Raw genomic sequence first — 115,304 nt, 5'->3', positions numbered from 1 at the left:
AACTCAATCATCAAGTTTGCAGATGACACAACAGCAGCAGGCCTGATTACCAACAATGACAAGACAGCCTACAGGGAGGAGGCGAGGGCCCTGGCGGAGTGGTGCCAGGAAAATAACCTCTCCCTCAATGTCAACAAAACAAAGGAGCTGATCGTGGACTTCAGGAAACAGCAGAGGGAGTACGCCCCTATCCACATTGACGGGACAGCAGTGGAGAAGGTGAAAAGCTTCAAGTTCTTCGGTGTACACATCACTGACAATATGAAATGGTCCACCCACACAGACAGTGTGGCGAAGAAGGTGTATCAGTGCCTCTTCAACCTCAGGAGGCTGAAGAAATTCGACTTGGCCCCCAAGACCCTCACAAACCTTTACAGATGCACAATTGAGATCATCCTGTCGGGCTGTATCACAACCTGGTACGGGAACTGCACCACCCGCAACCGCAAGGCTCTCCAGAGGGCGGTGCGGTCTGCCCAACGCATCACCGGGGGCACACTGCCTGCCCTGTAGGACACCTACAGCACCCGATGTCACAGGAAGGCCAAAAATATCATCAAGAACATCAACCACACGAGCCACGGCCTGTTCACCCTGCTATCATCCAGATGTCGAGGTCAGTACAGGTGCATCAAAGCTGGAACCGAGAGATTGAAAAACAGCTTCTATCTTAAGGCCATCAGACTGTTAAATAGCCATCGCTAGCCGGCTACCACCCGGCTACTCAACCCTGCACCTTAGAGGCTGCTGCCCCATATACATAGACATGAAATCACTAGCCACTTTAATAATGGAACACTGGTCACTTTAATAATGTTTACATACTGCTTTACTCATCTCATATGTATATACTGTATTCTATTCTACAGTATTTTAGTCAATGCCACTCTGACATTGCTCATTCTAATATTGATATATATTCCATTCTTTTACTTTAAGATTTCAAATCAAATCAACAACAAAAAAATTCACATGCCCAGAATACCACACGTGTAGACCTTACAGTGAAATGCTTACATACAAGCCCTTAACCAACAATGCAGTTTTAAGAAAAATAAGTGTTAAATAAAAAATAGATAATTAACAAATAATTCAAGAGCAGCAGTAAAATAACAATAGCGAGGCTATATTCAGGGGTACCAGTACAGAGTCAATGTGTGGGGGCACCGGTTTGTGTGTATTGTTGTGAATTGTTATATACTACTGCACTGTTGGAGCTAGGAACACAAGCATTTCGCTACACCCGCAATAACATCTGCTAAATATGTGTATGTGACCAATAAAATGTGATTTGATTTGATTTATCAGGCAAGCTGTTGCTGAGTGAGTGGTGGGGAAGGCCAGAGGTGTGTGTTTTTGTGTTGAGAGAGCACTGCAGCATGCAGCTTAGTCCTCTATTGGCTGAGTCACGTGAGTGAGAGGAGACAGCAGCACACACGCACATCATTACTTTTACCAGTTGTAGGTAGGCTATTTAACTTGTCATTACGTGCGAGTGGAAATTTGAAATGGAAGTTATGGAACTCATTCCGGGTGCGTCTGTTTTGGGGAAAAAGTCCTCAGTGAAACTGACATTAAATGTGGAGAATGATACATTTGCATCTGTTGGCCATCAAGTAGCCAATTCATTTATATGCCAGTGTAGGGCACGAGGGTTTTTTCTTTCAAGGAACTCAGTAGAATGCACAAGGTGCCATTTCGAAATGGGTAGTGCATCATCAGTTCCTCTTGTCATGTCAGTCATTGCATACATTAGAGAGGTATTTATAACTTGTCAGAAATGTCCAGATCAACTAGCCCATGTCGGCTAACATTTATTTTTTATAGCTTTATTAGCCCACATGAATACACATTAGACTTGGCAAAATATATAAAAGAAAACTAGCTTTCAAACGGCAACATTTTCTTTGCACCCCATGACAAAATGTGTAGAATTGCAGGAAATACGCTTTAACCCTGCAAAACTCTCCACCAACAAGAGGGGTGTGAACAGTTTGTGTCATGAACAGTGCTTGTGCCCATAGAAATAGACGTGGCACATGTGGGGGATGTTCCCCGATGCTGGAAGGGGGGCCCTAAGTGAAAACCTTTTGGAACCCTTACTATGGGCTACCATTTGATACAATGCATATGTTGAAATTACTATATCACTGGAGTCATTGCAAATTAATTTGTGCCACATGTGTATCCTACCTGGATTTGGCAAACAGATTTAATAAGTAGTCTATAACTTCAGTGTATTGCTGTTGTACACACAAAGCTCATCACTAAACTAAGGACCCTGGGACTAAAGACCTCCCTCTGCAACTGGATCCCGGACTTCCTGAGGGGCCGCCCCAGGTGGTAAGGGTAGGCAACAACACATCTGCCACGCTGATCCTCAACACTAGGGCCCCTCAGGGATGCGTACTTAGTCCCCTCCTATATTTTCTGTTCACCCACGACTGCATGGCCAAGCACGACTCCAACACCATTAAGTTTGCTGACGACACAACAGTGGTAGGCCTGATCACCGACAATGATGAGACAGCCTATAGGGAGGAGGTCAGAGACCTGGCAGTGTGGTGCCAGGACAACCACCTCTCCCTCAATGTGAGCAAGACAAAGGAGCTGATCGTGGACTATAGGAAAAGGAGGGCCGAACAGGCCCCCATTGTTACGGTCCCCAGTTTTGGTGTTGTGGTTTTGTTTGTATGTGTGTGTTTCAGGATGGCTTCCTGGAATCCCCCAAGCAGCTGATTGGTCGACTCCATGGAAAATTGGAGCTGACCCCACCCTCTCGTCAGAGGACGCAGCTGTCTTCAATTACCGACTCCTTCTGAAGCTATATAAGCCAGTGTTCTGTTGCTCAGAGAGGGAGACGAGTGTGTCCTGTGTTGGTTGTTGTTGAGAGAGCTGATTGGTATTTCTTATGTTGGTTGTTGCAGAGAGAGAGAGCTTATTAGTATGTCCTGTGTGTGTAAATAGGACACAGTGTTTTGATTAATGAAATTGTTTTTGTTATTCTGTTTTTGTTCCCAGGGGGGAAGGGGAAGGCACCTTGGGAGTGCTTAGGCAAGAGGCCTGCGGGCATACATATACCCGTAGTATATACTCTGTCTATGCACACTAGGTAAGACCTGGGCGGACCATCCCCTGTATTTTGGTTTGTGCGCAGCTGGTGCTAGTTGGGTAAGTTGTGGGTAGGTAGTTAAGGTAGGAGAGGGGGCTTTGACATTTAATTTCTTTGCTTTGGTTCCGTCCAGCCCCTTTTCCCCAAAATTACAGTGTGACGGAATAAATTCCCTGTAAATGGTACCCATCTCTGCCTTTGTCATCCTTACTCGCACTTACAATCCCATACCTCTTTCACTCCACGTTCACCTTCAAACTCAGTGCCTCTTCGCTTGACATCATGGGAAAATAAAAAGAAATCAGCCAAGACCTCAGGAAAAAAAATGTAGACCTCAAGTCTGGTTCATCCTTGGGAGCAATTTCCAAATGCCTGAAGGTACCACGTTCATCTGTACAAACAATAGTATGCAAGTATAAACACCATGGGACCACGCAGCCATCATACCGCTCAGGAAGGAGACGCGTTCTGTCTCCTAGAGATGAACGTACTTTGGTGGAAAAAGTGCAAACCAATCCCAGAACAACAGCAAAGGACCTTGTGAAGATGCTGGAGGAAACGGGTACAAAAGTATCTATATCCACAGTAAAACGAGTCCTATATTGACATAACCTGAATGGCCGCTCAGCAAGGAAGAAGCCACTGCTCCAAAACCGCCATAAAAAAGCCAGACTACGGTTTGCAACTGCACATGGGGACAAAGATCGTACTTTTTGGAGAAATGTCCTCTGGTCTGATGAAACAAAAATACAACTGTTTGGCCATAATGACCATCGTTATGTTTGGAGGAAAAAGGGGGAGGCTTGCAAGCCGAAGAACACCATCCCAACCGTGAAGCACGGAGGTGGCAGCATCATGTTGTGGGGCTGCTTTGCTGCAGTAGGGACTGGTGAACTTCACAAAATAGATGGCATCATGAGGTAGGAAAATGATGTGGATATATTGAAGACATCTCAAGACATCAGTCAGGAAGTTAAAGCTTGGTCGCAAATGGGTCTTCCAAATGGACAATGACCCCAAGCATACCTCCAAGGTTGTGGCAAAATGGCTTAAGGACAACAATGTCAAGATATTGGAGTGGCCATCACAAAGGCCTGACCTCAATCCTATAGAACATTTGTGGGCAGAACTGAAAAAGTGTGTGTGACCAAGAAGGCCTACAAACCTGACTCAGTTACACCAACTCTGTCAGGAGGAATGGGCCAAAATTCACCCAACTTATTGTGGGAAGCTTGTGGAAGGCTACCCAGAACATTTGACCCAAGTTAAACAATTTAACGGCAATGCTACCAAATACTAATTGAGTGTATGTAAACTTCTGACCCACTGGGAATGTGATGAAAGAAATAAAAGCTGAAATTAATTACTACAATTATTCTGACATTTAACATTCTTGAAATAAAATTGGTGATACTAACTGACAGCGAATTTTTACTCTGATTAAATGTCAGGAATTGTGAAAACTGAGTTTAGATGTACGTATTTGGCTAAGGTGAATGTAAACTTCCGACTTCAACTGTATATACTAGGCGGTGTCAGAGGAAGGCCCAAAAAATTGTCAAAGACTCCAGTAACCCACGTCCTAGACTGTTACCGCACGGCAAGCGGTACCGTGGTGCCAAGTCTAGGACCAAAAGGCTCCTTAACAGCTTCTACTTCCAAGCCATAAGACTGCTGAACAATTAATCAGTCCCCCCCCCCCTTTATTTTTACACTGCTGCTACTCGTTGTTTATTATCTATGCATAGTCACTTTACAAATGACCTCGACTAACCTGTACCACCGCACATTGAATCGGTACCAGTACCCCCTGTACATTTGTTATGTAATTTCTTGTGTTACTTTTTTTATATATATTTTTTTTTAAACTTTAGTTTATTTAGTAAATATTTTCTTTACTCTATTTCTTGAACTGCATTGTTGGTTAAGGGCTTGTAAGTAAGCATTTCAAGGTAAGGTCTACACCTGTTGGCTTCGGCGCATGTGACAAATACAATTTGATTTGATTGTAGCCTTGTGTTATTATGCAATTATTAATGGCCATGTTTAATTAATTAAATTGGAAATTATCAAAGCTCTATCGCAGTTGCCGATCATTTGTTAAAACGCATTAGGTTGACGGTAACAGTCAGATTAGGCTACAGATAAAAACAATTACAGAAAATAAACACTGGCTGTTGTTGACAAACATATTCAGTTCATATACATATTATGAATATTTAATTTAGTGATTTAAATTTCGACCCCATCCTCAGTAGCTTACTCAGCAGGCTATTGGGAAACACAAGCACTTCTTACCTCAAAATCGCCAAGATATTCATGTTGAATAAATGAGTCTGTTAATTTGAAACAAGCTGCTAAATCTTTCAGTTTACATCTTGCCTAGGCTACTGTAGAATATCACAAATCCAATCAAATTCTATTGGTCACATACACATGGTTAGCAGTTATTGCGAGTGTAGCGAAATGCTTGTGCTTCTAGTTCCGACAGTGCAGCAGTATCTAACATGTAATCTAACAATTCCACAACAACTGCCTAATACACACACATCTAAGTAAAGGAATAAGAATATATACATATAAATATATGGAAAAGCAATGACAGAGCGGCATAGGCAAGATGCAATAGATGGTAGGTCTACATCTGAAATAAGATGTAGGCATATCAGGGGCTATAGGCTACCTGCATCTATCTAAGCAAACCATGGCAAAGCTGAATTACAATCATAAACCCAGATTTGAGTCTGTAGCCTATACCTATTGGAATGACAAGTCAATCTAGTAAATTGGCCATTTATAACTGTTTGTAGTCTTAACATAATAATGTTATTTTAATAATCTTTTTTTTGTTTGTCCAATTGTTTCTTGCTCAAAGATTTCAAGATCTTCTGTCGAACTTTCATCACTCAAACTCTCCTGTCGGATTTATTTATAATTATGCACATGCACAAAAGGGATTTATTTACAATTATAAACCGGGTTTGAGCCCTGAATGCTGATTGGCTGAAAGCTGTGGTATATCAGACCTTAAACCATGGGTATAACATAAAAATACTTCAACGTCTCTTGACGTTGTGCACTTGATCAAGGCACTTAATCCCTAAACCAGAGCACTGCTTTGTGGCGGACCATGTTGTACTCCTCTCCAAACAGGTGCAATGTGTTGGAGGAGTATTGTGCATTGGAGAGGAACAGAAGGATTCTATTCAAAAGAATCATGTTTAGCAGCTAAGTTGCTCTTCTGGTTAACATACTGTATAGGCCTATATCCACTCAGTGTTCAAAACATTAAGAACACCTTCCTAATATCGAGTTGTACCTTTGGCCCTCAGAACAGCCTCAATTTGTCGGGGCATGAACTCTACAAGTTGTTGAAAGCGTTCCACAGGGATGCTGGCCCATGTTGACTCCAATGCTTCCCACAGTTGTGTCATGTTGGCTGGACCATTCTTGATATACATGGGAAACTTTTGAGCGTGAAAATCCCAGCAGCGTTGCAGTTCTTTACACACACCGGTGCGCCTGGCACCTACTACCATACCCCATTCAAAGGCACTTAAATCTTTTGACTCGCCCATTCACCCTCTGAATGTCACACATACACAATCCATGTCTCAGTTGTATCAAGGCTTAAAAAATATGCTTTAACCTGTCTCCTCCCCTTCATCTACACTGATTGAAGTGGATTTAACAGGTGACATCAATAAGGGATCAGGATCATAGCTTTCAACTGGTCAGTCTATGTCATGGAAAGGGCAGAGGTTCTTAATGATTTGTTCACTCAGTGTATATTGGCTAGTAGGCATAGCTTGACTTGGGCAGGAGCTCACCGGAACTGAGTACCGGCACCTCAAATGTTCTAATGCTTGAGTTCCTGCACCTCTTATATAATATTAGCTCAAAAGTATGGCAGAGTTCCTGCTCCTAAATATAAACAGTACCAGCATCCAAAATGAGTACCAGCACCTATTTCAGTCCAAATCACTAGTAGTCCTACTATACACTAAAAACTTTGCCTTCTTAGCATCAAATAAATAAGCTATGCAGAGCCGTGGTCCTGGGTCCATCCAGATATATAAACTGTAGTAGTTACATAGATCCAAGACCTGTGACAATCAAACAGGACCAGACCTGGACCCGGGTTACAAGTTTACATTTTGGACCTGAATCCGAAAGGGTCCCAGGTCCGGTATCAGGTATTCGGTTTGGGTGGACCTGTGAAGACCTCTACTTTGAAGTACTCCATCCAGGGTAAATGTCCATGGAGGGGGGGGGCAGGGTAAATGTCCATGCAGGGGGGGCAGGGTAAATGTCCATGCAGGGGGGGCAGGGTAAATGTCCATGGAGGGGGGGGGGGGCAGGGTAAATGTCCATGCAGGGGGGGGCAGGGTAAATGTCCACGGAGGGGGGGGGCAGGGTAAAGTTGCATAGGGAGGACCCAGTTGCATAGGGAGTTCAGTCCCAGGGTCGTGAGTTTTGTGGTGAGTTTAGAGGGCACTGTGGTATTGAAGGCCGAGCTGTGGTCAATGAACAGCATCCATTCTTGTCCAGGTGGGTGAGAGCAGTGCAATGGCGATTGCGTCACTGTCAGGGTGGTAGTCGAATTGGGGAGGAAGGGATGTGGTCTTTGACTAGCATCTCAAAGCACTTAATGATGATGGAAGTGAGTGCTACTGTTCGGTAGTCATTCAGTTCAGTTACTTTCCTTCTGATGACCCTGTTTATGACGTTCCAAATATCATGTTGACATGACAGTAAATGCCTGAAATATTCCAGTTTAAACCAATTTACTTTTAATACCAGTACCAGTGAAGCCACTGCACGTTGTGACGTTCGTTTTGAGAGACTCGTGATATTGGTAAACCTAACTGACGTCGCGTGCTTCTGCTTGAGAAGCACCAAGGTAAACCAATCATTGTCAGCAAAGTTTTGACGTCAACCAATGGCGAATTCAGTATTTTCTTTAGAGGCGGGATTTCTGAGAAACATTGAGCAATGGGTTAGGTTGTTAGCTAGAAAGTTAGCTAATGGCTGGGGGAAAGAGATCCTCCTCAACCCTCGCTTCGGGAGAGTTTCAGGATTCCCTGAAGTAAAAACACCCGAATATTCCACAAGAGATACCCCTGAAGGAAGTTAAGGTCAACAATAACAACGCTAATATACGTATTGTCAAGATAAGTATGCAGGATGCAGTAGCCGGGACGAGAATGCTGACGGACGCCTTCGAGGACGAGATCGACTCGGTGACTCCTCGCACCCCAGCGGTAGGGATGGGGGTAGGAGCAACACCAGGAGTCGGACTCCGGGGCATAGGGATTGGTGTGGGCGGAAAGAAAGTACGATTGTTTGGCGAGCCCGGTGGGCCTCCTACAGATAGACTGGATTTCAAACTGGCTGCGGCTGCAGTCCTTTCCTCTGGTCCCGGATCCAACAGCGACGAAGACGAGGTCTCAGAGGTAACGTTAGCTAGATATGCTAGTTAGCTAACTAGCTAGCGCGAACGTTCATCTCACTGCCTAGCCAGCTAGTTAGCTGTGGGCAGCCACCCCCTCCTAGGCTGACGAAATAACATTATAAACAACTACGAATTTGCTTCAAACATGTCTCCAGATAACTCAATTGCTCATGGGTTGTCAGACATAAGGAGAATAGTGCAAGACACCAACATAATTACACGATAACCGATGTAATGTTTTATTTATGCGGCGTAGGCTGTGACCACGGCCTAGTTCGGGTGGAAGCGATCATGCCATCGTCAGTGCTAGCTATTAAGTTAGCAATCGTCTCGCAGCACAGATACACATTCTCAACTTCGGACACTACACACTGGTGGGAGAGCACGTATTCACACTGTCAGAACAAGCACGGGCTGTCAATCTTGCCAATATTAAAACGACCTACAATTTTAAAGTAATGGTGCAATTACGTCACCATTTATACATTATATCACATTTAAATCCGACGGTCTTTCAATTCCTCAACACACGTTTTAGACAGCTAACGTTAGTTGGCTAACTGTCCTAGCTAGTTGAGTGGTCGATCATCGGGCTGTCATAAATAAAGAATAGAGGGATCAGATGACACTGGTCTCAGCCTCACGAGGCTGTGCCAACTCTATATAACTGTCCTGCGTTGTAACAATTTGTAACAGTCCCCTTTCTGAGTTGTGCCCAACTTTACATGTGTTGGTAGGCTTACAGGGCACCACCGTTGAGGTTGATACCTGACAGTTGAGCAGACATCGCGAGCTACAACATGGTCACACACAAACCACGAGTTCCTGTTCTGTCATCTGTAATGATGATGACAACACAACAGGTTCAACTCTAAAATCTTTCTTATGTGGATTAGTTCCCTGACACGTTTGCCCTCTGCTTGTTCACCACCAACCAATCAACATCCGCTTCCATGTCCAGTGAAGGTGTGACTTTTAAAGCCACACCTGTGGTTGCCCTGCCATACCATGCCCCACCATACCCAGCCCTAACCTAACCTGTATGTGGACTTGTGGTGGCCATGACACAATCAAGTTGTTGTCTGACTGACACATTGTTACCTGTCTGGCTATTCTGTCCACTTCCTACCAAGGCACCATGCCTGCTTTGTCATTATAACTGTTGAAATGTAATTAGGCTTGCATGGCATGGCGTCATGTGACAGTCTATGGACTCCCATTCTAGGAACACATTCTAGGATCATGTTTGCCTGGAAACCCAATTTAGAATTCAATGCAATTCAACATCAGGCAAAATGAGTGTTTGGATCAGGAAATGTTCCTCTCACGACATGTACAAGCCAGCAAATTTACATTTAAACATTCTAAACCGGTTGTTACAGCTGTTGGTCCTTTTTATGGTAGGAATGTCAGACAATATATCCACAGGAAGGATAGTTAAATCACTTTATCAAAGTGCCGGAAGTGCCTTGATTTCTGTCACCTGAATCATGCGCTGAACCATGTAAACACGAGCGCGGCAGGTATGCATGCTTCCGGTGACAGAAATCTGAACACACTAGCAGCGCTTTGGGCAGTTGTTCTTTTACTTTCCTGTGTATACAATGTCTCATTCCTACCTGCAAAAGGACCAACCACACAGATGACCGGTAAAGTAAGTTAAAATATAATTGTATTCAACATTCTGGCTGATTGAGTTTGTGGAAATGTTCCTGATTCAAACATTAATTTCTGCCCAACATATAATTCAATCCAATTGGGTTTCCAGGCAAGGGTCACATCTGTGTGTGACGCATGTTGGAACGGCCAGACCAGACTATAACCTGACAGTGGCTCAGGGCTAGGGAGCCAAATCATGATAATACTGGAAAATCAATCCACTAATAAGTTTCCCATACATTTCAACAAAGGGTTTTATTTATTCATGAGGCAGTGCCATTTTTTTTCTGTCATGTTATAAGTCTGTCTGTCGTAACATGTGCACCTGCAGAGAGCACTTTTCCATGTCATGGTGTTGGATAGATGGAAGCTGTGGAGCCTGGCATGTTAACATGGTGTAGTAGACAATGCCTGTTGAGCTACCACCTCCTGACCAAACCATAAGCCACAAGTAAATAGTGAGCATTACGTCTGGAATGGATTTGAAGTTCTCGTGTTTCATTTGGGAAATGAGATGGGAGATGAGAGCAGGCCGCTATCTTTCTTGCTCTACCGTCTGTCTGTTGGGAATTGGTTGAGACTGAATGCACAGTATATGTATGATACCTGTGTTAAGTTTTGTGGCCTTTCTAAAAGGCCTTGAGGATGTGGCTGAAAGGGAGGTATTGTTGTGAAATGTTAGCCTAGTGGAGAGCTCACTCCTGTGGGCTGCAGCTGAACTCTGAGCTCCAGGATTAAGCAGATGCCTTTCCAGGCCTTTCCAGCTCTCCGGATGCAACACAGTGCTGGGAACTGTAGTTCATTGATGGGCAGGAGTGATGTCCATTGTTGTTTGTGAGAGCCCTCTTGGAACTACATCCCCCAAAAGTAATTGTTTTCTGCATTCCAGGTGTATAGCTACATTCCTCCACACAGACTGCTGCGAGTCTGTCTGTCTGGACTCCCAGTAGCTTTTCCTTACTGGTCCTCATCTCAGTAAAGAAATACAGCTAAAGGCAGACTATTGACTCAGTTAGCTCAGTCCTCTGTTTTTGTTTTGAATGCTGTTTGACAGTTGCAGGTGACACATTGTTTTCATTACATATCTTTGCATACTGTAGTGCTAGGAATGTGACCAGTTTGTCTTATTTAATATTTTTTTGTGAATTTGAAACTGTTTATTACCTGTTGTCAGAAGTTTAAACACATCATTAATGTTGAATTCACAGGATCTATTCCCTCATTTTATCTGCACTCCCGTCACGTTCCTCATAAATCTTTGCTAAGCAATGCTAGTAAACAGCACACTAGTTTGGAACTGGGACAGGTTAGTCGGCATGTTGTTGTGTACACAGTCGGACACAAGCCCCTCTCTCCGGCCCTGACCTTGGGCAGCTGCAGTCCCAGCACGGAGCTGTGCCAGGAGCCTGTGCTGTATGTACTGAATTTGCTGCATGCTGTTTCCTCCATGCTGCTGTTCTGTTCTGTGTTAAAGGTTCAGCTATGGGTTAACTGATCCAGGCACCAATACCGCACCCTCCTGGAGTACCTCTTTACAGCTACATACAGCCCCATAGCATACGGTCAAGGCAGCCTTTCTAGAAGAGCTAGGAACTGATGGATATGGTTTTCAAATCAAGACCTTGACTCGCTCTGTTTACACTAACTTCTCAGAGCCTGCTTGGCTTGATCGGCCCCACTCGAGAGAACCTTATGCCGGCTGGTGGTGTTGATATGGAACGGATGTCACTCCATGCATGTTTTTGAGATGTTTATTATGGAACACTTGTTTTGCTCCTTGACCCACATCGAAGTCTCGAGTCTTTTCCGTTATTACACACACAAAGCAACAAACTGACTCAGCTCCAGCCACCTTAAAAATGGGAATTGATGGAAATTATGTAAAAATGTACCACCAGCCACTTTAAACAATGCCACCTAATATAATGTTTACATACCCTACATTACACATCTCTTATGTATATGTATATACTGTACTCTATATCATCTACTGCATCTTGCCATCTTATGTAATACATGGACCACTAGCCACTTTAAACTATGCCACTTTATGTTTACATACCCTACAGTACTCATCTCATAGGTATATACCGTACTCTATACCATCTACTGCACCTTGCCTATGCCGTCTGTACCATCACTCATTCATATATCTTTATGTACATATTCTTTATCCCTTTACACTTGCGTGTATAAGGTAGTAGTTGCGGAATTGTTAGGTTAGATTACTTGTTGTTATTACTGCATTGTCGGAACTAGAAGCACAAGCATTTCGCTACACTCGCATTAACATCTGCTAACCATGTGTATGTGACTAATAAATTTGATTTGATTTGATTTGAAACTAATGTTTCTAGTCAAAAGACAGTTTTCGGTTGCAAATCCCCTTAAAGGGATCAGCATAATATGAACCACCATTTTGGAAAACATTGATTTAGAAAACATTTAAGGAGTTTGTACACCGAAAATGCTTGTTAGTTCTGCGGACGAAGTTGTGAGGTAGAACACTGAGATGGGAATCTGTGTCAGTCACAAGGCTCCTACATAAAGGCCCTGGATCTTAGATATTCCATAGCTAGGCTGGCCTTTTGCGCTCAGCTCAGGGTAACTCACTGTACTGTACAGAGCCAAGCCATTCATCAAACAACGGTTCCAGACTGGAGAAACAGCCTCTGTTCTTTCCCATCCACATCAAAAATAAAAACCGGCTCTACACTATCTCCATTCATTTAAAAAACAAAATCATAATTTAACCAACACCTGATCTATTTGATGACTACGTGTCTACCATTTGGTTTTGAAGTATTGAAACCAAACCATTTGATTTGAATGATAAGTATTTTTATAATCAACATGAAAAGGTAAGAAGCGCTCATCGTTTCAAATAAGCTACGTATTGAACAGCATATAACACTAAATAGCCGGACGAGTAGCCTATAAAAGGAACAAATTAATTATTTAGGCTATATTATTAGTCTAATTTGATTATTTGGCTGGCAGGAACATTCAGCGCTCAGCTTTTAAACTATTTTGTTGTATTAAATCATGATAGTCTATAAATTGCGCATATAGGCTGTGACTTAGAATTAAATCAAAATGAAACAGTGCTTTGAATTCACTTTTAGAAACAAGTTTGGCCAGACTCTCTTGTGGCTTCAGCCTCATGCGGTGGTTCCTGGAGAGCAGGTCAGCAGCGGAGAATACCCTCTCCCTGCTTGCAAAGCCACTGGGGATGCTAAACACCCTTTGTGCCACTCTTGCCAGACCGGGCAGGAATGCGATGTTGTCTTTCCAAAAGGTGATAACGTCTTCATCTGCTTTTCTTCTCATGGCCTTTAGATAGGTCCGCCTCCTCCGTGTCGGACGCCGGTCCGCCTCCTCCGCGTCGGACGCCGCGTCGGACGCCGCCTCCTCCGTGTCGGACGCCGCCTCTTAGTCCGTCATTTGTCTCCTCAAGACCAGTTGTGTTGAAGGCCTTGACCATTACATTTACATTTAAGTCATTTAGCAGACGCTCTTATCCAGAGCGACTTACCATGTTGCTTGCGCTGTCAGTCACCACTTGTATCAGCTGTCGCTGCACGTTCTAGTTTCTCAGGACACTTAGACATTTCTGCTAAATGGCCTCTGCTGTGTGGTGTCCTTGTATGTGCTTGTAGCTCAGCAACACCATGTGCCCTTTATATTTTCCGTCAATTAAACAAGCGACAAGCCCCCCCCCCAGGAAACTGTGCCCCCCTTCTTCTAGTCCAAATGTCAGTTGACACAACGAAACCATCACCTAGTTGCAATTGGTCTCTCGGCGTGGCTTTGATTTGGAGGGAGTGGGGAATGAGGTTGTCTCTGACCATATAGCAAGGCGGTTTGTAGCCTGGTTGAGTTGCACATACAACGTACCGGATCCCTTCCCATTGTCCTTTAGTTAGGGGCTCAAAGTCCAAGTAAACCATTTTAAAGCCTCCAATTGGCTCTTTATCGTTACGTCTTGAAAAGCAATATTGGAATGTGTCTTTCTCCTGCAAAGTAAATTGCTGCTGCGTCTCCTTCTCTGTAATACAAATTATGACTGACCCCAATTAGTCGACTGGTCGTTTGTTTGGACGATCATGTTATTTTTTGTTGAGCAGCATCAAATATATATTTTTTTATGGCTCACGACACCTGTCTCATTTAACTAATCCATTGCGGAGGACGAGACTAATCCATTGCGGAGGACGAGACTAATCCATTGCGGAGGACGAGACTAATCCATTGCGGAGGACGAGACTAATCCATTGCGGAGGACGAGGGATGGCACAGTCCAAGAAGGGGAGTGTGGCTAATATGCACAATGCACGTCTCGCTCAGAATATGTGCTCTCCCGTCAATGTGTTCATATTAATTGTTTCATAACTTTAATTGTGTGAATTGTTTGCATTTGATTGTTAGTGTCTATCAACTTCCCATTACCAATATCACCATTAGTACATTTACCATGAATTCCTATTTCTCATCTACAATGTCTGTTTATGGTAATTTCTGTTTCTGTTAATTCCTATTATTATTATTATTATTATTATTATTCCTATCTTTTACCGTTCCTCGAACAAAATGTTTTTGTATGTTTCTTTAGGTAGGCCTAAAGGTTTTTAGGTAAAGTAACTCTATCAAATCAGAAAACTCCTTGGAAGAACTAATATGTCAGGCCTTATGGTCCAAAATCAATGATGGCTTATTGTATAGATAGTAGAAGGAAAACGATCAGATTTTTGGTCTACAAATACCTTGCTACAATGACAGTTAGCTAGCTACCCACCTCGTTCCTTTCTGTTAGCATGTGCATGTAGTACACCACCATGATTTTGGGATACGTGTCTTTTCAGATTCCACAATGATTCTTTATTTGTAGACACTCCCTCTCTTGGTCCTCCTCTTTGTAAGTCACCTTGGTTTTGCACCTCTGTGTTTTATCAGCTTCTTGATGAAGTGTTTAGCAAACTCCATGACAGTAGCTAAAGCAAGGGGCTAAAGCAGCATACAAGTAGCCTGCAAATGCATGCTGGGCTGGGAATGCTCCCAGCTCGTGAAGGGAGCGCTACTTGAGCGAAATTTGAGCGTCTAGAAGGCCGACCCTCCAGCCTTGGGGAAACTTGCTCCAGTCAAATTGGGCACTCCTTTACATTCTGCTCACATATTCTGGAGTTGTGTCACTTCTCCCCCAACTCTAGCAAACACCGCTGATTAAACTAATTGCATTCTAAACTGAAGATCATGATTATTAGAGTTAGGTATGTTTGGCATTTTTATTAGGATCCCCATTAGCTGTTGCAAAAGCAGCAGCTACTCTTCCTGGGCTCCACACAAAACATGAAACATAATACAGAATGACATAATACAGAACATCAATAGACAAGAACAGCTCAAGGACAGAACTCCATACATTTAGCTGTGGGGAAAGTGTGACACCAATCAGGCCCCTGAGGACTGGAGCTGCCCATCCTTGATCTAAAGCAACTCCCAGCACAGTGAATGCATACATTTTAAGTAGTGATGCACCGATATGACATTTTTGACTGATATCTGATCTTTTCCTTGCCAAAAAAAAACAATAACGATAACCGATATAAACATTTTTAGCGGCCTTTTAAGCATTCTAGTACAGTTAAATAGTTTACACACACGCATGGACTCCAAGAGGCGTCACTACAGTCCCTGGTTCGAAACCAGGCTGTATCACATCCGGCCGTGATTGGGAGTCCCATAGGGTGGCACACAATTGGCCCAGCGTCGTCCGGGTTTGGCCGGGGTAGGCCGTCATTGTAAATAAGAATTTGTTCTTAAATGACTTGCCTAGTTAAAGGTTACACACACCACTCTGACCAAAAAGTTATTTTGTTGGCATTTACGTATGTCCCCATATTTATTTTATTTAACCTTTATTTAACTAGGCAAGTAAGTTAAGAACAAATTCTGCCTTGTTTAGGGGTAGAACGACAGATTTTTACCTTGTCAGCTCGGGGATTCAATCTAGCAACCTTTCGGTTACTGGCCCGACGCTCTAACCACGAGGCTACCTGCCGCCCCATTACCAGTAAAACGTAATCAAAACCTATTTCTTTCACTTACTTGCTGTGCTGTTTCGTTGTTCATTTGTTAAGTTGTTTCATTCTCAACCAGGATTTCTCATACTATGGAATGCCGTTTGGGTCTTTGTGTCAAATAACACTATTTGACATGTCAAATAAGCTTGTTGACCAATCGGGACCTGAGTATGATATAGTTATCATAGCTAACTATATAGCTAGGTGTGATTGAAATAACCCTCATTTATAAGACAGCTATCCTGTCTGGAACCCCTCGCCAACAGCCAATGAAATTGCAGGGCGCCAAATTCAATCAACAGAAATCTCGTAATTCAAATTTCTCAAACATACAAGTATTAGACACCATTTTAAAGATAAACTTCTCTTTAATCCAACCACAGTGTCCGATTTCAAAAAGGTTTTTCGGCGAAAGCACAACATATCATTATGTTAGGTCAGCAACTAGTCACAGAAAGCATACAGCGATTTTGCAACCAAAGAGAGGAAATATTGATGAAATCAATCACTAACCTTTGATATTCTTCATCAGATGACACTCCCGGGACAACATGTTACACAATACATGTATGTTTTGTTCGATCAAGTTCATATTTATATCCAAAAACCTCAGTTTACATTTGGCTTTGCTTCCAAAACATCCCGTGAATTTGCACAGAGCCACATCAATTTACAGAAATACTCATAATAAACTTTGATACAAATATTATGCACAGAATTATAGATATACTTCTCCTTAATGCAACCGCTGTGTCAGATTTCAAAAAAGCTTTACGGAAAAAGCAAACCATGCAATAATCTTAGTACGGCACTCAGACAACAAATCAAGCCAAACAGATATCCGCCATGTTGGAGTCAACAGAAGTCAGAGATAGCTTTATAAATATTCACTTTGATGATCTTCATCAGAATGCACTCCCAGGAATCCCAGTTCCACAATAAATGTTTGTTTAGTTCGATAAAGTCCATCATTTATGTCCAAATACCTCCTTGTTGTTCGCGCCTTGAGTTCGCAAATCCAAATACCGTAATTGCTGGTCTATTAAGCGCACCTGAATATAAGCCGTACCCACTGAATTTAAAAAATATATGTATTTTGTACATAAATAAACCGCACATGTCTATAAGCCGCAAGTGTCTACCGGTACATTGAAACAAATTAACTTTACACGGCCTTTAAACGAAACACGGCTTGTAACAAAAATAAATAGGCTTTTAAACGAAACATGGCTTGTAAAAAAAAAAAAAAAAAATAGCAGTAAACAGTAGCCTACCAAGAAAGTCAAACTTCATTGCGGTGGCGATTGTTTTGGCTTTCAGTCGGATCTGCACAGTTGAAACACCTCGGCCATCTGCTCTCTGTGTGTTGACCCAGTCTTCAAGCTCATTTTCTAGTTCGGGCCATCTGCTTTTCTTCTCTGAAAGCTTTTGTTGTCTTTTTGCACTGAGTCAGTGTCTCACGCTGCTGTTTCCAACGTCTTATCATCGACTCATTAAGGCCAAGCTCCCGTGCAGCAGCTCTATTTCCTTTTCCAACAGCCAGATCGATCGCCTTCAACTTGAAAGCTGCATCATATGCATTTCTTCGTGTCTTTGCCATGATGAGGGTGACAAAATGACTACCGTAATCAGAATGATGGGAAGTTTGAGCGCGCTCGATTTACGTCACATTATGTGACGGTGCTCAGTTTTTTGGCGGCGTGAATCTTGTGAAATAAAATCATGAATTAGCCGCGTCATTGTATAAACCGCAAGGTTCATAGCGGGGGAAAAAGTAGCGGCTTATAGTCCGGAAATTACGGTACATGACGCACGATCACTAGGTCCAGACGAAAAGTCAAAAAGTTCGTTACAGTCCGTAGAAACATGTCAAACGATGTATAGAATCAATCTTTAGGATGTTTTTAACAAATCTTCAATAATGTTCCAACCGGAGAATTCCTTTGTCTTTAGAATTGCAATGGAACGCAGGTCGCTCTCACGTGAACGCGCGTGGTCAGCTCATGCCACTCTGGCAGACCTCTGACTCATTCAGCTCCCATTCCCCCCTCCTTTACAGTAGAAGCATCAAACAAGGTTCTAAAGACTGTTGACATCTAGTGGAAGCCTTAGGAAGTGCAATATGACCCCATAGACACTGTATATTCGATAGGCGATGAGTTGAAAAACTACAAACCTCAGATTTCACACTTCCTGGTTGGATTTTTCTCAGGTTTTCGCCTGCCATATGAGTTCTGTTATACTCAGACATCATTCAAACAGTTTCAGAAACTTCAGAGTGTTTTCTATCCAAATCTACTAATAATATGCATATATTAGCAACTGGGCCTGAGTAGCAGGCAGTTTACTCTGGGCACACTTTTCAATCAAATATGAAAATGCTGCCTCCTATCCCAAACAGGTTATTTGATTAACGATGGTCGGACCCATCGATGTGAAGCTAGCACAATAAGGATTAGCCACAATAATGGACTTTGCGGTTAGCCGTCAAAATAAAACTATGGCATATTTCTACTATTTGTATTCATTTGCAATGTAAACTATTTTCAAGTCTCTCCAGAGATGTTCGATTGGGTTTTAGTCCGGCCTCTGGCTGGGCCACTCAATGACACAGAGACTTGTCCCGAAGCCACTCCTGCGTTGTCTTGGCTGCGTTGTCTTGGCTGTATGCTTAGGATCGGTGTCCTGTTGGAAGGTGAATCTTCACCCCAGTCTGCCGTCCTGAGCACGCTGGAGCAGGTTTTCATCAAGGATCTCTGTACTTTGCTCCGTTCATCTTTCCTTCGATCTTGACTTGTCTCCCAGTCCCTGCCGCTTGTCATCCCCACAGCTTGATATTTCCTCCATGGCATTCAGGCCAAAGAGTTCAATCTTGTTTCTCATGGTCAGAGTCATTCAGGTGGCTTTTGGCAAACTCCAAGCGGGCTGTCATGTGCCTTTTACTGAAGTGGCTTCCATTTGGCCACAAAGGCCTGATTGGTGGAGTGTTACAGAGATGGTTGCCCTTTTGGAAAGTCCTCCCATTTCCACAGAGGAACTCTGGAGCTCTGTCAGAGTGACCATGGGGTTCATTGTCACCACACTGACCAAGGCCCTTCTCCCCCGATTGCTCAGTTTGGCCGGGCGGCCAGCTCTAGGAGTCTTGTTGGTTCCAAATTTCTTCCATTTAAGAATGGAGGCCACTGTGTTCCTGGGGACCTTCAATGCTGCAGACATTTGTTGGTACCCTTCCCCAGATATTTGCCTTGACACAATTCTGTCTCGGAGCTCTACGGACAATTCCTTCCACCTCATGGCTTGGTTTTTGATCGGACATGTTCTGTCAACTGTGGGACCTTATATAGACAGGTGTGTGCCTTATCAAATCATGTCCAATCAATTGAATTTACCACAGGTTGACTCCAATCAACTTGTAGAAACATCTCAAGGATGATCAATGGAAACAGGAGGCATCTGATCTCAATTTCGAGGCTCATAGCAAAAGGTCTGAATATTAAATAAGTTGCCTGTTTTCTTTTTCTTTTTTCTAATAAATTAGCAAAAAAAAGTTTTCGCATTATGGGGTATTGTGTGTAGATAGATTTATTTGATTTAATCCACTTTAGAATAAGGCTGTAACGTAACAAAATGTGTGAAGGTCAAAGGGTCTGAATACTTTCCCGAACGCTGTGTTGGCTTGACGGAGTCTTCCTCAATGCCCAGACCGTGTCTGTAATAAGGCCTCTGTGCCAATGTGAACGTGTCAGGCAGTTGGAGGGATGGACTTTGCATCAGACCTGAAGAGACACCTCAGTGTGTTTCAGAATGTCTAGGTCAACAAGTAGAAAAACTAACACAGGCCTGAGGCCTACATATAGGACAGGTACTCCTTGAGAAATGACAGAGGGAGGTTTTGTTTTCCCTGTCCCTGCCAGCCCTTACAGCGGTCCCGTAGTTCATGCTAGCCCTTACAGCGGTCCCGTAGTTCATGCTAGCCCTTACAGCGGTCCCGTAGTTCATGCTAGCCCTTACAGCGGTCCCGTAGTTCATGCCAGCCCTTACAGCGGTCCCGTAGTTCATGCTAGCCCTTACAGCGGTCCCGTAGTTCATGCCAGCCCTTACAGCGGTCCCGTAGTTCATGCTAGCCCTTACAGCGGTCCCGTAGTTCATGCTAGCCCTTACAGCGGTCCCGTAGTTCATGCTAGCCCTTACAGCGGTCCCGTAGTTCATGCTAGCCCTTACAGCGGTCCCGTAGTTGGTTGACCTGTAAAAAGTCAGAGCCCATTTAATAGGTCTAGAGCAGGATACCGATTTTATTGGCGGACCAAAAAAAGCCAATACCGATTAATCGGATATATATTTATATTTGTAATAATGACAATTACAACAATACTGAATGAACAATGAACACTTTTATTTTATCTTAATATAATACATAAATAAAATCAATTTAGTCTCAAATAAATAAGGAAACCTGTAAAAGTGCAATACGTGCCATGTAAAAAAGCTTGCTCAGAACATGAGAACATATGAAAGCTGGTGGTTCCTTTTAACTTCTAACGAGTCAGAAACCCGGATCCGGGAGCACCCCCCACCCCCCACCAGTAAAAAAGCTGAATAGCATAGCTAGCATAGCGTCACAAGTAAATAGTAGCATCTAAATATCATTCAATCACAAGTCCAAGATACCAGATGAAAGATCCACTTCTTGTGAATCCAGCAATCATTTCTGATTTTTAAAATGTTTTACAGGGAAGACACAATATGTAAATCTATTAGCTAACCACGTTAGCAAAAGACACCATTTTCTTTGTCCACCATTTTTTCTCTCCACCAGTAGCTATCACCAATTCGGCCAAATAAAGATATTGATAGCCACTAACCAAGAAAAAACCTCATCAGATGACAGTCTGATAACATATTTATTGTATAGGATAGTTTTTGTTAGAAAAATGTGCATATTTCAGGTAGAAATCATAGTTTACAATTGCACCCACCATCACAACTCGACTAGAATAAATACAGAGAGCAACGTGTATTACCAATTTACTCATCATAAAACATTTCTTAAAAATAGACAAAGCATAGCATTGGAAAGACACAGATCTTGTGAATTCAGACAATATTTCAGATGTTCTAAGTGTTTTACAGCGAAAACACAATAAATCGTTATATTAGCATACCACATGTGCAAACGTTACCCGAGCATTGATACAAGCCAAAGAGAGAGATAACGTAATCATCGCCAAAATGTATTAATTTTTTCACTAACCTTCTCAGAATTCTTCCGATGACACCCCTGTAACATCATATTACAACATACATATAGAGTTTGTTCGAAAATTTGCATATTTAGCCACAAAAAAATGTGGTTATAACATGACAATACTAGCAAAACTAGCCTGAAAATGTCGGGCTCCATTTTGGACAGTGATCTGGCGTAATGAATAACTAATCGTAAACTTGACTAAAAAATATAGGGTGGACAGCAATCGAAAGACAAATTAGTTCTTAATGCAATCGCTGAATTACATTTCTAAAAATATCCTTACTGTGCAATACAGGGTTCGCCAAGCGAAGCTATACCAAAAAAAATTGCGGAATATGCGTATAACATTTTTCGACAGAACAACGATTTATCATCATAAATAGTTCTTACTGTGAGCTGTTCTTCCATCAGTATCTTGGGCAATGTATCCTTTCTTGGGTCTAATCTTCTTTTGGTCGAAAGCTGTCCTCTTGTCCGTCGAAATGCCCACTAACGTTCGACCGGGACCCCGAAACGTGCCCGGTGCTTCAATGTGCATCACAAAGCAATGCCTCAAAATCGCACTAAACGGATATAAATTGCTATAAAACGGTTAAAATTAACTACCTTATGATGTTTTTAACACCTATAACGAGTAAAAACATGACCGGCGAGATATAAGTGGCTAAACCAACGCTTGGAAAGAGAGAGAGTCCGACGTCCATCTTGCGTGAGGCGCAGCAGGAAAAGAACGGTACATCCGGTCTTTTCTGTTTTATACTGGCCCTGATTGCGCAATCGACTCCATTCAAATTGTCACCTCTTACTGACATCTAGAGGAAGGCATGGGCAGTGTTTGTATCCTCATAGGATTTACAGGGACTTTAAAACTGACCTGGGACCAGAGGCAAAAATGTCTGAAATCTCACTCCATATCAGGAAAAGTGCTGTAGAATGAGTTCTGTTTCACTCAGAGACATAATTCAAACGGCTATAGAAACTAGAGAGTGTTTTCTATCCAATAATAACTATAATATGCATATTGTACGAGCAAGAATTGAGTATGAGGCAGTTTAATTTGGAGACGATAAATGCTAATGTTGAAACAGCACCCCCTATATTGAGAAAAGGTTAACATGAGTCTTCAATATTCCCAGTTAAGAAGTTTTAGGTTGTAGTTATTATAGGAATTATAGCGCGTTGACTATTTCTCTCTATACCATTTGTATTTTATATACCTTTGACTATTGGATGTTCTTATAGGCACTAAAGTATTGCCAGCCTAATCTCAGGAGTTGATAGGCTTGAAGTCATAAACAGCGCTGTGAGCTGCTGGCAAACGCAGTGAAGTGCTGTTTGAATGAATGCGTACGAGCCTGCTGCTGCCTACAACCGCTATATCAAATCATTAGCTTAATTATAATATGATGAACACACATACGAGCCTTAGGTCATTAATATGGTCAAATCCGGAAACTATCATTTCGAAAACAAAACGTTTATTATTTTGGTGAAATACGTTCCATATTTTTTCGAACGGGTGGCAACCCTAAGTCTAAATATTGCTGTTACATTGCACAACATTCAATGTTATGTCATAATTATGTAAAAACCTGGCAAATTAATTACGATCTTTGTTGGGAAGAAATGGTCTTCACACAGTTCGCAACGAGCCAGGCGGCCCAAACTGCTGCATATACCCTGACTCTGCTTGCACTGAACGCAAGAGAAGTGACACAATTTCCCTATTTAATATTGCCTGCTAACATGAATTTCTTTTAACTAAATATGCAGGTTAAAAAAATATATACTTGTTTTGATTTTAAGAAAGGCATTGATGTTTATGGTTAGGTACATTTGTACAACGATTGTGCTTTTTTCGCGAATTCGCTTTTGTTAAATCATCCCCCGTTTGGTGAAGTTGAAGTAGGCTGTGATTCAATGATAAATTAACAGGCACTGCATGGATTATATGCAACGCAGGACAAGCTAGTTAACCTATTAATATCATCAACCATGTGTAGTTAACTAGTGATTTTGTTAAGATGAATTGTTTTTTTATAAGATAAGTTTAATGCTAGCTAGCAACTTACCTTGGCTCCTTGCAGCAAGGTCCTTTTGATGCTGCACTCGCGTAACAGGTGGTCAGCCTGCCACGCAGTCTCCTCGTGGATTGCAATGTAATCGGCCATGCCGATTAATCGGTCAACGTCTAGCTTGGTGGGCCAAAGTATAATCTGTGGTGGGGCCCAAACCTCTGGGCTTGGTGGGCCAAAATCTAGTCTGTGGTTGGTCGTGTAATAGACATGACCTTTTCCTGGTCAGGTCACGCATTCAGGAAAATCTTGAAGCTAAAGCTGGCTAAAAGTCTTCTGCATGCTTGGTTTCGGTTGGCACCTAACCGAATGAGTGTGCTCGCATACTCCCGTTAAAAGACCTTCGCTTGAAAAAACAGAAAAAGCTACAATAGTCCTGTTTGTTCATCTCGAGAAGCCGTAGCCAGTATACACTTCCTCAAAATAGTCAGAATTAATGTAAGATAACTCAGGAAATTGTTTATGCCAAGGCAGTCTTACTTGCTCAATTTTACATCTAACAAGTGAAAAAATGTGCATGAAAATGATTAGTCTCTCGTTGAATGACAACAAACGCTTAATTGAAGAATCCCTACTGTTGACATTTTTCTGATGAAGGGGCGTATACTTCGGCTACCGACGTCAGCTTGCCTTGAGAAGATGTTTCGTGTACATGAGCAGCCGAAAAAAATAACAAGTAAAAAGAACTTGCCGAAGACCAAAACGTCACAATGTGGTCATAATATGTGGTCATATATATATCCAGTCATGCAAATAAGTCTGTTTTTGCGGAGGACACCAGTCAACCTGAAGAGCTGTGCTTGTTTACATTAGACTCCAGTCTTAGGTCTTATTTAACTCTGTTCATCAACAACTATGGATACAGATTTTTAAGTAATATAATATTAGACATTTTTGGGGTCGGCTGCAGATGCAACATCAAGAGTGAGTTGTCCCTGTCTGCTGTTATGTGCTTTATATGTTGTGCTTTGCTTACACTTCTCCTTACCCCAGGTGGAGTCATTTATCTTGGACCAGGAGGACTTGGAGAACCCAATCATGAAGACGGCCTCCGAGTTGCTTTTGTCCAGCGCCACAGACGGGGTGGACCTCCGCACCGTCGACCCAGAGACACAGGCCCGCCTCGAGGCCCTGCTGGAGGCTGCAGGTACGACCTCTAAACCCTGACCCCTACCCCTGACCTAGACCCAGAGACACAGGCTTGCCTCGAGGCCCTGCTGGAGGCTGCAGGTACGACCTCTAAACCCTGACCTCTACCCCTGACCTAGACCCAGAGACACAGGCCCGCCTCGAGGCCCTGCTGGAGGCTGCAGGTACGACCTCTAAACCCTGACCCCTACCCCTGACCTAGACCCAGAGACACAGGCCCGCCTCGAGGCCCTGCTGGAGGCTGCAGGTACGACCTCTAAACCCTGACCCCTACCCCTGACCTAGACCCAGAGACACAGGCTTGCCTCGAGGCCCTGCTGGAGGCTGCAGGTACGACCTCTAAACCCTGACCTCTACCCCTGACCTAGACGCAGAGACCTAGGCCCGCCTCAAGGCCCTGCTAGAGGCTTGAAGTACCACTCTGGGCCCTAACCCTGACCCATGTTGTTCAGAACCCAACTGGGCCCAATCCCACTGTTCAGCCCTGTCCCAAACCTGCCTTCAGCCCTGTCCCAAAGTCAATTCAAACTCACTTCACCTTAAGATTTAGGCCTAGTACCCTATCCAAACCAATTCTATCTAACCCTACTAGACATGAAAGTACCCCACCAGCAACCCCATTCCACCCAACCAGATCCCAGCTCGCCCCCTCTAGTACTTCCCACAAACCTGACACCTTGCCTTGCAGACTGTCACAGTTCTGTTTGATCCATTGAAGTAAACGTGTGGTTATTTGCATCTAACACAGCATAGCTGTCACCCACCATCAGATCACGTTAGATCACTGATTACTTCAGAGGAAGGCAGGAGCTGTTTCAAACAGGAGAAAAGCCAGAAAGAGAGATGTCCATGTTTCTAATGTCAACATGTGGATGTCTTTGTTAGTGTGTGCTAACAGTGTGCATAGCCTACATGTGTCTGGCTCTTGACTGTTGTAGTGGTAGAGCAGGTGCTTATGGGTAAACGTGTGTGTGTTTATATGGACCAGGGTGTGTCTAGGTTTTACGGTAGGTAACACAGTATTCAATTATCTTAAAGCTTTTTGTTAAATATCAACACAACACAAAATGCAAATGACATTTCTTCTCTCTCTCTCTGAGACACAGGCCGTGTCCAAAATGGCACCCTCTTCCCTATCCCACAGGTCTATGGGTCCTGATGTTAAAAAGTAGTGCACTATATAGGGAATGGGCTGGCGTTTCGGACGCAGTTTCTGTGCTGCATTAATGATTTATTTCACCAAGTCAATTGAGAACCAATTCTCATTTAGATTGACGACCTGGCAGAGAGGTATAACATTACAGCAGAGAACAGGACAATACACAATACCACAAACATAGAACACACTATATACAGAGAGATAGTACAAATACATAAAATATACAATGTTTACAAAAAATAATATACACTTATTTATATATATATATCATTTTCCTTCCTCATGAAGACATCTATTTTGTGAAGTGCACCAGTCCCTCCTGCAGCAAAGCACCCCCACAACATGATGCTGCAACCCCCGTGCTTCACGGTTGGGATGGTCTTCTTCGGCTTGCAGGCCTCCCCCTTTTTCCTCCAAACATAACGATGGTCATTATGGCCAAACAGTTCTATTTTTGTTTCATCAGACCAGAGGACATTTCTCCAAATAGTATGATCTTTGTCCCCATGTGCAGTTGCAAACTGTAGTCTTGCTTTTTTATGGCGGTTTTGGAGGGGCTTCTTCCTAGCTCAGCGGCCTTTCAGGTTATGTCAATGTAGGACTCGTTTTACTGTGGATATAGATACTTTTGTACCTGTTTCCTCCAGCATCTTCACAAGGTCCTTTTCTGTTCTGGGATTGATTTGCACTTTTCGCACCAAGGTATGTTCATCTCTAGGAGACACAACGCGTCCCCTTCCTGAGCGGTATGACGGCTGCGTGGTCCCATGGTGTTTATACTTGCGTACTATTGTTTGTACAGATGAATGTGGTACCTTCAGGCGTTTGGAAATTGCTCCCAAGGATGAACCAGGCTTATGGAGGTCTACAATGTTTTTTCTGAGGTCTTGGCTGATTTCTTTTGATTTTCCCATGATGTCAAGCAAAGAGGCACTGAGTTTGAAGGTAGTCCTTGAAATACATCCAGAGGTACACCTCCAATACTATGTACATGTAGGTAGAGTTATTAAAGTGACAATGCATAGATGATAACAACAGAGAGTAGCAGCAGTGTAAAAGAGGGGGGCAATGCAAATAGTCTGTGTAGCCATTTGATTAGATGTTCAGGAGTCTTATGGCTTGGGGGGTAGAAGCTCTTGGACCTAGACTTGGCGCCCTGGTACCGCTTGCCGTGTGGTAGCAGAAAGAACAGTCTATGACTAGGGTGGCTCGAGTCTTTGACAATTTTTAGGGCCTTCCTCTGACACCGTCTGGTATAGAGGTCCTGGATGGCAGGCAGCTTAGCCCCAGTGATGTACTGGGCCGTACGCACTACCCTCTGTAGTGCCTTGCGGTCGGAGGCCGAGCAGTTGCCATACCAGACAGTGATGCAACCAATCAGAATGCTCTCGATGGTGCAGCTGTAGAACCTTTTTGAGTATCTGAGGACCCCATGCCAAATCTTTAAAGTCTCCTCAGGAAAAATAGGTTTTGTCGTGCCCTCTTCACGACTGTCTTGGTGTGCTTGGACCATGTTAGTTTGTTGGTGATGTGGACACCGAGGAACTTGAAGCTCTCAACCTGCTCCACTGACTTTGGAGCAGTGGAAGCGTTTTTTTGGAGTGAATAATCACGCTTCACCATCTGGCTGTCCGACGAACAAATATGGATTTGGCGGATGCCAGGAGAACACTACCTGCCCCGGTGCATAGCGCCAACTGTAACGTTTGGAGGAGGAGGAATAATGGTCTGGGGCTGTTTTTTATGGTTCGTGCCCCTTGTTCCAGTGAAAGGAAATCTTAATGCTACAGCATACAATAAATGGTTTGTTGAGATCGGTGTGGAAGAATTTGACTGGCCTGCACAGAGCTCTGACCTCAACCCCAATGAACACCCTTGGGATGAATTGGAATGCCGACTGCGAGCCAGGCCTAATCGCCCAACATCAGTGGCCGACCTAACTAATGCTTTTTTTTGTAGCTGAATGGAAGCAAGTCCCCGTAGCAATGTTCCAACACCTAGTGGAAAGCCTCCCCAGAACAGTCAAGGTTGTTATAGCAGCAAAGGGAGGACCAACTCTATATTAATGCCAATTAATTTGGAATGAGTTGTTCGACGAGCAGGTGTCCACATTCTTTAAAAAAAACTAACTATTTTTAAATGATGGATCCCCATTAGCTGCCAAAGCAGCAGCTACTCTTCCTGGAGTCCAGCAAAGTTAAGGCAATTTATACAATTTTAAGAACATTACAATACTTTCACAGATTTCACAACACACTGTGTACCCTCAGGCCCCTACTCCACCATTTCCACATATCTACAGTACTAAATCCATATGTATGTATAGTGCGTATGTTATTGTGTGTGTATATGCATGCGTGTGTCTGTGCCAATATTTGTGTTGCTTCACAGTCCCCGCTGTTCCATAATATTTTTTTTTCATCTGTTTTTTTAAATCTAATTTTACTGCTTGCTTGTGGTCATCTAGTGTATAGGCCTATGTTGTTTAGGTGGAGTTATGGGTCAATTTGCATATTATTCCTCTACATGTGGAACGCATGAAAGTCATTTTTATTTTGGTTTAACACCATTTTGACACATTCGCCCCATTTATTTCTAGAAAGCTATGTTTTGTCATACACCAGATAGGTGCAGTGACGTGGTGGTTTACAGGGTCAGCCATAGTAGTACGTGGTGGTTTACAGGGTCAGCCATAGTAGTACGTGGTGGTTTACAGGGTCAGCCATAGTAGTACGTGGTGGTTTACAGGGTCAGCCATAGTAGTACGTGGTGGTTTACAGGGTCAGCCATAGTAGTACGTGGTGGTTTACAGGGTCAGCCATAGTAGTACGTGGTGGTTTACAGGGTCAGCCATAGTAGTACGTGGTGGTTTACAGGGTCAGCCATAGTAGTACGTGGTGGTTTACAGGGTCAGCCATAGTAGTACGTGGCGGTTTACAGGGTCAGCCATAGTAGTACGTGGTGGTTTACAGGGTCAGCCATAGTAGTACGTGGTGGTTTACAGGGTCAGCCATAGTAGTTTGTGGTGGTTTACAGGGTCAGCCATAGTAGTACGTGGTGGTTTACAGGGTCAGCCATAGTAGTACGTGGTGGTTTACAGGGTCAGCCATAGTAGTACGTGGTGGTTTACAGGGTCAGCCATAGTAGTACGTGGTGGTTTACAGGGTCAGCCATAGTAGTACGTGGTGGTTTACAGGGTCAGCCATAGTAGTACGTGGTGGTTTACAGGGTCAGCCATAGTAGTACGTGGTGGTTTACAGGGTCAGCCATAGTAGTACGTGGTGGTTTACAGGGTCAGCCATAGTAGTACGTGGTGGTTTACAGGGTCAGCCATAGTAGTACGTGGTGGTTTACAGGGTCAGCCATAGTAGTACGTGGCGGTTTACAGGGTCAGCCATAGTAGTACGTGGTGGTTTACAGGGTCAGCCATAGTAGTACGTGGTGGTTTACAGGGTCAGCCATAGTAGTTTGTGGTGGTTTACAGGGTCAGCCATAGTAGTACGTGGTGGTTTACAGGGTCAGCCATAGTAGTACGTGGTGGTTTACAGGGTCAGCCATAGTAGTACGTGGTGGTTTACAGGGTCAGCCATAGTAGTACGTGGTGGTTTACAGGGTCAGCCATAGTAGTACGTGGTGGTTTACAGGGTCAGCCATAGTAGTACGTGGTGGTTTACAGGGTCAGCCATAGTAGTACGTGGTGGTTTACAGGGTCAGCCATAGTAGTACGTGGTGGTTTACAGGGTCAGCCATAGTAGTACGTGGGGGTTTACAGGGTCAGCCATAGTAGTACGTGGGGGTTTACAGGGTCAGCCATAGTAGTACGTGGTGGTTTACAGGGTCAGCCATAGTAGTACGTGGTGGTTTACAGGGTCAGCCATAGTAGTACGTGGTGGTTTACAGGGTCAGCCATAGTAGTACGGCGCCCTTGGAGCAAATTGGGGTTAAGTGCTAAAGGACATATCGACAGATTTTTCACCTTGAATGCTCGGGTATTCGAACCAGGGACCTCTTGGTTACTGGCCCAACGATTTAACCGCTAGGCTAGCTGCCGCACTAATGAGAAACATTCACACTGGGTTAGTGCAGAAATACCACAATAACAGGAGGCAATAATGTCAACACGGCAGACAATGATCAGCAGGCATATTGATCAGTCAGCAGATCAGGTACGGTTTTTAAAGGAGTGTGGTGGCTTGAATGTGTCGAGTTTGAAGGTCTTATGCAGCTCGTTCCAGTCGTTGGCAGCGGAAAACTGGAATGATTGATGGCTACAGGAAGTGCTGGGCTTGGAATGACCAGTACAATGCCTCTACCAGAGAGCAGGTTGCTATTGGTAGTGGAGATGTTGAGGTAGAGGGGGGACTTGCCAATGAGGGACTTTGGTACCAATGGGTCTGGTGTCGTGTATGTTAACGAGGGCCAGTTGACCAGGGTGTAAAGGTCACAGTGATAAGTGTTTAAGGGGGCACTGGTAACAAAGCGAATGGCAGTGTGGTAAATTACAAGTTGTTTTGGGGGCAAGCCTGTAAACTACATCGTCATAGTCCAGGATTGGCAGTATGGCCATTTTTACAAGGGTGTGCTTGGCAGAGTGGGTGAAGGATGTTCTGTCACGGTTTAGGAAACCAATTCTGGATGTAAATTTAGACTATAGGTGGGTGATGTGTGTATGGAATGAGGTTGAGAATGTTAGGAGACTAGGCAGGTTGAGGTAAGATCCGGTTGAAGAGCATGCATTTCCTTTTTTTGGTATTGGTAAGGTCAGAGAAGGTATGTTGGATGTTGTAGGGTGGTTACACGTGTTCAGGGAGGGGCCAGTTGTGTACAGGATAGTGTCATAAAGGTGGATGAGGGTCACCAGAAGCATGCGCCACATTCTTAATATACACCGAGAATAGGGTCGGCCCAAGAATCTATCCTTGTGGAACTCCCGTAGATACAGCCAGTGGGTTAGAAAGCAGCCCCTTGGATTGTACACATTGTACACGGCCAGAGAAATAGTTTTCAAACTAGGCTAGACAATCCTCAGAGCCATATGTCGCTGACTGTTTTGATCAGGATGCAGTGGTTAACAGAATCAAAGACTTTGGCCAGATCAGTAAAAACAGCCGCACAATGCTGCTTGTTGTCAAAAGCCGTGGTGATGTTGTTGAGACAGGACAATACAACGATCAACCACCCAGTCCTCAGCCCTCCACTACTTGCCCTGCCCTGCCTGCCCGCCTGGGGCAACATTGTAAAATCCTTCTGACAGCCAGGTGTCGGCTAAGTTTAGACTCACTCACACAGGCAGGGTAGTGGTGATATAAACACTGACTGGCAGGACCCACCCACTTCTGAACTTTTCTGGTACAAAGATGGTGTCGTACTGTATGGCTGCTGTCTTGAGCTCTGAACCCAACGTAGCTTTTTTCTGATTCTTTTGGCATTTACGTATTTTGGGGAGGGGGGGGTTCTTTCTCTTGCTAGCTTGCTCTCACTTTGTCCCTTGTCTCATGTCAACGGACACGCACACAGTATTTTGGCTTGGCTGCCGTCCCTGGATGGGAAGTGTGTCTTGGTCCTTGTGAAAGAGGTCCTTCAGTATGTTAACGGAACAAACAGTCTGTTTTTTTTTCTCCTCCTGCCTGCTTCTCTCTTTTGCTCTCCTCCCTCCCTTCCCTGCATCTCGGTCCTCTCCCTCTCTTCTGCTGGCTTTCTCTTCCCTCCCCCTCTCCCAGTCACACACACTCGTGTATGACATTCCTGCTTTTCTCCCTGCTGTGGCTGTCTTGTCCAACACCTTCTACACACACAGTGCTAGTCCACCAGTCTCATCTATAATTCACAAGACAGAGCCCTGCTAGCATACAGGCCCCCAAGCACCTCGCCCCTACCCTTCTGGCCCCTAGCTAGCCCCCTATCCTTCTGGCCCCTAGCTAGCCCCCTATCCTTCTGGCCCCTAGCTAGCCCCCTATCCTTCTGGCCCCTAGCTAGCCCCCTATCCTTCTGGCCCTTAGCTAGCCCCCTATCCTTCTGGCCCCTAGCTAGCCCCCTACCCTTCTGGCCCCTAGCTAGCCCCCTACCCTTCTGGCCCCTAGCTAGCCCCCTACCCTTCTGGCCCCTAGCTAGCCCCCTACCCTTCTGGCCCCTAGCTAGCCCCCTACCCTTCTGGCCCCTAGCTAGCCCCCTACCCTTCTGGCCCCTAGCTAGCCCCCTACCCTTCTGGCCCCTAGCTAGCCCCCTACCCTTCTGGCCCCTAGCTAGCCCCCTACCCTTCTGGCCCCTAGCTAGCCCCCTACCCTTCTGGCCCCTAGCTAGCCCCCTAGACACTAGCCACTCCCTACCCCCTTAGACACTAGCCACTCCCTACCCCCTTAGACACTAGGCACCCCCCTAGACATTAGGCACCCCCTACCCCCCTAGACACTAGCCAGCCCCCTAGACACTAGCCAGCCCCCTAGACACTAGGCACACCCTACCCCCCCCTAGACACTAGCCACCCCCCTAGACACTAGCCACCCCCCTAGACACTAGCCACCCCCCTAGACACTAGCCAGCCCCCTAGACACTAGCCAGCCCTTTTCCCTTTAGGTAGCACCCTAACCCATAGCTTAGACTCTCGTGTAGCCCCCAGGGGTTAGATCTGTGAGGACTGGTTCAGTCGGTGGAGGACATATGTCTACATTTTCACCTGGCTTCTCAGGGGGAAAGGTTGAAATACTTTCACATTACTTCATGTGAAAATGCCTCTAGACCAAGACGTTTGGACATATAGACATACACAGAGTGTACAAAATATTAGGAACACCTTTTGCCCTCAGAACAGCCTCAATTCGTCGGGGCATGGACTCAACAAGGTGTCAAAAGCGTTTCCACAGGGATGCTGGCCCATGTCGACTCCAATGCTTCCCACAGTTGTCAAGTTGGCTGGATGTCCTTTGGGTGGTGGACCATTCTTGATAAACACAGGAAACTGTTGAGCGTGAACAACCCGGCAGCGTTGCAGTTCTTGGCACACACACAATCGATGGCTCAAATGTGTCAAGGCTTAAAAACAACTTTCACGTGTTTCCTCCCGTTCATCTACACTGATTTCAAGGGGATTAAACAAGTGACATCAATAAGGGATCATAGCTTTCACCTGGATTCACCTGCTCAGTCTATTTAATGGAAGAGCACTATGTGTCATGGTTTGTACACTCAGTGTATATACCCAAGACTGTTAAGCTTGTCAAATCTATTTTCCTGATTTGAATCTAACCCATGCTTGTGTTTTGTTTTGTATTTTTTGTTATGAATGCCGCTACTAACATTGGATTGGCTGGACTTGCCTCTACGATCACCTGCCTGGCTTCTTTGGTGTGGTTTTGCCCCCATGCCTGTGTTTCCTGTGATGACCTTTAACCCGGAAGGCATTGGTAAACTGTCAACTGCGGATGGTAAAGCGTTTGCAGATCCCGAGGTGCTGCGGAGGCTGACGTCGTCAGTGAGCTGTGCCCTGGACGAGGCGGCTGCCGCCCTGACGCGCATGAGAGCAGAGAACACACTCAACACTGGCCAGGCCGACAAGTATGTATCTATCCCAGTCCATCTATCAATACATCTATCAATACATCTATCAATACATCTATCAATACATCTATCAATACATGAGAACACACTCAACGCTGGCCAGGCCGACAAGTACAGTTGAAGTCGGAAGTTTACATACACCTTAGCCTAATGCATTTAAACTCAGTTTTTCACAATTCCTGATACTTGATCCTAGTAAAAATTCCCTGTCTTAGGTCAGTTAGGATCACCACTTCATTTTAAGAATGTGAAATGTCCGAATAATAGTTTATTTATTAATAATTTCTTTCAGCTTTTATTTATTTTATCACATTCCCAGTGGGTCAGAAGTTTACATACACTCAATTAGTATTTGGTAGCTTTGTATAACTTGCGTCAAACGTTTCAGGTAGCCTTCCACAAGCTTCCCATAATAAATTGGGTGAATTTTGGCCCATTCCTCCTGACAGAGCTGGTGAACTGAATCAGGTTTGTAGGCCTCCTTGCTCGCACACACTTTTTCAGTTCTGCCCACAAATGTTCTATAGGATTGAGGTCAGGGCTTTGTGATGGCCACTCCAATACCTTGACATTGTTGTCCTTAAGCCATTTTGCCACAACTTTGGAAGTATGCTTGGGGTCATTGTCCATTTGAAAGACCCACTTGCGACCAAGTTTTAACTTCCTGACTGATGTCTTGAGATGTTGCTTCAATATATCCACATAATTTTCCTACCTCATGATGCCATCTATTTTGTGAAGTGCACCAGTCCCTCCTGCAGCAAAGCACCCCCACAACATGATGCTACCACCCCCGTGCTTCACGGTTGGGATGGTCTTCTTTGGCTTGCAGGCCTCCCCCGTTTTCCTCCAAACATAACGATGGTCATTATGGCCAAACAGTTCTATTTTTGTTTCATCAGACCAGAGGACATTTCTCCAAAAAGTACGATCTTTGTCCCCATGTGTAGTTGCAAACCGTAGTCTTGCTTTTTTATGGCGGTTTTGGAGCAGTGGCTTCTTCCTTGCTGAGCAGCCTTTCAGGTTGTGTCGATATAGGACTCGTTTTACTGTGGATATATATACTTTTGTACCTGTTTCCTCCAGCATCTTCACAAGGTCCTTTGCTGTTGTTCTGGGATTGATTTGCACTTTTCGCAAAAGTACATTAGGAGACAGAACGCGTCTCCTTCCTGAGCGGTATGACGGCTGCGTGGTCCCATGGTGTTTATACTTGCGTACTATTGTTTGTACAGATGAACGTGGTACCTTCAGGCGTTTGGAAATTGCTCCCAAGGATGAACCAGACTTGTGGAGGTCTGCAATTTCTTTTCTGAGGTCTTGGCTGATTTCTTTTGATTTTCCAATGATGTCAAGCAAAGAGTCACTGAGTTTGAAGGTAGGCCTTGAACTACATCCACAGGTACACCTCCCAATTGACTCAAATTATGTCAATTAGCCTATCAGAAGCTTCTAAAACCATGACATAATTTTCTGGAATTTTCCAAGCTGTGTAAAGGCACAGTCAACTTAGTGTATGTAAACTTCTGACCCACCGGAATTGTGATTAAGTGAAATAATCTGTCTGTAAACAATTGTTGGAAAAATGACTTGTCATGCACAAAGTAGATGTCCTAACCAACTTGCCAAAACTATAGTTTGTTAACAAGACATTTGTGGAGTGGTTGAAAAACGAGTTTTAATGACTCCAACCTAAGTGTATGTAAACTTCCGACTTCAACTGTGTGTGTCTACCCCAGTCCATCTGTCAATACGTCTATCAATACATGAGAAGAGAACACAGTCAACGCTGGCCGACAAGTATGTGAGACCAACTGAATATAGCAGTCAATATCTGAATGTCAGTCAATGTATTACCTCCGTGATCAATATGTTACTCGATCAAACAGTTTAGTCAAGCATCAAATGTCTGGTAGTTTCTCTCACAGTAATAGCAGAAGTGTGATTATGAGCTGTGTGTGTGCGGCATTAATTGTGTGTGTGTATGTAAGGGGTGTGTGTTCTCTTGTCATAGTGGCAGTAATTGTAGCTGTTTGATTACGAAGTGTGTAGGTGTGTGTTTGTTCTCCTGTCACAGGGGCAGTAATTGTAGCAGTCTGGTTATTTTCAGCCGGAGTCTAGCTGAGGCGTGTTCGGACGGAGACGTGAACGCCGTGAGGAAGCTGCTAGACGAGGGGCGGAGCGTCAACGAACACACTGAGGAAGGAGAGAGTCTTCTCTGCCTCGCCTGCTCTGCTGGATACTATGAACTCGCACAGGTGTGTGTGCGTGAGAGAGCAGTGTGTGTAATCGTCCTTTTTCAATAAGTAATTTCAGTAACTTCCGTGAAAGGTGTCCTCTTTTTGCGGGTTATGTCAGAATGCGGTTAAGTCCCCCACAATCTCTACAGCATACATTTACATTGTATGAGCTCTGACCCCTGCTGTGATTGGTTGTTAGGTGCTGCTCGCAATGCATGCCAACGTGGAGGACCGGGGGATTAAAGGTGACATCACTCCCCTGATGGCGGCGGCGAGCGGCGGTTACGTCGACATCGTCAAGCTGCTCCTGGTCCACGGGGCTGACGCCAACGCACAGTCCTCCACCGGTACCAATACACACATTCCTCTATCATTTTCCTATCTGCCTCAATGTGCGGCTGGTTATTTCTTGTCATAATTCTTTGTCCCAATTTTTTTTTTTTTTTTTTTTTCTGCTTGGACAACATGTCCCTATGCACCATCTCGACCCCATCTCGACCCATTGGGTTGCATTAAATCTAAACATCACTAACACACGTAACACAGACCTGACGTATGGTCTCTCCCCCCCTCTGTACAGTTGTGGCCAAAAGTTTTGAGAATGAGACAAATATTAATTTCCACAAAGTTTGCTGCTTCAGTGTCTTTAGATATTTTTGTCAGATGTTACTATGGAATACTGAAGTATAATTACAAGCATTTCATACGTGTCAAAGGCTTTTATTGACAATTACATGAACCCCACACATGAATGGTCTCAGGATGCTTTACTGTTGGCATGACACAGGACTGATGGTAGCGCTCACCTTGTCTTCTCGGAAAGGGGATTCATCAGAGAAAATGACTACCCCAGTCCTCAGCAGTCCAGTCCCTGTACCTTTTGCAGAATATCAGTCTGTCCCTGATGTTTTTCCTGGAGAGAAGTGGCTTCTTTGCTGCCCTTCTTGACACCAGGCCTTCCTCCAAAAGTCTTCGTCTCACTGGGCGTGCAGATGCACTCACACCTGCCAGCTGCCATTCCTGAGCAAGCTCTGTACTGGTGGTGCCCCGATCCCGCAGCTGAATCAACTTTAGGAGATGGTCCTGGCGCTTGCTGGGCTTTTTTGGGCGCCATGAAGCCTTCGTCACAGCAATTGAACCACTCTCCTTGAAGTTCTTGATGATCCGATAAATGGTTGCTTTAGGTGCAATCTTACTGGCAGCAATATCCTTGCTTGTGAAGCCCTTTTTGTGCAAAGCAATGATGACAGCATGTGTTTCCTCGCAGGTAACAATGGTTGACAGAGGAAGAACAATGATTCCAAGCACCACCCTCCTTTTGAAGCTTCCAGTCTGTTATTCATACTCAATCAGCATGACAGAGGGATCTCCAGCCTTGTCTTCGTCAACACTCACACCTGTGTTAACGAGAGAATCACTTACATGATGTCAGCTGGTCCTTTTGTGGCAGGGCTGAAATGCATTGGAAATATTTTTTGGGGGATTCAGTTCATTTGCATGGCAAAGAGGGACTTTGCAATTAATTGCAATTCATCTGATCACTCTTCATAACATTCTGGAGTATATGCAAATTGCCATCATACAAACTGAGGCAGCAGACTTTGTGAAAATTTATATTTGTGTCATTCTCAAAACTTTTGCCACTACTGTAGGTAACACAGCCCTCCCTCTGTAGGTAACACAACCCTGACGTATGGTCTCTCCCCCTGTAGGTAACACAACCCTGACGTATGGTCTCTCCCCCTGTAGGTAACACAGCCCTGACGTATGGTCTTTCTCTCCCTCTGTAGGTAACACAACCCTGACGTATGGTCTCTCTCTCCCCCTGTAGGTAACACAGCCCTGACGTACGGTCTTTCTCCCCCTCTGTAGGTAACACAGCCCTGACATATGGTCTCTCCCCCTCTGTAGGTAACACAGCCCTGACGTATGGTCTCTCTCTCCCTCTGTAGGTAACACAGCCCTGACGTATGGTCTCTCTCTCCCTCTGTAGGTAACACAGCCCTGACGTATGGTCTCTCTCCCTCTGTAGGTAACACAGCCCTGACGTATGGTCTCTCTCCCTCTGTAGGTAACACAGCCCTGACGTATGGTCTCTCTCTCCCTCTGTAGGTAACACAGCCCTGACGTATGGTCTCTCTCCCTCATGGTCTCTCTCCCTCTGTAGGTAACACAGCCCTGACGTATGGTCTCTCTCTCCCTCTGTAGGTAACACAGCCCTGACGTACGGTCTCTCTCCCCCTCTGTAGGTAACACAGCCCTGACGTATGGTCTCTCTCCCTCTGTAGGTAACACAGCCCTGACGTATGGTCTCTCCCCCTCTGTAGGTAACACAGCCCTGACGTATGGTCTCTCTCTCCCTCTGTAGGTAACACAGCCCTGACGTATGGTCTCTCTCTCCCTCTGTAGGTAACACAGCCCTGACGTACGGTCTCTCTCCCCCTCTGTAGGTAACACAGCCCTGACGTATGGTCTCTCCCCCTCTGTAGGTAACACAGCCCTGACGTACGGTCTCTCTCTCTCCCTCTGTAGGTAACACAGCCCTGACGTATGGTCTCTCTCCCTCTGTAGGTAACACAGCCCTGACGTATGGTCTCTCCCCCTCTGTAGGTAACACAGCCCTGACGTACGGTCTCTCTCTCCCTCTGTAGGTAACACAGCCCTGACGTACGGTCTCTCTCCCCCTCTGTAGGTAACACAGCCCTGACATACGGTCTCTCTCCCCCTCTGTAGGTAACACAGCCCTGACATACGGTCTCTCTCCCCCTCTGTAGGTAACACAGCCCTGACGTATGCCTGTGCTGGGGGGTTTGTGGATGTGGTGAAGGTTCTCCTAAAGGAGGGGGCCAACATCGAGGACCACAATGAGAACGGACACACCCCTCTAATGGAGGGGGCGAGCGCGGGCCACGTGGAGGTGGCCAGGGTTCTGCTGGAGTACGGCGCCGGGATCAACACACACTCCAACGAGTTCAAGGAGAGCGCCCTCACACTCGCCTGCTACAAAGGTCTTCTTCACTTTTCGTCTGAGTATTCAAGTGTTCCCTTTGACTGTTTTAGATGTTTTCATGTGGGGCTCGCTCTCATCACCCCCCCAATGCAACCTTCATAGTCTCAGACAACAAAATAACAATCTCTGCTTCTCTCTCCTTCTCCCCTGCCCGCCCTCTCTCCTTCTCCCGCCCGCCCTCTCTCTCTCTCCCTTGCCCTCTCTCTCTCCCCTGCCCTCTCTCTCTCCCCTGCCCTCTCTCTCTCTCTCCCCTGCCCTCTCTCTCTCTCTCCCCTGCCCTCTCTCTCTCTCTCTCTCCTCCGCACCCTCTCTCTCTCCTCCGCACCCTCTCTCTCTCTCTCTCTCTCTATATATATATATATATATATATATATATATATATATATATATATATATATATATATATAGGTCATCTGGACATGGTGAGGTTTCTGCTGGAAGCCGGGGCAGATCAGGAGCATAAGACAGATGAGATGCACACAGCGCTGATGGAAGCTTGCATGGTGAGCATATGACCCAACACACAGCCCCTCTCTCCTCTCTCCCTGCATGGTGAGCATATGACCCAACACACAGCCCCTCTCTCCCTGCATGGTGAGCATATGACCCAACACACAGCCCCTCTCTCCCTGCATGGTGAGCATATGACCCAACACACAGCCCCTCTCTCCTCTCTCCCTGCATGGCGAGCATATGACCCAACCCAATATCTCCTCTCTCCCTGCTTGTGTGTGAGAATGTGTGTGTAACTCTGTCATAACCAACTCAGGTGCTTATGTTGTCCCTGTGTGTGTGTGTGCTCTTCCTGTCCCAGGATGGGCATGTGGAGGTGGCACGGCTGCTGTTGGACAGCGGGGCGCAGGTCAACATGCCAGCTGACTCCTTCGAGTCGCCCCTCACCCTGGCAGCCTGCGGCGGGCATGTAGATCTAGCAGCTCTGCTCATAGAGAGAGGGGCCAACCTAGAGGAGGCGAGTAGCAACACACAGTCCCAAACCAGTGGATGTTTTAATATGTGTGTGGGTGAATGAGGGTTAGGGTCACACAGAGAGATGGCGAATCCCAAACCCTCCCAACCCGCTCTGAGGAACCTGCGTTGTCACACTGAGGGTGACTTCCAGAGAGTGGCGAGGGGCTCAGTAAATCCATCAGCTTCAGAACACAGTCCTGACTTACACCATGCAATTCATGTTCCATTTTTAAATAATAAAACAAGCATGAAATTAAAATGAACAAACCCCCCCCCCTGTTGTTACTGAGGGATTTAACCCTCAGTAATAGTTAAATGTTTAATTTGGGGGGTATTTTTTTTGCTTTTACATGTCAAGTCTCGACATCAGACAAACCAATGCACGTGTCATATAATTAGGCACGCCTCTCCATTCTTTTGTGAAATTGCATAAATCAATGCAGTGGCTTGTGGGATTCCACTTCGCTGTGGAAGCGGCAGTGTTGCAGGGTCAGTCGAAGTGCCTACTGGAGGGGTTAACTCGCCCCTACGCCCTTGATCATTTTCACTCCTTCAGCTTTGGGACACTTGTGCAAATGGAGGGGAAGTGGGTTTTGGGATTCAGCCACTGAGTCCTGTAACAGTGTATGTTTTAATGTGTCCAGGTGAATGATGAAGGTTACACCCCTCTGATGGAGGCAGCCAGAGAAGGTCATGAAGAGATGGTGGCCCTGCTACTGGCTCAGGGTAATCAACTGGCAGATAAATGGATACCTGCACACTGTTCAATGATGTTGCATGTATACTATGTTATTGTGTGTAATGAAGTGCTTTGTCAGGCCTGTTGGTGAGAGTCACTCCTAATATAGATACTTACCTCTCTCTCCATCTCTCTATTTCTCTCTCCATCTCTCTATTTCTCTCTCCATCTCTCTCCTCCCTCCCCCTCCAGGTGCCAACATCAACGCCCAGACAGAGGAGACGCAGGAGACAGCCCTGACGCTGTCCTGCTGTGGAGGGTTCCTGGAGGTGGCTGACTTCCTCATCAAGGCCGGGGCCGACATCGAGCTGGGCTGCTCCACTCCTCTCATGGAGGCTGCACAGGAGGGACACCTGGAGCTGGTCAAATACCTCCTGGCTGCAGGTACATACACACCTGGAGCTGGTCAAATACCTCCTGGCTGCAGGTACATACACACCTGGAGCTGGTCAAATACCTCCTGGCTGCAGGTACATACACACCTGGAGCTGGTCAAATACCTCCTGGCTGCAGGTACATGCACACCTGGAGCTGGTCAAATACCTCCTGGCTGCAGGTACATACACACCTGTAGCTGGTCAAATACCTCCTGGCTGCAGGTACATACACACCTGGAGCTGGTCAAATACCTCCTGGCTGCAGGTACATACACACCTGGAGCTGGTCAAATACCTCCTGGCTGCAGGTACATACACACCTGGAGCTGGTCAAATACCTCCTGGCTGCAGGTACATGCACACCTGGAGCTGGTCAAATACCTCCTGGCTGCAGGTACATACACACCTGGAGCTGGTCAAATACCTCCTGGCTGCAGGTACATACACACCTGGAGCTGGTCAAATACCTCCTGGCTGCAGGTACATGCACACCTGGAGCTGGTCAAATACCTCCTGGCTGCAGGTATATACACACCTGGAGCTGGTCAAATACCTCCTGGCTGCAGGTACATACACACCCGGAGCTGGTCAAATACCTCCTGGCTGCAGGTACATACACACCTGGAGCTGGTCAAATACCTCCTGGCTGCAGGTACATACACACCTGGAGCTGGTCAAATACCTCCTGGCTGCAGGTACATGCACACCTGGAGCTGGTCAAATACCTCCTGGCTGCAGGTACATACACACCTGGAGCTGGTCAAATACCTCCTGGCTGCAGGTACATACACACCTGGAGCTGGTCAAATACCTCCTGGCTGCAGGTACATACACACCTGGAGCTTGTCAAATACCTCCTGGCTGCAGGTACATACACACCTGGAGCTGGTCAAATACCTCCTGGCTGCAGGTACATACACACCTGGAGCTGGTCAAATACCTCCTGGCTGCAGGTACATACACACCTGGAGCTGGTCAAATGCCTCCTGGCTGCAGGTACATACACACCTGGAGCTGGTCAAATACCTCCTGGCTGCAGGTATATACACACCTGGAGCTGGTCAAATACCTCCTGGCTGCAGGTACATACACACCTGGAGCTGGTCAAATACCTCCTGGCTGCAGGTACATACACACCTGGAGCTGGTCAAATACCTCCTGGCTGCAGGTATATACACACCTGGAGCTGGTCAAATACCTCCTGGCTGCAGGTACATACACACCTGGAGCTGGTCAAATACCTCCTGGCTGCAGGTACATGCACACCTGGAGCTGGTCAAATACCTCCTGGCTGCAGGTACATACACACCTGGAGCTGGTCAAATACCTCCTGGCTGCAGGTACATACACACCTGGAGCTGGTCAAATACCTCCTGGCTGCAGGTACATACACACCTGGAGCTGGTCAAATACCTCCTGGCTGCAGGTACATACACACCTGGAGCTTGTCAAATACCTCCTGGCTGCAGGTACATACACACCTGGAGCTGGTCAAATACCTCCTGGCTGCAGGTACATACACACCTGGAGCTGGTCAAATACCTCCTGGCTGCAGGTACATACACACCTGGAGCTGGTCAAATACCTCCTGGCTGCAGGTACATACACACCTGGAGCTGGTCAAATACCTCCTGGCTGCAGGTACATACACACCTGGAGCTGGTCAAATACCTCCTGGCTGCAGGTATATACACACCTGGAGCTGGTCAAATACCTCCTGGCTGCAGGTACATACACACCTGGAGCTGGTCAAATACCTCCTGGCTGCAGGTACATACACACCTGGAGCTGGTCAAATACCTCCTGGCTGCAGGTACATACACACCTGGAGCTGGTCAAATACTGAGGATTCTTTGTTTGATCTTTAGTATTTTTGTAGGGTACTTATGTGAGACTCCAGGCCTTAGCCTAGAAACTAGATGGCTGTTGTAACTAAAGTTGACAACTTCTACCTTTTTTAACAGGGCATGTTAGTTTATTTGGTCTGCTCTGAACTCTGAACTCTCTATAGGGGCAAACGTGCACGCTACCACGGCGACAGGAGACACAGCGCTGACGTACGCGTGTGAGAACGGACACACTGACGTGGCCGACGTTCTACTGCAGACTGGAGCCGATCTGGTACACAAACACCTGTTATCTCTCACTCTGTCTGTCACCATCTCCCTTTCTGATTTATCTTCCCTGTTAGCTCTTTCATTCTGTCACCATCTCCCTTTCTGATTTATCTTCCCTGTGTTTTATCTTCCCTGTCACCATATCAGTCTGTGTGTGTGTTTGTTTTACTGTCCTTGTTGGTACCAGAAGTCCTCACAAGGATAGTAAAACTATAACATTCGGACATTACTATTTTAGGCTTGGGGGTTAGAATTAAGGTTGGGGTTAGGCTTAGGGTTAGATTTAGGGCTTAAGGAAAATAGAATTTAGGATGGGAATCAATTCTTTGGTCCCCACAAGGATAGCAATACCAAACTGTGTGTGTGTGGACCCATGTCCTCTCCTAAAATCCACGTCCTGTTTGTTTGTTCTCCAGGAGCATGAGTCTGAGGGGGGGAGGACACCCCTGATGAAGGCAGCCAGAGCAGGACACCTCTGCACCGTGCAGTTCCTCATCAGCAAGGGTGGGTTAGGTTAGACTGCATCTTTTTTTAAACCCTCTACAATGCCCTCGTTAAAACAATGTCCAACTATGGCAGCCACTGGAAGGAGTAGGTGAAGTCAGAGTGAGTGCTTTGCATAGCTTCTTTGGTGGTGTTTTCTGTGGGACTGAAAAAAACAATGCTTGGGAACGTAAAATAATGTGTTTTACCAGGCCCCGTGTTTTACCAGGCCCCATGCTTTTAAAATAACCCTTCTGTTCCAGAATTTCCTTCGTTCCTCAATGTTGTTATTTTCGGTTCTGTTTTCTTGAACTGGTTCCAACCCCTGGTTCTAATATTCTTTGGCTTAGACTGCATTAAAAAACAAGTTCAAGTCCCTCATATAGGATCTACATTCATTTTGAACTATTGTTGTTATGAAACAATTGATTCTTAGAAGTGAATTTAAAGTGAAAGTTTCTTGTGTTTTGTGTCCAGGTGCTAATGTGAACAGAGCAACGGCTAACAAGGACCACACGGTGGTGTCTCTGGCCTGCGCTGGAGGACACCTGGCTGTGGTAGAGCTGCTGCTGACGCACGGAGCTGACCCCACACACAGACTGAAGGTAGAAAACACACACACACACACACACCTGACCCCACACAGACTGAAGGTAGAGAACACACACACACACACCTGACCCCACACACAGACTGAAGGTAGAAAACACACACACACACACACACACACACACACACACACACACACACACACCTGACCCCACACACAGACTGAAGGTAGAAAACACACACACCTGACCCCACACACAGACTGAAGGTAGGAAACACACACACCTGACCCCACACACAGACTGAAGGTAGGAAACACACACACCATCATCAAACAACACCATCAAACTCATAAGTCTGTTCAACTCAGTCATAGTAACAACAGTATCAGAATAGAAAAAGTGAACTTTGAAGCCTCATGCAGACTTACACTCACTTCCTGTTTCTCCTCCAATAGGACGGCTCGACAATGCTGATCGAAGCTGCTAAGGGCGGCCACACCAACGTGGTGTCCTACCTGCTAGACTTCCCTAACAACATCCTGTCTGTCCCCGCGCCCGACTTCTGCCAACTCACACCCCCCTCACAAGACCCCTCTCAGGTTAAATGTTTTTCATGAAATAGTTTTGTGCTATTGAAACAGGAAATGGTCAGCATGGAAATTGTGTTTAACTAGTTGTCAAAGTGGTTGATGTTTTACGACCACTCATCTATCCCCAGGTTCCTCGTGTCCCATTCCAGGCCCTGGCCATGGTGGTGCCCCCCCAGGAGCCAGACAGAGCCCCCTCCAACGTCACCACGCCCCCGCCACCCGTCACCAGCAAAGGTAAAACAGGGAGCCTGGCCAGTTAAGAACGGGGAGCCTTGGCCTGGCCAGTTAAGAACGGGGAGCCCCTTGGCCTGGCCAGTTAAGAACGGGGAGCCCCTTGGCCTGGCCAGTTAAGAACGGGGAGCCCCTTGGCCTGGCCAGTTAAGAACGGGGAGCCCCTTGGCCTGGCCAGTTAAGAACGGGGAGCCCCTTGGCCTGGCCAGTTAAGAACGGGGAGCCCCTTGGCCTGGCCAGTTAAGAACGGGGAGCCCCTTGGCCTGGCCAGTTAAGAACGGGGAGCCCCTTGGCCTGGCCAGTTAAGAACGGGGAGCCCCTTGGCCTGGCCAGTTAAGAACGGGGAGCCTTGGCCTGGCCAGTTAAGAACGGGGAGCCTTGGCCTGGCCAGTTCTATACTGAACAAAAATATAAATGCAACATGCAACAATTTCCCAGATTTTACTGAGTTACAGTTCATATAAGGAAATCAGTCAAATTAAATGAATTAGGTCCTACTCTATGGATTTCACATGACTGGGAATACAGATATGCATCTGTTGGTCACAGATGGCTTAAAAAAAAAAAAGTAGGGGCGTGGTCAGAACCAGTCAGTATCTGGTGTGACCACCACTTGTCTCATGCAGCGCGACACATCTCCTTCGCATAGAGTTGATCAGGCTGTTGATTGTGGCCTGTTGAATGTTGTCCCACTCCTCTTCAATGGCTCTGCGAAGTTGCTGGATATTGGCGGGAACTGGAACACGCTGTCGTACATGTTGATCCAGAGCATTCCAAACTTGCTCAATGGGAGACATGTCATGGAAGAACTGGGACATTTTCAGCTTCCTGGAATTGTGTACAGATCCTTGTGACATGGGGCCGTACATTATCATGCTGAAACATTAGGTGATGGAGGCAGATGAATGGCACGACAATGGGCCTCAGGATATCATCACGGTGTCTCTGTGCATTCAAATTGCCATACACGTGTTCTGCGGTTGTGAGGCCGGTTGCACGTACTTCCAAATTCTCTAAAATGACGCTGGAGGCGGCTTATGGTAGAGAAATTTACGTTCAGGTCTCTGGCAACAGCTCTGTTGGACATTCCTGCAGTCAGCATGCCAATTGCACACTCCATCAAAACCTGAGACATCTGTGGCATTGTGTTGTGACACAACTGCACATTTGTGGCCTTTTATTGCCCCCAGCACAAGGTGCATCTTTGTAATGATCATGCTGTTTCTTGATATGCCACACCTGTCAGGTGGATCGATGGCAAAGGATAAATGCACATTAACAGGGATGTAAACAAATTTGTGCACAACATTTGAGAGAAATGTGCTTTTTGTGCATATGGAACATTTCTGGGATAATTTTTTTCAGCTCATGAAACATGTTGTGTTTATTTTGGTTCAGTATACTTATCAAAAGTGTCTAACGATGACGTGACTTCAACTGATGAGGAATTGACTTCATTGTAGTGTGACCTAATCTTCCTCTCATCCCTTTCTCCCTCAATCCTTCTCATCCCTCTTCCCCCATCCCTCTTCTCCAGGTTCGTCAAAGCAGAGACACGCTGCCATCCCTCCCAGCCCCTCCAGTCCAGGAGGGGTACGTCCCGGCCCGGGGCCCGGGGATGCAGAGGCCTTGCCCCCCTTCCACCTGTGCCAGCCCCTGGAGTGTATCGTGGAGGAGACAGAGGGGAAGCTTAATGAGCTGGGCCAGAGGATCTCAGCCATAGAGAAGGCCCAGCTGCAGTCTCTGGAACTCATTCAGGGAGAGCCGCTCACCAAAGACAAGATTGAAGAGCTGAAGAAGAGCCGGGAGGAGCAGGTGAGAGCAGACGGATGATCATTCGTAGGTATAGGAACACAGAGATCCTATTGAATTATTGATGAGGTCATAGACCAGCGTTTCCCAAACTTGGTCCTGGGGACCCCAAGGGGTGCACGTTTTGGTGTTTGCCTGAGCAAAATGATTCAAATAATAAATATTTTTTTGAATCAGCTGTGTGGTGCTCGGGCAAAAACCAAAATGTGGACACCTTGGGGTCCCCAGAACCAAGTGCCTAATGAACACCACCTAGGTCTGATAGGATCTGATGGGTCTATGAAATCTCTCATCCAATGGATGAGCGAGACCTGAACATAGAACTATGGGTCTGATCCCCCCTGTGGCGTGTGTCCTCTAGGTCCAGAAGAAGAAGAAGATCCTGAAGGAGCTGCAGAAGGTGGAGCGCCAGCTGCAGTTGAAGACCCAGCAGCAGTTCACCAAAGAGTACATGGAGGCCAAGGGCCTGAAGGAAGAGCAGGAGGCAGGCCAGGGCCCGGGACCAGGGCCGTGGGAAGGGGCCAACACTACCATGCCCGGGGTCCTCACAGCACCACCAGGGGTTAACACGCACCCACAGCCCGGGTCGGACACCGGGTCTGACGAGGAGAACAGAGAGGAGGAGGAGGAAGAAGAGGATGATGAGGAGGTTAGGAGTTGTTGGCGGTGGTCTGTTTATTCTGAGTAGTCAGGAGTTTCTGCTTTTCTGGCATTTTCCCCCTGGTATGTAATATCACCCCCTGGTATGTAATATCACCCCCTGGTGTCTAATAATATCACCCCCTGGTGTCTAATAATATCACCCCCTGGTATGTAATATCACCCCCTGGTGTCTAATAATATCACCCCCTGGTGTCTAATAATATCACCCCCTGGTGTCTAATATCACCCCCTGGTGTCTAATAATATCACCCCCTGGTGTCTAATAATATCACCCCCTGGTGTCTAATAATATCACCCACTGGTGTCTAATAATATCACCCACTGGTGTCTAATAATATCACCCCCTGGTATCTAATATCACTCCAACTATCACCCCCTGGTATCTAATAGAAACACAACTATCACCCCATGGTATCTAATATCGTCCCCCTGGTGTCTAATAGAAACACGACTGTCGTCCCCCTGGTGTCTAATAGAGACACGACCGTCGTCCCCTTGGTGTCTAATAGAGACACGACCGTCGTCCCCCTGGTGTCTAATAGAGACACGACCGTCGTCCCCCTGGTGTCTAGTAGAGACACGACCGTCGTCCCCCTGGTGTCGAGTAGAGACACGACCGTCGTCCCCCTGGTGTCTAGTAGAGACACGACCGTCGTCCCCCTGGTGTCTAGTAGAGACACGACCGTCGTCCCCCTGGTGTCTAGTAGAAACACGACCGTCGTCCCCCTGGTGTCTAATAGAGACACGACCGTCGTCCCCCTGGTGTCTAATAGAGACACGACCGTCGTCCCCCTGGTGTCTAATAGAGACACGACCGTCGTCCCCCTGGTGTCTAATAGAGACACGACCGTCGTCCCCCTGGTGTCTAATAGAGACACGACCGTCGTCCCCCTGGTGTCTAATAGAGACACGACCGTCGTCCCCCTGGTGTCTAATAGAGACACGACCGTCGTCCCCCTGGTGTCTAATAGAGACACGACCGTCGATCCCCCTGGTGTCTAATAGAGACACGACCGTCGTCCCCCTGGTGTCTAATAGAGACACGACCGTCGTCCCCCTGGTGTATAATAGAGACACGACCGTCGTCCCCCTGGTGTCTAATAGAGACACGACCGTCGTCCCCCTGGTGTCTAATTGAGACACGACCGTCGTCCCCCTGGTGTCTAATAGAGACACGACCGTCGTCCCCCTGGTGTCGAGTAGAGACACGACCGTCGTCCCCCTGGTGTCGAGTAGAGACACGACCGTCGTCCCCCTGGTGTCGAGTAGAGACACGACCGTCGTCCCCCTGGTGTCGAGTAGAGACACGACCGTCGTCCCCCGGGTGTCTAATAGAGACACGACCGTCGTCCCCCTGGTGTCTAATAGAGACACGACCGTCGTCCCCCTGGTGTCTAATAGAGACACGACCGTCGTCCCCCTGGTGTCTAATAGAGACACGACCGTCGTCCCCCTGGTGTCTAATAGAGACACGACCGTCGTCCCCCTGGTGTCTAATTGAGACACGACCGTCGTCCCCCTGGTGTCTAATAGAGACACGACCGTCGTCCCCCTGGTGTCGAGTAGAGACACGACCGTCGTCCCCCTGTTGTCGAGGAGAGACACGACCGTCGTCCCCCTGGTGTCGAGTAGAGACACGACCGTCGTCCCCCTGGTGTCGAGTAGAGACACGACCGTCGTCCCCCGGGTGTCTAATAGAAACACGACCGTCGTCCCCCTGGTGTCTAATAGAAACACGACCGTCGTCCCCCTGGTGTCTAATAGAAACACGACCGTCGTCCCCCTGGTGTCTAATAGAGACACGACCGTCGTCCCCCTGGTGTCTAATAGAGACACGACCGTCGTCCCCCTGGTGTCTAATAGAGACACGACCGTCGTCCCCCTGGTGTCTAGTAGAGACACGACCGTCGTCCCCCTGGTGTCTAGTAGAGACACGACCGTCGTCCCCCTGGTGTCTAGTAGAGACACGACCGTCGTCCCCCTGGTGTCTAATCATAATTTTCCAGACTTAAGCTGTCCTGATCACATTCCTGCTGTTTTTGAGATCTGTTTCTTTTAGATGCTTAATTTGTAGAAGTTTGCCTCATTCCTATTCCAGGATGACGAAGATGAGGATGATGATGATGATGACGAGGTGGAAGATTACGCTAAACTACCCCAGGTGGACACCATCCTCTACAGGGATGGACTGCAGCCCCCCCTGCCCCCCTCGCCCTCACCCCATCCCCTATGCTCCCCCCACTCCCATCTCCACCCCCCTCCTCCCCCCCTCCAGACTGCCTTTGTGCCCATCCAGCCCTTACCTGAGTACAGCCCATGCCCAACTGACTACCCCTGCCCTGGCAGTACCAGCCCTGAGCTGCAGAGGGTACTGGTGGGCCAGCAGATGCTGGGTCAAGGTCAGGGGTTAGGACCAGGGATGGTAGGGCAGCAGGCCCCAGACGGACTCATGGTGGCTACGCCCGCCCAGACGCTTACAGACACGCTGGATGACATCATGGCAGGTGAGTGGGTGCAGCGTAGCGTGGTCTTACAGCTGTTCTACCTGCTGTGGGTGGGTGCATCTCAAGTCTTAACTAATTTCCTCCTTAGAATACTTCTTGTCTCCTTTCCTTCAACTGCACTGATTTGAAAGAACAATACTGATACACAAATTCCTCAGAAGAAAGGCCTGAAAAGTAACAGATACTTTTCCCTTTCTCTCCTTTTCTTTCTGTGTTCCAGCAGCGGTGGGCAGCAGAGTACCCATGTTGAACACTACAACATCTCCAACCCCCCTGTCTGACCCCCTGTCACAGACCCCCTCCAATATGGGCTCACCCCCCTCCCCACTGCCCCTCTACCCCTCTGTGGACATCGACGCACACGTAAGTCACTGTTCACACACACACACATACGCTGTGGATATCGATGCTCATGTACTGTAAAGCCGATGGTCACACACACACATTTAAGACTGAGACACACCTACACACAGCGTTGTTGTAAATGTGTGTGTGTGTGTCCCTCTCCTTTCAGACGGAGAGTAACCATGACACTGCGCTGACGCTGGCATGTGCCGGAGGACACGAGGAGCTGGTGTCTGTTCTCATCGCACGAGGAGCCAACATCGAGCATCGCGACAAGAAGGGTAACACACAAAGTTACTGTTCATTCTAAATGTTAGTCGGGCCTGTATATCCGTCAGACATCTTTTATTTTCTGATTAATCAGGAATATTTTTTTCATACATCCAAGACAGGATTTATACAGTGTTCAAAGTGCTTCACATTGTATTGGGTGAATCTGTATATCTGGTTGTGACCCCCTCCTCTCCTCGTCCTCTCCCCAGGGTTCACCCCTCTGATCCTGGCTGCGACAGCGGGCCACGTAGGGGTGGTGGAGCTCCTTCTGGATAAAGGGGGTGACATAGAGGCCCAGTCAGAGAGAACCAAAGACACGCCCCTCTCCCTGGCCTGCTCAGGGGGACGACAAGAGGTACACCAGACATCTGATTTAAATGTGTTTCTAGTGTGTAATTCTATGGTACACGCTCACTTCTTTTCTATGAATCACCACATTGAAACTAAATCAACTCCCCTTTCACAGAAATAGGTATATTGAGAAAACAATAGACTTACATTTCCCTGTCTCCTCTCCTAGGTGGTGGAGTTGTTGCTGTTGCGAGGAGCTAATAAAGAACATCGTAACGTGTCAGACTACACCCCTTTGAGCCTGGCGGCGTCTGGAGGCTATGTCAACATCATCAAGATCCTTCTCAACGCCGGCTCAGAGATCAACTCCAGGTATGGGACGGGACCAACTTGTTTTCTCTTAACTGATACCACTACTTTCCCAGGTCTTGACCAAATACATTTATTTATGAAATAGCATTTCTTACATCAGAAACGTGCACTGGGTTATTTAAATGAATGATGACTGCATCTTTGGTAGTGAAAGTCCCTCACGTCTCTCACCAATTGATAAAATCCTCCCTCGATCTCTTTCTCTCTGTCTGTAGGACTGGCAGTAAGCTGGGTATCTCTCCCCTGATGCTGGCAGCGATGAACGGTCACGTACCAGCGGTCAAGCTGCTGCTGGACATGGGCTCAGACATCAACGCTCAGATCGAGACTAACAGGAACACGGCTCTGACTCTGGCCTGCTTCCAGGGCCGCGCTGAGGTGGTCAGTCTGCTGCTGGACCGCAAGGCCAACGTAGAGCACAGAGCCAAGGTGAGGAGACAGAACCGTTAGCGGTCCATATTATAGCAGTATATCAAGTCCAGAGCCAAGTTACATATAGGCTCTGGTGAATCCTAACTAGAGAATTGTCACTCCGTCTCCCAGTGCCTGACTAAGTGTTTGAGGGATTTGCCCCATATTGTACATGTGATGTCCCCCTCCCCTGGTAGACTGGTCTGACCCCTCTGATGGAGGCAGCGTCGGGGGGCTATGCTGAAGTGGGCCGGGTGCTGCTGGATAAAGGGGCTGACGTCAACGCCCCTCCTGTCCCCTCGTCCCGAGACACAGCCCTCACCATCGCTGCAGACAAGGGCCACTACAAGTTCTGTGAGCTGCTCATCAACAGGTGGGCATTAAACCAACTAATCAATCATTCTGAATTAATCAAGGTCTTTGTCTGAGTATTAATTTTGAAGCCAGCAATTTCCCTAAAAGGTAATGTTTTGATTCTCTCGTTCATCTTTTTATCCTGTGTTTATCTCTTGTCCCTGTTTTCCTCCCTTCTCCAGAGGGGCTCACATTGACGTGCGCAATAAGAAAGGGAACACACCTCTGTGGCTGGCGGCCAACGGCGGCCATTTTGACGTGGTTCAGCTGCTGGTGCAGGCTGGGGCCGACGTAGACGCTGCAGACAACCGCAAGATCACACCGCTCATGGCTGCCTTCCGTAAGGTAGGTCGTGTCGCAGGTTGACCCTTCCCCTCTGCAACACCTGGCCCTCTCACTACCTAGTTCCAGTACTAGGTCCTACAGTCTTCCCCATACCTTTACTGCTCCCAGCCTGAAACAATATTGGCCTATTTTACAGTTATCTTTCATCTTCTCTCTCCCCTTGTCTGTGTTTCTCAGGGTCATGTAAAGGTGGTTCAGTACCTGGTAAAGGAGGTCAACCAGTTCCCCTCAGACATTGAGTGTATGAGATACATCGCCACCATCGCTGACAAGGTAACACCTCCACCGGTTTGGAATGGTCACTCTTTGAGCTTGTATGTTGGCTGGATATCATTGACTGTCAAATGCGCCATATCTTGTATAAGTATGGCAGTGGGTTAGAAAGAGTTGTGTCCACTAACTCCACCAACTCTCTCCATCCCTCCCTTGCTCTCAGGAGTTGTTGAAGAAGTGCCATCAGTGCATGGAGACCATCGTCAAAGCATAACCCTAACGGTTCTCTCTCCCTCCTCTCTCTCAGGAGTTGTTGAAGAAGTGCCACCAGTGCATGGAGACCATCGTCAAAGCCAAAGACCAGCAGGCTGCAGAGGCCAACAAGAACGCCAGCATTCTCCTCAAGGAGCTGGACCTGGAGAAGTCCAGAGAGGAGAGCAAGAAGCAGGCCCTGGCCGCCAAGAGAGAGAAACGCAAGGAGAAACGCAAGAAGAAGAAGGAGGAACAGAAGAAAAAGCAGGAGGAGGAGGAGGAGGAAGAGGATGAGCAGAAGACAAACGAGGAGGGGGAGGAGGACTGTGAGATGCAGAAGCAGGATGACTCCGCTGAGGGTAAATTATATCTTAATTTCAATATCTATTCTTTTGTTCCCAAAATGCTGATTATTAACATTTGTTTGCTGTGGCTAGTTTAACAAAAGCTAAGTGTAGATTGCAGTCAATCCTTGTCCGTAGACTGTTTTCAAAGTAAGGAAACGCATGTCAATGTAATATTGTGGAACGATCTCTTCAACTCTACGTTCATCCCTCCCGCTCTTCAGAAGTGGACCCCCCCATCGACCCCCCCAGTGCGACCACTACCACCACAATCGGTATTCCCGCCACCTCGCCCTCCTTCAGCTCTGTGTTCAGCAAGAAGAGGGCCAGTGTTGCCACGACGACCAGCACCAACCGCAAGAAGAACAAGACCAAGGACTCCTCCCCCAGCGAACCAATCATATGTCAGGACCCACAGGTAACTAACCAATCATACGTCAGGACCCACAGGTAACTAACCAATCATACGTCAGGACCCACAGGTAACTAACCAATCATACGTCAGGACCCACAGGTAACTAACCAATCATACGTCAGGACCCACAGGTAACTGACCAATCATACGTCAGGACCCACAGGTAACTGACCAATCATACGTCAGGACCCACAGGTAACTGACCAATCATACGTCAGGACCCACAGGTAACTGACCAATCATACGTCAGGACCCACTGGCGGTTGGTGTATTTAAAGTATAGATTCACATTTAGATTTTGCACACGCACACACACATATATATAATACACACACAGTACCAGTCAAAAGTTTGGACACACTTGCTCATTCAAGGGTTTTGCTTTTCTACATCAAAACTATGAAATGACACGCATGGAATCAAGTGTTAAACACCTCAAAATATGTTTTTAGATATTTCAAAAGAACCACCCTTTGACTTGATGACAGCTTTGCACACTCTTGGCATTCTCTCAACCAGCTTCATGAGGTAGTCACCTGGAATGCATTTCAATTAACAGGTGTGCCTTGTTAAAAGTTAATTTGTGGAATTTCTTTCCTTAATGCGTTTGAGCCAATCAGTTGTTGTGACAAGGTAGGGGTGGTATACAGAAGATAGCTCTATTTGGTAAAAGACCAAGCCCATATTATGGCTCAAATAAGCAAAGAGGAACGACAGTCCATAATTACTTTAAGACATGAAGGTCAGTCAATAAGGAAAATGTCAAGTTTCTTGAAGTGCAGTCGCAAAACCATCAAGCGCTAGGATGAAACTGGCTCTCATGAGGACCGCCACAGGAAAGGAAGACCCAGAGTTACCTCTGCTGCAGAGGATCAGTTCATTAGAGTTACCAGCCTCAGAAATTGCAGCCCAAATAAATGCTTCAGAGTTAAAGTAACAGACACATCTCAACATCAACTGTTCAGAGGAGACTGCGTGAATCAGGCCTTCATGGTTGAATTGCTGCAAAGAAACCACTACTAAAGGACACCAATAAGAAGAAGAGACTTGTTTGGGCCAAGAAACATGAGCAATGGACATTAGACCGGTGGAAATCTGTGCTTTGGTCTGATGAGTCCAAATTTGAGATATTTGGTTTAAACCGCCGTGTCTTTGTGAGACACGGTGTGAGTGAACGGATGATCTCTGCATGTGTGGTTCCCACCGTGAAGCATGGAGGAGGTGTGAGGGTGCTTTGCTGGTGACACTGTCTGTAATTTATTTAGAATTCAAGGCACACTTAACCAGCATGGCTACCACAGCATTCTGCAGCGATACGCCATCCCATCTGGTTTGTGCTTAGTGGGACTATCATTAGTTTTTTAACAAGACAATGACCCAACACACCTCCAGGCTGTTTGACCAAGAAGGAGAGTGATGGAGTGCTGCATCAGATGACCTGGCCTCCAAAATCACCCAACCTCAACCCAATTGAGATGGTTCGGGATGAGTTGGACCGCAGAGTGAAGGAAAAGCAGCCAGCAAGTTCTCAGCATATGTGGAAACTCCTTCAAGACTGTTAAAAAAGCATTCCAGGTGAAGCTGGTTGAGAGAATGCCAAGAGTGTGCAAAGCTGTCAAGGCAAAGGGTGGCAACTTTGAAGAATCTCAAATATAAAATATATTTTTGATTCGTTTAACACTTTTTTTGGTTTCATAGTTTTGATGTCACTATTCTACAATGTAAAAATAAAGAAAAACCCTTGAATGATTAGATGTGTCCAAACATATATACACATACACACACGTATCTGGACACCCCTTCAAATGAGTGGATTTGTCTATTTCAGCCACACACATTGCTGACAGGTGTATAAAATCGAGCACATAGCAATGCAATCTCCATAGACAAACATTGGCGGTAGAATGTCCTTACTGAAGAGCTCTGACTTTCAACATGGCACCGTCATAGGATGCCACCTTTCCAGTAAGTCAGTTCATCAAATTTTCTGCCCTGCTAGAGCTGCCCTGGTCAACTGTAAGTGCTGTTATTGTGAAGTGGAAAAGTCTAGGAGAAACAATGGCTCAGCCGCAAAGTGTAGGCCACACAAGCTCACAGAATGTGACCGCCGAGTGCTGAAGCGCATAGAAAGTTTGTCCTCGGTTTCAACACTCACTACCGAGTTCCAAACCGCCTCTGGAAGCAACTTCAGCACAAGAACTGTTTTGTTTGGGGCTTTTTGAAATGGGTTTTCATGGCCGAGCAGCCGCACATCAGGCAGTCCGACAGACGAATCTGGGTTTGGCAGATGCCAGGAGAACACTACCTGCCCCAATGCATAGTGTCAACTGTAAAGTTTGGTGGAGGAAGAATATTGGTCTGGGGCTGTTTTTCATGGTTCAGGCTAGGTCCCTTGTTCCAGTGAATGGAAATCTTAACACTACAGCATACAATGACATTCTAGATGATTTTGTGCTTCCAACTTTGTGGCAACAGTTTGGGGAAGGCCCTTTCCTGTTTCAGCATGACAATGCCCCTGTGCATGAAGCGAGGTCCATGCAGAAATGGTTTGAGATCGGTATGGAAGAATTTGACTGGCCTGCACAGAGCCCTGACCTCAACACCATCTAACACCCTTGGGATGAATTGGAATGCCGACTGAGCCCGGACTAATCGCCCAACATCAGTGCCCGACTTCACTAATGCTCTTGTGGCTGAATGGAAGCAAGTCCCCGCAGCAATATTCACTCGTCTGGTTTTCCACTAGATGTTGGGAGGTTGTTATAGCAGCAAAGGGGGACCAACTCCATATTAATCCCCATGATTTTGGAATGAGCTGTTAGACGAGCAGGTGTCCACATACTGCTGGTCATGACTGTAAAATATAATGTAGCTAAATTCAAGGACGAGTGAAGCCAGTGTTTTTTCTTCTTCTTTCTGAGGCTGTAAATACATACACATTTCCTTTCAAAATTCTACCGTCTCAAACAGTCAAAGCAAGTCAATCAAGGTGTCTAATCAGTGATAATTCCATCTCTGTCCAGCAGGTGGTGCTGGCACAGCACAAGGCAAACCAGATCCATGGGGAGCCGCGGGGCGGGGCTGGGGGTGCAGGGGGCACCAGCGACTCAGACCCCCTGGACAGCACCGACTGTGCCAGTGAGAGTAGCAGCAGTGGGGGCAAGAGCCAGGAGCTCAACTTCCTCCCTGACCTCTCCTCTTCCTCCTCTTCCTCTTCCTCCTCTTCGTCCTCGGGCCCCTCTCACAGCCTGCAGCCAGGCCCAGAGAAGAGACACTGTCCTCAGCTATACCCAGTCACCGTCTCCATCTCCAAACCTACACAGAAGTGAGTGATCTGCAGCACCTTTGGTTTGAGTTAGAACTGTAGTTTTCCTAAAGGAGCTGGTCAAGCACCACCAATCACACAGAACAGTACATTTCTAATACAAGTACGTAGTTAAAAACAGCAACCATATTAATTGTGAATCTGACCTTTTATCCCTTTCTCTTTCTCTCCCCCACATCTCGCCCGATCCCCCTCTGTCCCTCCCCCCTCTCAGAGCTCCAGACATGAGTGAGTTGACCCCCAGCAGCTCTGTACCGTCTCAGTTTAAGACCATGTCGCTACCCGTCACATCCTCCAACAGCAAGAGCCTCACCAGCCCCAAGAGGGGACAGAAGAGAGAGGAGGGTTGGAAGGAGGTGGTGAGACGGTGGGTAGACACACACACCATCCATAAAATCCATCTGGAAATGCTTCAAGTTAATCTATAGGTCATTTTAGGCCAGTGGTTCCCAACGTTTTTCAGTTACTGTACCACCAACTGAATTTTGCTCTGCTTGGAGTACCCCTGAAGTACCCCCTCATGTGTATTTTACCAGTAAGCCTATGGTCTCATGAGTCTTCTCAAGTCCCCCCTGTGGATAGGCCAGGTACCCCTGGTTGGGAACCACTGTTTTAGTCAATGAGGAAAAGTAAGTTGTCAGGTCTGTGGCTCCCCATGGATCTTGTGCTTTGGCCCGGTTCTAAACTCCATATGAATCTCTCTCTCTCCGGGCTGCAGGTCCAAGAAGCTGTCGGTCCCGGCCTCGGTGGTGTCGAGGATCATGGGTAGAGGAGGCTGCAACATCACAGCTATACAGGACGTGACGGGAGCACACATCGATGTGGACAAGCAGAAAGACAAGAACGGAGAGAGAATGATCACCATCAGGTAGGGACAGGGAGGGCCCTCTGGTGGCAGCAGCCCACTATTACACCAGTCAGCAGAGTAGAGAACTGAACAGGAGGAAAGCAGAGAAAAGGGTAATAGCTATGCGTTGATTTATCTGAGTCAGGTTTTCCCAAACTACCAGGGGTATGCGCAATGCTGTCGGGGGTACCCCAAATAAAAATGTGATTCACTTAAAAATAAAAAAAATAAACAATATGTTTATATTTTCCAACAGGGCTATACATTTGGGTGATTTTTTTTTTTTCCCTCTCGCCAGAGTGGCCTCGTTTCACTGCCAAAAATAAAATTTTAACCATCTAGTGTTCAGCGAAATAACAACAGTGTCAAATACAGGTAGCCTAGTCAAATAATTAACATCCACTCACATAAACCGTTACTCTCTCGTGGGAAACCTTCACTCTTGCGCAGACTTTTAGAAACAAAACATGACAATTTGAAGAATAAGCCACGGAAGCGTCTTATATGGTGAGCTACCGAGTGGCTAGGACAGGCAAGCCCCATACTATAGTGGATGACTTAATTCTTCCTGCTGCCGCGTATATGGCTGGGACAATGCTGGGGTTAAAGGACAAAAAAACGATACAGACAATGCCTTCATCAAACAACACTTTTTCACAATGTATCAGTGACATGACAGGTGATGTTTTGAAACAAGTGCTGGTTTGCATACAAGCCAGTGAATTCTATGCATACAGCTGGATGAGTCAACAGACGTGGCGGGCCTGGCACAGCTCCTGGTATATGTCCGTTACGTTTATGGGGGGTCAATTAAGGAAGACATCCTCTTCTGCAAACCACTGGAAACCAGGACAACAAAGGATATTTTTAAAGTACTGGACAGCTTTGTGACATCAAATGGACTTTGGTGGTCAAGATGTGTTTGTGTCTGTATTGGTGGCGCAAAAGCCATGACAGGGAGACATATTGGAGTGGTAAAGCGCGTGCAAGCAGTTGCTCCCAACACCACTTGGGTACACTGCAGCATCCACCAAGAGGCTCTTGCTGCCAAGGGAATGCCTGACAGCTTGGACACTACAGTGAAAATGGTTTACTTTGTTAAATCAAGACCCCTGAACTCTCGTATATTTTCTGCATTATGCAATGATATGGGCAGCGACCATGTAACGCTTTTACAACATACTGAAGTGCGCTGGTTATCAAGGGGTAAAGTATTGGCAGTTTTTTTTAAATTGAGAGACGAGCTTAAAGTTTTCTTTACTGACCATAATTTTCACTTGTCTCACTGCCTGCACGATGACGAGTTTCTCACACGACTGGCCTATCTGGGTGATGTTTTGTCTCGCCTGAATGATCTGAATCTAGAATTACAGGGACTCTCCGCAACTATGTTCAATGTGCGGGACAAAATTGAGGCTATGATTAAGAAGTTGGAGCTCTTCTCTGTCTGCATTAACAAAGACAACACACAGGTCTTCCATCATTGTATGATGTTTTGTGTGCAAATTAACTCAAGCTTACGGGCAATGTCAAATGTGATATAGCGAAGCACCTGAGTGAGCTGGGTGCGCAATTATGCAGGTACTTTCCCAAAACGGATGACACAAACAACTGGATTCGTTATCCCTTTCATGCCCAGCCTCCAGTCCACTTGCCGATATCTGAACTAGAGAGCCTCATTGAAATTGCAACAAGCGGTTCTGTGAAAATATAATTTAATCAGAAGCCACTGCCAGATTTCTGGATAGGGCTGCGCTCAGAGTATCCTGCCTTGGCAAATCACACTTAGACACTGATGGCCTTTGCAACCACGTACCTATGTGAGAGTGGATTCTCAGCCCTCACTAGCATAAACTAAATACAGGCACAGATTGTGTGTGGAAAATGATTTTAAGACTGAGACTCTCTCCAATACAACCCAACATTGCAGAGTTATGTGCATCCTTTCAAGCACAACCTTCTCATTAACCTCTAACGAGTCACAAACCCGGATCCGGGATCCCCCCCATCAAAAAAGCTGACTAGCATAGCCTAGCCTAAAGCCACAGGGATATCATATAATAAAATGTTCATGAAATCACAAGTCCAAGACACCAAATGAAAGATACACATCTTGTGAATCCAGCCATCATTTCTGATTTTTTAAATGTTTTACAGGGAAGACACTATGTATTTCTATTAGCTAATCACCATAGCAAAAGACACAACTTTTTTTTCCCACCATTTTTTTCCTGCATAGGTAGCTATCACAAATTCGACCAAATAAAGATATAAATAGTCACTAACCAAGAAACAACTTCATCAGATGACAGTCTGATAACATATTTATTGTATAGCATATGTTTTGTTCGAAAAATTTGCATATTTCAGGTATAAATCATAGTTTTACATTGCAGCCACCATCACAACTCTCACCAAAGCAACTAGAATAACTACAGAGAGCAAACGTGAATTACATAAATACTCATCATAAAACATTTATGAAAAATACACAGCGTACAGCAAATGAAAGACAAAGATCTTGTGAATCCAGCCAATATTTCAGATTCTTTAAGTGTTTTACAGCGAAAACACAATTTAGCATTATATTACCTTACTACAATAGCCAACCACACAACAGCATTGATTCAAGCCAACAGTAGCGATAACGAATAAACCAGCAAAAGATATTAGTTTTTTCACTAACCTTCTCAAACTTCTTCAGATGACAGTCCTATAACATCATATTACACAATACATATATTGTTTGGTTGAAAATGTGCATATTTAGCGGCACAAATTGTGGTTATACAATGAGAATAGTAGCCAAGCTGCCGACAAAATGTCGGGAGAAATCTTGGGAGAGGCACCTAATCTAATCAATAACTAATCATAAACTTGACAAAAAAATACAGGTTGGACAGCAAATGAAAGATACATTAGTTCTTTATGCAACCGCTGTGTTAGATTTTTAAAATTAACGTTACTACGACATACAGCGTGCGCTAAAGCGAGACCGCACCGAAATTCATGGCCGAATAATAGTTTTACATTTTTCAACAGAACAACGAATTAACATCATAAATAGTTCTTACTTTTTGATGAGCTTCCATCAGAATCTTGTGCAAGTGGTCCTTTCTCCAGAATCATCGTTGCTCGGTTGTAGATTGCCGTCTTCAACTTAGGAATTAGCAGCAAACATTAGCCATGTGGCGAAGACGTGTCCAACTCACCATAACGCAGGACAAAGAAATATCTGAAAATCGCAATATACTGATATAAACTGATATAACTCGGTTTAAAATAACTAAATTATGATGTCTTTAACACCTATATCGAATAAAATCAGAGCCGGATATATCTAAGGCCTATAACGAGAGCTTTCAGAATGCCATCCTGAGGTCCTCCTCTGCGCCATGACGAACGTTGAAAAGAGCGCACCTCCGGTTCCATGAGCCTTTATATGGCCTCAGATCTGCCTAGCAACACAATTCCAATTCTCACTGCTTACTGACATCTAGGGGAAATCGTATGCAGTGCATGTCGACTCATAGATCACATGCAATTTAATAAACTGACCCTGGAACAGAGCATCGATTTCAGATTTCTCACTTCCTGACAGGAAGTTAGCTGCAACTTGAGTTCTGTTTTACTCACAGATATAATTCAAACGGTTTTAGAAACTAGAGAGTGTTTTCTATCCAATAGTAATAATAATTTGTGCCCTGGTCCTATAAGAGCTCTTTGTCACTTCCCACGAGCTGGGTTATGATGACAACTTACATTTATTAAACATAACAATGAGTGTATCGTATAGTGTGTGTGTGGCAGGCTTACAATGATGGCAAAAAACAACATTTGAGAGTGCGCGGACCCTGGTGCCAGAGGGGGTACTCAGCTGGAGGTTGAATGTTTGAAGGGGTACGGGACTATAAAAAGTTCAGGAACCACTGATATGAGTGATTCTACGTATTTAAAAGGTTAATAGCTATGTGTTGATTTATGAGTGATTCTACGTATTTAAAAGGAATGAAGTGGAGTGTCTAATCAATCCTCCTGCCGTATCTCCAGGAGATCAGTGAAGAGTTGAGATACTGTGATTGGTTGGAACCATGTCCGTGGAATGTGTACATTGTTGTGTGGCCCCTGACCCCTGTGTTGTGATGGTCCATTCCAGAGGTGGCACAGAGTCGACACGCCACGCAGTCCAGCTGATCAACTCTCTGATCCAGGACCCAGCCAAGGAACTAGAGGACCTCATCCCCAGGAACCACATCAGGGCCCCGGGCTCCAAGATCACCTCAGCCCCCTTCCCCACCCCCACTGGGGCTAACCTTAACCTCACCATCGGGGCCAAGGCTCTGGGCTCCCTGGTCACGTCCTCTGGGGTCTCCTTCCAGTCCTCATCCTCTCAGACAGGGGGTAAGATGGGTAAGGGTCTGTCTGGGGTGAGACAGCCCTTCCCCGTGTCTCTCCCCCTGGCCTACGCCCATCCCCAGCTGGCCCTCCTGGCAGCCCAGACCATGCATCAGATCAGGCTCCCCAGGCTGCCCATGGCCCAGTTTGGTGGGACCTTCTCCCCTGCCGCCAGCACCTGGGGCCCGTTCCCGGTGCGGCCGCTGAGTCCCGGTAGCGCCAACAGCTCCCCCAAACACAACGGTGGTAGTAGTGGTAACAACCAGCCCAGATCCAACTTGTCTAGTCATAATGATCACAATAACACATCATCCACGGGCTCCTCTATCTCCAGTCCTAGTGCCTCTAACAGTCAGACAGCTACGACTACAGGGTCACCTCACATCCCTAACCCCCCTCATGGGGCCCAGGCCCAACCCAGTGCCCCCACCCCTTCCTCAGTCAGGAAACAGCTGTTCACCTCTGACCCCAAGCACACAGGGGTCAACTCTGTCTCCATGGTTACTGCCACCACTGTCAGTAGTAGTAGTCACTCAGTGAGAGGTACAGGGTCTCCCGCCCACCAACACACAGGCTTAATGGCTACGTACGCCCCTAACACTCCTCATCCCCAGGTCGCACCCATCTCACAGCCCCCCAAGTCACCCCCCAGCGCCCCCACTGCTCCCCCAGGCAAGGAGAAGCTGACTCCCTCCCTCTCTCGGGAGGCCCAGCTCGTCTCAGTCAACATTGTGGTTAGTTCAGGTGGTTTCACCGCCCCTGCCATGGCTGCCCCCTCCAAACCTGAGCCCCGCCAGCAGCACCAACCCCCTCCTCTCCTCACCTCCTCATCATCAGACCCCCCTCCACCTCTCCTCCCTCTTCAGTCCAGCTCCCACCTCCCCCCATCCTCCTCCGCCCCCTCACACAAACACCCCAACAGCACTGTACCCCACTTCTCGGCTCCCGCTCCCCGCATCTCACACCGCATGCAGCCCCCGACAGGGCCCTACTATCAACACCCCAACCAGCAGCAGCAACAACAACCGTTCCTACCCCACAACACACAGCAACAACATGAGCACCCCAAACAGAAGCTTCCCCAGGCGTCCCAGCCCACCTCCATGCCCCCTCAGCCCCAGTCCTCCATGGGTCTGATGAACGGCTCTCAGATGCAGCAGCAGGTCCATGGTGGGGCCAAGCCCCAGCAGATGCCCCCTAACTTCGGCCCTGCAGCCCTCTTCAACCATTTCAGCAGCATGTTCGACAACAACAACCAGGTGGGTGCCACTATTTTTATTATCCACAGAAAAACATTTTATTGCAATAGAGCAGGGCTCTCCAACCCCGTTCCTGGAGGTTTTAACTCCAACCCTGTTCCTGGAGGTTTTAAACTCCCAACCCTGTTCCTGGAGGTTTTAAACTCCCAACCCTGTTCCTGGAGGTTTTAAACTCCCAACCCTGTTCCTGGAGGTTTTAACTCCAACCCCGTTCCTGGAGGTTTTAACTCCAACCCCGTTCCTGGAGGTTTTAACTCCAACCCCGTTCCTGGAGGTTTTAACTCCAACCCCGTTCCTGGAGGTTTTAACTCCAACCCTAATCTAGCGTACCTGATTCTAATAATTTGCTGGTTGATAAACTGAATCAGGTTGGTTACAACTTGGGTTGGAGGGAACACTTACAGAAGGGTATCTCTCCAGGAACGGGGTTGGAGTTGAAACCTACAGACGGGTATCTCTCCAGGAACGGGGTTGGAGTTGAAACCTACAGGAGGGTTTCTCTCCAGGAACGGGGTTGGAGTTGAAACCGACAGACGGGTATCTCTCCAGGAACAGGGTTGGAGTTGAAACCGACAGACGGGTATCTCTCCGGGAACAGGGTTGGAGTTGAAACCGACAGACGGGTATCTCTCCGGGAACAGGGTTGGAGTTGAAACCTACAGACGGGTATCTCTCCGGGAACAGGGTTGGAGTTGAAACCTACAGAAGGGTATCTCTCCGGGAACAGGGTTGGAGTTGAAACCTACAGACGGGTATCTCTCCGGGAACAGGGTTGGAGTTGAAACCTACAGAAGGGTATCTCTCCAGGAACAGGGTTGGAGTTGAAACCTACAGACGGGTATCTCTCCAGGAACAGGGTTGGAGTTGAAACCTACAGAAGGGTATCTCTCCGGGAACAGGGTTGGAGTTGAAACCTACAGAAGGGTATCTCTCCGGGAACAGGGTTGGAGTTGAAACCTACAGACGGGTATCTCTCCGGGAACAGGGTTGGAGTTGAAACCTACAGACGGGTATCTCTCCGGGAACAGGGTTGGAGTTGAAACCCACAGAAGGGTATCTCTCCGGGAACAGGGTTGGAGTTGAAACCCACAGGAGGGTATCTCTCCGGGAACAGGGTTGGAGTTGAAACCTACAGAAGGGTATCTCTCCGGGAACAGGGTTGGAGTTGAAACCTACAGAAGGGTATCTCTCCGGGAACAGGGTTGGAGTTGAAACCTACAGAAGGGTATCTCTCCGGGAACAGGGTTGGAGAGCCCTGCCATAGAGTAACAACATGTTTAAAGGTTGTGACCTAAACGTCAGTGCCTGTGCCCCAGTTGCTCACTAACCACTTCTCTCTATTAGGTGGGTAACAACCAGGTGTGGGGTGCGTGCCACCTCCCTGCCCGCGCCCCTCCTGAGCAGCAGTATTCTGCCCCCCCCGCCTACATGGGCCAGATGGATGGCATGATGGCCCCTCCTCCAGACAGCTCCAAGGCCCCTGGGTACCGCTCTGCCTCACAGAGGATGGTCAACAGTCCTATTGGTAAAAGAAAGGGACATTTAAGATGTATTTATTTGACTTTGTTTATTTTTTTTATTTAACCAGGTAAAACCCATTGAGGTTAAAAACCTCTTTTGCGAGAGCGACCTGGCAAGAAGGCAAAACAGGGAAATAGCAGTCCATAAAACATTTGAAGATTAGAAACAACTGCAGTTGTCACAAAGTGTTGTCGATCAGAGTCTTAAAAACAGGCAAGGACACTAACTCCCCTAACTTTACCATCTTCTGAAGCATGTTCCAGGATGAAGGGGCATTATGGGAAAAAGATTGCTTCCCCATCTCAGTTCTAGCCTTAGGAACAGACAAGGACAGCAGCAACTCTGAACTAAGACTATATTGAGTGACTGATCTGGTCAGTAAGGAACAGAGATACAAAGGGAGTTGTCATCAATGCTTTGTACAAACAAGTGTACCAGTGCTTTAGCCTCCTAGTGGAGAGAGAGGTCCATTGCATACAGATCAGTGATGGGTGAGTGATCTAGCATTGGTAATAGATCTTAAAGCACCATGATACACTGTGTCCAGAGTTTAAGGTACGTGCTGAGGCCTGCATATAGACAATATCACCATAATCCAACACAGATTTATTTATTTTTTAAGTGCTTTGAACAACATCCTTTCAGACTAACATTGAAAAGCAAGATTTGTTCCTGAAATAGAAACCCAATTTCAACTTCAGTTTCTTGGTCAACCTTACGCCCCAAACTCTCTCCCTGTCTTACAGCTCTTAGTTTGACCAGCTATGCTACCAGAACAGTTGAAGTCAGAAATGTACATACACCTTAGCCAAATACATTTAAACTCTGTTCTTCACAATTCTTGACATTTAATCCTAGTAAAAGTTAGTTAGGATCACCACTTTATTTTAAGAACGTGAAATGTCAGAATAATAGAGTGATTTATTTCAGCTTTTATTTCTTTCATCACATTCCCAGTGGGTCAGAAGTTTACATACACTCAACTAGTGTTTGGTAGCATTGCCTTTAAATTGTTTAACTTGGGTCAAATGTTTTGGGTAACCTTCCACAAGCTTCTCACAATAAGTTGGGTGAATTTTGTCCCATTCCTTCTGACAAAGCTGGTGTAACTGAATCAGGTTTGTAGGCCTCCTTGCTTGCACACACTTTTTCAGTTCTGCCCACAAATTTTCTATAGGGTTGAGGTCAGGGCTTTGCGATGGCCACTCCAATACCTTAACTTTGTTGTCCTTAAGCCATTTTGCCACAACTTTGGAAGTATGCTTGGGGTCATTGTCCATTTGGAAGACCCATTTGCAACCAAGCTTTAACTTCTTAACTGATGTCTTGAGATGTTACTTCAATATATCCACATAGTTTTCCTACCGCATGATGCCATCTATTTTGTGAAGTGCACCAGTCCCTCCTGCAGAAAAGCACCCCCACAACATGATGCTGCCACCCCCGTGCTCCACGGTTGGGATGGTCTTCTTCGGCTTTGAGGCCTCCCCCTTTTTCCTCCAAACATAATGATGGTCATTATGGCCAAACAGTTGAATTTTTGTTTCATCAGACCAGAGGACATTTCTCCAAAAAGTACGATCTTTGTCCCCATGTGCAGTTGCAAACCGTAGTCTGGCTTTTTTATGGCGGTTTTGGAGCAGTGGCTTCTTCCTTGCTGAGCGGCCATTCAGGTTATGTCGATATAGGACTCGTTTTACTGTGGATATATATACTTTTGTACCTGTTTCCTCCAGCATCTTCACAAGGTCCTTTGCTCTTGTTCTGGGATTGATTTGCACTTTTCGCAAAAGTACATTAATCTCTCTTCCTGAGCGGTGTGACGGCTGCGTGGTCCCATGGTGTTTATACTTGCGTACTATTGTTTGTACAGATGAACGTGTTACCTTCAGGCGTTTGGAAATTGCTCTCAAGGTTGAACCAGACTTGTGGAGGTCCACAATTTTTTTCTGAGGTCTTGGCTGATTTCTTTTGATTTTCCCATGATGTCAAGCAAAAAGGTAGGCCTTGAAATACATCCACAGGTACACCTCCCAATTGACTCAAATTATGTCAATTAGCCTATCAGAAGCTTCTAAAGCCATGACTTCCTATTCTGGAATTTTCCAAAGCTGTTTAAAGGCACAGTCAACTTAGTGTATGTAAACTTCTGACCCACTGGAATTGTAATACAGTGAATTATAAGTGAAATAATCTGTCTGTAAACAATTGTTGGAAAGATTACTTGTGTCATGCACAAAGTAGATGTCCTAACCAACTTGCCAAAACTACAGTTTGTTAACAAGAAATTTGTGGAGTGGTTGAAATACGAGTTTTAATGACTCCAACCTAAGTGTATGTAAACTTCCGACTTCAATTGTATGTCTTGTAGTCCAGTCTACCTGCAATCCATAGGCCTCTAACTCTCTCTCCTCTCTCCATATGTAGCTTTGACCAGCTATGCTACCAGTATGTCTGGTAGTCCAGTCTATCTACACGGCCCGGCAGCTGTGGGCACCCCCTCCTTCAGCAGACAGCACTTCTCCCCTCACCCCTGGAGCGCTTCCACATCAGGTACTTACACAGATGTGTGAAAATGAATCTAATGGCCATGAAGCTTATTTTCCAGGAATTCAACACGCAGAACATACATTATTTAACTAATACAATTTAAGAGATTTTTGCTTAACTGTGTTTTAGACTCAAAACCCCTAACCTTTAACCTCTCATCTCCCCAGGCGAGTCCCAGGCGGTGCCCCCTCCCTCCACGGTGTCGTCGTCTGGCCCCGTGGCGCCCCCTCCCCACCAGGGCAAGCAGGGCCAGGGCAGCAGCCAGCAGGACAGGAAGGTGCCTCCTCCCATCGGGACAGAGAGGCTGGCGAGGATCAGACAGACCACCGTCAACCCTCCTCTCCTCCAGACCTCCTACACCGCTCCTGTCGGACAGGGAGGCATATGGTCCTTCGGAGTCGGCAGCGCCTCGGGTGAGTAGTCACACACATACCAGACACACATACACACAACCTCTAACCCACGCTGGTCTCTCCATTCCCAATGTCTTACTGCCCTGATATACAGCTGATGGCTATACACACACCCCTTCACGCATACCCCCCGTTTCTGTCTCTGTCCTCCCGTCTCCCTCGCACACACCCCGTTTCTGTCTCTCACCTCCCGTCTCCCTCACCTCTAGAAGCCATGTCAGGTTGGTCTCAGCCCCTGATGGGCAGTCACGTGATCCACCCTGGGCTGCAGGCGGACCACACCTTCTCCCAGTACCAGCCCATGGAGCAGGACGACACAGGCATCTCTAACCCCGCTAACTACCACCAGCAACACATCAACCACCCCAACAACTACATGGACTTCCCCAAGGTAACACACCCATGAAGTATCATATCATCACCTCAAATGGCCATTCCTCTTCTTGTCCGTGTCTCCAGGGTAGGACCATGTTAATATACTGTAGTTAGTGGACCTGGTTGTCTTCAGGGTAGCACCATGTTAATATACTGTAGTTAGTGGACCTGGTTGTACCAGGGTAGGACCATGTTAATATACTGTAGTTAGTGGACCTGGTTGTCTTCAGGGTAGCACCATGTTAATATACTGTAGTTAGTGGACCTGGTTGTCTTCAGGGTAGGACCATGTTAATATACTGTAGTTAGTGGACCTGGTTGTCTTCAGGGTAGGACCATGTTAATATACTGTAGTTAGTGGACCTGGTTGTACCAGGGTAGGACCATGTTAATATACTGTAGTTAGTGGACCTGGTTGTACCAGGGTAGGATCATGTTAATATACTGTAGTTAGTGGACCATGTTAATATACTGTAGTTAGTGGACCTGGTTGTCTTCAGGGTAGGACCATGTTAATATACTGTAGTTAGTGGACCTGGTTGTACCAGGGTAGGACCATGTTAATATAATGTAGTTAGTGGACCTGGTTGTCTTCAGGGTAGCACCATGTTAATATACTGTAGTTAGTGGACCTGGTTTGACTCCAGGGTAGGACCATGTTAATATACTGTAGTTAGTGGACCTGGTTGTCTTCAGGGTAGGACCATGTTAATATACTGTAGTTAGTGGACCTGGTTGTCTTCAGGGTAGCACCATGTTAATATACTGTAGTTAGTGGACCTGGTTTGACTCCAGGGTAGGACCATGTTAATATACTGTAGTTAGTGGACCTGGTTGTCTTCAGGGTAGGACCATGTTAATATACTGTAGTTAGTGGACCTGGTTGTCTTCAGGGTAGCACCATGTTAATATACTGTAGTTAGTGGACCTGGTTGTCTTCAGGGTAGGACCATGTTAATATACTGTAGTTAGTGGACCTGGTTGTCTTCAGGGTAGGACCATGTTAATATACTGTAGTTAGTGGACCTGGTTGTCTTCAGGGTAGGGCCATGTTAATATACTGTAGCTAGTGGACCTGGTTGTCTTCAGGGTAGGACCATGTTAATATACTGTAGCTAGTGGACCTGGTTGTCTTCAGGGTAGGACCATGTTAATATACTGTAGTTAGTGGACCTGGTTGTACCAGGGTAGGACCATGTTAATATACTGTAGTTAGTGGACCTGGTTGTACCAGGGTAGGATCATGTTAATATACTGTAGTTAGTGGACCATGTTAATATACTGTCGTTAGTGGACCTGGTTGTACCAGGGTAGGACCATGTTAATATAATGTAGTTAGTGGACCTGGTTGTCTTCAGGGTAGCACCATGTTAATATACTGTAGTTAGTGGACCTGGTTTGACTCCAGGGTAGGACCATGTTAATATACTGTAGTTAGTGGACCTGGTTGTCTTCAGGGTAGGACCATGTTAATATACTGTAGTTAGTGGACCTGGTTGTCTTCAGGGTAGGGCCATGTTAATATACTGTAGTTAGTGGACCTGGTTGTCTTCAGGGTAGGACCATGTTAATATACTGTAGTTAGTGGACCTGGTTGTCTCAACGACAAGGTTCCAGTTTAACAAAGTTGACTATACCGTATGAACACACTACAAGGTAGCCATTCCCCTCCAGGCTAGGTCTATCAACTACAAGACTCCCTGCGCAGGCGCACTCTTGACTGAGTGGTAGCCCTGTAATAACAGAAATATAGGGATACTTAAAACATGAACTTAACAGGTAGGACCATGTTAATATACTGTAGTTAGTGGACCTGGTTTGACTCCAGGGTAGGACCATGTTAATATACTGTAGTTAGTGGACCTGGTTGTACCAGGGTAGGACCATGTTAATATACTGTAGTTAGTGGACCTGGTTGTACCAGGGTAGGACCATGTTAATATACTGTAGTTAGTGGACCTGGTTTGACTCCAGGGTAGGACCATGTTAATATACTGTAGTTAGTAAACCTGGTTGTGATGTGTATTAATAACCTTGTTGTCTTTATACACCAGGGTATGGCCATGTCGATGTATGGAGGGACCATGCTGCCCCCCAACCCCCCTATGGGAGAGGGTCCAGGGGGGGCCATGTTCAACGGGCTGCACGCTGCCGACCCTGCATGGAGCCCCATCATCAAGGTGGTCCCCAACAACGCAGACAACACCGACCCACAGCAGGTGAGACTTTATCCCCACACACACACACACACACACACACACACACACACACACACACACACACACACACACACACAGTTCTTTGCTAATGAAATTTCCTCTCTCTCTCTCTTCCTCTTCTCGTTCAGGTGTGGCCTGGGACCTGGCCTCCTCATGTGCACCTGAACCACGTCAACTAGCCAGCCAGCATCGACAGCAATCAAACACACACCCACATCACACACACCACAAACATGAATTTAATTTCCAACTGACAACAAAACCCTGATGAGACAACAAAAACGAACAGACTTGTATAACATGTTAACTTTAGTAGAGAACGGAGAGAAAAGCAGAGTTTGAAGAATTGGAGAGAAATTATCTTGACACCGTTCTTTAATGTGCCTAACTCAAAATAAGAAATATACTACAATTTGAGCGAGGGCTGTTATGGTGGTGGGGTCGGGAGGGAAAATTCTGTGCCCTAATTCAAGTACTGTTGATGTCTGATGAACAACCAAATTGATGGTGACAGCCTGTCCAACAGGCTCCATGCTCTGTGTAGCATAGATGTAGGACTTTGACCCACGTGCAGAGTTGTCGCTCTCCTCAGGGAGAAACCTGAAGGTGATGACGACGGAGCTAATGATACTCAACAACTAGAGGATGATGATTACCTAAAGAGGCAGAGAGAGGGAAAGAAATCAGAATACCTTTTAGTGGTAAATACATGTATAATTGTTTACATACTAAAAAAGGGTTAAATTGAGAGTACATTTCACGTCGTATAGTGGCTCTACTTTACGTAGCCTGTATTAATGTGAAATATTTACCTTAATATTCAATAAACATATTGATATGTACTTGTGGCGGTGTACCTTTTTGTTTGTGTAGGTAGGGCTTTGTTTTCATTTCACCAAAATGAATAGCATGTTTGACTAGTGAACACAACGTATTGTTATCTTAGAAAACAACATCTGCAGAACTCATGGATCCGATGCGATACGTTTAATAAATATTAACATTGACAGCTAATCAAGTGGGAAGGTGGTATTTACCACATATGACAGGGAAAAATCCACTTGGAACACACCTCCAACTGGTGATTACTAGTGGGAAACGTGTCTATCATCCCTGAGCTCTGACTTCTCCCACATCGGTGTCCAAATCACTAAGGACTTAAAATGGTTCACACACACAGTCCTGAAGAAGGCGCGATGGCCCCTCAGGAGGTTGAAAAGATTTGGCATGGAACCTCAAAAAGTTATACAGATGCACCATTGAGAGCATCTTGACTGGCTGCATCACCACTTGTTATGGGAACTGCACCGCCCTCGATCACATAGTGCTACAGAGGGTGGTGCGTGCAGCCCAGTACATCACTGGGGCCGAGCTCCCTGCCATCCAAGACCTCTATCAGGCAGTTTGAAAGGAAGGCCTGGAAAATTGTTAGATTCTGCGCTCACCCTTTATTTTTGCACTGACTTTATGCACACTGACACAAAATTTGCTCACACACACATTCATACTGACTACACAATCATCACACATGCTACTGATGTTCTGTTTATCATATCCTGATACCTACTCACCTTGCCCCTATACAGTGCATTTGGAAAGTGTTCAGACCCCTTGACTTTTCCCACATTGTGTTACATTATAGCCTTATTCGAAAATTGATTAAATTGTTTGTTTTCCTCAATCTACACACACTACCACCATAATGACAAAGGAAAAACTGGTTTTTAGAAATGGAGGCACATTTATTAAATTAAAAACTGATCACATTTACATAAGTATTCAGACCCTTTACTCAGTATTTTGATGAAGCACTTTTAGCAGCGATTACAGCCTTGCGTCTTCTTGGGTATGACCCTACAAGCTTGGCACACCTGTATTTGGGAAGTTTCTCCCATTCTTCTCTGCAGATCCTCTCAAGCTCTGTCAGGTTCGATGGGGATAGTTGCTACACAGCTATTTTCAGGTCTCTCCAGAGATGTTCAGAGACAGGTTCAAGTCCAGGCTCTGGCTGGGCCACTCAAGGACATTCAGAGACTTGTCCCGAAGCCACTCCTGTGTTGTTTTGGCTGTGTGCTTAGGGTTGTTGTCCTGTTGGAAGGTGAATCTTCGCTCCCAGTCTGCGGTCCTGAGCGCGCTGGAGCAGGTTTTCATCAAGGATCTCTCTGTACTTTGCTCCGTTCATCTTTCCTTCGATCCTGACTAGTCTCCCAGTCCCTGCCGCTGAAAATCATCCCCACAGCTTGATGTTTCCTCCAGATGTGACGCTTAGCAGTCGGGCCATAGAGTTCAATCTTGGTTTCATCAGACCAGAGAATCTTGTTTATTCAGAGTGCTGCAGAGATGGTTGTCCTTCTGGAAGGTTCTTCAATCTCCACAGAGGAACTCTGGAGCTCTGTCAGAGTGACCATCGGGTTCTTGGTCACCTCCCTGACCAAGGCCCTTTTCCCTTGATTGCTCAGTTTGGCCGGGCGGCCAGCTATAGGAAGTCTTGGTGGTTCCAAACTTCTCAATTTAAGAATGATGGAGGCCACTGTGTTCTTGGACTTTCAATGCTGCAGACAATTTTTTGGTACCCTTCCCCAGAGCTGTCTTGGAGCTCTACAGACAATTCCTTCGACCTCATGGCCTGGTTTTTGCTCTGACGTGCACTGTCACCTTATATAGACAGGGGTGTGCCTTTCCAAATCATGTCCAATCAATTTAATTTACAACAGGTGGACACCACAATCAATTTGAAGAAACATCAAGGATGATCAATGGAAACAGGATGCACGTGAGCTCAATTTCGAGTGTCATAGCAAAGGGTCTGAATACTTATGTAAATAAGGTATTTCTGTTTATTTATTTGCAAAAATGTCTAAACCTGTTTTCGCTTTGTCATTATGGGGTAGTGTGTGTAGATTGAGGGGATACAATTATTTGTATCAACTTTAGAATGAGGCTAACGTAAAAATAATGTGGAAAAAGTGAAGGGGTCTGAATACTTTCCGAACGCACTGTAGCTTACTTACTTTCTCATGTTCTTATTTCTGGTGTGTTGTATAGTACTACTGATATTGATTACTGCATTGTTGGGAGAGCTTGCAAGAAAGGCATTTCACTGTACTTGTGCACAAGACAAACTCACCTACTAAGGAAATTACCTAACAGCATTTTCAGCAGTTAAATGCAACAACAAAAAAAGCTATCTTAATATAGTTTTTGAACACTCATTTGTTTACAAGAATGATAGCTGTACTTTTTAGTTTATGGTTGAAGTAGCTTGTTAGGTGTTGCATTATGGGGTAAAAAAGTGTCTGACCACATGACATTTACAATAATCATGTTATCAAAGGTCATAAAGTTTTGTCTGCAGTCGACTGGAAGTTTCTGCAGAGACACTTTACCAACTTCATCCTGCAGCCATCACCTGCATTGTGGGAAGCTGTCAACTAATCATTAGGGTGGTCACGTTCGTGTGGGTCAAAGAAAGACAAAGACATGACTGAAACAGGAATCAACTTTGCCAGGTTCATGTATATCTGCGTAGCCAGGCGCTAAAATAGACCCGCCTCCCATCTCCTCATTGGTTTTTAGGAGCATATACCCACGTGGGTGATTGAAAGATGAACTGAGGTCCACACTCCAGTCAAGTTAGTGGTGGTAATGCACCTTAAAGTTGGTTGCAAACCGCAATATAGTCCGAAGAAGACCGAATGAGAGAGATGACTAGAAACTGACTCGGTTTACCCCTTTGTGGATTAATTGTCAAATTAGAGGATTTTGCATTTCAGGTCAAATAACAAACCAATGTTTATATCCTTGGGCAAATTAGCTAACAGCAAGCAAGCTAAATGGACATGAATGTTTCATGGTTTTCGAACTGTCCCAAATTAATATAGGTGGTTCAGAACTTGTTTTGATATTTCAACCTGCGCATCTGGTGTGGATGCACAAAATCAACAGGCGCATAATGGCGTGTCCGGTCTTTTTCGGCTGTCGCAGATGCACCTCCCCCGAATTCACTCATCGACTTTCGGTTGCTTCCGCCTTACAGTATGTATCAATTGAAGACTATGTGTGCATTCCAAACACTTAAAAGACACACTCTATCCCCTCAGTCCTCAAATTAAGTGGACACTTCTGATGACGTTTCATGACGTGTGACGAGTATACACTTGCACGGTGAGGGAGGAAGGAATGATTTTTAAATGGACCGCCCTTGCCTGGAAATGTGTCACTCGTTCAATCCGCGATGATTGTGTTTTCAGCCACCGGTAGCTTGTGGGTGCTTTATGCGCTACAGTCAATTAGGATTGCATGTCTACTTATATTAACTATGTCATTATTAATATACGTCTAATGTATGATAGCTAGCAAATTAATTAGCTAACTAACGTTAGCCTGCCTAGCGGGAACTTCTGGGGTAGGAAAATTGGTTAGATTTTGGAAATTTTTAAAATAAAACAAAAACATTACCTTTTTAAGTGTTTGGAATGCAGCCATTGACTCATAGCTTCCAATATCTACTGGATTGGCTGTTGATACCTAGCATGTTTGCGAAGCGGTATACTAGTGCTAGTTAATGCCGCGTTCACGTACTGGTCGGAAGAAGGAAACTGACATTTTCCGACTTGCTTAATGGTAAACGTGTATTATACGTTTTTATAACTAAGAACTTATAACTTTTATAACTAACTTGTCTGTGGGCAAAACAGGCAAGAGCTAGCGAGATCATATTGGCGCGTTCTCGCTACATTTGCAGATTTCCGTTACAGAAGTTCTTCTAAACAACTGCAATTTTTTAAAACTTTGGCGAAGGGTAAAGTCTACAAAACTTTGTCCACTCTGTTCGGCACAGATTGTAATGTTTCATTGATGAAAAAATGTGCAGAATGTCGGCCAACATCCATCTTCTCCCCCTGCCGGACAATGGGCTTCCTCTCACTAGTGAGTGGAAACAGCAAGCAGATGCTTCACATTTATACAGCCATTGAAATATGTAATTACAACCAGTTAGCAAGTCAAACATTTTCGAGTTTTCTAGTTGCGACTAGCGGCATTGAAGTTTTCTAGTTGCGATATGAACGCGGCATTGGAAATGGCGGGTTCCACAGCTATGGCAGGCCACGTCATCGACTGACAAATTGCTATAACATATGTGGCTAGCTGATACTTAAAATACCTATTCAGGCAATGTAAGATGTCAGTAAGATCAAAGCATAGGAACGCTCCCATTCTGTCACCACCACCCTTTGTCTTAAAGGCAGGTGGGATCCGTTTGGAACATTCTAGCCAATGAGAGGTGTTAGGGTTGCGTCAATTCAATCTGGTATAAGGACAAGTATGACAATGAGTCACTAATTGTATGCTATGTACTTTTTATTAACTAAGTAATAAATGGCAAATGCAATTTCCGTATATACGGGTTCACTGTAACATCACGCAGGATGAAAACAGAGAAGACACTTGTTACTGACAAAGACATTATAATAAATACTCATGACAGAGATAGTTCCCACTTCCGAGCCGGCCTGTCAGAGTAGAGACTGGGCGTGGTTTAGACTCACCCAGCCTATCGTTGATGTTGGCACATAAGCTAGTCCTAGCCCCTTTGCGCATGTGATGTCCCGTCGCTGTTGCTGTGTAGATTACGCTCCCTCACCCCAAAGACTGGGGTCAGACAGCTCTGTAATATTGTCTGAGCTATTCGCACCTGTATACAATGGCCACTGTTCTCGCTCAAGGCTAACCACAGCTTCCCAGCACTCTTATCTGGCTAACTGTTACTTCCAGCACACACACACAGACACCCAGGCTCCCAGGCCAACAGTTTGTCAATATCCAATCACATTTAATACAGTTGCTAATCACGTTTGTTATAGTATTGGGTTATAGTGCATGACTCAGAACCTCACATATGTTTTTCGTGTGTATAGTTTATCTGTTATTGTCTGGTCAGCAGTCTCCTGATTCAACCCCTCCTGTGTCTCTCTAAGATTAGCACAGTCTCGGTCACACAGTACAGCGCCCACACTACTGATACATTTGTTTCATACACACACATATTTCATACAGTACAGCGCTATCTTTAACACACACACATTTCAGGCTGATATTCATGGTTAGGCCCTGAGCACTGGTAAGAGTGAGAACAATGGAAAATGCAGGTTCACAGGAGTCAGCAATTCAAACCTTAATACATAAGAAGCCCTACTAGCTTATAGTTAGTTAAGCATGTCAAAAAACCTTTATAAAACCCCACAGAGGGCAGATATGTAGGTGTGCGTGAACAAGACACAACTCCGAAGAAGTTGCGGAGATGCCATATGCGTCCACTTGTAACAACCTAAACATTACGAAACATCAGCAAATTAGCATCTAATCACATTTTTTGTTGACCAAATCCGATACTCATAGACCGCTATACAAAAAGTCAGTTTTTATCGCTGTATTCTCGCGTGGACATATTGACGAGTGGAGCCTCACGCTTTGCCTCTTCCTCTCTGGCATCCAGTGATGCCAATTTAGCAACTTTTCAGACTACCCTGGCAACTTATTTTTCAAACAGCACCTAGCAACAAATTTAGCTACTTTAAAACATTTATTTTGAACTTTTAGCAACTTTTGAAAAGTGACTCAAATGCTAAAATGCACGCATTTTCCCTCTAAATGACACAAAAACGATTTTCTCTGTCACACACTGTCCCAACACACGTGCCTGCGTGCATTGTGAGTGACGTCAGCAGCAGGCGCTCGTGCTCGTGCACAGGCAGCAGCAATTTCAGCAAATTGCGAATCATTTTTGGCTGACTGCAGCAGCAGAGGTACGGGTTCGACGAGCCAAACCCAATGAATATAGTTGGTCACGAATGTTTGATCTTGAACAGAACTTACATCAATCAAAATGTCTCAATCAAAATTGTACAGCCAGAAGTACAGAAAAGAGTGGGAGTCTGTACCTGAACAAATGTCAAATCATATTTTTTTGCCGAGATGGCCAGTCAATTTGAGTAACGTTATTGTGTTATTCTACATAATGACGCAGTTTTACGTTATCACGCAATGACATCACAACGTCATTTAGCAACAAATCAACCTGCCTCTAGCAATTTACACTGAAAATCAGTTGGCCACACTGCTGGTATCGTGTAGTCACGTTGGTCACGTCCCACTAGATAAACGAGCTACTCACGTATGGAGAAACGAACTACCCGTGATAAACAGATTATCTAATGCTGTGGGAGCCTGACAGCTGGGGGCTTGGAGGAGCTAGGCGCCAAATTACAGACAGATTTATGTATGCCTGAGGCAACAAGGAGGATGTGAGGCATGCCAGGTCATGTGTGTAATTAGTTCACCGTTTCAGGAACCGTGTGCACATTACTTAACAGTTTGGGATGAAACTTCATGTCAGGTATTGTGTCCTTGTCGGCGGGCTGTGAGTTATGATGACCGTTCTGCTCAATGGGTCAGACGACCTCTGTCAAACAGTAGCACATTTCCTGTTCCCATGACATGTATTGTAAAACAATCAATACTGTATACCAATTAAATATCTTTATCTCACTGGGGTGAGAAGTTTATTGTGCACACGGTCCCGTGTGGCTCAGTTGGTAGAGCATGGCGCTTGCAACGCCAGGGTTGTGGGTTCATTCCCCACGGGGGGACCAGGATGAATATGTATGAACTTTCCAATTTGTAAGTCGCTCTGGATAAGAGCGTCTGCTAAATGACTTAAATGTAAAAATGTAAATGTGCAGGCATGAATGTACAATATTCCCAGCCTGTGTACATATTGTTAATCAGATCACATGTACACATGGGAATATGTTGTTCAGAGTGGTATCAATACACAGACGGATCCATTTAGTGATGTCATAACTTCAATGGCTGGGTTCAGTCATATTCTGGTAGGTACATTATCAGAATGTGGTGAGTTGATGTAGATCAGTTCATTCTTGGTGTTGTTTCTGCTGTATAATGTATTTGCTTTTGCCATTGTTGTCAAGTAAAACAAGTTGGGACTTGTCTACACCATTGCTTCAGATTAGATTCACTGGATTATATCTGGATCAAAAGCATCATATCACTCCGTTTGACAGCCCTAAACTACGATCCACCCTTCACAGGCGGAGCTAGTATATGATTGACAGTCGCCCTTCGTCGTGGAGATCGTGTTCTTGCAATCACAACACGTCACATGACCAGAGTCACCCTGGCAGTTATTAAATGCACGCGAACACGTTCAACATCTCCCAGTTCGTCTCTCTAGCTGGATGACCTGACAGCAATACTTATCTGGCAGCAAAACCGTTTGCCTTGAACTGCAGTCGATTCCGTCTGTTTTATTTTGTTAGCAAATTTTAGCAAAGTTTTAATTGTTGTGGATCTTGTTAGCAAATTACTTGGAGATTTTCTTTTTTGGTAAACAATTTAATTTGTAAGATCAGCCGATCTTCACACGAAGCATCTTTCTGCGGTTGATCAGAAGAACCCAAACAAACTCAGGATGACAACCAACGCTCAGCAGGCGAAGAGTTGCCCAATCCCTACCCGGGTTCTTACCCTGAAAGACTGGTCTCAGCTCCCAGACTGCTACAGTCAGACTCCCGGGGGTACTCTCTTCTCCACAACGCCCGGGGGTAAGAGCACGGAGCCGGATGTTTTGCTTGTTTATGATCAACCACGTACAACACGTTTTGTACCAGGGATAAGTTAGCTAACTTTAGCCAGCAAAAAAAAATACAGCTAGAAAATCAACGTTATATTGTGGGAAAAGGGGATGTAAACTAGTTAGCTACTTGTCGAAGGTTGTGCAAGGAAATAACACGTTCACGTTATGTATAGCTGTTTTGAAACGTACATTTACTTACCCAAATCTTGTAACCACTCATCTACCTTACTCAACCCTCAGTCTCATGACTCCAGTTTATTTTGGTCGTGCATAATACATGCGCAAACGAGTGCCACGCGCTTGTTAACTGGCTAAAACTAGTCTAGCTATCTTTCTGACTGTTTGACTTGTAGCGTACTGTGGTCCGTCTGTCTGTTTGACTCGCAGCATACTGTATGTACTGTGTTTGATGGAAATTGTGTATACTTGCTATGTGATATTTTAAATGCAACTTCATTCATATTATTGCCTCCAGTCTTTTTAATACAGCGGTCACTCTTCCTTTACTGGAAAAGCTTATCTTATTGACAGATGAAAATAAAAGATGCATTTTTCAGTGATGTGGGGGGAAAAAAACAAGGTTTACTTGTTCAAGCCCATTGGTTCAACCTCATGGCTGCTTACGTGCAGTCTGTGCATAGCAGTCTGGTGGTCGGATTCGGTACTGTCTGTTTACTACACACAGCTCAGACCTGTGCAAACTCGCTTACCAGAGAGCTGGCTGCTGCAATTCCCATTCACAACAACACTCATGTAAGGTGCTATGTTGGGAACCAATTCCCAATTAAGTTTGACTGGGCCAAATGTAGCTTTAGCTTAGAGACAGATGTTCTGTTCTTTGGGATCTGCAACATATCAGAAAACCATTATGTAAGCGAAGTAGCTGTGGAAAAATACTGGTGGACAACTAGCTCCTCTTAAACTATGACCTATGGGTGGGCGGGGCCAGATTCAGGGCTGATTGGGGGAGGAGAGGAGACATCCCCTCTGTGACCCGCAGCTGCCCTGGTGCATTTCAGGAATACTGTAGGGAACATTGTGTTCCAGCCAAGTAGAGAGAGATGGTGAGAGAGGTAGACTTTTTTTTATTTTCTTTTTTTTTCCACCTTTATTTAACCCGGTAGGCTAGTTGAGAACATGTTCTCATTTACAACTGCGACCTGGCCAAGATAAAGCAAAGCAGTGTGACACAGACAACAACACAGAGTTACACATGGAGACTTGGAGCGAGGGAGAAAAAGGGGGAGGGATTGGGAAGGATAAATGGTGTGCAAATAGGCCTTTCTAAGAATGGTTGAAGTTAGGACATGTGGGAGGGATCCTGGGAGGGAGTGGTGGAATGTGTGGTTCAGCTGAGGAGAGCAGTGTAGTTTCAGGTCCTCTATGGATCCTTCACGACTCTGTGTTGTGGAAGGCATGGCCAGACCAGAACAACTTAGTTATGCACTTTAAAGAGTAGTTATAACATGGCTGTAACAGCTGTTACTGTCAATACACTGCTTATTGGGGATTCTTCATTGATGCTTTACAACAGATGGTCTAGAACAGTTTGACATTCTGTCTCTAAAACCAGAAGTACATTTTATGCAACTAACTGCTGATGTGAGCACAACAAGCACATGATATGGAGAGACTCTTCCGGTCCCTCGGCCAATCATGTAACATCTCCACTCCCTGTTCTAATGTAATGAGGGATTGTGTTGTGCCATTGCCACAAAACAGAATGAGGCGCATTACATGGGACGTGGTACGTTTCCTGTGGACAAAGAGTTTGGCCATAGAGCTGGGCCTCTTCTGCATAACTCATGGCCAGGGCACTATAGTTTAGTTGCTGGCTGGCCTGCTCTCTCTGCATAATTCGCCCTGATTTCCTGCCCCAATGTACCCTCGCTCGCATACACACACACACTCCTTCCCCTCCCCTTTTGTTCAGGACAGGGTGCTCAGCTGGCAGATGTTTCTATAGTGTGTGTGGAAATAGAACTGCTAAAGTGCAAAACGGTTTTAACTCCAGCATGCTGTACTAATTCTAAATAGTGCACGGCCCCTCTGTGTAACCCTGTCCAGGGCAGACTTCACTAGTAGACACCAAAACATTGGATGATTCTCATCTAACGGCTGTTTATCAAATGTTCTGTCAGTCTGCTAATGAGTTTATCTAGTACACAGTGGTTCAGGTCAAACTTCAGTTCCTCAGCATGATATTCAGTATGATATAATATCTAACGGCTGTTTATCAATATTCCGTTGCAATTAAGGGATGACATCAGTCTGTCAGCAACCTGTTAGAGCCCAGTTGTTTACCAACCAGTCTCTACTGTAGACATGCCAACACTTTTTATGGAGTAGCAAGTCAACTCTTCCTATACATTTGCCTAATAGTGTAGGGGAGGAGAAGATGATATTTGGTTCCAGAACAACCAAGGTGTTTGCCTCAACAACCTCCTCAACCAGGCAGCCTCAGGAATGGGCTATCACCACAGGATGTCTCGTCAGCCCCCCTAAGCAAACAGAATGTGGAGGAAACTCTGCTGGTGACCACAGCACACATCTGAATTGTACTACACGGTGCAGGCTACACAGTGCTCCTGAAGTGTACTACACGGTGCAGGCTACACAGTGCTCCTGAAGTGTACTACACGGTGCAGGCAACAGAGTTATGTGTGTTCTGGTCTGCCACTTCCTGGTTCTAGGATAACATGTTGCTGTGCTACACTTTCTTAGAACTGACTCACTACTGCCAACCCACCGACCACCCCTCCGTATGCGCCCTCTCGTTGGGCTGAAAACAGGGTGTGTGTGTTTTGGAATGCATCCAACAGCCTTGACCCTGAGGCCAGGGAGGGGTGGACTCTCAGTTCCTTCCAGATACATCTCTCCCTCTGCCCTGTCAGGGACTTACTACTCTCTTGTATTTGTGTTGTTTTGACATTTCATGGCCGGTTTTCAAGGACCAGATTAGATAAATCAGGAACTAACGCCTCCATTTTGTAGACCACTTAATGTTGTTGTCTTCACAACTAATCTCTCTCTAACAGATGTATGGTACATGAGTCCATTTACACGGGTTTCACCACAATGCTTTGGTCAATATGGTGCAGCTCCCTTCACTGGCAAGTCAACTGACCCCCCCCCCCCCCCCCCCCAATACCTCTGACAGGAACACGCATAATCTATGACAGGAAGTTCCTCCTGGACTGTCGGAACTCTCCCATCGCCCGTACCCCCCCCTGCTGCCTGCCGCAGATCCCTGGGGTGACGGTGCCCGCTCTGCACCCTCTGGGCAAACTACAGGAACTAAAAGAGGAGCTGGAGGAGGAGAAGGACCTGGCAGGTAGGAGTATGCACACACTAGACATGCATACCTTTATTTAAAGATGGACTTAAAAAAAATATATATATATTTTCCTCCGCTATCACTTGACATACTCCTATAAACTTCACGTTGGTTCTCATTGGTCCCTTTAGGCTACATCTAGGAAGAAACCATTGTTCTATAGTAAGTGATCAGGGCCCAGGACTTGGAAGGCTAGGTCCTGACTGACTTGTATTGGGTAGGCCTATTACATAACTTTGGGTCCAAGGCTGCAGTGGCCGAGTAACGCCCCACAAACACAACACAGACAGGAACAGCAGCAGGTGATAATGGCTGACAGGAACAGCAGCAGGTGATAATGGCTGACAGGAACAGCAGCAGGTGATAATGGCTGACAGGAACAGCAGCAGGTGATAATGGCTGACAGGAACAGCAGCAGGTGATAATGGCTGACAGGAACAGCAGCAGGTGATAATGCCTGACATGGTGTCAAGGATTTTGCACAGTAACACAGATGTTGATACTGCGTACACACACACACGTCACGTCCACACACACACACGTCCGTCCGGGAATAAATTGGCAACAATGTGCATGGATAGCAGGCAACACTAGGTTCCATAACGACAAAGAACAAAGCCACGTACATGTCAACATTATCATGGAGGTGGTTGAATGGAAATAAAAAGTAGGGTAGAGCCTGCAGCAGGTTATACCAGTTTGTACGTACCACGTCCTCTTTGAGCTCCTCTGTGTGTGTGTGTGTGTACACGTTTTTATATGCAAGTTTGTCAGTGTGCACGTCTGTACAGAATGTGTGCGTGTTTACATACCGTACGCATCGTCATGTGTTTATATACCGTACGCATCATGTCAAGTGGGGCGGCAGGTAGCCTAGTGGTTAGAGCGTTGGACTAGTAACCGAAAGGTTGCAAGATCGAATTCCCGAGGTGACAAGGTAAAAATCTGTCGTTCTGCCCCTGAACAAGGCAGTTAACCCACTGTTCCTCGGCCGTCATTGAAAATAAGAATTTGTTCTTAATTGACTTGCCTAGTTAAAATTAGGAATAAGATAAGGCTTTGATTTGAGATGGAAAAGGCATTTAGACAATATCTACCATTTTAAAAAGTCTTAAGGTATTACAAATGCCTCAGAACACAATACTGTTGAAGTAAATACCCCTGCCAACTAATATCAACACTGCTATTTACTTTTGGATATTTTTTAATGCCTGCAGTAAGTTTAAGAGACATTGCCTTGTGCCTTGATATCCTGTTATCAAAAACACAGATCTTCAAGATATTTTCTAATTTCCCTCATGAGGGAGGATAATGAAAGTAAAGGTAGACCTATCAATTAGTTATGGTGTTTTTACTAATATCAAGTTTGTTTATGAATTATTAAGTGATTAAAACTTAATTCTGTTACCAAAATGGTAACAGAATTTGAGAAATTGGTAACTGAATTTCTGCAACAGATTTGGTTATAATGGATAATTATAGTAGTCACAAAGAACAGTTGGGTTCACACATTTGGACTGTACAGCAGTGTGGTGGAATTATTGTAATCAAAAGGAGAGACTTCTAGATTTCTTCAAAACAATCAAACTGTATTATTTAATTAGTGCAGTAATGGAGCTGGTTGGTAACCACCCCTGGAGGTGATCACTGAGAACTCAACCAGCTGGTTGGTAACCACCCCTGGAGGTGATCACAGAACTCAACCAGCTGGTTGGTAACCACCCCTGGAGGTGATCACTGAGAACTCAACCAGCTGGTTGGTAACCACCCCTGGAGGTGATCACTGAGAACTCAACCAGCTGGTTGGTAACCACCCCTGGAGGTGATCACTGAGAACTCAACCAGCTGGTTTTGGCCACAGCATTTTATAGCAAAGTCCATCCTCCAGTCTACATGACAGAACAACAGATGTATGGAATGAGTCACAAGGTAAAAATTTGTATGAAAGATACTTATAATTCAGTGCCAGTGTCTGGCCCCCCAACTCCATACTGGAGCCATCTCCCCCTGGTCCCCCAACTCCATACTGGAGCCATCTCCCCCTGCTACCCCAACTCCATCCTGGAACCATCTCCCCCTGGTCCCCCAACTCCATACTGGAGCCATCTCCCCCTGCTACCCCAACTCCATACTGGAGCCATCTCCCCCTGGTCCCCCAACTCCATACTGGAGCCATCTCCCCCTGGTCCCCCAACTCCATACTGGAGCCATCTCCCCCTGGTCCCCCAACTCCATCCTGGAGCCATCTCCCCCTGCTACCCCAACTCCATACTGGAGCCATCTCCCCCTGGTACCCCAACTCCATACTGGAGCCATCTCCCCCTGCTACCCCAACTCCATACTGGAGCCATCTCCCCCTGGTCCCCCAACTCCATACTGGAGCCATCTCCCCCTGGTACCCCAACTCCATCCTGGAGCCATCTCCCCCTGGTCCCCCAACTCCATACTGGAGCCATCTCCCCCTGGTACCCCAACTCCATCCTGGAACCATCTCCCCCTGGGACCCCAACTCCATACTGGAGCCATCTCCCCCTGGTACCCCAGTACAGAAACATTAACTCATGCTCTGGAATGCGGTATCACCCAAAGACATCGTACATCTCCTGTCAGTGTTAAATCCCCCAGAGGCCCACTTTCAGTTCACACAGACACAATAGAGTTATAAGGATCCTCTATTCTGTTGCATAAAACAACCATTTGATGCAATTACAGCAGTATAACATAATTTTGATCTCACAGCAGACTACAGTAAAGTAGTGCATATTTCTGTAGAGTACAGTAAAGTAGTGCATATTTCTGTAGAGTTCAGTAAAGAAAAGTAGTTCAGTATAGATTTGGTCTTGTTAAGGGGCAGAGCTCATGTAAAATAATAGTTAGTGTGTAGAGTAATACCCAAATAAGCAAAAGAGGATATTGCATATTCCTACCGTTTTTGTGTACCTATTTAGGATGCATCACCATGAAGAGAATGACCTTCATTTCCATAATAAGGCATTTCTGTGTAGTACAGATCAGGGACCCATGATGTGATTTTAGCACCGCAATTACGTTACCGGGTGTTAATCCACTTCACCTACTGTAGTTCAATAACCCAAATATATTTTTTTTCAAACTCTGATGTCATAGCTGACACCCTATTCTTTCTGCACACTTCGTTGAGTTTTTGGAAAATGTGGACACAAACTGAGGGAGATTTTACTGTCAATCTGTTACCAAACTTTGCATCTGCACAGTTCTTCCAGTAAATGTGTTTTTGTAAAATGTTCTGTTTAAATTGTTAAAAGTTGCATAAAGTTGTATGGTTTGTTAAACTTGAAATCAATGGATTTTGTTTGGCATCGATTTTTCACTTAAAATGTGAGTCTCGGCGCAAATCCTTTACCGTGGAATTGCCCATAGAACATTGTATAATGTTCTCCTATCCAAACTGCAACTATCTCTGTGTGTCTTATCTGTTACTTGGCTGTAGATATCTCTACTATCAGCTGGCTATCGTTGTCATAGGGTACGGTTTTGTTTTGGCGGTTGAAGACACACACTGTACTATGATGGTGAGCTGTAGGCTAGTTAAGTAGAGAGAGAGGGACAGGGAGATGGAGGGGAGAGGGAGAAAGCAGAGAGAGGGGAGAGAGCTAGAGATTAACAGAAAGAGGGGGGGTCAGAGAGAAAGAAAGCAATAGAGGATGGTGTGCCTTCTCCACCAGTCATCTCGTAACCAATAGCAGATGCAGTCAAACCTCTGACCACACCAGGCCACACCCTCTCTGCTGTTGAAACAACAAGCTCTATTTAACTGGTTATCTAGTGTCCTTGTGCTGGCCTGACCTCAACTAACTCAGCACAGATAACCAACCTGATACTTAATGACACTGTCTGCAACTAGTGCCCCCCCAGACAGACAGAGGGGTTAAGAGGAGGGGTGGGGGAGGTGGGTGGATTGGGTTAGGGGATTGTGTCTGCTCTGGGAGATTTGTCTCCTGTCTGGAGTTGACAAAAACACGACATTGATAAGAAACATGAACACAACACTGTCCCCCCCCCAGTGAATCCGTTATTATGGGTGTGGTTAGGACTTAGTGTACAGATACCAGTAACGACTGTTTTGTTAATGTCTCTCTTTTCTCTCCTCTCTCTCCCTCCTAGATGACAGCCAGTTTGAGATGGACATCTGAGCAGTAGCTCGTTGCCTCCTGTGGAGAGCGGTTGTAACTTCTGTTCAGTTCTGACGTCTGATTGGTCCTTTACGACCAGCATGCGTCACATATTCACCTTCTTCAACATCCTTTTTTAAACTTTTTTTTTAGGAAACTCCCCAAAAGAGAAAGGAGTTATGTTGATCCCTGAGTTAGAAAGACATGAAGCACCTGTGTATTAATCGCATAATACTTCAATGGTTGCAGGGTTGGAAGAAGCAATACGTTTGTAACTTTGTTGGACAGTTTTTGATTTGTACATAAGTCTACGGTACTTTTAATTTTTTTAAAGGAGGGAAATGTTCAAGATTTTACATTAAACATACAGGGACGGCGGGATTGGTTGTGACGGCAGAGTTGCTGCGTTGTTTTTAAAAAACAATAACACTCTATTTTGAAGGGGCTGCTGGGCCTATGAGGGGGTCACCCTGTCTGAGCCTGGCAAAAGGTTAAAGGTCAAAGGTTCGGGGTGACTGTTGGACAGGCTCCTACATGCGTCTGTCTGTGGAGGAGGAATTGAAATTTATCAAAGTTCAAAATAAATAAACAAAAAGGACAAAACCTCAACTTGAGTTCTGTCATGTTATTGTTGTTGCCTCATGCTTCCTCACGTGGTTCCTATTTTCAAACTATGCCAGAAAGCCATGTGTATGTACAGCAAGTTTACCATGTCATTGCTTACTATATATATATACACACACATAAAATAATCTGGTGTGCTCTCTTAAATCAAAGGATTTATGGCCAAACATGTCATTGACATTGCCTTTCTGAAATTAAGAAATGATCTACTTGCTACTGCTGGTTGGCTTTCATTTTCAGATGTAAATAGACGCCCATCACTGTGCTTCTAGTATGTAACGTATGCATGTTCTAATTACTAGTCTGTTGCCCCAGCATGTTCTGACCCAGTTCATGTATGTAGCCTACAGACATGTTTGTCTCCCCTATAGCGCCATCCCTCCAGCATTAACCTAATCTAATCAGAAACTGCATAACCAACTATAACTATGTTTCCATCCAACGTTTTTATGCGAGTAACGTCGGATAAAAAAAATGGCGTGATGGAAACAGCAAATTTGTCAGTACAATTTCCAATTGCAGACAAAATACGCTATAAAATGCAGAATCTTTTTGTGTCAGTAAAATTAATTATGCAAGAAATGGCAGAGAATCTTATGCGCAAATATTGATATAACATATTGGAGTCACGTGATTATATTGTGTGGCCCTCCCACTATGATTCGGAGAAGCATGCAGTTTATAGGCTACAGATGAAATAAATGATGATGAACTTCACAGGGTGGTGAAAGAGTGGTGCGTTTGATGCTCCAATAAATATCATGGGTCTTATTCTGGTGACATGATAATCGATGCTTGGCAGCCATTTGACAAATAAAAATAATATTGCTATTTTGTCAATACCTGCACTGTATCTGCGAGTGCAAGCTTTAACACGGAACCCAAACCGGCTACGCGCATAAATGTATTTTGTCCCCCTACACCAAACGCGATCACGACACGCAGGTTAAAATAGCAAAACAAACTGAACCAATGACATTAATTTGGGGACAGGTCGAAAAGCATTAAACATGTATGGCAATTTAGCTAGTTAGCTTGCACTTGCTAGCTAACGTTAATTTGTCCTATTTAGCTAGCTTGCTGTTGCTAGCTAATTTGTCCTAGGATATAAACATTGAGTTATTTTACCTGAAATGCACAAGGACCTCCGACAATTAATCCACACAAAACGGCCAACCGAATCGTTTCTAGTCATCTCTCCTCCTTCCAGGATTTTTCATTTTTGAACTTATATGGTGATCCATCTAAACTTTCATAGTATTACCACGACAACTGGCAACAAATTTCATCTTTCAATCACCCACGTGGGTATAACCAATGAGGAGATGGCACGTGGGTACCTGCTTCTATAAACCAATGAGGAGATGGCACGTGGGTACCTGCTTCTATAAACCAATGAGGAGATGGGAGAGACAGGACTTTCAGCGCGATCTTCTATTTTAGCCCTTGGCATCGCAGGCGCTCGTTGATGCAATAATTGAATAACATGGATTTCTAAATTAATTTTGCTACGTGTCTGGTCAGCATGCTAGGCTAGATCACCCGTGCCACGACCAGGGTGGACACATTCGCAATACTTTATGGCGCAAATTTTTTTTGTGACTAAATCATCAGTAGAGTTAAATGCGATGAAAACCCATTTAACTTTGTATTTGTTTTATTCGGTACAAGGGAATTTAACCGCGAAAGGTATTTTTATCTGCAGTATGTCACCAGGCACAGCCTTTTACCGGCAACAATTCGTTTTGATAGAAACACATCTCTGATGGGGACATGCGCATATTGTATTTATGAAGATTTTAGAATATTCACATGAAAATATGTCGCCAATTGGATGGAAATCTAGCTATTGAGAAAAGTCAACTGTAGTTTGGATGGAAACCTAGCTAATACACACAAACAAGTCCCAGCAGTAAAGCACGTGTTGACGTATGTGCAGCTATGAGGCACAGCAGATGAGGTTGGCTTAGATGGATAACATGTAAGCTATATTTCATCTCCAGTGTTTATTTAAAACATAAATCAGCTAAACCGTCTGAACTAGGGTATAACATAATTGTATTACGTTTTTTAAATTTGAAGTCCTGGCTGTAGGAAATGAAAGCAGGAAACAACATGGATTACATACATGCTGTCTGGGTCTTTTTGTTGGTTCAATTTGTTGCATAATTTGGAACACTGCCACCCCTCTCTCACACACACTGGTCCACGCCTCCCCTCTATTGTAGCTTCCTCAGAACAGAAGTTAACACGTGAGCATGTAGCCCTGGGTGTCGTCTCGCTGCAGTTTACTGTAGAGTTATGGACTAACATTTAGGATGCGTTGCCTGACATATGGCTCCCATTAGTAGGTGAACAATGCTTTTTTTCCCTAAAAAGGAAACTGCTCTCATTCTATCCAAATGAAATGAAGTCAACTCTGATGATAGATCGATTTTGGGTCTTAGTTAAATAGATGTATGATAAGGATATTTGGTAGCTAATTCTTTGTTTGAACTGTACGTTATAACAGCATCATATTGTCATATACAGTTAAGTCAGCATTCATTCAGTACCATCAGTATTCATACGTGCCCCATGCAGAATGTGATCCCACCTTGCAGCATCATGCTTCAATCTACACTGAACAAAACAATATAAACGCAACATGTAAAGTGTTGGTCCCATTTTTCATGAGCTGAAATAAAAGATCCCAGAAATGTTCCATATGCACAGAAAGCTTATTTCTCTTAAATGTTGTGCACAAATTTGTATACAATTTGTTAGTGAGCATTTCTCCTTTGCCAAGATAACCCATCCACCTGACAGGTGTAACATATCAAGAAGCTGATTAAACAGCATGATCATACCACAGGTGCAGCTTGTACTGGGGCTAATAAAATTGTGTTGTGTGACAAAACTCTAAAGTCTGCAGTTTTGTCACACAATGCCACAGGTGTGTCAAGTTTTGAAGGAGTGTGCATTTGGCATGCTGACTGCAGGAATGTCCACCAGAGCTCTTTCCAGAGAATTGAACATTCATTTCTCTACTATAAACTGCCTCCAATGTTATTTTAGAGAATTTGGCAGTATGTCCAACCGGCCTCACAACCACAGACCACGTGTAACCATGCCAGCCCAAGACCTCCGAATCCGGCTTCTTCACCTGCAGAATCGTCTGAGACTAGCCACCCGGACAGCTGAAGAAATGGAGAAGTATTTCTGTCTCTAATAAAGCCCTTTCGTGGGGAAAAACTCAGATTGGCCTATGTCCTCCCAGGCCCACCCATGGCTGAGCCACTGCCGGTCATGTGAAATCCTGAGATTAGGGCCTAATTAATTTATTTCAATTGACTGATTTCCTTATATGAAGTGTAACTAAGTGGAGTTGTTGGATGTTGAGTTTATATTTTTGTTCAGTATAGAATAGTTCTAAAGACGTCCAGGTGAACTGGAAGCACAGCCCAGTAGAACGTGTCCAGTACTGGGTCTGGATCAAGGTTACAGGGGAAACAGATTATCTGTAGGTGATAGACATGAGGCCAGCCAGACTCAACTCGCCTCCAGACTGATTCAAAGAAAAGATGCATAATAACACAACAACAGAAATATACAGACAAAAGTACACAAACTTAACCATCTTAAACAAATTAAAGAGGCGTTTGTTCTGAACCAACTTCGTTTTATGAATAAAGAATCTTCCAAGAAAAATAAGCTAATTAACAATGAAAATTAAATCGGGGGCAGATCAGTTGGGTCAAATTAAAACATCATTTCAGTCTTCCAAATTAACATTAAAAGTGGTTTCCCTTAAAGTATTCTAAATCAATCTAAAATCTTCTGACATGAGAGCAGATAAGAGTTTCTGGGTCACAACCAGAACCCACATTTGTCATCAATAGCACGTTTAAATGTGTACAGTAAAGGTCTTTACTGAGTACACTCTCTGAATGAGTTTATATGATACTTCTTTCACCTTATTAGATGTACAATATTTGCTAGAAAGCGACAAGACTTTGTTCCAGTCCACTTGTCCCAGGGCGGCATTCCAGTATATTCTAGCAGAAGGAATAGTAACATCTTAGTTTTCTTAGATAATTGTTATTACATTTAGATTTTAAAACATTTAAATTCCTCCAAGCAGAATTGAGGCTAGAAATTAGTTAACAGTTGCACTTGGAGAACCGCTCCACTGCATTCTCCTAGAAGAGGACAGTACCAACAATTATTTGAAACTCCTCAGGAGTGATTGGAATGTTGTGTGTTCTCATAAAGTCTGGATAATGATATAGTCACTCAATAATTGTTGATAATGCTCTTGTCAAACCAGTTCTGGAAAATCTAAGATTAGTTTTTACATCTTGTCTTTGTTATTCAGAAAGTATTCACACCCCTTGAATTTAAGAATAGAATTTGGAATATTAATCAAAAGGTTGATGGAATTGAATTTCTCATAAAATGTAACTTTGAACTACATAAAATGTCTCTTAAATTAGCCAATATCCATAAGCAAGCGTTACTATCCTGGTAAATTGTATACTGTATAAACATACTTTCTCCCTTCATAGGTGTTTGATTTGGAATGACAAAGACATAAAATATAAGAATAAATCTTTATTTTTCCAAAGATGGTTTGAGAACGTTATTTTGTTAATGACATAATTATTTCATGAAAATGGACAACTGTATAATTATGTTTTTGAATAAATCTGTAATTTCAGTTACGGTGAACACCTACAGGTCTTATCAAGTCTGCTTCTACTCCTGCAAAAGTATACTGGAATTCTACATTTAATAACATTCATTGGAAAGCGGTATGGTTTTTAAATAGAAAGTGGTGTCTTTTAAAATGATTAACTTCATTTATCCAGTTAATCAGGTACTGTCAAGATTTAAAATGTACATTGATGAAAGTGTGTTTTTTGAATGATTTGTATTTGTACTAAGATTTTTGGGACAGATCTTGAGATATCATTTTTTAGATCAACTGGGACTAGGGTACAGCTTGATGATATGGACGTTTTACTTTTATTTAATCATCAGGATCAGAACAGTCTACACTATCTATTTTTTATGATTGATAAATGTTTTATACATAAATGCAAGTAGGCTAAAGAAAAGCCAAGATTATTACTTTTTAAAAATGTAACTGTGCTCCATAAAAAATAGAAAGTAAAGCAAACCCTAAATGCCTTTGAAGCCTTGTGTATTTTTGTTTAAATGTGTATACCCTTGTGTATAAAGTTAGTCTTTTTTTGGTACACTGTGTTGTAAAGTATGACTGTATATTTTGTTATTTGTTGTTAATAAAAACAATAACATTTAAAAAATGATAGTGGAATCGGCAGTTCGCCTTTAAAATTAAAGTCCGAAATTGAAACTAATGCAAACGGATACAAATTGTGGAATCATGCCCCAATTGGACTAGATCATGTTTGGAATGTTGTTATATAAATTAAACAAAAACAATTATTTAATTTGACCCCCCCCCCCCCCCCCCAAAATGGATGTATTTGAATTCAGAATTGCATTGGGGGTGCAACTTCCGGCGCCGAACAGGATGGCTGCCTCGCTTCGCGTTCCTTGGAAAATATGCAGTATTTTGTTTTTCTATGTGTTATTTCTTACATTGGTACCCCGGGTGATCTTAAGTTTCATTACATACAGCCGGGAGGAACTACTGAATATACGATTAACGTCAACTAACCACCCTTCCTACCAGGAATATGACTTTCCCGAAACGGATCCAGTGTCTTGCCTTCCACCCAATACAATGGACCTGATCCCAGCCGGCGAAGCTACACGACGCCGAAAAAGGGGCAAACGTAGCGGTCTCCTGGTCAGGCTTCGGAGACGAGCACATCGCACTCCACTCCCTAGCATACTACTCGCCAATGTCCAGTCTCTTGAGAATAAGGTCGATGAAATCCGAGCACGGGTAACATTCGAGAGAGACATCAGGGATTGCAACGTGCTCTGCTTCACGGAAACATGGCTAACTGAAAAGACGCTAACGGAGTCGGTGCAGCCAGCTGGTTTCTTCACGCATCGCGCAGACAGAAACATACATCTTTCTGGTAAGAAGAGGGGCGGGGGGGTATGCCTCATGATTAACGAGACGTGGTGTGACCATCATAACAACACTCAGGAACTAAAGTCATTCTGTTCACCTGATCTAGAACTCCTCACAATCAAATGTAGACCGCATTATCTACCAAGGGAATTCACTTCGGTCATAATCACAGCCGTATATATTCCCCCCCAAGCAGACACATCGATGGCCCTGAACGAACTCTATCTGACTCTCTGTAAACTGGAAACCACACACCCTGAGGCTGCATTCATCGTAGCTGGGGATTTTAACAAGGCTAATCTAAAAACAAAACTCCCTAAATTCTATCAGCACATCGATTGTCCGACCAGGGCTGGCAGAACTCTGGACCATTGTTATACTAACTTCCGCGACGCATATAAGGCCCTCCCCCGCCCCCCTTTCGGAAAAGCTGACCACGACTCCATTTTGTTGATTCCAGCCTACAAACAGAAATTAAAACTACAAGCTCCCGCGCTCAGGTCTGTTCAACGCTGGTCCGACCAATCTGAATCCACGCTTCAAGACTGCTTTGATCACGCGGATTGGAATATGTTCCGCACGGCGTCCAACAACAACAATGATGAATATGCAGATTCGGTGAGCGAGTTCATTAGGAAGTGCATTGACGATGTCGTACCCAGAGCAACGATTAAAACATTCCCAAACCAGAAACCGTGGATTAACGGCAGCATTCGCGTGAAACTGAAAGCGCGAACCACTGCTTTTAACCAGGGCAAGGTGACCGGAAACATGACCGAATACACACAGTGTAGCTATTCTCTCCGCAAGGCTATCAAACAGGCTAAGTCCCAGTACAGAGACAAAATTGAATCGCAATTCAACAGCTCAGACACAAGGGGTATGTGGCAGGGTCTACAGTCTATCACGGATTACAAAAAGAAAAGCAGCCCCGTCGCGGATCAGGATGTCTTGCTCCCAGACAGGCTAAATACCTTTTTTGCCCGCTTTGAGGATAATACAGTGCCACTGACACGGCCCACTACCAAAACCTGCGGGCTCTCCTTCACTGCAGCCGAGGTGAGTAAAACATTTAAACGTGTTAACCCTCGCAAGGCTGCAGGCCCAGACGGCATTCCCAGCCGCGTCCTCAGAGCATGCGCAGACCAGCTGGCTGGTGTGTTTACGGACATATTCAATCAATCCTTAGCCCAGTCTGCTGTTCCCACATGCTTCAAGAGGGCCACCATTGTTCCTGTTCCCAAGAAAGCTAAGGTAACTGAGCTAAACGACTACCGCCCCGTAGCACTCACTTCCGTCATCATGAAGTGCTTTGAGAGACTAGTCAAGGACCATATCACCTCCACCCTACCGGACACCCTAGACCCACTCCAATTTGCTTACCGACCCAATAGGTCCACAGACGACGCAATCGCAACCACACTGCACACTGCCCTAACCCATCTGGACAAGAGGAATACCTATGTGAGAATGCTGTTCATCGACTACAGCTCAGCATTTAACACCATAGTACCCTCCAAACTCGTCATCAAGCTCGAGACCCTGGGCCTCGACCCCGCCCTGTGCAACTGGGTCCTGGACTTCCTGACGGGCCGCCCCCAGGTGGTGAGGGTAGGTAACAACATCTCCACCCCGCTGATCCTCAACACTGGGGCCCCACAAGGGTGCGTTCTGAGCCCTCTCCTGTACTCCCTGTTCACCCACGACTGCGTGGCCATGCACGCCTCCAACTCAATCATCAAGTTTGCGGACGACACTACAGTGGTAGGCTTGATTACCAACAACGACGAGACGGCCTACAGGGAGGAGGTGAGGGCCCTCGGAGTGTGGTGTCAGGAAAATAACCTCACACTCAACGTCAACAAAACAAAGGAGATGATTGTGGACTTCAGGAAACAGCAGAGGGAGCTCCCCCCTATCCACATCGACGGGTCAGTAGTGGAGAAGGTGGAAAGTTTTAAGTTCCTCGGTGTACACATCACGGACAAACTGAATTGGTCCACCCACACAGACAGCGTTGTGAAGAAGGCGCAGCAGCGCCTCTTCAACCTCAGGAGGCTGAAGAAATTCGGCTTGTCACCAAAAGCACTCACAAACTTCTACAGATGCACAATCGAGAGCATCCTGTCGGGCTGTATCACCGCCTGGTACGGCAACTGCTCCGCACACAACCGTAAGGCTCTCCAGAGGGTAGTGAGGTCGGCAGAACGCATCACCCGGGGCAAACTACCTGCCCTCCAGGACACCTACACCACCCGATGTCACAGGAAGGCCATAAAGATCATCAAGGACAACAACCACCCAAGCCACTACCTGTTCACCCCGCTATCATCCAGAAGGCGAGGTCAGTACAGGTGCATCCAAGCAGGGACCGAGAGACTGAAAAACAGCTTCTATCTCAAGGCCATCAGACTGTTAAACAGCCACCACTAACATTTAGCGGCCGCTGCCAACAAACTGACTCAGCTCCAGCCACCTTAAAAATGGGAATTGATGGAAATTATGTAAAAATGTACCACCAGCCACTTTAAACAATGCCACCTAATATAATGTTTACATACCCTACATTACACATCTCTTATGTATATGTATATACTGTACTCTATATCATCTACTGCATCTTACCATCTTATGTAATACATGGACCACTAGCCACTTTAAACTATGCCACTTTATGTTTACATACCCTACAGTACTCATCTCATAGGTATATACCGTACTCTATACCATCTACTGCACCTTGCCTATGCCGTCTGTACCATCACTCATTCATATATCTTTATGTACATATTCTTTATCCCTTTACACTTGCGTGTATAAGGTAGTAGTTGCGGAATTGTTAGGTTAGATTACTTGTTGTTATTACTGCATTGTCGGAACTAGAAGCACAAGCATTTCGCTACACTCGCATTAACATCTGCTAACCATGTGTATGTGACTAATAAATTTGATTTGATTTGATATGCACTGTACAGCCTGACCTATAGGTTGTAATCCCATTAAATGGTGAATCAGCCAATCAGCCTACTCAGTGACACTCACAGAACACAACTGTGTAGAATTACACAGATCTAAACTCTTATTGCGGGACTCAGAAACCACTGAAATGAGCAACATTAAGCTCACCAGTCAAACCTACAGTGCGCTCCAAATGTATTGGGACTTTGAAACATTTTGTTCTTGTTTTGGCTCTGTACCCCAGAACATTGTATCATTTGAAATTATACAATGACTATGATTAAAGTGCAGAGTCAGCTGTAATTTGAGGGTATTTTCATCCATATCGGATGAACCCTTTAGAAATTACAGAACTTTTTGTACATTGTCCTCACATTTTAGGGGACCAAAAGTATTGGGACAAATTCACTTATGTGTATTAAAGTAATAAAAAGGGAAGTATTTGGTCCCATATTCATAGCACTCAATGACTACCTCAAGCGTACATCAACCAGGCTAGACTTGGATGCATTTGCTGTTTGTTTTGTTTCAGATTATTTTGTGCCCAATAGAAATTAATGGTAAATAATGTATTGTATCATTTTGGAGTCACTTTTATTGTAAATAAGAATATAATATGTTTCTAAACACTTCTACATTAATGTGGACGCTACCATGATTACGGATAGTCCTGATGAATAATGATGAGTGAGAAAGTTACAAAGCCATACATTTTACACCCCCCCAAAAATGCTAACCTCCCTGTTATTGTAATGGTGAGAGGTTAGCATGCCCTGGGGGTATGATATTTGTGCGTCTACCTTTCTCACTCATCATTATTCATGAAACAGGTCTAGACCAGGCTAGCCTCCACATACAGCATGATACAGGTCTAGACCAGGCTAGCCTCCACATACAGCATGATACAGGTCTAGACCAGGCTAGCCTCCACATACAGCATGATGCAGGTCTAGACCAGGCTAGCCTCCACATACAGCATGATACAGGTCTAGACCAGGCTCCACATACAGCATGATACAGGTCTAGACCAGGCTAGCCTCCACATACAGCATGATACAGGTCTAGACCAGGCTAGCCTCCACATACAGCATGATACAGGTCTAGACCAGGCTAGCCTCCACATACAGTATGATACAGGTCTAGACCAGGCTCCACATACAGCATGATACAGGTCTAGACCAGTGTCATGATGTTGCCTGCTTGGGTATAGCAAACCCCATCCCCCTCTCCCTGCCTCCCCCTTTCCTCTTTCAACCCATGCTGTGATCACAGAGAGATGTCGTAAATTCCTGAGAATCTCCCCACCACAAACAGTATTAAGACAGAGGGTAAACTTTCAGGACAAAGGAATTCTCTTCCACCTCACAGAACTTGAGGTACGAACATATTTCATATTCCTGCACAAGTAGGAATGATCGGTGAAGGTCCAGCTATGAACATGTCCATTTGTCACCACGTGGGAAACTCACGTGAGACTGTGGGACCACATTACCATACCGCTGTTTATATAATAACCTCAGATATGAGGTTAACATCTGTTTGTTGTATAAAATGAATGAGTGAGTATGATACTGTTTGTATAAGTGTGAAGTATGATTTTGGACTGTTTAATTAAGAAAAGTACAAATACCTTCTTGATTTGAACTAAATCAAGGACCGCCCCTGAGCCAGTTGGGTCAGAGACCATGGGACCACCCCTCTCTGCTATCTGAATAAAAGCCAACTTTTAAGAAATTACCAATTGAGACCATGTTTCTCTCAATCACGAGAGGACAAAGGTTTGAGACCAGACTGCTGAATCTTTTAACCATCCCACGTGGTTAAAACTCTTATACGAATCATAACAAGTCTTTGATATTGACTTCTAGTCTGCAGCTAGGAATTCGGTATCATTGAACGCGAAGAAAGACAACCGCCGAAACATCCATTCTCTAACGAATGACACTCTGAACAATCCACAACCGAGACAGAACTTCTCTCCAACGACCAAGGCGACACACACACTGGACGTAACTATATATATATTGATTGCAATTGTTCCCGAATGAGTGAGCGTTCATGTGTAAGGATTAGCATGTCAATTGTTATAGTTATGGACTCTGTAGTGAATTCTTAGTCGAACGCAACTTTCCCTTTGTCTAACAGCCGCCATGCCGGTTTAGCCCACTAGGGCATATTTTCTCCCATCATTTCATGTAACTATTTTAAGTTTGTTTGTTTTGCATTTCTGTGAATTAATTAGTTAGTAATAAATAAATGATTTAAGACAATTGATGTATGGATGACTCATAGTGAAGACTGGGTTCGTGCAGATCAACGATTTACGACGTTTGGAATGAGACTGACGTAAGGTAGAGTAAATAAATCTTTAATTAGAGGACTATTGATCAGATATGGAAATATCTGAAAGGTTATATTGGGAAATTATAACCTTGTAATCTAATAACTTTCCCTGGTGCCCTCGAATTCATAGTTAATTAGTTACGTTATTACTCAAGTGATCGCGTAATCCCTAATTATAGGAATCTATGATAAAAACTATAAGTCTTCAATTTAACGGTACCAAAGACACGACATATATGACGCCCCCTGTGAAGGATCTAAGATAGAATTAGTTTCTGCTGTGTAATTCCAAATATCGATTGTGCAAACAGAAATCGTACAAAACAAACAGACTACTTTCTATAAAAATTGTTTGCGTGTGTGTATTCCTATTTGAAGAGGCTACATTGCGCCTCCGGTCTTTTAGCGTCAGAGCAGTGAGTGGTAAATTCCAGATTTAGTCCGTTAGGCCAAACGGTACTATTTCTGTCGGTCAATATTAACTTCTAGAGCCAATAAGGTTAGAAATTAGAAGATATTCGTTCGGTGACCGAGCCGAAGTATTTGTCTGCCTACCACACTGTGGACTGACTACAGGCATAGCTATATTTATGTACCGTGTCGCTCCGGTCAACATAACGCTAGCAAAGTAGGCCGAATGGTTTAACGTGAGACGTCACTAGTAAACCTACCCTCTCCATGGCGAGAGGGACCCTATTTTCTGCTTAGAACGTGAAATTTCCGAACAACATAGGGTAAGCACGAGGTGGGAAATCCACGAGGTGCAAGCTAAAATAGAGGGAATTTTTTTTCACGTTCTGTGTGCTGTTTAAAATCCTCCGCCTCGCGCGACGGAAGTTCCGCCCTTTGTACTTCCGTTTGATTTCAGCATTTCGCATCCTGGTGGTAAAGAACCGCAAGTACATCCCTTAAAAGAGGTGGCGAAACCCAAACGTGGATCACGTTTAAATAATCCAGCAATCAATTGTTTGGGTCTCATTCAATTTATTTATTTAAATTGTCGGACATACCTTTCTAGGTTCTTCCAATTAAATGAGACATCTTAAACTTCTCATATTAACCTAGATTAAGCACTTCTCAGGTTAATTCAAGTTTAATTCACAAATTGCCTATACGGGTTTGATTTATCATTAAATTGATCAATCAGTAAAATTTGGGTTTTTCAAAACCCAGTCAGTAATCCACTACTGACAGAAGCCCCGCCCCAGCGGGAATCCCATGTGGTTTCGGCCTTAGGGGGAAGTGTACCACAGTGTTGAATGTTCCAAACATTTGGTCTACTGTTACACTTATGATATCCAATCAGCAGAGATTGTATGGATTATCGTCTCATTCAATTTAATAAGTTAAATTGTTGAACATAATTTAATGTTCTTCCAATCAAATGAGACACTTTTAAACTTATCATAACCTAGATGAAGCCACATCTCATGTTAATTAAAGTTTAATACCCAGATAGCCTACACGGGTAGGATTAATCATTGGCATTGATTAATTAATTCAATTTGCTTTTGCAAATTCATTCACGTCCAACTTCCACAGTACTGTCCAGTACTGATAGCTCATTAACGTCTATAAATAGATTAAACTTGTCTTTGCAGCTTCCAATATATTCCAAAACCAAATTTAGGAAAATTAGGAAAAACATTTTTCCTTTCAAAATGTTCTAATAATGTGCAAGCCATCAGAGGGGGTAATCCCCACCCGCCCGCTAATTAGTGAACCTCCACCCGCAAATGTATTGATCTCTGACCTCAGCAGCGATACCAACACTAATTATGCCCTTAGTGGAAAAGCAGACAACAGCGCTTTCCAAAATCAACCATCAGGCGCAGGCCTCGTAAATGTTCTCTCCAGTCTAGCCCTGATGTCTTGCCACCCGAGATTGGCATTTGTCCAATACCGCAGTGCACAGCTGCAGCACGAGCAGGTGATGGCAGACATGGAGGGACAGGTGGAGAGAACCGGGAAACTAATGACAAATGCAGAAAATGGAAAAATTCTGCTAGCTATGGAGCTGCGCTTGAAAACTGAACAATTAAATAAAATTGCAAAAACGTATAACGATGAACAAGCACAAGCACAAGCTCTTCAACAAAACCGTTTTCTACAGGAACAAAATCAAATGCTACTGGAACAACTCGATTTAGCCAAAACTAAATACGATGATGTCCACGCCAAACTAGATAAATCTGAAGAGTTATCTACAAACAGGAGCGCTCAACTTGATAACATGCATGCAGTTATGTTGAACGTTACTCAAAATAACACAGTTCTACTCAAAACGCTGCAGACCAAAGACGATCAGTTAATGAACATAATGTCAAAGTTGGATGACAAATCAGCAGAACTCATTGAAGTCGCTGACCAAATGAATGATGAGAGAACTCAGGTGATGAAGATGGAAATATTGATTTCTAAGCAAGCAGCGGAAATCTCATCACTGAATCTCTCGCTCCGTACTCGAGACCTCTATTTGCAAACCATGACAGATAAGTTTGAGACCGAAAGGAGCAAGTGTGACACTCACGTGTCCAAAATCAGTACTCTAAGCGCTCAAGTGGACTCTGCAATGCAGCAGAATACCACCCTTAGGTACCATCTGGATGAAGTCCAGAATGGTCACGCTCTACAGAGCGACTACCAATCCAAGCAACCGGAGCCCTGTACTCACAGGAGTAAAGACGATAGGTTTCAGACCTTGCCTCCCTCATGTGTCCCTCAGTCTTCTCCTCTTGGCCATTCGGCACTGAGTAATATTGCACCTCTTGGCCAACAACAACAAGGCTTGGCTTCTTCTCTTGGCCTTTCGGCCCCAATCTCTCCACAGGATGAAGCCAACCCTCTCCGCCCTCTTGGCGCGGAATACCTTGACAAACTCGTCAAGTATTTCCCCACCTTTGACCCTGTTCCAGGTCAGCCAAACGATACTGAGACGTTCCTAACTGACATAGAGGACGCGTTGGATGGCTACCCGAACGCTACAGCTTCTGACAGGGTTTACCTGTTGAAGCGAACGTCAAATAGACACGTGACAAGGTTCATTCGTCTACAACAGCAACACGTGCTAAATGACTACGCTAAACTTGCCACAGCTTTGAAAGTAGAATTCAGTGGTTCTGCGACTCGCAAACACAATAGCTCACTGGCTAACACCGTTAAACAAGCTCGGAACGAACACCCACAAGCTTACTATCATACGCTTCGTTCAGCTTACTTTGGCCTACTCACTGAAACAGGCATGGAAGACCTGTTACCTTTTAAACAAATGTTCCTGTCGAACATGTATCCTACCTTCATTACCTACTTGGGCCCTGCCGCCCACGTTGGCTTGCCTATCTTACAACTCAGAGAGCTTGCAAGCACAGCTTTTGAGGCATCAAAAGTTCACAACGCTAAGAGCCCTGACCACTCGGTTTTGAAGTGTGACCAGGAGCACTCACTCCAGCTAGAGGGTGCATTATCAGGTATTGGAGCGTTGAGAGATGACGCACAACAACAGTTTCTACCATGAAACCATGATTCCAATAACCTCCGCGGTCGAAATAACTGTAAAGTACGTCGCAATCAACATGACTACCGCTACAATCGACCTGTTCGCTACGTTCCTGCACCCAACCCACACAAAGTGTCAGAGCACAAGGGTAACAAAGGGTTGAAGGACAATCAAAACGTAGACCAATGTTCCCCAGAAGTTCCACTACGGGAAGAACTAAAGCGAGAACAATTTGAGAAAAGGGTAAAAGATAAGTCACAAGGACTAGACGGGGAATTACCGGACACCAGGTCCGCAGGAATTAACACCCTTAGCAAGGACGTTAAAGTTCAAATTTCTCCCGCTCTCATTCAAGACCCTATCCAGGGCCCGCTTGATCAAGAAAGAAGCCCCCGGGCTTTGTCTATAGACTCTGATACACAGGTTGCGAAGAAAAAGGTCAAACGCTTCGTTAAAGCCAAGCCCACTCAAAATCGTAAAAGTCAATCTGTTTCCACCTTGAACAGAAATGGCACATCACGTCGTTGCGAACAATCACTCCACTTTGTGGGGAATATGTCCACTAACCACGAATCTAAACGACCATACCTGGAAACAGTCCTGGAGGACTGCTTAACTTGTCATGCGCTAATTGATTCGGGTGCGACAATATCACTCATCTCTCAAACATTGTTTGATGATCTCAAAAAGGCTTTGAAGCCAACTAAACGTTGGTTAAAAGTGGAACGATGCGACACTACACTTCGAGGGGTCACTCAGACTACCTCGCCTCTCACATTGAGAGTCATGCTGAAACTACACTTCAAGGACGTATTGCTCGTTCACCCTGTGTATGTCACCAGCCTCGAAACCGTACCCCTGCTACTTGGAGCAGACTTGATGGATCGGTTACTCCCATTGATGGATTGGAAAACCAACCAGGTATGGTCACAGGCCACCCTGCCTTCTCCACTGACCACACTGTCTTCCCCTAACGCTAGCTGCAACGCAGTCAGTCACGAGGGATATCTGTCAAAAGCACCCCTTGGGGAAAAGACGTTTAAAAACCTCTTGGGGCAGAATCCGATCCAAGGAGATATTACGATACCTCGACAAATTCCATCAGCCAACCTGATTGACCATTCTTTTCATGATTTCGAGCCAGCTGTCTCTGTTAATAAGCAACTTCCCTCCTCCGTGCAGTCGTGCAATACGGTAGTTGAGATGAACTCCTCTTGCCCTTCAGACATTTCCGCAAGCACTGCGGCCGTCTCAGCAAGAAAAACATTGATGCACAGAGTATACTCTGCTTCCGATGATACACCTTCCGCTTTGTTGGGGACTGTCACCCCTTACAATGACACTAATGGCGTCAGTCCAGCAACTGACCCGATGATTCCCACTGGTGAAACACTTGGCGATATCACAGACCGATATCCTTGTCTCAGTTCGCAGGTACTGAAGAGATTACCACACGCGGAAGTGGTGGTGACTGACATGCCTCGACAGCCACTGAGCGTTTTGAAGCACAAACACCAGGAGATTTGGTTGAAAGGTTACAGCCATTCTCATAACAACGCGGCCGCTGACAACTCGTACATCGGGTCCGATCTTTTCATTTGCGCCTCGGACACCAACACCACCCGCTGGTGGGGGGGTCCCGAGACACAAAGGGGGGGAATAGTAGCCCAGACCCATGATGAGCCTCATCGAGGCCGGTGGGGGGGTCAAGACTATGGACAACACCGTACGAGGCCGCCAGAGCATAAATCAAATCTAGTTGTAAACTCCTCTATGAGAACATTGAGGAGCAGACAGGCCCCTAGACGGGGATTATCTTAGAGCACATCTAAAATAGGACTGAGGTGTACCACACTGGTCGTAAAGGAAGTCCAGTGGACTTGTCCACCTCCAAAACAAATGGCAATAATAATCATTCCTTGCCATGTGTAGGTTCAACTACAATACAACTAGTAAAATGCTCCAATCATGTGTTCCGGTATTATAATATTTCAAAATAAATCGGTAGGATAACTGGTCCCCTTGAGCACCAGTACCAATACCAGCAACAGTCAGTCTAACTACAATCAGTAAGAAGGTTAGAGACCTAACCAATCAAATTACCCTCGACAATAGTGACATAGGAGTCACTCAGAGTGCAACACAGGGAAGGGAATCTCCAGTGCACTCTTCCAATGGTTAACACACATGCCACTAATAAATAGAATCCTTCATTCAGGAGGAAAATTATTAGAATCACTAACCATGATCACACCACGTACGACGGGTCCAATACTTATAGTACTTCCGTCGTGAGGTTAGCTCCTCCGTGGATAACATAGCTATGAAATAGACGTCATACCTATCACCACTACAATAGTGGAAGACACAGTGACTTAGTAAAAACTACTACAGACTCCCTCGACACCAATTCTGACTGACCCTCAGGCATTGACCTGAAAATTACCTGACTACGTCAGACTAATTTCTGAACAAGTTGTAATCTGCCAGGATACTTGGTTTTCTTCCCTTGACATGCGCGCTTGTTTAAGCATAAACGCACATGCACAACGGAACATCCAATTAGGATTTATGCTAGGATCACTTAAGGGTCCAAGCAAAATACCTGCCTTAGTAAAGTTGAACATTTACTTCTAGGCCTTTGTCTCTACAGCACTCACCAGTTTTCTTCCCAGAAGTCCATAGGTCATCCCTGTAGACTGCCCAAAACTAGTGCCTTACAGCTGTAAAGTTATCATATAGTTATCAACTTAGGATAGTGCCTAAGCAACACACCAAGTAGGAAAACCCTAGATATGGCATTAGAGACAATGCCATGATAGTCATTTTGCCAGAACATTGGACGTATATAGAATATAGTCCAATTAGATGATTTTTGTGTGAGAACTATATTTAGTATTTTTTTTTGTTTATGCTTTCATTCCTTTTCGGTTCAGTTCCTTTGACATTTAGGAAGTGATAGAGCCATAAACAACTTCCCCATACAACATTCACTTAGTGCCACAACGCCGCTCATTGGGGAATGAATGTAATTATATATATATTTCATGAGTGTGTGTGCGTTGTTAACATCTGCCTAAGTTACTGCTCAGATCTTCCAGTCTGGACGACAACCAGACGACGGGTCCGGAACGGCGACCCCAAATCCGGACACCCACGGCCCATCCTTGTGGCGGCATGCCCGCTGTCAGAGAGCCTACCAAGGTAAACCACCAAGGGGGGGACCACAACGGTGATCACCAACCAGGACATCCCCTGGCCCTCCCTGGGGTACTTTGCAGCTTCCAGGGAACCTACCAAGGTACATCACTAGAAGGGACCGCAACGGCGATCACCAACCGGACATCAACTGCCATCCTTGTGGTGGACTGCTCCGCTTTCAGAGAAGCCTACCAAGTTCAACCACCAGAGGGGACTGCAACGATGATCTACAAGCAGGACACCATGTGTTCATGATTTTATGTTGATTTGTAACTTGCAGGACAAACAAGATCCAAACCACCAGGGGGGGTATGTCATGATGTTGCCTGCTTGGGTATAGCAAACCCCATCCCCCTCTCCCTGCCTCCCCCTTTCCTCTTTCAACCCATGCTGTGATCACAGAGAGATGTCGTAAATTCCTGAGAATCTCCCCACCACAAACAGTATTAAGACAGAGGGTAAACTTTCAGGACAAAGGAATTCTCTTCCACCTCACAGAACTTGAGGTACGAACATATTTCATATTCCTGCACAAGTAGGAATGATCGGTGAAGGTCCAGCTATGAACATGTCCATTTGTCACCACGTGGGAAACTCACGTGAGACTGTGGGACCACATTACCATACCGCTGTTTATATAATAACCTCAGATATGAGGTTAACATCTGTTTGTTGTATAAAATGAATGAGTGAGTATGATACTGTTTGTATAAGTGTGGAGTATGATTTTGGACTGTTTAATTAAGAAAAGTACAAATACCTTCTTGATTTGAACTAAATCAAGGACCGCCCCTGAGCCAGTTGGGTCAGAGACCATGGGACCACCCCTCTCTGCTATCTGAATAAAAGCCAACTTTTAAGAAATTACCAATTGAGACCATGTTTCTCTCAATCACGAGAGGACAAAGGTTTGAGACCAGACTGCTGAATCTTTTAACCATCCCACGTGGTTAAAACTCTTATACGAATCATAACAAGTCTTTGATATTGACTTCTAGTCTGCAGCTAGGAATTCGGTATCATTGAACGCGAAGAAAGACAACCGCCGAAACATCCATTCTCTAACGAATGACACTCTGAACAATCCACAACCGAGACAGAACTTCACTCCAACCAAAACGAACTTCTCTCCAACGACCAAGGCGACACACACACTGGACGTAACTATATATATATTGATTGCAATTGTTCCCGAATGAGTGAGCATTCATGTGTAAGGATTAGCATGTCAATTGTTATAGTTATGGACTCTGTAGTGAATTCTTAGTCGAACGCAACTTTCCCTTTGTCTAACAGCCGCCATGCCGGTTTAGCCCACTAGGGCATATTTTCTCCCATCATTTCATGTAACTATTTTAAGTTTGTTTGTTTTGCATTTCTGTGAATTAATTAGTTAGTAATAAATAAATGATTTAAGACAATTGATGTATGGATGACTCATAGTGAAGACTGGGTTCGTGCAGATCAACGATTTACGACGTTTGGAATGAGACTGACGTAAGGTAGAGTAAATAAATCTTTAATTAGAGGACTATTGATCAGATATGGAAATATCTGAAAGGTTATATTGGGAAATTATAACCTTGTAATCTAATAACTTTCCCTGGTGCCCTCGAATTCATAGTTAATTAGTTACGTTATTACTCAAGTGATCGCGTAATCCCTAATTATAGGAATCTATGATAAAAACTATAAGTCTTCAATTTAACGGTACCAAAGACACGACACCAGGCTAGCCTCCACATACAGCATGATGCAGGTCTAGACCAGGCTAGCCTCCACATACAGCATGATACAGGTCTAGACCAGGCTAGCCTCCACATACAGCATGATACAGGTCTAGACCAGGCTAGCCTCCACATACAGCATGATACAGGTCTAGACCAGGCTAGCCTCCACATACAGCATGATACAGGTCTAGACCAGGCTAGCCTCCACATACAGCATGATACAGGTCTAGACCAGGCTAGCCTCCACATACAGCATGATGCAGGTCTAGACCAGGCTAGCCTTCACATACAGCATGATACAGGTCTAGACCAGGCTCCACATACAGCATGATACAGGTCTAGACCAGGCTAGCCTCCACATACAGCATGATACAGGTCTAGACCAGGCTAGCCTCCACATACAGCATGATACAGGTCTAGACCAGGCTAGCCTCCACATACAGCATGATGCAGGTCTAGACCAGGCTAGCCTTCACATACAGCATGATACAGGTCTAGACCAGGCTCCACATACAGCATGATACAGGTCTAGACCAGGCTAGCCTCCACATACAGCATGATACAGGTCTAGACCAGGCTCCACATACAGTATGATACAGGTCTAGACCAGGCTAGCCTCCACATACAGTATGATACAGGTCTAGATCAGGCTAGCCCCCACATACAGTATGATACAGGTCTAGACCAGGCTAGCCTCCACATACAGCATGATACAGGTCTAGACAAGGCTAGCCTCCACATACAGCATGATACAGGTCTAGACCAGGCTAGCCTCCACATACAGCATGATACAGGTCTAGACCAGGCTAGCCTCCACATACAGTATGATACAGGTCTAAACCAGGCTAGCCTCCACATACAGCATGATACAGGTCTAGACCAGACTAGCCTCCACATACAGCATGATACAGGTCTAGACCAGGCTAGCCTCCACATACAGCATGATACAGGTCTAGACCAGGCTAGCCTCCACATACAGTATGATACAGGTCTAGACCAGGCTAGCCTCCACATACAGCATGATACAGGTCTAGACCAGGCTAGCCTCCACATACAGCATGATACAGGTCTAGACCAGGCTAGCCTCCACATACAGCATGATACAGGTCTAGACCAGGCTAGCCTCCACATACAGCATGATACAGGTCTAGACCAGGCTAGCCTCCACATACAGCATGATACAGGTCTAGACCAGGCTAGCCTTCACATACAGCATGATACAGGTCTAGACCAGGCTAGCCTCCACATACAGCATGATACAGGTCTAGACCAGGCTAGCCTCCACATACAGCATGATACAGGTCTAGACCAGGCTAGCCTCCACATACAGCATGATACAGGTCTAGACCAGGCTAGCCTCCACATACAGCATGATACAGGTCTAGACCAGGCTAGCCTCCACATACAGCATGATACAGGTCTAGACCAGGCTAGCCTCCACATACAGCATGATGCAGGTCTAGACCAGGCTAGCCTTCACATACAGTATGATACAGGTCTAGACCAGGCTAGCCTCCACATACAGCATGATACAGGTCTAGACCAGGCTAGCCTCCACATACAGCATGATACAGGTCTAGACCAGGCTAGCCTCCACATACAGCATGATACAGGTCTAGACCAGGCTAGCCTTCACATACAGTATGATACAGGTCTAGACCAGGCTAGCCTCCACATACAGCATGATACAGGTCTAGACCAGGCTAGCCTCCACATACAGTATGAAACAGGTCTAAACCAGGCTCGCCTCCACATACAGCATGATACAGGTCTAGACCAGGCTAGCCTCCACATACAGCATGATACAGGTCTAGACCAGGCTAGCCTCCACATACAGCATGATACAGGTCTAGACCAGGCTAGCCTCCACATACAGCATGATGCAGGTCTAGACCAGGCTAGCCTTCACATACAGCATGATACAGGTCTAGACCAGGCTCCACATACAGCATGATACAGGTCTAGACCAGGCTAGCCTCCACATACAGCATGATACAGGTCTAGACCAGGCTAGCCTCCACATACAGCATGATACAGGTCTAGACCAGGCTAGCCTCCACATACAGCATGATGCAGGTCTAGACCAGGCTAGCCTTCACATACAGCATGATACAGGTCTAGACCAGGCTCCACATACAGCATGATACAGGTCTAGACCAGGCTAGCCTCCACATACAGCATGATACAGGTCTAGACCAGGCTAGCCTCCACATACAGCATGATACAGGTCTAGACCAGGCTCCACATACAGTATGATACAGGTCTAGACCAGGCTAGCCTCCACATACAGTATGATACAGGTCTAGATCAGGCTAGCCCCCACATACAGTATGATACAGGTCTAGACCAGGCTAGCCTCCACATACAGCATGATACAGGTTTAGACAAGGCTAGCCTCCACATACAGCATGATACAGGTCTAGACCAGGCTAGCCTCCACATACAGCATGATACAGGTCTAGACCAGGCTAGCCTCCACATACAGTATGATACAGGTCTAGACCAGGCTAGCCTCCACATACAGTATGATACAGGTCTAGACCAGACTAGCCTCCACATACAGCATGATACAGGTCTAGACCAGGCTAGCCTCCACATACAGCATGATACAGGTCTAGACCAGGCTAGCCTCCACATACAGCATGATACAGGTATAGACCAGGCTAGCCTCCACATACAGCATGATACAGGTCTAGACCAGGCTAGCCTCCACATACAGCATGATACAGGTCTAGACCAGGCTAGCCTCCACATACAGCATGATACAGGTCTAGACCAGGCTAGCCTCCACATACAGCATGATACAGGTCTAGACCAGGCTAGCCTCCACATACAGCATGATACAGGTCTAGACCAGGCTAGCCTCCACATACAGCATGATACAGGTCTAGACCAGGCTAGCCTCCACATACAGCATGATACAGGTCTAGACCAGGCTAGCCTCCACATACAGCATGATGCAGGTCTAGACCAGGCTAGCCTCCACATACAGCATGATGCAGGTCTAGACCAGGCTAGCCTTCACATACAGCATGATACAGGTCTAGACCAGGCTAGCCTCCACATACAGCATGATACAGGTCTAGACCAGGCTAGCCTCCACATACAGCATGATACAGGTCTAGACCAGGCTAGCCTCCACATACAGCATGATACAGGTCTAGACCAGGCTAGCCTTCACATACAGTATGATACAGGTCTAGACCAGGCTAGCCTCCACATACAGCATGATACAGGTCTAGACCAGGCTAGCCTCCACATACAGCATGATACAGGTCTAGACCAGGCTAGCCTCCACATACAGTATGATACAGGTCTAAACCAGGCTAGCCTCCACATACAGCATGATACAGGTCTAGACCAGGCTAGCCTCCACATACAGCATGATACAGGTCTAGACCAGGCTAGCCTCTACATACAGCATGATACAGGTCTAGACCAGGCTAGCCTCCACATACAGCATGATACAGGTCTAGACCAGGCTAGCCTCCACATACAGTATGATACAGGTCTAAACCAGGCTAGCCTCCACATACAGCATGATACAGGTCTAGACCAGGCTAGCCTCCACATACAGCATGATACAGGTCTAGACCAGGCTAGCCTCCACATACAGTATGATACAGGTCTAGACCAGGCTAGCCTCCACATACAGCATGATACAGGTCTAGACCAGGCTAGCCTCCACATACAGCATGATACAGGTCTAGACAAGGCTAGCCTCCACATACAGCATGATACAGGTCTAGACCAGGCTAGCCTCCACATACAGCATGATACAGGTCTAGACCAGGCTAGCCTCCACATACAGTATGATACAGGTCTAGACCAGGCTAGCCTCCACATACAGCATGATACAGGTCTAGACCAGACTAGCCTCCACATACAGCATGATACAGGTCTAGACCAGGCTAGCCTCCACATACAGCATGATACAGGTCTAGACCAGGCTAGCCTCCACATACAGTATGATACAGGTCTAGACCAGGCTAGCCTCCACATACAGCATGATACAGGTCTAGACCAGGCTAGCCTCCACATACAGCATGATACAGGTCTAGACCAGGCTAGCCTCCACATACAGCATGATGCAGGTCTAGACCAGGCTAGCCTTCACATACAGTATGATACAGGTCTAGACCAGGCTAGCCTCCACATACAGCATGATACAGGTCTAGACCAGGCTAGCCTCCACATACAGCATGATACAGGTCTAGACCAGGCTAGCCTCCACATACAGCATAATACAGGTCTAGACCAGGCTAGCCTTCACATACAGTATGATACAGGTCTAGACCAGGCTAGCCTCCACATACAGCATGATACAGGTCTAGACCAGGCTAGCCTCCACATACAGCATGATACAGGTCTAGACCAGGCTAGCCTCCACATACAGTATGATACAGGTCTAAACCAGGCTAGCCTCCACATACAGTATGATACAGGTCTAGACCAGGCTAGCCTCCACATACAGCATGATACAGGTCTAGACCAGGCTAGCCTCCACATACAGCATGATACAGGTCTAGACCAGGCTAGCCTCCACATACAGTATGATACAGGTCTAGACCAGGCTAGCCTCCACATACAGCATGATACAGGTCTAGACCAGGCTAGCCTCCACATACAGCATGATACAGGTCTAGACCAGGCTAGCCTCCACATACAGCATGATACAGGTCTAGACCAGGCTAGCCTTCACATACAGTATGATACAGGTCTAGACCAGGCTAGCCTCCACATACAGCATGATACAGGTCTAGACCAGGCTAGCCTCCACATACAGCATGATACAGGTCTAGACCAGGCTAGCCTCCACATACAGTATGATACAGGTCTAAACCAGGCTAGCCTCCACATACAGCATGATACAGGTCTAGACCAGGCTAGCCTCCACATACAGCATGATACAGGTCTAGACCAGGCTAGCCTCTACATACAGCATGATACAGGTCTAGACCAGGCTAGCCTCCACATACAGCATGATACAGGTCTAGACCAGGCTAGCCTCCACATACAGTATGATACAGGTCTAAACCAGGCTAGCCTCCACATACAGCATGATACAGGTCTAGACCAGGCTAGCCTCCACATACAGCATGATACAGGTCTAGACCAGGCTAGCCTCCACATACAGTATGATACAGGTCTAGACCAGGCTAGCCTCCACATACAGCATGATACAGGTCTAGACCAGGCTAGCCTCCACATACAGCATGATGCAGGTCTGGACCAGGCTAGCCTTCACATACAGTATGATACAGGTCTAGACCAGGCTAGCCTCCACATACAGCATGATACAGGTCTAGACCAGGCTAGCCTCCACATACAGCATGATACAGGTCTAGACCAGGCTAGCCTCCACATACAGCATGATACAGGTCTAGACCAGGCTAGCCTTCACATACAGTATGATACAGGTCTAGACCAGGCTAGCCTCCACATACAGCATGATACAGGTCTAGACCAGGCTAGCCTCCACATACAGCATGATACAGGTCTAGACCAGGCTAGCCTCCACATACAGCATGATGCAGGTCTAGACCAGGCTAGCCTTCACATACAGCATGATACAGGTCTAGACCAGGCTCCACATACAGCATGATACAGGTCTAGACCAGGCTAGCCTCCACATACAGCATGATACAGGTCTAGACCAGGCTAGCCTCCACATACAGCATGATACAGGTCTAGACCAGGCTAGCCTCCACATACAGCATGATGCAGGTCTAGACCAGGCTAGCCTTCACATACAGTATGATACAGGTCTAGACCAGGCTAGCCTCCACATACAGCATGATACAGGTCTAGACCAGGCTAGCCTCCACATACAGCATGATACAGGTCTAGACCAGGCTAGCCTCCACATACAGCATGATACAGGTCTAGACCAGGCTAGCCTTCACATACAGTATGATACAGGTCTAGACCAGGCTAGCCTCCACATACAGCATGATACAGGTCTAGACCAGGCTAGCCTCCACATACAGCATGATACAGGTCTAGACCAGGCTAGCCTCCACATACAGTATGATACAGGTCTAAACCAGGCTAGCCTCCACATACAGCATGATACAGGTCTAGACCAGGCTAGCCTCCACATACAGCATGATACAGGTCTAGACCAGGCTAGCCTCTACATACAGCATGATACAGGTCTAGACCAGGCTAGCCTCCACATACAGCATGATACAGGTCTAGACCAGGCTAGCCTCCACATACAGCATGATACAGGTCTAGACCAGGCTAGCCTCCACATACAGCATGATGCAGGTCTGGACCAGGCTAGCCTTCACATACAGTATGATACAGGTCTAGACCAGGCTAGCCTCCACATACAGCATGATACAGGTCTAGACCAGGCTAGCCTCCACATACAGCATGATACAGGTCTAGACCAGGCTAGCCTCCACATACAGCATGATACAGGTCTAGACCAGGCTAGCCTTCACATACAGTATGATACAGGTCTAGACCAGGCTAGCCTCCACATACAGCATGATACAGGTCTAGACCAGGCTAGCCTCCACATACAGCATGATACAGGTCTAGACCAGGCTAGCCTCCACATACAGCATGATGCAGGTCTAGACCAGGCTAGCCTTCACATACAGCATGATACAGGTCTAGACCAGGCTCCACATACAGCATGATACAGGTCTAGACCAGGCTAGCCTCCACATACAGCATGATACAGGTCTAGACCAGGCTAGCCTCCACATACAGCATGATACAGGTCTAGACCAGGCTAGCCTCCACATACAGCATGATGCAGGTCTAGACCAGGCTAGCCTTCACATACAGCATGATACAGGTCTAGACCAGGCTCCACATACAGCATGATACAGGTCTAGACCAGGCTAGCCTCCACATACAGCATGATACAGGTCTAGACCAGGCTCCACATACAGTATGATACAGGTCTAGACCAGGCTAGCCTCCACATACAGTATGATACAGGTCTAGATCAGGCTAGCCCCCACATACAGTATGATACAGGTCTAGACCAGGCTAGCCTCCACATACAGCATGATACAGGTCTAGACAAGGCTAGCCTCCACATACAGCATGATACAGGTCTAGACCAGGCTAGCCTCCACATACAGTATGATACAGGTCTAAACCAGGCTAGCCTCCACATACAGCATGATACAGGTCTAGACCAGGCTAGCCTCCACATACAGCATGATACAGGTCTAGACCAGGCTAGCCTCCACATACAGCATGATACAGGTCTAGACCAGGCTAGCCTCCACATACAGCATGATACAGGTCTAGACCAGGCTAGCCTTCACATACAGCATGATACAGGTCTAGACCAGGCTAGCCTCCACATACAGCATGATACAGGTCTAGACCAGGCTAGCCTTCACATACAGCATGATACAGGTCTAGACCAGGCTAGCCTCCACATACAGCATGATACAGGTCTAGACCAGGCTAGCCTCCACATACAGCATGATACAGGTCTAGACCAGGCTAGCCTCCACATACAGCATGATACAGGTCTAGACCAGGCTAGCCTCCACATACAGCATGATACAGGTCTAGACCAGGCTCCACATACAGCATGATACAGGTCTAGACCAGGCTAGCCCTCCACATACAGCATGATACAGGTCTAGACCAGGCTAGCCCCCACATACAGCATGATACAGGTCTAGACCAGGCTAGCCTCCACATACAGCATGATACAGGTCTAGACCAGGCTAGCCTCCACATACAGCATGATGCAGGTCTGGACCAGGCTAGCCTTCACATACAGTATGATACAGGTCTAGACCAGGCTAGCCTCCACATACAGCATGATACAGGTCTAGACCAGGCTAGCCTCCACATACAGCATGATACAGGTCTAGACCAGGCTAGCCTCCACATACAGCATGATACAGGTCTAGACCAGGCTAGCCTTCACATACAGTATGATACAGGTCTAGACCAGGCTAGCCTCCACATACAGCATGATACAGGTCTAGACCAGGCTAGCCTCCACATACAGTATGATACAGGTCTAAACCAGGCTAGCCTCCACATACAGCATGATACAGGTCTAGACCAGGCTAGCCTCCACATACAGCATGATACAGGTCTAGACCAGGCTAGCCTCCACATACAGCATGATGCAGGTCTAGACCAGGCTAGCCTTCACATACAGCATGATACAGGTCTAGACCAGGCTCCACATACAGCATGATACAGGTCTAGACCAGGCTAGCCTCCACATACAGCATGATACAGGTCTAGACCAGGCTAGCCTCCACATACAACATGATACAGGTCTAGACCAGGCTAGCCTCCACATACAGCATGATGCAGGTCTAGACCAGGCTAGCCTTCACATACAGCATGATACAGGTCTAGACCAGGCTCCACATACAGCATGATACAGGTCTAGACCAGGCTAGCCTCCACATACAGCATGATACAGGTCTAGACCAGGCTCCACATACAGTATGATAC

At 45.6% G+C, this 115,304-nt stretch overlaps 2 protein-coding genes across 20 annotated transcripts; both read left to right on the top strand.

Moving 5' to 3' along the window:
• The first annotated feature begins 8,123 nt into the window (after window positions 1–8,123).
• Window positions 8,124–71,138, top strand: LOC139581639 (ankyrin repeat and KH domain-containing protein 1-like). Of its 19 annotated transcripts, none has more exons than XM_071411618.1 (38): window positions 8,124–8,568; window positions 24,623–24,776; window positions 33,365–33,488; window positions 35,602–35,749; window positions 35,931–36,078; window positions 38,506–38,739; window positions 39,150–39,244; window positions 39,556–39,711; window positions 40,355–40,436; window positions 40,642–40,833; window positions 42,838–42,947; window positions 43,360–43,456; window positions 43,904–44,031; window positions 44,433–44,576; window positions 44,696–44,801; window positions 46,336–46,613; window positions 46,972–47,259; window positions 49,351–49,777; window positions 49,998–50,140; window positions 50,292–50,403; window positions 50,605–50,750; window positions 50,916–51,058; window positions 51,274–51,487; window positions 51,667–51,842; window positions 52,006–52,168; window positions 52,346–52,441; window positions 52,689–52,992; window positions 53,202–53,395; window positions 56,416–56,717; window positions 56,932–57,084; window positions 57,436–57,585; window positions 61,721–63,218; window positions 64,563–64,743; window positions 67,167–67,292; window positions 67,457–67,702; window positions 67,912–68,093; window positions 70,132–70,296; window positions 70,425–71,138. In XM_071411618.1, the coding sequence occupies exons 1-38, from the start codon at window positions 8,293–8,295 to the stop codon at window positions 70,473–70,475; spliced, it is 7,932 nt and encodes a 2,643-aa protein (XP_071267719.1). In that variant the 5' UTR covers window positions 8,124–8,292; the 3' UTR covers window positions 70,476–71,138. The 19 variants fall into 19 exon arrangements, with proteins under 19 accessions (XP_071267719.1, XP_071267715.1, XP_071267721.1 ...); XM_071411614.1 differs by having other exon boundaries at window positions 35,587–35,749; window positions 39,550–39,711; XM_071411620.1 differs by having other exon boundaries at window positions 33,332–33,488; window positions 43,360–43,447; window positions 50,001–50,140; window positions 56,419–56,717.
• A 7,236-nt stretch (window positions 71,139–78,374) lies between these two features.
• LOC139581647 (eukaryotic translation initiation factor 4E-binding protein 3-like) lies at window positions 78,375–87,049 on the top strand. The gene is made up of 3 exons (XM_071411630.1): window positions 78,375–78,920; window positions 82,113–82,286; window positions 86,433–87,049. Exons 1-3 carry the CDS (start codon window positions 78,788–78,790, stop codon window positions 86,459–86,461), a joined length of 336 nt encoding a protein of 111 aa, XP_071267731.1. The 5' UTR covers window positions 78,375–78,787; the 3' UTR covers window positions 86,462–87,049.
• The last annotated feature ends 28,255 nt before the right edge of the window (window positions 87,050–115,304 follow it).

Source organism: Salvelinus alpinus, chromosome 7 (genome assembly GCF_045679555.1).
Source record: "Salvelinus alpinus chromosome 7, SLU_Salpinus.1, whole genome shotgun sequence".
NCBI classification, from domain to species: domain Eukaryota; kingdom Metazoa; phylum Chordata; class Actinopteri; order Salmoniformes; family Salmonidae; genus Salvelinus; species Salvelinus alpinus.
The sequence above is the reverse complement of the archived record's forward strand: the minus strand, read 5'-3'. Positions and strand labels throughout refer to the sequence as shown.

Coding starts and splice junctions, on each gene's coding strand:
- LOC139581639 (XM_071411600.1), top strand. CDS start 8,293: ATGCAGGATGCAGTAGCCGGGACGAGAATGCTGACGGACGCCTTCGAG. Junction 35,750..35,930: donor GATACTATGAACTCGCACAG/GTGTGTGTGCGT, acceptor ATTGGTTGTTAG/GTGCTGCTCGCAATGCATGC. Junction 63,219..64,562: donor TGTTCGACAACAACAACCAG/GTGGGTGCCACT, acceptor TCTCTCTATTAG/GTGGGTAACAACCAGGTGTG.
- LOC139581647 (XM_071411630.1), top strand. CDS start 78,788: ATGACAACCAACGCTCAGCAGGCGAAGAGTTGCCCAATCCCTACCCGG. Junction 78,921..82,112: donor CTTCTCCACAACGCCCGGGG/GTAAGAGCACGG, acceptor TACCTCTGACAG/GAACACGCATAATCTATGAC. Junction 82,287..86,432: donor GGAGGAGAAGGACCTGGCAG/GTAGGAGTATGC, acceptor TCTCCCTCCTAG/ATGACAGCCAGTTTGAGATG.